Below are 144,179 nucleotides of genomic sequence, written 5' to 3'. Positions count from 1 at the left end.
CAGCCTTTCTAAGGTCCCTGATATATGTTCCAGGTATTAGAGCTGCAGAGTTCAAAGACAGGTCCCTGATCTAAAGCTTTATGTGGACTGTAGGGATTATACCTGGATTCCCCACGAGTGTAAGATACAGTGACCAGGAGAAACCTAAGGAGGAGCTGACCAACCCTGGAGCATGTCAGAAAGAATTTCCCCAAAGAAAGGAAGACTGCTGAGCCACAACAAATGCATTGTAAGAGACCAAGAGCATGGGAAACTCCACTCCAGGAAGATAGCGAACGTGAAAATGACCAGGGTGATATGATCATGCAATGTACCATCTGTAGAAAGGATGAATAAACACAGCTTTCCATAGACTGTCATGGCCAAACACCATGCAGAAGCACAGCCTTTTCTCTGAGAGCAAAGGAAGGCACTGGAGACTAGGGGAGCTTTGGTCCAAGCATGAACAATTAGATTTGTACTTTCCAAAGGACTGTTGTGCTTGGAGAATTCAGCGTGGACACAGACTGGGAGGGGAAGGTCAAGGAAACACAAGCTAGGATTCAGCAGTGCTCCAGATAAATGGCAGTAATGACTTCACCTGACCAGTGCCTTTAGAGACGAAGAGAACGCGACTGAAGATGTTTGTGAATTAAGACTCACAGGATTTGATGACTCAGCAGTCAATAGTGACTAGAAGGACAGAGGCCCAAAGATGGCTCAAGTTTTGCTCTTCAGAAGGTGGGTTTGTAATGGTATTTTGTCAAGGAACTGGAAGACAGTGGAGGAGTGGTTGTTGCTTCCCCTTGGTAGTTACAGCTGGAGAAACAGTGGAGAAAGTGAAGGTCTACCTGGGGCCAAGCACTTAAGAAAAAGAAAGAAGGGAAGAGATGAGAGAAGGCTTTAGGGTAATGCTGATATCTGGTGAGGGAAACTAGAAAGGCAGAATTAGGCAGAGGGAAACAAAGGATTGAGGAGGCCACCTCAGTCTGGAACCCTTGAACACAAAGTGGCCTCAGGGTTCCAGGAAGAGAGTACTAGGACTTGATTAAACACACACTTTTGGAGGGAAAGAGGCCCTGGGTGGGCCACAGAACTACTGGGCCTGGACCCATCTCTCCAGTACTGAAAGGTCATTTTCAGAAGCTTGACCGTCAGAGACAGACACTTTAAATACTGGTGTGTTCTCCAATATTTCTACTGTGCAGGTGAAAAGAAAAAAAATGGGTCCAAGAAGAAAAAGCTACTAGTCGAAAGGTCATCCATTTAGCTAGTTATCTACAAAGCCAGGAAACAACCCAGGTTTCTGTCTCCAAGGCTGGGACTTCAGGTAATAACCACAGTGTGAAACAAAACACTGATTTTTTTTTAAGCATAGAAAACATCATAAAAATTTAAAAATGCTAACCACGACCCTCTAACTCTGAGTCCCAGGGGCCCACTACCATCCAGAGCTGGAAACAATACAGATATCAAGACTGCAGAAACCCTCCATCACCTTGACTCACGCACACTTTGTGGTGCACAGGGGCAACCAAGGCTCAGGGGGTGGCAATGGGCCACCCAAGGCCACAGAGCAGAGGTGGAGACTGGCCAGAATCTGGCCTCAAGCACGGTGGGTCTCCTGATAACATATCTTCCCTGAACGGGACCCTCACCAGCACCCTCTGCATCGCTTTCCCAGGACTCCTGGCTTTGTGTGGCTCTGCAACAGCCTCCTAGTCCTGGCAGAGCCTTTCCAAGGACAGCTTTCACTCAGCACTGTCTCTCCCCAGGTCTGCGAGGCTTGATGATTGCTGTGATCATGGCTGCCCTCATGAGCTCGCTCACCTCCATCTTCAACAGTAGTAGCACCCTGTTTGCCATAGATGTGTGGCAGCGCTTCCGCAAGCAGGCATCAGAGCAAGAGCTGATGGTGGTAGGCAGGTATGCCAACCTATACCTCAGAGCACCCTTTCTCTAAAGCACTCTCTCCCTCCTCTCCTTCCCGGATTCCTGGCCCCCCGGCTAGCAGCCAGAACAGTGGGTTCTGTGTGACTTTGCATTAAGCCCCAGTCCAGAACAGGGCCACGTCTCCCCCTCTGGAACACCATGGTTGTATGTTGGGGAGGGGGCTATCTATCCTTATCTGTTTAGCTACCTTTTGCACAGGATCTACAAAATCACCGTGAGATGATAATGCATGTAAATCAGTGGTTCTCCGCCTTTCTAATGCTGTAACTCTTTAAATGCAGTTCTTCATGTTGTGGTGACCCCCAACCATCATTTTTGTTGCTACTACATAACTGTAATTTTGCTACTATTGTAAATCATAATGTAATCTGATATGCAAGATACCTGATATATGACCCCTGTGAAAGGGTCATTCTCTCCCCAAGGGATTATGACCCACAGGTTGAGAACAACTGATATAAACCCTGACTGATAAAGCATGAGTGGAGGAACACCTCAACTCCCTGAAGTCTTTTGAGCCAGTTCTGGCTGTTCTCCCAGGACAATGAAAATTCTATTAATCCAACCCACCAGATATACCTAGAACATGCATCATTTGCCACATTATTGTATTGGGGACACACGGATTCATGATACAGGCCAGCTATCAGGGTATTTCCAGCTTACTATGAAGATGGAACTTGAAGAGACAGTGAAGAGTAGTCTTTTTAAAAAGTTTTTTAAAAGTCAATAAGTTTTTTTATTTAGTTAATTATTCACTTTATATCTTAATTGTATCCCCCTTTCTCCTCTCCTCCTGGTCTCCCTCCACTGTCCCTCCCTTATACCCAGGCCCTTTCCTGCCCCTCAGAAAAGTGGCGACACCTCTCTCTTGCAAACCTACTCCAGCACACCCAGGCTCATCAGGACTGTGAACTTCCTCTTTCACAGTGTCCATGCCGGGGTGAAGTGATCGAAAGGCATGCAACAGAGACCATGTCAGAGGCAGCCCCCATCCCCTTTCTGGGGGACCCACACGGAGGCTAAGCTGCCCATTGGGTACTTATGTGTAGGGGGCCTAGGTCCAGTCCATGCCTGGTCTTTGGTTGTTGCTTCAGTCTCAGGATCTGTTGGTCTTCTTGTGAAGCTTCTGTCCACCCCAGGTCCTTCTATCCTTCCTTCCACTCTTCTACAAGGCTCCCTACACTCCACCCAATGTTTGGCTGTGAGTCTCTGTTTCTATTTTGATCCATTGCTGGGCAAAGCCTCTCAGAGGAGAGTCATACAAGGCTCCCATCTGCAAACAGAGTAGAGCATCATAGTGTCAGGGGTTGGCTGTCTCCCATGGAGTGGGTCTCATTTGGGCCAGGCATAGGTTGCACATTCCCTCAATGTCTGCTCTGTCTTAATCCCTGCATACCCAGAGTAAATTCTGGGTGGAAGTTTTTGTAGGAGGGTTGAAGTTCCCCTCTCTCCACAAGAAGTCCTGTCTGGTTAGAGGGCGGCCTCTCCATTCTCCATGAACCCCACCACCAGGAGTTTCAGCTAGAGTCAGCTCCATATCCTTCCAGGAGCCCACTCTGTTGCAGGTCTCCAGTTTATCTAAAAGGTGCCCCGCCCATGGTTGATCTTCTCTCTGCAAGCCCATTCGCCCCTGCTCAACCTATATCTGACCTCCACTCAGTGTTCCCTCTTCTGTCCTGTTCCCTCTCTTCAACCACTTCTGCTGACTATTCTATTTCCTCTTCTGGGTGAGATTCGAGCATCCTCCCTGGTGTCTTCCTTGTTTCTTAGCTTCTTTGGGTCTGTGAATTGTAGTGTGGTTATCCTGTACTAAATGGCTAATATCCGCATATAAGTGAGTACATACCCTGTGTGTCTTTCTGGGTCTGAGTAACCTCACTCAGGATGATCTCTTCTGGGGCTGTCCATCTGCATGAAAATTTCATAATTTCCTTATTTTTGATGGCTGAGTAGTATTGCATTGTGTAAACGTACCACAGTTTCTTAATCCAATCTTTGGTTGAGGGGCATCTGGGTTATTGCCAACTTCTGGCTATAGAATAGAGCTGATGTGAACATAGTTGATCACATATCCTTGTTGTGGGGTAGGGCATATTTTGGGTGTATGTCCAGGAGTGGTAAAGCTGGGTCTTGAGGTAGAGCTATACCAAATTTTCTGAGAATCCTCCAAACTGATTGAACAAGTTTGTACTCCCAGCAGCAATGGAGGAGGGTTCCCATGAAGTGCAGTCTTGAGGGAGATATCCATAATGAAGCTGTCCCCAAATGACCCACAAGCTTTGAACACCAAGTTATGAAAGCTGAACTTCACCTTAAATTTAGCAAGTTATGGTTTTAAAAGCATAACTTATTGGTAATCTTCTTCTCTATAGACTAAAGATTCAGAGTTTTCATGAGGGTAAGAGGCTGTTCCTGAAATCTCTGCTTCACAATTCAAGTGTCTCTGGCTCTGGTTTTGAAACTCAAGAGCACATTCCTTCCTCTTTGGTAGTTAGATACCTCCCTCTTCACAATCACTGTCTAACTCTCCAGGGTGTTTGTTTCTGCTCATCTGCACACAGCCAGGCAGTGACCCAGCATCTAAGAGTAGGACAGGAGAGGAAATGATCAGCAATAAGGCCACATGGGCAGTAACTGCCCTAACAGAGCTTGAGAAAGGGAAAGTGGGAGTGAAAACAGAGGAAAGGAAAAGTATTTCAGATTGCTCCTCTCTACATACCAACAAGCCTATAGTTCTCAATTAGTGTGATTTTGGCTCCATCTGCTGGTCATATGCATTATTCCATCCAGCCCATCCAAGAAAAGACCATTTTTTGTTCATGTATTTCGAAAATCAAATGAGACTGAGGATCAGCTGAGAGCGGTCAAGAGACTCGGGGTCAATGTAAGGCTAAAGCCATTCTAGAGAAGCAAACCTCTCTAGACAGGACTGAACGCAAAGAGGGAAAAGGGCATCCTTAGCAAAGACCTTTAAGTGCATGGTTCGGGGTGGAAGGTATGGATTCTTCCTCACTAGTGCATATACCGAACAAGCTATCCAATGTATGAATACAAACGTTTCTTGAACTCAGAAGTTCCAGTTTCAGGATTTTAAGTGTCTAAATTTCTGCACTTTAGTATTTGAGATTCTAACCCACAGATGCTTTCTGGCCCAGGGACCACGCATTTTCTCTCCCTTCCTGATTCCCACGTCATGCTCACACGTGCACTCACAGCACCCTGTCCTCTTCCCACAGGTTGTTCATAGTCTTCCTGGTAGTTGTCAGCATTCTCTGGATCCCCATCATCCAGAGCTCCAATAGCGGACAGCTCTTTGACTACATGCAATCTATCACCAGCTACCTAGCCCCACCCATCACGGCCCTCTTCCTGCTGGCCATCTTCTGCAAGAGGGTCACTGAGCCTGTGAGTGCAACACCCCCCCCATTCATCACAGAGTCTGAGGTGAGGGTCACTAATTTTGGCCCAAGGTGAGAAGGCTCTTATCAAGCCAAGATTCTCTCATTTGCCCAGTAAACACTTAAGAAGTGAAATATGACATCGCCAAGAATGTAATCATTCACAAGGTTCCCATGGGTCTGCCATCCTGAGCAGACAGGGAAGAAAGGTGATCAAATAAACAATAGCGTCAAAGGACAATGGCCTCTGGAAAAGTGAAGACCCGGTAAGGAGACTCCTAGGAGAGGGGCAGGGAAGGCATCCTGGGTGAAGTGGCATCTGAGATAGTTTCTATAAGGCTCCGTTGTAGAGGAAGAGAGTGCTAGACAAGAGACCTGTGAAAGTGCAGGACAACTGAGGTTCTGCGGTCTCTGCTCCATCGCTGTGTCCTTCCGTGCATAAGCCAAGCAGCAGCAATGCACCACGTTAACCTGTTGTGAGCTTGTGGGGGGATGCACACGCAGCTGTCCTGTAACTGCGCTGAATTCTGACGAGTGCGGGAGGGAGAGAGAGACGCCAGGATGGGAACCTTGTCTACATCTCAGGATAGAAAGAAGACTCTGGCCCAAATGTGCCTTGACAAGCAATAGGAAGCTATGTTCACGACTCCACACAACCAGTGAGAGAACTCAAGGTCACGACAAAGGCCATCACGGGAACTCTTCCCTTTGTGCCTCTCTAAGCAAAATGTCTGCTGCCCGAGAGAGCTGTTGTTGCTGATAACTACAGAGCACAGGAAGGGCACAGTGAATTCTGGGTGCTATTCCAAAGTGCCGAATTCAAGATCAATATCTCAGTGTGAAAATATCAGTCATCTAACAGGTTCATGCCGGGAACAGGTGTGGTTTAGGAACACAAGGGACTGTGATTAATGTGACGTCGGCAACATTATTTTATAAAAACAAGAGGTGGAGTTCTGCTTTGATTTCTAATTTTCATATCAGAATTTTGCCTACAGGCTCCCAGTGTTCCTGGCTTAACAGAAAAATGCACCTCGTTCTATTTGAATATTGAGCATCTGTGACTCAGTACTTTCTAATCTTCCTTTTCATTGCACATAAGGAAACTCCTAGCCAGAGCACTCACATCAATGGGCTCAAGTCAGCTCTGAAGCCCATATTCATCTCAGTACAGAGCTCGGCCTGTCTTTTAAGTCAATACACAGAGCATAGATGGGAACTGGGTAAGATGGCTGGAATTTGCACTGTAATAAACTAGTAGGGGAGAGCTGTTAGGGCAGAGTGCTCAGCTTCCTAAGATCTCCCCCCCTCACCCTAGTCTCCCTGTCTGTGTCTCCACTCTCTCCTTAGGGTGCCTTCTGGGGCCTCATGTTTGGCCTCGTGGTGGGAATACTGCGTATGGTCCTGGAGTTCTCATACTCCCCCCCAGCCTGTGGGGAGGAGGACCGCAGGCCGGCTGTTCTGAAGGACTTCCACTACCTGTACTTTGCCCTCCTCCTCTGCGGACTCACTGCTGTCATCATTGTCACAATCAGCTTCTTCACAGAGCCCATCCCTGATGAAAAGGCAAGTGGAGTGGTCTGCAGTTCCTAACTCCTGGAATCCCCCTGCCCGATTCTGGTCTCTCCTGCTGCCAAACAGGCATCATTTAGAGGGCATGCTCTCGAGGGTGGGAGTTTCCAGGTGAAAAGTAACTCATTCAGTTCCAAGTTACTCATTGTCTACCGTCTATGTGTCAGGTGTGGTGCTGGGGTTACAGAAATAAGCAGTCTCTACCAACCACGGTCCCCGGAGAGCAGATGCCAACACAAACTGTTAACTACCCAGAGAGAAGGTATAGAAGGACTAGGCTTGATGAGGGGGATTAAGCACGGGGATTCCAGGAGCAGGTTCATTGGCAAGGTCTCTCTGGGTTGGACGTAGAGAAGAAATATGAGTGTGTGTGTATTATATATATATACATATATATATTCTATGTAATATATAGATATTGGTTAAGGGAAAGGTACATGACAGAGGAACCAGAGAGCTCCCCAGCCCCTGGATACCAATGATGCCCAGTCTCACGAAGCCTTTCTCCTCCAGTCTGTTTGGTTTACTAAGGTCACCATAATTTCTCATCACTGACCGGACGGCATAAACACCAAGAATGTGTCACATTACTGTCTGGAGCCTGGAAGCCTGGGATGAAGGGACAAGCAGCCTGTTTTCATCTGAGGCCGCTCTGTGGCTTGGACATGGCCATCTTCTGCCTGAGCCTGCACAGTCTTCCCTCTGTGTCTGTCTAGGCCTTGAACTCAGTAGGGTCTGCCCACACCACCTCATCTTGCCTTAACTACTTTTTAGCAGTTCTGTCTCCACATGTCGCTATAATCTGAGATATGAGAAGGTCTGATAGGATGCAGTGGGGCCACGGACAAAGTCTGTGGTAGAAGGTGGAGCCTAAACATTGAGTGCCGTTCACCGATAATACTCTCACCTGTGCAGTGCCTGTGAGATTGTGAAATGAGCAAAGGAAGCCAGTCCTAACCGCAGCCGGACATGAGCTCCTGCTGCTGCGGTCACTGCTTTTTCCTTGTCTAAATTCTCACATCAGACCCACTCCCATGCTAGAATCTATCCCTGGGTCATCTCTGACACCACTGATGTCACCTACAGAAGTTGTGTTTTAGTCCCCAGGGCCATGAAAAACGGAGGTGAGAGAACGTTCAGGTTATGATTATGGTTGTCTCTCTACTCCTTCTCACAACAGACAGCCTCCAATCCCAACCTCTCATCCAGCTGCAATCCCCAGAACGCCACTCAGATTGTTCTCATTGAAGTTACTCATATTCTTGTTGCCAAAATGAATACTTAATTATTTGTCACTATTTTAAGTGACTGGCCACATCTTGAACCCGGAAGGCCTAGTCTCTAACCACGTCTAGTATATTTTTCTCTTGACTTTTGTTTTGTCAGTTCTAATCTTCCAGTCTCTTTGTGGGCTTTTTTATTTTTTTTAACCTTGGGAACCCCTCTGTGGCATGTTGCCCTAGAGCAGCTGTTCTCCACCTGTAGGTCATGACCCCAATGGGAATCACACATCAGCTACCCTGCATATCAGACGTTTACATTACGATTCATAACAGCAACAAAATTACAATTATGAGGTAAACAGTGAAATAATTTCATGGTTGGAGCCACCACAACATGAGGAACTGTATTAAAGGGTCAAAGCATTACAACGATTGAGAACCACTGCCCTGGAGTGTCCCCAGGCGACAAAGTGGACAGCTGCTTATGACACTCAGTTCTGTTTCCATCCACTCTCTCAAGATTCAGACTGAAAATCCAACTGCCTCCTGGTGACATGAAGGCACATTGCCTGTGTGTGCATAAAGTTCCTAAGTTTTACAGAGATGTGTAGAAATAGATAAGCCTCTCCGGTTCTCATGATTCCAGACAGAGGCACGCTTGAGCCTGATATAGATGGTGCAAAGACCACAGACGTGATACCTCGCTCTACATGTAACAGAGCTGCTGCGACAGCAGAAGAGTTTCATTGAAGGAGACCTTCAGAGATACCATCGTGCTTTGGTCTAACACCACTCATGTCTAAACCACTAGGGAAACTGATTTTTAGTCCTCTGGACCACAAAAAACAGAGATGAGAAAGTTAGCAGGACCACCCAAGAGACATGGGACTCGTTTCTCCTTCTTGAAGGTCTCAGAGGCATTACAGAAGCAACACTTCAGGATCACCTTCATATTTGTGTGTGTGCATTTTATCTCTCCACGTCTTTCACAAAAACCCAAGCCCACTTTTGTCTCGTGTGTTTTCTCCATTGGAGGGGCTCCATTGCCCATGTCATCCGCCTAGCCAGAAACCAAGCACCGTGGCAGCCTCTCTTCCTCTTTACTTGATCACTCTGTAAGTCACCGTATCCTGTAAGGTTTATTCTGCTAACATCTTGTAAGGCTGCCACCTCCTGGAATGGGAAGGCAGATGAGTGGTGGAGTGCTTGCCTAGCGTGTGTAAGTTTAAGCTATTGTCCCAAACACTGAGAAGTGCAGGCAGGGGTCCAGCCACGGGTGAGGTCAGGGTACAAAGAGAAGTGGATGCAAGAGCAGCAAAGAGTGAGGAATGAGCCAGACACAGGGATCTGGGAAGAGTTTCACATCCTGTCTGACCGGCAGTCTGGCTGCTTCTTTACTTACACAGAATTTAGTAGGCAGGGATAGATGCGTGTTGTTCCAAAACATAGATCATAACATTTTTGTCCCAGGACACGTGTTTAACTTTCACTTGGCCATAAGTTTAGTCATTACTGATAAACCATGACAGAGCAGGATTATCTTTTACAATCATTTTATCTCATCAATTGTACAACCCAACTTTTAAACAATATTGCAGTTTCAAGGGCATATTTTGCCAAAGCCTGACAACCTGTTCTCAGGCTGGTAGCTCTTGTGTTTCAAGCGTACTAGACAGAAAGAAAGAAATCCAAGCCAGCCTGGGAAGACTGTCATGTCCCAAGTAGTGTATTATCAGCTTTTAATAGTAAGCATGCTGTCATTAGTCCCAAGAAAAGTCTTCAGGCCAAAGCTGCTGCCGTTATTATTTAATTTCTGCCATAATACAGTGCTTATATCTTTTATGTTTGTAGAATCTATTTATATGTCTAATCTTGATATTTTTTGTTCCTTGGTCATAGGACATATGACACCATAGTGGCCCTGTATGAGTTAACTTTTTCTAAGGAAAAAAGTTCTTAATATTTTATTCTTTAATCATTTTATCCATAACAATTTTGTCCATCATTAGTAGAAAAAGGTTTTTTAATTTGATTTGCTGCCAACTTCTCCCTAGCCTACCAAATACTGTTGACCTTTTAAGTTTCCTTTGCTCTGATTATCTTGCTCCTGAGTGAGTGCATGAGCAGGTGTGCCAAGAGCATCTTTGAGTCAGAGCCTCATAAGGAGGTCTCTGGAGTAATTATTTGAGTCACAATCTCTAGGGTGTAAGGAGGACCTTCAAATAGGCCCAGATAAGGATATTTCCCTAAAAGAGAGAGGGGTAGTATGGTCAGGACATTCCTGGGAAAGCTTAGAAGCAGTACTCCTGGGAAGAGGCATAAATGATTCAGAAGAAAATTTCTATCAATCTAATATTCCCACATTGTCTGAATAATAAAATCCCCCCAAACATGCAACACGTAGAGATCAAGGCCGAAAGAATAGGAGACTGCACCACAGCAATTGGCTCAGCTTTGCTGGATATTTATCAAGCAGCTGTGCTGGCTTTATGATTTTTTGCTGTTCCCATTAGATATGGCTGTGCCAAAGAAAGAATAAATGCACAGATAAATGAGTAGATCTTTTCCTCCTACCTGTTTTCTTTGGCACCGAATACTTCTTTCAATATTTCTTATTTCACTTTTCAACCATTTCCAGGCTGGATCATTTCAATTCAGTCTGAGGACGCTCTGGAGATTCTAGCTCACCGTTCCTTCTCTTTGTCTAAAGTCTGCAGTGGCTCTTGCAGCTTTCTGGCTTTGTTCTTGTCAGTTATCCACTCCCGACTCTCCCTGGACCTTCAGAGCCTTTCATTGGTGATCAGGAACCTGCTTCCTATCTCGCCCTGCTTTCTCCCTGGCTGAGCTCCAAGCTGCTGGGGAATTCCTGACTGGGATCTCAATTCCAGAGAGTGTGTACTCAAGAAAGGCTTGTATTTGAAGAAAGGGGAAATCAAGGTGGCCCTCCCAGCCTCATCTTGTTCTCCACCCTGTTTTCTATTGTTCTGCTCTCACATGAATGAGACCTCCTTATGCACAGCACAACTGCCTTCTGACTCCAAATGTTGTTTCCTCTTGCTCTAGCTTGCTCGCTTGACCTGGTGGACGAGAAACTGTCCCTTCTTTGACCTGCAGAAGAAAACCTCTGTGAGTGTGAATGAGACAGAGGGAGACAACACTCCAGGGCTGGCAGGGAGGCCAGCAGTGGAGGGCCCTGCAGGACATGGGAAAGAAGCAGTCACCACCCAGGATCCGGAACAAACTGGAGGTAGGTTGAGGGCATGTTGGGCTGACATAATGGGGTATAAGGGAGCAGTAAGGGCAGTCATGATGCTCAGGATCCCCCAAGGACCAGTTGTGGTTCACTGGGGATATAGGAGTCTGTGAGAAGCCAATCAAAATCATCCTTGCACTTTCCCATGTGGCCACTAAGACAGAAAAGAGTCAAAAGACTGCCTTGGCTAGGTTTAGATTCTAGCCACTGGAAAGCGTACTTCCCAATACTGAACCGAGCATTAGACAGAGCCGCTCACCCATTCTCCAGCAGATCTAAACAACAGCACACCCCGAAAAAGGAACCTGTGGGCAGAAAACCAAATAGCATTGCACATACTGAGTTCCCTCCACATGGAAAGGAGCATCAGACATGGCCTAAAAACAGCCACCCTTGTCCCTGCCTCCACTTATGTATTGATTCCCACCTTGTCTCTACCACACTTTCTGGAGTCCCACAGAAGCCTGGCTGTCCCCCATGGGAGGACTGTAGAACATGCCCACACTTGTGATGTTGTCACAGGAATACCTCAGAACAATGGCCACTTCTCTGCCAGTGCTGATGATGTTTTCCCAGAGCTTGATAACTGCGTTGGGATAGTACATTAATTAAATCAAAGCTACAATGTGCCAGTTGCATATATAATGAAGTTATAACCTTCCTGTGAAGGTGAGACTAAATAATAATATTAAGATACCCCAATGATAGAATGACATTATAGAGATTAATATTTTTATAATATTCCCAAGGAAAATATTTAAAATTCCAAAAGTCACATCAGTTGCAAGTTAAAGCCCCAAATCAACTGTCTTTCCCGTATGAAGAAGCGTAATAAAATGCAAGTGCTGTATTTATTTCCAGATTTTAGTTAGAGAGAGTCCCACTGACTAGATGGAGCTGGGCTTACATAGGTTTCGGCAAAATTTCATCAAACTTCAGAAAGCTTGAGTGTTGTGCCTGGCACTGCAGTGCCACCTTTCTGTAACTACAGCAAGTTAGCAAAGCATCATTCGGTGCACCTGCACATTTGCCGAAGCTCTGCCACCCAGTTCTTCTGCATTCACTGGTTCTGAAGACCCCCGCACCGGTCCCTAGGCTTGAACAGACTCCTACTTTCTAAGGCCCTTCACCTTCATTCAAGTTCCTCAAGCTATACAAATAGCCACTTGCCCATAGCTAATGCTATCCTGAGCTCCAGAGCCACCAAAGTCTAAAGTCTCAATACTTCTTACCCAGGCTATGGCGGTCAAAGGTCAGTAGATCAGTCTGTGAAGGAGAGCAGCTCTCTCACAAGCACTATAGTCAGAAACAGAGATGTTCATTTCCGAGGCACCATAGGTCAAGGCCATTCTCCCTGGCCTTACCAGCTATTCCACTTAGGTTCCACTTAGGTTCAGTGTATTTTGCTTGACGAGATGTGGCTTTATTTTTCTTTTACAAGTTTTATAGCCATGCACCTGATTTTGGGTGGGTCTCACAACTATTTCCCCCATCACTGAAAAGACAAGTTCTGACCTCTTCAAAGTTCATGAGCTGAAAAGCCCATCCTTCAAGCAGTCGTGGAGGTGAAGCAGCTACCAAAGAAGAGAGGAAAGAGTGTCTTCCAGAGGGGAAAAGGAAAGACTACCCATGGCTGAACCCCAGAGCTACATAGATATACACAGCTACAGAGACAGGCAAGCCCCTTGCTAGCGGTCCCTATCTCCAGGGAAACACAGCTCCTATTGATACAAAGGAATGCTGCTTCCTGTGAACAGCTGCACGTAAGGAAGGAAAACGAGCCTCTGAGCCAGCCGTGACGTCCATTAAAAATACAGCCTCCACCCCTCAAGCCCAGCCCCATTACAAAACACCACTGTGTAGGAATGAGAGAACAGGGAAGGCAGGCAGAGGATCTTGCTGAAACAAACCTCAAGACAGGGAAGAAGCAGCCCCTTTAAACTTACCTTTTGTGAGCTATGCACTCCCAAGCTCAGCACCTCTCCACATTGCTGGCCTGGCCTGCATGCTTTAGGCGTCTGAGTATTTGGACATGGTTCGCACAGCTTCTCCTAGCCCCGGCACTGGTACCCTTTGTAGTTGTCAACCACCATTGTTATTAGATACTTAAATAACTCTTAGAATAATGCAGGGTGTGTCACTAAGGCGTGTGAGGGAGAACTGCTTGCCACTGAGGGAGGCTGGATGATTTATACATGACCTTAATGCAAGGCTGAGGGCAGAGTTGGACCTGCTGCTGGATTCCTGACCTCCAGCTCAATATCAGTCCCCATATCCAGGGAAATGAGTCAGTCTGGTTTAAATGTTCCCACTTTCTGGATAAGATAGGCTCTTTTTGTGTTCCCATTACACTGGTGCTCTGAATGAGAATGAAGATGCTAGCTCAAACACTCCATCCCCTGTACTGAGAGGCTTCTGAGCTGTGACCATTTGGATGGTATTGCCAAGGTCATAGCTCACCCCAGAGACCCAAAAGCACCCAGCCTGTGCCCTACAAAGTGTCTTTACATGTGTACCCCACCTTCTATGTCTTAACCCCCATTCTCCCATCCTTTGTCCAACCTTTCCTTCCTCCATCCTTTCTTCCTCCCCTGCCCACTCTCCTTTTCCTCTTATGGCCTGTCCAGCCCTACACAGATCCTGGGGGAAATGGCTGTGGAACTGGTTCTGCGGACTCTCAGGGGCCTCACAGCAAGCTCGGGGGCCAGCTGAGGAGGTTGTGCTGGAACAGACGCTGACCAGCATTGAGGAGGAGCCCTTCTGGAGACGCATCTGCAACATCAACGCCATCGTCCTGCTGGCCATCAACATCTTTCTCTGGGGCTATTTTGCATGACTGCACAGATTAGGATTCAGTTGAAATGAGTGAGAACCGCTGAACCCTAGTCAGTCCCAGAGACCAGAGGCAGGCTCTCTTTCCATCCTGCTGTGCTAACTGGAGACCATAGAGGCCGAGAGTAAAAGGGCCCACGAGGAGTATCTAGGCCTATATCCTTGGCAAGTGGAGACATGAAGGACTAGAGAGATCCCTAGGATTTCCCAGGGTCACACTGGGCACACGCTGGGTCCCCAACTCCAGCTCTCTTTCTTCTCTGTCGCCCTGTAATCCTACCTCAAAACATCATTCTCTCAGTTTATTCAAGGATCATCATTGTTTGTGTATCTTCAAGTTAGACAGGTAGTAAGAAAACGAGTAGAGAATTCTATAAAAATTACCCAAGTACATTGTTTCCATTTCTCTCACCCTCTTTCCCTTTCTGCGTCCTGTCTCCCTCCTTTTCCCTCCACGATTCCCAGTACTGTGTTTGCAGCGTGAGTCCAGTGAGGAGGGTCTTATCATGTCATTGGTTCCACATTGTGGCTGCCAATCCCATACGAGTAAAGAACACAGGTAAGATGACGGCTATCAGGGCAAAGCACTCCTAGACCAAGATTCTCCTTGGCACAGCTCTAACTCTGCTTCTGTCCCCACACCCACCCCTGCAGTCTCCACATCCTAGGAGCTTAGAGCCCAGATGGAGTGAAAAGATGTGTTAAAAGCAACAGGAATCAAACAGCCCTATGGAGCAGAAAGGATAGCCTGGGGTGGGCACTCCAGGGTCCTTGTCCCTCTGCCTTCACCTGCCAAGACTCCTTTCTTGTCGTGTATCTTAGACTGTGACCCTGAGCAGTTTTCCAGGAAGCTTTCCAAATGCCTCAAACTGGATCAAGGTCCCACTTGGTCCCCAAAATGCATAGGCTGCCTCCTAGTGGCCCTTATCACACTGTTTTGTAGTGCTGTCTCCCTTCTAGATGGTGCATGCTTAGGAACAGGAATCAACAGTTATATCCAACCTTACTTTGTATTTATAAGTAGGAGTCAGTAAATTCTTGATGGATTCTTATGCTCTCCCAGGCCCTGTGAACTTTGCTCCATGGATGGTGGGGCAGAGGGTTGTGGAGTTGGCTGCTGAGGAAGAGAGGCATCGTGCCCAGATGAGTCTCAAGGCATCTAGGATAAATGGTACAGATGCAGCTGAGAAGCCCTTCTCCCTCTCCTCTGGTCCTCTGTGATGCTGCTTCTAATCACCATGTCGGTGATTTCTCACCCTACCTGAAGACAAATAAAACTCCATTTCATTGACCTGCAGACACAGCCACAACCCTGCACCTCTGCTGTTACTGCTGCCTTCAATTTTTTGTTTCCAGTGACTTTCTGGCCTCATAGAATCTTTTGTTTCAGTGGAAAGCTTGCTCTGTCTTCCTTCATAGATGCTGACTGAGGATTATGGCTTCCTTCTGACTTCCTCCCAAACTATTAGCACAAGCCATTTGTGTATAGCAGATTATAATAAAAGGCTGGGGGAAAGTGAATTTCAGCAAGAGCATAGTCTAAAACCGAATTGTGACTGACCTTCCTTCTGTTTTGAGGTCTTACATAGCTTGTGCTGGCCTCAAACCTGCTACGTCACTAAGGATGACCCTGACATTTTATGTATATGTGTGCATATGAATGTGTGTTCATGTTAATGTGTGTACATGTAAGCACATGCATGTGGGGGATGCTTATTTTTTGAGCCATGGTCTCTTAATGAACCTGGGGTCATTTGCCATGTGCTAACCACAATGAAGTGCCCTGTGCTAGGCTTCTCATTCCCAGCCTGAGATTGTAACTGAAGTTATCAGTTACAAGTACCAACTCTATTTAACTGTTCCTCAGAGTCATGCTTTCTTTCAGCATCTGCCCTATAAGCTGGAAGATTTATTGACAAGGGACAGGGAGAGAATGGGCATTTGGCAGGAGGGCATTTGGCAGGAGGAGCAGAGGCTGACTCTACCCTGTTTGCTGTCACTTCCTGTCCATTTTCTGGTTGTGGAGAGATTCTGAGCTCCCCCTCCCCCATAGAAGTGGCTCCTGATGCTAGGTGTTAGGGAACACACCTGGAGCAGCTCTGAACCCCTGGTGAACAGAGCACAGCCAATGCCTTGCCCTCAAGTAAGACAGTTCAGCTTGTTCTAAATCGCCCTGCAAAGGTTCTCAGGGGGTTGGGTCCTAGCTGAACACAGCACCAACCTGCCTGTTCACACAACAGCAGATGTTCCCCTCCGTGTCTCCTCTCTCTGCTTCACTGCTTCCGTCTCCTCAGATACCTTCCCCACACTCCTAGGATCTAATTTAGTGCATACTGGAAAACCAAGTCGTGTCTTTAAGGAAGAAATTAGTATTTCCCAGGCTTCTGTGAAATGATGGCAAAGCCTGGAGACTTCTGACCAGGCGTGTGTGCGTGAGCGCGCGCACACACACACACACACACACACACACACACAAAACATTAAATGAAACTCTGTGATCTGGCCACATGGAGGACTGATGGGGAGAAGGTGCCAGACACAGGAAGAGAACAACAACAACATCTTTGGGGTGGCCTCTGGTTGTGAGGGTTTAGAGTGACTGTTCTCTCATCTTGCAGCTGAATGTTAAGATAACCTGCAATGGGCCAGACCTTGTTCTACACAGGAAGTGCACGAAGCTGGTGAACCTGAAAAGCCTTACTCTCCAGCTAGACTCTGAGAATCAAGACATTTCTTCTTCCACCCTTATAATGGAGTGCAAGGTAGAGGAAAGGCAAGGGCTCCGTGCAGGAAGTCAGGGCACATGGGTTTTGCTTCCAGAGCCCCAGACTTGAATTCATAAGGCATACAAATTGCCCTCATTTGTGTGTCATTTGTAGATAGTTTCCAAAGTTGCACATCAAACCTCCCACACTGCAATGCTTCTGTGTTCCCTTTACAAACTTGTCACTTTACCATGCTCTCTGCTCTTCTGGCAAGGTCATGTTCCCGGTCTCAGGCTCAGTCTCTGTATGTGTGAGTAGATAGGAAGTCACCCAACCTACATTATACGGTATTTTCTCATTGTCCTAGCCTTCACTATGTACATTGTGTGTGTGTGTGTGTGTGTGTGTGTGTGTGTGTAAAGATAATAAAAACACCCTACCAGCCCACCAGAAAGGAAACTGCTAGCCCATTGTGCCAGCTGGAGGCTCTCCTTACAACCATTTGGGGGGCCCTTGCCTCAGTTCACCTCCTCTCGCTGCAGGAGGAGAGATAAAAGTCCGGGGGTCAAAGCTGGCATCCTAGTTTGACTTTGCTTCTTGCTTTCTAATGCCCTTGCCATTCTTACTCCAATCTCTTCATCCCTTAATCAAGAGCGAGGGTAAAGGTTTGAGCCTTTCAAGCTTGATGTAATGTATTTCTGACTTGATTCCACACACAGAGAAGGCAGGGCCCCATGGGCGGTGGGAAGAAGGGGAACGGGAAAAGGGTCCCATGACAGACTGGGTGGTAGCAGCACAAGCAGTGCCATCATGGAGAGTCATTGCCAGAGTGGAAACGGCTTTGCCGCAAGCAGTAAGAACATTGAGTAGGAGCTTTGCACTGCAAAGGGACAGTCTGAAAAAAAACAGTGTGCTTGAAAGTCTCAAGAAGAAAACTGTTTTAAAGGCGGTAGGCAATTGAGCTTGAAACACAAAAGGCCCCCGGGTTTAACGTGGGAGACTTGCAGCGATGTCCCCAGGTGTGAGAGTTCACATCAGTCAGGAGAGGGTGGGAGCCGCTGAAAGGCCACTCGCAAGTACTGCAGGTTTTCCATTAATCTAGAAGGAAAGCCGCTCTACACTTCCAGCGGAGAGCTGACTGTAATCTTCTCCTCTCTCCAGGGAAAAACGTTCAGGGAACTTTAAAGGTCATATATAAATATAAATCCTAGTGACTTAAATTGAGGTAGTTACAGTTTACGCTCATATTTCAAAGTAAAATCTCAGCTTTAGCCCAGATTCACAAAGTAGAAATGTCGGAGGAGTTTTTACTGTGATCTTATATTAAATCGGCAGCTTTTGCTGAAAGGGAAAAAGGAACATTCTATGCCTTACCTCTTGACTGGCCCATCTCTTGGTGTGGTCTGCATATAAATTTCAGAATTACGGGTGTTTGTAATGGGAGCACCCCTAGACGACTCTGCTCTAGCTCTCCTGTTCTTCTAGCCTGGGTCAGAGCTTTTCTGACATCCTCCCCAGTTGGTTCCAACTATCTGCTCACACAGCTCCGGTAAAGGCGGCTGACAACTTCCTGAAAGGCGGCATTCAGCTCAGGGCTCACATCTGCAGCTCAATAGAAGAGAGGTGTTGATGTTCCTTGGTGAAGTAATAACTGGAAGGAGAGAGAAGTGCTTCAGACTTTATCCTACGGAGGAAATGGAGGAGGCAGTGGAGAGATGGCTCAGCTGTGAAGAGCACTGGATACTCCTCCAGGTGACTGGAGTTTAATTCCTAATGCCCATGTTCCTAGCACCAAAACCATCTATTCACTGCCAATCTGGCTCCCTCTTCCAGCCTTGTTAGGTACTGTGAGCACAGAGTACACTTTTTCACAAGGAGGTAAAACACCCATTTGCATAAATTTAAATTTAATTAAAAAGGAAAAAGAGAAGACCTGGAGCAGTGGGTACCGGCAGCTCTACACAGAGGCAGCCATCACCTACCAGCCTGATTAGGAGCTGCCTCAGCTGCAGAGCTTCCTTACTGTATGGAAGGCAGCCCGAATTCCAGGGCCTAATACACAGGAAGGCACTGGACATGCCAGCCTCACAGAGAAATTCTGAGATTCCAGAGATCCCAGATTTTGTCAGAGCCACCATCAGGCCTGGACCTCAGTTTGACATCCCTACTCATTCCTTTACTCTTCTCTCTCCCACACTGGGAAGGATCCAGAAATAGTCCCTAGTCAGCATCCTTTACTCCCGCTGCAGTCTTAGAGAATGGGATGGGACCAGGATGGGGAAACAGGCTCATTCATCTTTTCATCCACCTATGTGGAATACTTGCTGTCACCCATGTTGTGTCTCTGAAGATAGGCTCTGGCTAAACCACAGAACCTCCTTTTCCTTCACACAGTGGGAAGTAGCTAATGGCTATTTTTTTTTGTTTTGTTTTTCAAGATAGAGTAGTAATCGGCTTCAATTAACCCAGTCAGACAAATAGCAAAAACAAAACAAAACAAAACAAAAAAACCTATCATGTGTCCCACACATAACTCCTTCCAACCTGCCCTACAGACTCCCACAGCAAAAAACCATGAAGCCTTGTGTTTTATTTTCTCTCTGCTTCACCCCTGAAGTGTTTGCTGAGATTTGAAGTCTGGCAATAATTGTTGTCCCCTAGCTATGTTTCTGAGTCTTCAGCCAAGTTCATGGTCATCCCATTTTCTGAGTTAGACAGTCTAATCAACTAACCAGTCCTAAACAGCCTTGCTTCTAGACATAAAAAAGGAAGAAAAAGATAACACCTCCTTAAATTTCAGGGCCACAAAACTGTTAGAAAAGTGTGCCCAGAGAAAACACTACATGGTCACAGAAGAGAGGTGTCATTAATCAAAATAAATACATTTGGGCTTGCTATTCAAGGACATGCATGGACAGAATGAGCGAAGACGGTGAAGGGGGAGTTCCCATTTAGAACATTTTGTGGGGGGGTAGTCTTCATTGTTTCAGTTTTCTTTGTTTTTTTTTCTGTCTTTGGACCACAGCAAGTTAAGTACAACATATGTTTTAAATTAATCTCATCTCAGGTATCTCAAGAAAGGTAAAGATGCACAAACTCTCACAAGTAAATGAAATTTCAAATGAATTTATAAGTTACAGCTACAGCTTTATGATTGATAGAGGTGATATCCATCAGACACTTACTGTGTGGAAGACATCACGTGGAGCGCATTCTGTGTGAACCACCACGTTTCTTCCTCCCCGTGGCATGGAGTACCTCAGTACGGCATGCCTCAGGGCACAGCAGTAATGAGGCTCCCATAGCATAGTGAAGATAGTTGCCTTGGAATTTAACATTATTTCCAAGGGAGGCTCCTGGAAGTATATGGGGTGACCCTAGCTGAGACTCCAAGCAACGGATGTTAAGAAGCATAATAATTCCCTTTAAAGGCAAGAGAGCCTTCTAATGTTGCTAGTACTGCCTTTTCCAACTCAGCTCCAACAGAAACATCATTCCTTTCCAGCTAGCTCATCTTCTCTTAATTCTCCACAGCAGAGGCATAACAGCTTTTCTCGAAAACACCTGTGACGGTGTGGCCAATCATGTAGAGACTTTCTGAGCACTTGATGAGAGATGCAGCATTGCTGAGAATAAAAGGGTGATCTCTTTTTATACCCCCAAGCCCGAGGCTGAACCTTAATAGTTACATTAAAGAACTGCAATTTCTATTACGTGTGTTGTGATTGAACACCACCAAGTTGCATCCTCACCATGCAGCAAGAATTCAGTTGCCACAGACACCTTCTTCCAACACATTGGAATGTCAGAGGGGCCACAGCTGCCCTGATCCCTGGTCACCTGACACGCTGAAGTGTTCTAGTGTCTGCTCTCTGCCTTCCCACCACCTGACAAGCCTCACAAATGAGATGGGAACAAGATGAACTTGCATTGTGCACAAGATGCTGCCTCCATAAAACGCCAGGAAGGGAAACAAAATGAACAGCCAGGACATATGGCCGTAAGCTCACAGCGTACAGAAACTAGTTCCTCACCAACAACAAGGAACATCTTGAAATGCTTCAGACATATGTGTTTGGGGGGATAAAACTGAAGTGTTTCATAATAAAAACAGGACAAAGTGAACTGTGAGTGCCGAATAAAGTTTTAATTAAAAATGAATTTCTAGCCTTCAATGTGAATATGCAATATGGTTCACAGATGGGTTTTTATATTTAAGCCTTATCCAAACCCAAAAAAGGAATGTGAGGCAAATAAAGCTTCTGAAAATGGCATTGAGGCTGGAATGTATGTAAACAGTAGAAAGTTCTGGAAGAAACAAACAAGAAGAAAGAGCAACCCTCTTTCTTGTGAGCCACTTACTGCTTGCACACTGTTTAAACTGATCACATGACTTACCTTTGGTGCAAACACACTTGTTCCAAGTTTAAACGTACGATACTAAACAAAGTAGGAAACAACCTAGTATCCAACGATGACGAACTATTAAGTTACTTTGTGATGTATCAAGGCAATAGCAGAGAGACCATACAAAACTTTTGTATTCGTTTTAGAAAAAAATAAAGAATATATAAAATTAATATGCACATTAAAATGATAGGATATCTGCAAAAAGAAAACTGAATTTTCTAACAGTATATAGAATTTTGCAGTAAAGTATGAAAAAATAATCTCCAAATTACTTCCACTGGTTTCTCTGTCTGTCTGTTTTCATTTTTACTAGTTTCTGCACTGACCTTGATTGTTTATTTTACTTGTTTGAAGTTTGGCTTGTTCTTGCTTTTGAAGACCCTAAGATACATAATTAAGTTGTTTACTTAAGATATCCCAGAATTTACTTTTTCTTTTTTAAAAATATAAAAACTTGAGATGGCTCAGTAGTTATGGGCACTGTCTGCTTTTCCAGAGGACTTGGGTTCAATTCCCAGCGCCGACATAGCAATTCAAAACTGTCTGTAACTCCAGTTTCATAAGATCCGACACCCTTACATAGACACACATTCAGACAGAACACCAATGCACATGAAATGAAAATAAATAAGTTATTTTTTAAAATATGAATACTTATAACTTAATACTTATAATACTTTCTTAGTATTACTTTCATTATGAGGGTAGGTGAGTGTATACCCTGAAAGGGTTAATTAATGCAGGAAGACTCTACCCAGAGTTCACAGCGCCTTCGGACAGTGTCCCAGATGGAAAGTGATTTGAGCAAGAGCAGGGCTGTTTTTGACTGACTGCCCTTGTTCCTTGTGAGTGCATCTGCCTTGTTACTTACCAATACTGCTGGCACCCTCTGTTGACATCAGAATCTAGTTTCCTCTGGACATGGACTGATGGTGAGCACCAAGCCAGAAGTCGTGCAGATGTACCTAGCATCGTGGATTGAGCAGTTACTGGGTGCTCAGCCTCCCAGAATGCAGACAGCTGCTTTTAGGCTACTCATCCTGTATTATGTAAACCAAACTAATAAATACCTTTGTACTAGATTAATGTGTCAATTCTGCCCTTCTGGAGAACCTTCACCAAGAAAGGTTGCGTTTAGGAAGAACAGCAAAGAGTACAGCTATATAGCATTTCCCAAGAGGTTAATCCTGCCATCTTGAAGGAAAACATCTTAACATATAGTATGCAAAGGGAAAGTAAACCAAGAGGATATTTTAGGGTGTAATGTTCACAAGCAGGTGAAGCAACATGTTGCTCTGGGGTAGTGGCTCTCAACCTGCAGGCTGCGACCCCTTTGAAGATGAACAGCCCTTTCACAGGTCCCATATCAAGATCCTGCATATCAGACATTTACATTATATTCATGACAGTAGCAAAATTACAGTTATGAAGTAGCAATGACCTGAAACTCTAGAAAAAAAGAAAGCAAACACACCCAAGAGGAGTAGATGGCAGGAAATAAACTCAGGGCTGGAATCAATAACCTAGAAACAAAGAGAATAATACAGAGAATTAACAAGCCAAAAGCTGTTTTGTTTTGTTTTTTTGAGAAAATCAACAAGATAGACAAACCCTTAGCCAAACTAATTAAAAGACAGAGGGAGAGTATCCAAATTAACAAAATCAGAAATGAAAAGGGGGACATAACAAATGACACTGAGGAAATGCAAAGAATCGTTATATTATACTTCAAAACTTACACACCACAAAAATTTTAAATCTAAATTAAATGGATGGTTTTCTTGATAGATACCACTCACCAAATTTAAATCATGATTAGGTTAACAATTTAAATAAACCTATAACCCCTAAGGAAATAGAAGCAGTCATCAAAGGTCTCCCAACCAAAAAGAGTCCTGGGCCGGATGATTTTAACACAGAATTCCACCAGAATTTCAAAAAAGAACTAATACCAATAATCCTCAAACTATTCTACAAAATAGAAACAGAAAGAACATTGCCAAACTCATTCTCTGATGCCACAGTCACACTGATACTTAAACCACACAAAGACCCAACGAAGAAAGAGAATTTCACATCAATCTCTCTTGTGAACATTGATGCAAAAATACTCAATAAAATACTCACAGGACATTGTAGCCAGTCTTAATGAGACCTGATAAGCTAGGGTCAGATGGAAGGAGGAGAAGGACCTCCCCTATCAGTGGACTTAGAGAGGGGCATGGGAGGAGATAAGGGAGGGAGAATGGGGTTTCGAGGGAGTGAGGGAGGGGGCTACAGCTGGGATGCAAAGTGAATAAAATGTAATTAATGTAAAAAAATTACATTAGTAATATGTAGCTGAAACTGAATTTGATCATATGGTATAAATTACACTATAGCTATCACAATTTTAAAGTTTAAATATAATTTGTATAGATTAAAAAATTAATAAATAAATAAAATGCTCACAAACCGAATCCAGGAATACATCAAAAATATCATCCACAATCCACCAAGTAGGCTTCATCCCAGGAATGGAGGGATGGTTCAACAAATGAAAATCCACCAAATTAATCCACCATATAAACAAACTTAAAGAAAAAAAAAACCCACATGATCATCTCATTAGGTGCTGAAAAGGCCTTTGAAAAAAAATCAAACACCCCTTTATGTTTAAAGTCTTGGAGAGATCAGGGATACAAGGCACATACCTAAACACATTTAAGGCAATATACAGCAAGCCAATAGCCAACATGAAGTAAAATGGAGAGAAACTTAACGTGTTCCTGCCAAAATCAGGAACAGGACAAGGCTGCCCACTCTTACCATATCTCCTCAATATAGTACTTGGAAGTCCTAGCTAGAGCAATAAGACAAGTAAAGGAGATCAAAAGGATACACATTGGAAGAGAAGTCGAAGTATTGCTTTTCACAGATGAAATGATAGTATACATAAGTGACACCCCAAGATTCTACCAGAAAACTCCTATGGTTGGTAAATACATTCAAGAAAGTGTCTGGATAAAATTAACCTCCCCCCCCAAAAAAAAAAAACGTCAGTAGCTCTCCTTTACACAAGTGGCAAAAGGGCTAAGAAAGAAATTAGGGAAACAACACCCTACACAATAGCCACAAATAACATAAAATATATTGGTGTAACTCTAACCAAGCAAGTGAAAGACCTGTATGTCAAGAACTTCAAGTGTTTGAAGAAATAAATTGAAGATTTTAGAAGATAGAAAGATCTCCCATGCTCATGGCTTGATAGGATTAACATAGTGAAAAGCCATCTACAGATTCAATGCAATTCCCATCAAAATTCCAACACAATTCTTTACAGAATTGTAAAGAACATTAACTTCAACTATTAACTTCATGTGGGAAAGTTAAAAGACCAGGATAACCAAAACAATTCAGTACAATAAAAGAACTTCTGGCAGTATAACTTCCCTGATCTCAATACATACTACAGAGCATAGTAATAAAAACTGCATGGTACTGGCATATAAACAGATTTATCAGTGGAACCAACTTGAAGAGCCAGAAATAAACCCACACTCTTATAGGCACTTGATTTTCGACAAAGAAGCCCAAACCATACAATGAAAAAAGGAAAGCATCTTCAGCAAAGGGTGCTGGTCTAACTGGATGTCTGCATGGAGAAAAATGCAAATAGACCCGTATTTATCACCATGCACAAACTTGAAGTCCAAGTGGATCAAAGGCCTTGACATAAAAGCAGAAACCCAAAATCTATTAGAAGACAAAGTGGGAAAAAGTCTGCAACTCATTGGCACAGGAGACAGCTTCCTGAACAGAACACCAACAGCAGAGGCTCAGACAGCAACAATTAATAAATGGGATTTCACGAAACTGAGAGGCTTCTGAAAGTCAAAGGACAGTTGTCATCAGAACAAAACAGCAGCCTACAGATTGGGAAAAGATCTTCACCAACCCTACAGCAGATAAAGGGCTAATATCTAAAATATACAAAGAACTTAAGAAATTAAATGTCAGCAAACCTGATAATCCAATTAAAAATGGGGTAAAAAGCTAGACTGAGAATTCACAACAGCAGAATCGGGAATGGCTGAGAAGTAATTAAATGCTCAATAACGTTAACCATCAGAGAAATGCAGATTAAATGGCTAAGATTCTATCTTGCACCTGTCAGAATGGCTAAGATCAAAAATTCAAGTGACAACACATGCTGGAGAGGGTGTGGAAAAGGGAAATGCTTCTCTTTTGCTTGTGGGAGGGCAAACTTGTACAACCTCTCTGGAAATCATTCTATCAATCTTTCTCAAAAAACTGGGTATAGATCTACTTCAAGCCCCAGCTGTACCACTCATGGGCATATACTTAAAAGGTGCCCCACCCACCATACAACAAGGACATGTGCTCAATTATGTTCATAGTGGCTTTATTCCCAATAGTCAGGAACTGGAAACAGCCTAGATGTCCTTCAACTGAAGAATGGACACAGAAATTGTTGCACATTTGCACAATGGAATACTACTCAGGTATTAAAAACAAAGAAACCGTGAAATTCGCAGGCAAATGGGTGGAACTAGAAAAGGTCATCCTAAGTGAGGTAACTCAGACCCAGAAAGATACACATGGTATGTACTCACTTATAAGCAGATATTAGACAGGATATCCATACTACAATCCACAGGCCCAAAGAAGCTAAGTAACAAGGAAGGCCCAAGGGAAGGTGCCAGAATGTCACTCCGAGGGAGAAGTAGAAGAGACAGTAGGAGTGGTTGAAGAGAAGGAACAGAGCAGGAGATGGAATGGGGAAACAAGGGTGGGGATCAGATGAGGGGAGATAGGGGTGGAAGATGAGAGGGCTGGGAACAAGAAGGGAAACTGGGGGGAACACCTCTTTGTCAAGCTAGAGGCCCACAACAGGGTAGGCTCCGGGAAGATATGGGTGTGACTCTAGGTGAGACTCCTGTGGGGGTGAGGGGACATGAAGACTGAAGCGACCACCTCCTAGCCAGGAAGGACAGTGGAAGGAGGGGAACAACAACCCACCTACAAAACCTATGATCCAAAAATTACCCTGCCTACAAAAAGTACAAGAATAAAGAGGGAACAGAGGTTAAGGTAATGTCCAACCAATAAATGGCCCAACCTGAAACCTACCCACCATAGAGAACCAGACACTGACACTATTAATGATGCTCTGCTGTGCTTGCAGACAGGAGCCTAACTTGACTATAGTCTGGGAGGCTCCACCAGCAGCAGATAGGAACAGATGCTGGGACTTGCAGCCAAGCATGGGGCAGAGCTCCGAAGGTCCTGTGGAAGTGTTGGGGGAAACATGGAAGAACCTAGAGGGGATAGGAACCCCACAAGAAGACCAACAGAGACAACTCTCCCAGTGCCATGGGACGGAGACTGAGACATCAGCTAAGGAGTATGCATGGTCTGGACCTAGGCTCCCTGCACATGTGAGGCTGATGGATGGCTTAGTCTTCTTATGGGACTCCTGGCGAGTGGAGGAAGGGTGGGGCTGTTTCTAACATATACTCTGCTGCCTGGTTTTGGATCACTTCCCCCTCCCAGTACTGCCTTGTCTGGCCTGGGGGGGATGAGGATAGGCTCAGTCCTGATATGACTTGATGTGCACATCAAGGGGAGGGTTAATATGGGGGGAGGGGCTCCCCTTTTTCTACAGAGAAAGGGAGAGGGGAAGGAGGGGAAAGGGAGATTGGGAGGAGAAGGGGGAGGGGTCGCTCTTGGGATGTAAAGTAAATAAACTGAAATTAAAAATAAGAAAGAATCCAATAGAGTCAGACAGTCTCTTTGTTCCATGTTCCCAAACATTGAAACTTCCCAACTGGCATCTGTTTTTCTCTCTTTCCTTTTTTTCTTCTTTCTTTCTTTCTTCCTTTCTTTCTTTCTTTCTTTCTTTCTTTCTTTCTTTCTTTCTTTCTTTCTTTCTTTCTTCCTTCCTTCCTTCCTTCCTTCCTTCCTTCCTTCCTTTCTTTCTTTCTTTCTCTCTCTCTTTCTTTCTTTCTTCTTTCTTAGCAAAACAAAACAAACAATACACAGTTTCCTCTGGGTTTCCAACAGAACTAAGATGTTTTTGACTGTTTTTGTTTAAGATTATCAACAAAGCCTCTGCAAATTATGCTGTGTCTATGCCAGCACACATTCCTTATAAAGGACAGCTGTAGGAATAAATTATATGTGAGTCACTGCCAGGACACAGAAGAGAATAGGGAAGCATATGTTTTTTTCTACTCTTTGAGCAAATTTTAAATATTTTTAGCATGCTTATGCCATGTAAAATGGTAGATTCCTTTACAAAATAACTTTTTACTTAAAATCATAATTTATTTATGATTGGTGGAAGGAGCCATGTTGTAAGGTTATTAATATTTAGTATTGGTTTATCTTCTAGTAAAGCTTGCTGTTAATCTTAAACAGCTGTATAACCAAATTACCACACAGAGACTGGGTTTTTAGTTAACCTAGAACACAATGCTGGGCAATATTTACTTCTTCCTAAACCTCCAAGCCCTCAGTTTCCTAACATTTAGATTTCCCACATTATACTTGCTTTTTGTGAAATCTTAGGTCTGGTTCATGCTCCACATCCTCTAAGCTCTCTCCTCCAGCTCTGCTCTCCTAGCTCTCCTCTCACCCCTCTCCTTCCACTCATCTCCTGCCTTCTGGCTCCTCCCCTCTTTCCTGTCCTCTGGCTCCTCCCTGTTCAACATTGTGTCTAGTTGCTTTATTTTGTCCTGTTTACACAAGAGTTGAGACAGGATGCTTAGAATGAGTATCACAATGCAATATCCTGATTGAAACCAGAGAGTTGGGGTGGGGGAAGAGAAATCAGCATTTGAATTAACAAAGGTAAGGTGTATACATTAAAAAAAAAAACACATTATACCAACAGAACAATATTAAGTGATTATTTTAAAAATAAGCATTTTGGGGAGCTGGAGAGATGGCTCAGAGGTTAAGAGCACTGGCTGTTCTTCCAAAGGTCCTGAGTTCAATTCCCAGCAACCACATGGTGGCTCACAGCCATCTATAATGAGATCTGGTGCTCTCTCCTGGCACGAATGCAGGCAGAATACTGTATAAATAATAATTAAATCTAAAAAAAAGGTGTTTTGAATGAATCTAATAGTTAGATGCCACTGCTGCTGATACGAATGATGATGATAAATGTTTTTTAAAGCTCTTAGCAGATGCACAGCATTGTTTCAAGAAGTTAGTAATGGATGAGAAATCTTAAAGGAGTAGTGGCATCATCAATTTGCACATGAAACTGAGACTCAAAGACGTTTGTCTGAGAACATGCAGGTAAGTGATTGAATGAAGATTTTTAATTAATCAGTATGACTCCAGAAGCCATATACACCTAGAAATACTCATGTGTATCACATATTCCAGGGTCAGCTCCGGAGAACGGTTATGTCTCATTGCTGTCTCCAGCATCCTCCGTATCAGAGCTGCGTAATTGTGCCAACCCTCTGAGATGTCTATTCTTGGTTGTTAATTTGGCCCTTTCTGGAATTAACTAAAATCTAAGCTTCTGGCACACCTGTGAGGTATTTTTCTGGATTGGATCATTTGAGGTGGTCAGACCCATTCTAAATCTGGGCCATATCTTCTAATGGTAGCCTATTAAAAGGACATGGAATAAAGAAGTGCTTGCTCTTTGCCTAACTGATCTCATTCTCACTGACAAGTTCATTCCTTCATGGGTATTAGAGCTTACTCTTTTGAGATTCTAATGTATATTGAATATCAGCTGAGAAATTTAGCTTTCTCAGAAAATTAGGAATTAGTGCTATCTCAAGATCCAGCTATACCTTTCCTGGATATATATATATATATCCAGAAAATGCTCAATCATGCAACAAGGATACTTGCTCAACTATGTTCATAGCAGCTTTATCCATAATAGCCAGAATCCGGAAACAACCTAGATGTCCCTCACCCACGGAATGGATACAGAAATTATGGTACATTTACAGAATGGAATACTACTCAGCAATTAAAAAGAAGGAAATCATAAAAATCTGCAGACAAATGGATGGAACAAAAAAAAAAGATCATCATGAGTGAGGTAATCCAGAGCAGAAAGACACACATGGTATATGCCCACTTATAAGTGGATATTAGACATATAATATAGGATAAACATACTAAAATCTATAGTCCTAAAGAAGCTAAACAACAAGGAGGACCCTAGGGAAGATGCTTCACAGAGGTGAAGGAAGGTGCCTAAGACAGAAAAGCTCACACAGAATATGCAAATCACGGGACAACTCCTAGACATGATACTATCATTTCCATCTCACGTTAATATGTAGACTAAGTTCCTTAATTTCACAGACTCTAACTTACTCTACTGAATTCTATGTTTAGCACTTTCATTGAGGCATCTACTAATATAGCAACATACTTTCTTATCCTTATCAAACACAAATGAGCTAAGTTAATATATAAAATTATGTGTATTTTAGATGTATAGGCATATGCCATAAATGAGCATATTAATCAAGTTAATGAACTATGTCTACATAGTTAACATTTGTGTTGAGATGTATAATATTTTAGGAAATATTAGATAACAGATTATCACCACCAGGCTGTGCATTAATGTTCAAAATGTACTAATCTTGCATGGCTGAGACTTTGTACCCTTTGATCACCATTACCCACCTCTTCTATCCTATGTCAATCACTGCCCTCCTCTCTCCTTTGAATTTAACTAGTTTAGATTCCCATGTATGAGATCATGCAGTATTTTGTTTTATTTATCATCCATAAGATAATGGCAAGGCTTCTTTGCAAACCAGAAACCTTTAGTAAAGGCAAAACTATTAAAATCATCTGTTAATGGACACATGTGGATTATATTCCTTTGCTATCATAATGCAGTGAGGAACATAGGAAAGCAGAACTTTTTGTAGTCTTGATTTCTTCTGTATATTTACACACACACACACACACACACACACACACACACACACACACACGTGAGCATGTATGTATCCCAAATCCCAAGTGGGGACTGTTAAAATATAAGGTGGTTTGGATATTTTGTGCTTTTAGATGATTCATATTTTTCATTGCACTGACTTTTCATCTTCACTGGGTTGTTTTGTTTTTGTTTTTGTTTTGTTTTGTTTTCTGTTTTTTTGCTATTGGCGCCTCATAGTTTGGTGCAATCCCTACTGCTTATTTTTGCTTGTGTGTGGAGTGTATCAACCAATCTGTTGCAAAGCAGCTCAATTTCAAGAAACTTTATATTTTCTTCTGAAACTATGTTTTGAGTCTCTTCCATTTTGAGTTGATTTCTGTAAATACCTAATTTCATTTTGTATCTCAGTTTAATACAGCTTGCCAAACTCTAACTTTCAAAGGGCCGATTCTCCATTTGAATTCTTGACATCTTTGCTGAAAGCTAACCAGTTCTGTGCGGTTTGCTTCTGAGCTCTTCGCTCTGTTCTGTTTGTGGTTGTGTTTGATTTTGTGCCAGTGCATGTTGTACTACAGCCTTCAAATGTAATTCAAAATCTGAAAGTGTAAGTACTTCCAGCTTTCTTCTGGGTCAACTGCTTTGGCTATTTGAGGACTTTAATGGTTCCATATGAAAACTTTATTTACACATTGCCATTAGGATTCTGAGGAAGCCTGTCTTGACTACAGAGATTGCTTAGGGTGGTAAAGACATTTAACAATGTAAATTCTTCCAAACCCTAAATTTATATCTTTGGATCCTCATCTATAAATTTATCAATGATCCATAGTTTTCATCTCTTTAATTTCTGCATATTTTATTCTTGTTACAAATGTAAATGATATCGCTTTTTAAATTTTCCTATTAGTTATGTCATTGTGGTGTCTAAAATGACACAGATTTTTGTACATTGATTTTGCAACTTCATTGAACTTAATAGTTCCCTCTACCAGTTTCTGAATAGATGTTAATGATTTCCCATCTATGGGATCACGTCATCTCAAACTTAATTTTACATTTCACTCTCATTGGACACTGTTGTAAAAGACGATTAATATTTACTATTGATATATCTTCTGGTAATCCTGCTATTAGTCCTAAACAGCTGTATACCCAAATCACCACACAGAGACTGGGTTTTAGTTAACCTAGAACACAAAGCTGGGCAATACTTACTTCCTCCTAAACCTCCAAGCCCTCATAGTTTCCTAACATTTAGATTTCCCACATTATACTTGCTTTTAGTGATATCTTAGGTCCAGTCTATCTCTCCACTCTGTTCCAAGATCTCTCCTCCAGCTCTCTCCCTAGCACTCCTCTGCCCCTTCTCCCATTCATTTCCTGCCCTCTGGCTCCTCCCCTCTTTCCTGTCCTCTGGCTCCTCCCTTTGCACAACATTGTGTCTAGTTGTTTTATTTTGGCCTGTTTACACACAGTTGAGACCGGATGCTTAGAGTAAGTATCACAATGCAATATCCAGATTGAAACCAGAGGGGGGTGGGCAGAAATCAGCATTCGAATGAACAAAGGTAAGGTGTATACATTTCAAAAGAACATTATACCAACAGGACACCTTTAAATCTTCACCAGGACTTTCAGGACCAGGCTGATCCTAACAGCCTGGGAGCAGGCATTTTGCCTTACTCCACATCTCACAGAAAACGTTTTCTCCTCTCATTACATTCTTATATTTTGTGTCTTAAGCATCACCAAAAGGGCTAAAGGACTTTTGGTGTTTTAAAGGACTGTTTCACAGAGCTGAACTCTTGGGAAACAAAGGGAACAAGAATTGTTATCTAATGAGGTGTGTGAGCTCCGTATTCAAAGGACTGTGGGACACTTGTCTCTTCCTCTGTCTTTCTGGCAGGAGGTGAGTCAGCTTTGCTCTGCCATATGCCGCCTTATGCAGTGTGCTACCTCTTTCCTCTCTTAAAGCCATTGCCTATACTTTGTTATAGAAATGGGAGGCAGGGGTTTTCATGGACTTAAGTTCCTTGCACCTCTATTTCATAATGAAAACCTGTTAAATTTTGACAAATACCTTGGGTCTGTTGAGTGATGCCTTGTTTTTGCATTCCACTCTGATTCTGATGTCTATCACAGTGGCCGATTTTTTTTTCCCATACTAAACTACCACCATATCCAAAGGGTACATATGTCACTTGGATCCTAACGTTTGATTCTTTGAATGTCCTCATGCACAAAGCCATGAGAGTTTGCCACAGGCATAACAAGGCTGGAAAATTGGGACAGTGGTGAGCATTTTCCAGTTGTAGGCTTGCATAGAGTACACTAGAAACCAGGGCTGAAGTGGTCCCAGTGAGGAGGTCAGGTGCCCTGGCACTTGAGGCCCATAAAGGCTAAGATCAGGGATAAATTGTAGCAAAAACCATGGGGACTCTTAGCAACTAGGAGAGACTTTGAGGGTCTCTGTGTAAAAGACTAGAGGGGTTCTCTTCAGTGGTAGATAGATGACTATAAAACACGGTGGCCCTGGTGCCCACATGACAGCAATTCATACACTAAAAAAGGTGTAAAGCCATCTATTCACAAAACATCAAACGTGGGAAAACTTAGCTGTCAATCAACCAAAAAATGGGCAGTCACTGCATTATTTAGTAGTGAAAAGGACTATACACTGAAACATGTTACACAAATGGACACATCTTGAAACTATCATGCTACTTGAAAGAACCCAGACAAGGCAAGTCACACATAGTGTATAATTCTATTTATATGAAATATGCAGAAGAAAAAAGAGAGAGTAGACTGGTGCTTTTCACAGGTTGTGGGGAAAGGGCAGCAGGAAGTGGTTACTGTTCACATACAAGGCTTGTTTCTGGGCTGATAAAAATATCTGAATTTAGCGGTTATGGTTGTACAGCTCAGCAAACAGTGTAAAAACTACTGAACTTTATTTTTCAATAGGCTGTATCTGAATAAAGCTATTATTAACAATTAAGTACATTACCAAACCTCTGTATTTACTCCTGGTTTTTAATCTCTGAAGTCACACTGCAACCCTCTTGCTGGGATTACCTGGACATTCACATTAGGCCATTGCACAATTACAGAAAGCTGAAGACCATTTCCAATTGATACCTTTATCACCATATATGTCTAAAAATCAAACGTGAGTAATAATAAATGACTTGAAAATATAACTAATAGAACCAGGGATTTTATTTCTTCATTGACTATCATTGACTATCATTTTCTCTCCTAACTTCCCTAAGTTTTTGTTATTCTTATGAAACAGGATCTCATTCTGTTTCCCAGACTGGCCTCAAACTCAGTGATCCTCCTATCTCTGCCTCCAAACTTTTTAAATTTAAATAGAAAAAAATACATTAAAAAGAAAAGTCTGTTTTTCTTTCAAATTAAGTCTAATGATTATTTAGATTTATATGAAATATAGTAAATTCCTGTAAATGATAAAATACTATTAGTCCTTAAATGCATTCTCTATACACATAATACAGCCTATAAACCCACAGCAATGGAGTAATGAACTCTCCTTCCCCAGGGAAAAGGAGACAGGCAGACAGACAATCAGCAAAGATGCTATATACCTAGGAATTAGCTCTCTTTCATAGAGATGCAAAATTCAACCCGTAGCAAATGCCTTCCAGAATACCACCCTTTGGTGGTTCTCGTCATATCTAATGGTAGTCACAACTGCAGCAAGGGCTTATTTATTCCATTTTTGTAAAATGGAACTTTTTAATGGATCTTTTTTCTTTTTGAGACAAAGCCTCACAGTGTAGTCCTGGATGACCTGGCACTCCTGATATAGACCAGGCTGGCCTTGAACTTACAACAATCTTCTCGCCTCTGTCTACCTTAGTGCTGGGTTCATACATGTGTCACAAAGCTTGGCCAAAAAGTAATTTAAAATGGATTAATTTTTAGGTTTTTTTTTCCTTAAATTAAAACACACCAATTTCCACTCAGGATATGGATTGCATGTGTTCATGTTTGTGTGTGTGTTTGTTCATGTGTGTCAAAGCCAGAGGCCACCATTCATTATGTTTCCTCCATTAGTTACTATCCAACTTCTCTTTTGGGCCATGGAGTTTTGCTGCACCTAGAGCTCAGATTCAGCTGTGCTAGCTGCCCAATAAGCTTGAGGGAATCTTCCCTCTGCAGCACCGGGATCATGGAGGGGCACACTGCTCTCAGCTCTTCCATGGAGGCTGGGGATCTGAACTCTGCCCTCCTGCCCATGCGCAAGCACTGTGCCAACTGATTGTGCCAGTCCCCGGATATAGATTTTAAAAAGATCATCATTCATGTTAACCTTTGGAAACATATTGAACAAATCATTAGAATATAACCTGTGTCGGGGAACTCAGTGCTTTCACAGTGCAACACTTTGTTGGCCCATGTCAAGACATATCTGAGGATGCCATTTGTGAGTGTGCAATGGAACAGCAGTAGGAATGGTGGTGACAATAACAAATGTTCTTAGGTTAGAAGATCCTGAGATAAGGCGCTCAATGTTTAAGGGACATAAATTGTGCCTAAGAATTTCTGCTAGATACTAGAGTACACCATGGTCACTGAGGCTTCTAACTGGGCAAGGCTCCCTGTGGCTGTGGGAACCTAGGCCAAGGGCCAGTTTACAAGTGCTTTTCCCACACCTGCAGCACTCTCCAACCTAGCATTCTACCAGTGGCTCTCTGAGTGTGTGAGCACGTGTGTGCGTGTGAACATTAGATATCTGTTCCCATACCCACTTCATACAATATTGGTTCTCATCCACAAGACATGGTTTGGGGGATACTCCACACTCTCCCTGTGGCAACTGAGGAAACTAAGCACAGAATTCAAGAGACTTGGCTAGAAGATGGCAGGGATGAGATGGAAGCCTGGACACACTCTCTTACCCAGGGTGGTTTTGATATATTACACATCGCCAAACTGAAACACATTGGTTCATTTCAGAGTTCTATTATGACATTTCATAAAGGTATGTCATACTTTAAACTCAGGTTGAAATGGATTATGAGTCAAAGTTTTTTCTTTAGTTTAAAAAAAAAAGTGAATTAACAAATGGCAAGGTCAAGGAGAAAATTCCCTTGTTGTCAGCTCTTCCAGCTTCCAGCAGCTTCACCTCTTCTCACACCCACTCTCACCCCTACACTCTGGTACAATTGTGATTGTTTTCTTTGTACTTTCAAAGTGTCACTGGCTTCATGACAGTGGCTAGTAGGAGACGACACATCTTATCAATCCACCATTAGGTTTATGTCTCTAACTGAAAGACAGCTGCTGAGTAATTTTCACCCCTCCATGATGCCTTTAATGTGTGGATGCTAGTGGCCTGGGTCATGTGATACCTATGAAAATACCAGAGGTAAAATTACATTGATTCTTTTATTTTCATTTATTTATTTAGAGTTTCTACATGCTTACTAACACAGGATGCTTTATTTATTCTGTTTGCATCAAACTGTATTTCCCTAGAAGAAAATATTGCAAATAATCCAACACTAAAATATTAGCTACTTTTGGGATCATTCATGGACTCTGCTAGTGAACTAACCTAGCTGTCAGACATTCAGATAACTCAGCTAGGCTTCCAGAGAAGCAGTGAATGCATGTGTAAGCTTTACAAAGAAAGCTAGTTTTTGGAACCTAAAAAATACAATAGCCTCTTCTAAGGGGAAAAAGATAGTTAATATAAGTTAAAACAGGTTTAAATTCTTGAAAATCATTTCTGCAGAGAACATCATTTGCTCGTTACTGAGAACAGGAAGCTGATATTAATTATTACCCAGAAAAGATAACCAGCCAAGCAGGTAAAAAGGAAGTTAAAGGGGCATAAAAATGGATGAACACTCTAGAAAGAACCTATTCACAGTTTGCTGGTGGTGGTAGGGGAACATGTGGCAGGAGAGCCTGGTCACAAATTGGAGGGTGTGACTGAATTGAAGAGTGTTGATATTGGAAACAGCACATTCTTCTGTCATAAAGGCTTGACTGATAATTTACCACTTGAAGGATTATGCTGGGTTCGAGTCTGTTACTCAGTAAACACCTGTTTTAAAGAAAGGCATACGAATACAGATCACATCAAACGCTTTCATTGAGAAGTTGACACGGATTCTCATACAGGTGGTAGCCGATGGTCTCAGAAGCTTTCCTGTGTATGAGAAGTAGAACTACAGGCCTTCTTGTACAAGCTCCTGTACATCTTGTCCATGCTGTTCTCAAAGACAGGGCGGTGGGACTTCCCCTTGTAAGAGGATGTTCTGTTGGACCAGTATTCAGTGTCATCCAAATGGAGAGAGCCATGTGGTCGCTGGTAGGAGCTATGAGAAAAGATGAGAAAAGAAAGGTTAAATAAAGGTGAAACTAAGTTAGAGGTACTACTATGAGTTCAGATATTTACTGAGTACTTTATTTGTGTGGACACTCTGCTGGGACTGAGAGAAATAAAACGCATTGAGGCTTTTGCTTTTCAAGACTGACTGTCTATTAGGGAAAGCTAAACTGTTCATACGAAACCACGAAGAATAAAATAAAATAAAAAATTGATTAGAACTAAAAATAAGGTAAAACAGCACAGAACTCAGGCATAGTGGCACACACTTTAAATACCAGAACAGGCAGATCTCTGTAAATTCTAGGCCAGCCTGGTCTATATAATAAGATCTTGTAGGAAAACAAAACAAAACAAACAAACAAACAAAAAAACGGCACAGACACTGTGATGCAGGCAGTCTGAGAACAGAGCCTCTAAAGCCAGAATTCATTGTAAGCTCTGGAACACTGGCTAATTAACTTTTTAGTTCCATGCTTTAATTATATTTTTATATAACTATACAATTCAAGAGAATAGCTTTAAAGTGCATGGTACAGTATTTGGGACAAAGAAGTGATTATGATGCTACCTAAGCTTATCAGCAATCTCCGAACATTTAGAAGTAGGCAGAAATAGTTAGAAATTAATACTTAGTAAAAACCAAGCCTAGTGGTTCATGTGTGCAATTGCAATGACTTGGAGATAAAAAATTGGGCCAAAACCCCACCTCACTTGTAAAAATATTTTTTTCCATAATATCTTTACATAAATATTTTCAAATACATAAAACATATTTTCAAATCAAATAACACACACACGTGCCACGCCAGGCATCTTCCTACAAGCTTTTGAGTTATTGGCCACGGAGGTCTCAGAGGCACCTACAACAAAATAGGCCATTGTTCTTGGATGCCACCACAACAAGATGCTAAGATTCTGGGCATCAATAAACCCACCTCAGCTGACTAGGAACAAGTTTTAAACATTTAAATTTTTTTAAGTTTGAATTTCTCATTTAATTATTTTTATTTTTATTAATTACAGTTTATTCACTTTGTGTCCCCCCTGTACCTCCCTCCGTCCTCCCCTCCCAATCCCACTCTCCTTCTTCCCCACCCGTGTCCCTCTCCCAGTCCACTGAAAAGGGAGGTCCTTACGTACAAGGTTAAGTCAAAATATCAGCACAGGTCCAGGAAGGGGTCTCAATGCTCCACCCTTTACAGAGGAGTCCCTAGCCATGGCCACTGAGTGACAGAGTCACTCTCCTTTGGGGACATGGATGTTGGTATGTGTACAGTCCCATGTAACCATGCACACGTGGCCAGCATTAACAGGACCCAGGGAATCAGTAACAAAAACAAGACAACGCTGGGGGGAAAAACAGGATATGAGGTACCAATGGAAGCTAGGAGGAGGTTAATGGGTGGATAAATACAATAAAAAGTAATTTGTAAAAAAAAATAAACTAAAAGTTTCAAAGAAAAAATAAAATATTGTTTAAAATTTAGTCTAATACCACTATAATCTTCAAAAGCACTTTTGCCAAGCCTCATTGCTACTATTTTGACACAATGATGTTTCCTTTATTAGTTTTGTACAAGGAAACAGTCTAGACAATTTAGTATCAAAATTTTCATGTAAATTTTCTCCAGATATAACCCCTATTGTCACTTAAAACACTGTTTTGACAATTTGAGTCATATACAGGAAAATCATAGCCAAATGCATTAGTGGGGAAAATCTGCCTGTATCTCTAACCCTGCTAAGCTGTGTGCCCACCTGCTCTGTCCCTCACTTTACTCCAGGGGTCTGCATGCTGAACTGAGTCTGCTTGACTGTGTTCAAGCTGTTTGTCTTTCACGAAATGCAGATCTGTCCCTGCTTAGCTGTGATCCATATAGCATCAACTTTACTATGTGATAATAGTAAGGTGCCGGTGCACCTCTCCGAAATATATATTTTTATTTAATGCTTAAACACAGTGCAGTAAGCCCACTCAACTGAAGTTGGACTTACATTTTTTATTTAAATTTCTTATTTTCTGAAAATGTCATGTACAAGTACTGCATTTTTATCATTTCTGTGCCTTTTTCTCCTTCCTCCTGTTCTTAGCATACATCATTACTCACCTCTCTTAAAGGTAAGTAGTTAAAAAAAGACTAGTAATTTTAAACATGGTATGGGTTCTCTTCAGACTATAAAACAATTAATACTTTTCATAAAATTCTGTACTTTTACTATTGATTCACTATTGCTTTGGGCCCATTAGACAATACATGTTTCAAAGCTGCTTTAAAATATGACTTCCCTGACTTTCAGTCAATAGATAAATGTCAGAAACCCTTTTAGGATGAACTGTGGGCTTGCCAAGGCTCCGTGTAGCAGAGTTAAAGCGGTGTTCTGCCTGACGTTATGGAATAAAGCTGGATGTAAACAGCAGCCGAGATGACAAGAATACAAATTCAGGGCAACTAAACAACACACCATTGAATGGCATTTGAGTAAAGGAAGAAATCAAGAAGGAAATTTTAAAATTCATAGAATTAAATGAAAATGAACACACAATATACCAAAATCTATGGGACACAATGAAGGTAGTCCTAAGATGATATTATAGTACTAAGTGCCTACATAACCCCCCAAAATTAAGAGCTCTCATATCAAAAAACTTAATGATACACTAAAAGGCCTTGGGAGGGGTAAATATACAAACAATAGCCAGAAACAGATTGAAAGAGATAATCCAAACCAGAGCTGAAATTATGAAACAGAAACAAAAATTACAAATAATCAATGAAATGGAGTTAGTTCTTTTAAAAAAATTAATGAGGTACTTTTAGCTGAATTAACCAAGAAACTAAAATAAATGGCTGAATTTCTAGATCATATGGCTTACTACAGGTAAATCACGGTGGGGTAAATAATTTTAACAGACACATAACAAATGAGCTAGAAGTGGGTAATAAAACATATTGCCAGTAAAAAACCTGCAGAGCCAGATGAATTCAGCACAAAATTCTACTAGACTGTCAAAGACGATCTAAAACAAGTACAAGTACACCTCAGTTACCCTGATACCAAACCATATGAAGACCAAATAAAAATGTATTTGCAGGTAAATCTCTCTGATGAACATGGATGCAAAATTTTTTTTCAATAAAATATTTTTAAACTGAATTCAAGAACCCATCTTTATGTTTTCCACCCTGATCAATATTGTGAAAATGGATATCCTATCAAAACCAACCTACAAATTCAATGCAAACTCCTTCAAAGTTTCAATGTAATTCCTCACAGGAAAAAAAATTCTCAAAATTCATATGAAAAGACAAAGACCCAGGGTTAACAAAACAATACTGAACAATGAAAACACTGCTGGAGGCATCACCATGATGCCTGAACATGGCACTGGCATAAACACGCACACACACACACTGATCAATGGAAGCAAACTGAGCACCCAAATACACAGTCACACTTTTAGAGCCACATGAAGTTTGACAAAGGGACCAAATATACACATTGTAGAAAACTTCAGCAAATGGTCCCAGGCAAGCTGGATATCTGAATGTTGGAGAATGAAAACACATCCTCATCGTCCACTCTGCCTAAAGCAACTGCAAATGGATCAAGAACATAAGCATGACACCTAATACCCTGAACTTAACATTAAAAAGCAGATGCTCTTGAACTTCGAGGCTCAGGAAAGGGATTTCTCACCAGAATGTCAGTAGGTAGTACAGTCACTAAGTGACAAATAAGAATGTCACAGAATTTAAAAAATAATAATAAAAAAACTTACGTACAATAAAAAATACAATCATTTCAGGATTATCGCCTAAACAGTAGAAAAAATCCTTACCAGCTACATTTCTGACAGAGTTAGTGTATAGAACAACAAAAACTTACAAGAAAACAGACAACCAAAAAAAAATTTTAAATGGGGGCATGGAATTAAACAGAAGGGTCTCAAAAGAAATAAAAATGGCTAAGATATATTTGTAGGTCTGTTTACTGCTTTGAAGACTTTACCTTACCCCAGTCAGTACAGAAAAGTTGTTCTTTTAATTAATTAATTTTTTGTTAGTTATAATTTATTCATTTCATATCCCAGGTGTAGGCCCCTCCCTCGTCCCTCCTAATTCTACCCTCCCTCTTCTCCCATGCCCCCACCCACTGATAGGGGAGGTTCTCCTCTCTTTCCATCTGACCCTAGCCTGTCAGGACTGGCTGCATCATATACCTCTGTGGCCTGGTAAGGTTGCTCCCCACTCAGGGGGAGGTGATCAAAGAGCCAGCCATTGAGTTCATGTCAGAGACAGTCCCTGTTCCCCTTACTACGGAGCTCACTTGGAGACTAAGCTTGCCATGGGGTTCCCCTTTCTCCACATTCTCTCCAGCATGTATTGTCGCATGAGTTTTGGTCTTAGCCATTCTGATGGGTATAAGGTATTTTAGATTTTAAAATATATACTCCTTGTCATAAAACTCAATAAACAGTTTCTATCAAGCAAAAATGTCAGTGAATAAAACATGCAGAAAAGTCCTGAGCTTCTGGAATATGCTCTAGACAATGGATGGATAGATGGATGGATGGATGGATGGATGGATGGATGGATGGTAGGAAGGAAGGAAAAGACTTGGTCTTAGGCTTTAAAACAGATAACAAGAAGAGGCTATATTATGGTCTGATAACATTGCTTTAAAATATAGAATACTACTCAGCAATTAAAAATGAGGAAATCATGAAATTTGCAGGCAAATGGTGGGACCTAGAAAAGATCATCCTGAGTGATGTATCCCAAAAGCAGAAAGACACACATGGTATATACTCACTCATATAGACCTACAAGATAGGATAAACATACTGAAATCTATACACCTAGAGAAGATAAACAAGAAAGAGGACCTGGGGTAAGATGATTAATCCTCATTTAGAAAGACAAATGGGATGGACATTGGATGTAGGAGCAAACAAGTAACAGGGCAGGAGCCTACCGCAGAGGGCCTCTGAAAGACTCTACTAGCAGTGAATCAAAGTGGATATTAAGACTCATAACCAAACCTTCGGCAGAGTACAGGGAATCATAAAAAAGGGGGGGGTTAATATGACCTGGAGAGGATAGGAGCTCCACAAGGACCAAATATATCTGGGCACAGGGGTCTTTTATGAGACTATTTCTCCAAACAAGGACCATGTATGAATGTAACCCTAGAACCTCTGCTCAGATGTAGTCCATGGTAGCTCAGTATCCAAGTGGGTTCCCTAATAAGGGGAACAGGGACTGTTTCTGACATGAACTCAATGGCTGGCTCTTTGACCTCCCCCCCCCCAGGGAGGAGCAGCCCTGATAGGCCACAGAGGAGGACTTTGCAGCCAGTCCTGAAGATACCTGATAAACCAGTATCAGATGAAAGGGGACGAGGTCTTCCCCAATCAGTGGACTTGGAAAGGGGCAGGGAGGAGATGAGGGAGGGAGGGTGGAACTGGGAGGGAAAGAAGGGGTACAGCAGGGATACAAAGTAAATAAACTGTAACTAATATTAAAAAAATAAAAAAATGGAAAAGAAAAAATACTATACAAAGTTGAGTCTTACAAACTATTGTATGCATTGATAAGACTTAGAAATGTTTCTCAAACCTTAATATGTACCAGAGTCACTGCTGTAATTCAGGTTGTTGGCCCACTCCCCAGGTTCCTGATAGAATACAGCTCAAGTGGAGCCCTGAGACTTCATATCTTTAAGAGGAAGATGTTAGTGCTTCTAATATGAACCACACTTTGGGAAGCACTCAAAGACATAGTTTTCTTAAATATGGTCAATCAACATAGGATGAAAATGTTATGATGCCATCTTTTCCCTCCTTTCAGCATTAGCCGAAAATCTGCTCATAAGGACGTACTGAAGACTAGTTATAAGTCATTTATTTTTCTTCCCTAAGCAAAGGATTCACAAAAATGACTTTCTAATAAGAAAAGCTTTCATTACTTGCTCTGAGAAGGTGCCTGCCTCTCAGTCCCTTTTAATGGGATGCACAGAAAATGAAGATAAACTAAAACAGCACCCTAGTCACTTGAGGGGCAAATTCTTAAGGCTTGACCATCCCATCTTGTTGGCTCAAGAATGAACACGATGGAATACTACTCAGCTATTAAAAACAAGGAAATCATTTCCAGGCAAATGGTGGGATCTAGAAATCATCATCCCGAGTGAGCTATTCCAGAAGCAGAAACACACACATGGTATATACTCACTTATAAGTGGATATTAGAAATATAATATAGGATAATCATACTAAAATCTGTATACCTAAATAAGCTAATCAAAGAGGACCCTGGGTAAGATGCTCAGTCTTCATTCAGAAAGGCAAACGGGATAGATATCGGAAGAGGGAGCAAAAAGAACAAGAGCCTACCACAGAGGACTTCTGAAAGACTCTATCCAGCAGAGTATCAAAGCAGAGGCTGAGACTCATAGTCAAACTTTGGGCAGAGTGCAGGGAATCTTATGAAAAAAGGGGGAGATAGAAAGACCTGGAGGGGACAGGAGCTCCACAAGGAGAACAACAGAACCAAAAAATCTGGGAACAGGGGTCTTTTCTGAGACTGATACTCCAAACAAGGACCATGCATGGAGATAACCTAGAACCCCTGCACAGATGTAGCCCATGGCAGTTCAGTATCCAATTGAGTGCCCTAGTAATGGGAACAAGGACTGTCTCTGACATGAACTCAGTGGCTGGCCCTTTGATCACCTCCCCCTGATGGGGGAGCAGCCTTATCAGTCCACAGAGGAAGATGATGAAGCAAGTCCTGATGAGACCTGATAGACTATGGTCAGATGGAAAGGGAGGAGGACCTCCCCTATCATTGGGCTGAGGGAGGAGCATAGAAGTAGAGGGAGGGAGGGTGGGATTGAGAGGAAAAGGGGGTGGGGTACAAAGTGAATAAACTCTAATTAATAAAAATAAAATCAAATCAAAAGGATGAATACAAATGGAGGGTGCTATAAAGGGACACCAAAAATTAACACAGAGCTTACCCATTGAGCCATTTCTCTAGCCAAGTTAAATCTTTGCATTACATAAGTGTTAAGATTTGTTTATTTAGAGTTTTTCATTTAGAGGAGTTCCCTCCTCTCAGGTGTCTCTAGTTTGTATCAAGTTGGCAAAATACTAATTGGTAACATAACCTAAGGAAGAATCTTTTAAGAATGAACAAAGAGGAGAAAAAAAAAAACCTTTGCATAAATTGTGTGCTCTCTGAACCCTTCTTTTCCTCTTTTGACTGTTTCCCTTACAAATCCATCTATTAAAATGAACCCATAAGATGCCCAGGCTACTTCTTGATTGTTAGGTAATGACTTTGGAAAAGGAGATCACACTCATATGCCGCACCCGCATTTGTTCATAGAGGTTCCAGCTAAGCTAGCCGTGGAAAGGAATAGAGATTGTGGTGCAGACTCCAGCTAGGGAGAAATTAATTCCACCTCATGGAATACAGTCCCTAAGAAATTCCACAATGAAGAACTCATACAGTGCTCCGCGGTGTAGCAGCGAACATGACCGCGACGACCCAGGATCTATAGTTCTTAATTCTGCATCTATGGTCACTGGAAAAGAACCTTCAAAGTAAAATTTGCTAGTGTAATATTTCGAAAATATTTTAATTATTAATATCCCCGAACTTTTAGAAGAGCAGATTTTTTCTTATTATTTTAAAAAGATTTACTTGTCTAAAATTATGAAAACCATTTTTAATTTAGAATAAATGTATCATGAAACATGGATTTGCTGGTGTCAAATAAATCCTAAACAGAAAACGCATCATCATGAGTTGGCTATTTGAGCATGTGAATGTGAGCGAGTGTGAGTGTGTGTGTGTGTGTGTGCGCGCACGTGCGCTTGAGTGTTTGTGTATGTGTGTGTGAGCATGTGTGCGCACGTGCATGCATGTGCACCTATTATGCGAATGGATGGGCACGCGTGTGGAGAGGCAGAAGTCAGCGTCTAGTGTCTTACAATGGTTCTCCGCCTTCTTTGGAGATGAGGTCCAGAAGCAGGATGGCTCCTCCTGCCTCTGCTTCTGCAGTGCTGGGACAGCAAACACCAGTACATGGCTGCTGCTGTTTCTGCCCCAGAATGGGGACTGGAGAAGGGAAACTCCGGTGCCTGTCTCCAGGGCACCTAGCCTTCAGAAGTGTTGTTATTGAAAAGCTTCAGGAATTACAAGATTTAACTCAGAAGCGAGCCCTACCTGTATTCCGGGTCGCTGTGAGAAAGCTCCCACCCTCAGAAGCGAGCCCTACCTGTATTCCGGGTCGCTGTCGTAGGCAGAGTCTCTGTATAAGAGGCTCCTCTTCATTTCCAGCTCGTCGTCTTTCTCTGGGTCTCTCTCATCCTGAAAAGTAAAATATTTCCATTAATTTTCTCATTGCTTTCAACACAGTGGCTGTTGGTCTGCGGGAAATGTCCCCCTCTGGCCTCACTGCCCGAGACTGGCAAGTGAATGGATAGCTCAGGAAAGAAATAAACTGCTGACAATGCTTTGTCTCTCGATAACATTTTAAAAATTACTTATTTTGAGATAATAGTATAATTACATAATTCCCCTTCCTTTGCTCCCTCCAAATCCTCCCACATACCCCTCCTTGCTTCTATTTCAAAACAATAGCCTCTTTTTTCATTAATTATTGCTACATGCATATATGAACTATAACCTTCTCAATCTCTTTAATTCATCTTCATAGACTTGTTTCTGATATTCTGACTGAGAATAAACAGGGATTTCTCACAATTCAATGTAGCCTAAAACCAGGTAACTCCCTTTTGGATCCCTTGATGCTACCTCCTTAAAAAAAAGGAAAACAAAACCCTTTCTTCATGAAAAACTCAAAAACATTTTAAACATATCCAGAACTTATGAGCAGTGCACCTAGAGGCGGGCCACCATCACCACTAAGAAAAAAAAAAAAAGACAAAGATGCAGATATAAACACATTCTAAATAATGAATTTTATGAGATGGACACTTGAAATTATTATTTGTGATTAGTATGATCAAGAAAATTGATGGGAAGTTGGACATATTGGACTTGTATTTTAAGAGAATATTAGAAACAAGTCTATGAAGATGGATTAAAGAGATGGAGAATTAAAAACAGTCACTGAAATAAGCAACTTAACAGGTAAGTGTAATGGCACATTAGAATCAGTAGAAATCAAAATTAATTAACTTCAAAATAAATAGTCATAATAAAAGTAGAATGATAAATACAGATGAGGAGTCCAGGGCTGGAGAGCACTGGCTGCTCTTTCAGAGGACCTACTAGGTTCAGGTCCCAGGATGCACAGGTGGTTCACAAATATCTGAAATTTCAGTCCTTGGGGACTGGTACCCCATTCTGCCTTCAGCAGGCACCAGGCACACAAAAGAACACAGACAGACATGAGGGCAAAACACTCATAAAAATATTAAAAAATAATATTGAAACTCAATATTGAGAGCTCAAGAAACTTGTGAGACGGAATCAAAAGATCTAAAAAATATAGTTCAATATTCAAAAAGTAAGAAATGACAAAATTCTTGTAAGACATAATGGCCAGACCTAATGGGCTAGAATCCTAAATAAGCTCTGGCTGAGCATGCTGAGCTGGTTAGCAACTGACCTCACAGCTTTTACAACACGGATAAAAAAAATCAAGAATTCAGAATCAAAAGCAATATCCCTAATCCAAAATAGAAAATGCTTCAAGATTCAAATTATTTGAGTGTCACAAATGGAAAATTCCACACTGGTCTCATAAAATGGGTCAAGTTTAAAAGTACCTCAATTATATTAGCTGTTAGGTATATTAGGGTCATGGGAAACAAATGAAGTTCATGTTCAGTTCCTCTCATCCTTCCCCTCTCCACTCCTCCGCTCTTTCCGTTTCTTTTCTCCCTTTCTCCATATATAGATATGTATCTGTGTGATTATCTTATGCATATTAATGTACGTATATATGTATACACACAGTTTTCAACGCATGCATATCCAAATTCCTTGTCCCTCAAGCCCTTCCTAGGTACATTTAAAACTAATATTATACATCAAAGGATCTACACAATCCTGTGTACAACTGTACCTAGCCTCAAACTAGAAACACGGCAGACTGACTGTGGTATTCTTTGTGAAAGGCCAAGTCCCATTTCTGCTCTTGTACATATAGATAGCATGTAAATGAATGAATATATGTAGATCTAGTGGAGTGTAATTTGCTGAATATATCTACATAAAAAAGTGAAGACATGCATGTTCCACGTGTTCCACACACAATGGTCAGCTAACAAAGCTAAAGAAAGCAGACATGGGGTTATCATGATATGTGATTTTGAATTTTCAAACCCATATCAAACGAGTCTAGATGGCATCATGTATTAGGATACTGGCATGCCTGGTGGAAAGAAGGCCCCTGGAGCAGCATCCGGGATAGCTGGGTACCGAGAAGGTTGTAAGTGATCTGGATGCTGTTTCACTCACAGTACACTTTGTTGAAACTCGGCCTATTGCACAAAGAAGTAAAATACATAATATTGAGGTAAAAACTGAAGATGTACGATGAAGTGGAGTGAGAAGACAGCCTGTTAGCAAGGTGGCACCTTAGTTAACAGAGGTGGCTGCTGTCACACGACCTGTGAAGGGAAATTCAGGGTAGGGGTCCCACATGGCATCCACCTGAGAACTTCAAAAGTCTCGGAAGCTCAGTGCATCAGCTAAGGGCGGCCACCAGAAGCAGATGTTTTCAGCTCCTCCAGTGGTGAGCACAAAGAATTTACAGGAAATTCCACAGGAGTTACAGACACCTGGGAACTATTAACTCTCAAAACTAATGGTCAAAGTTGTCTTTCTTCATAAAACCACACAGTAAAATAACACCTGTGAACAGAATCCAAACTAAACAGAGAAATAGAAGAAAAGAAAAAAAAATCTATGCAAATGGGAAGAGAAAACAAGCCAAGATATCCCAGAAACTATGCTGTGAATTTTGGGAGAAAAATAATGATTTTAAAAAAAGGATTCTCAAGCTACACATTTTACGAATTACACTAAAACATGTTTCATTTCCAAAAATTCAGAAAAGTATTGATTAAAATATAAGTGGTAGAGTGCTTACCTATATGTGAGAGGCCCAAAAAGTTTATGAAAAAATAACTTCATAAAGATTGTGATTTGGTTAGACAGGAAAAGACACCAATAAAAAACTAGACAACATCCTTCTGGTCCTAAGGTCTGCACTGCAACTGAGGCTGCTTCTTCACTAATGCCGCCTGGCCTCTCAGCAGGGACACTGACCCCGCCAACCCTGTCAAGCCTCAGTTGCTCTCCAAGGCCCCTTCATACCTTCCAAACCAACAGCAGGTGGAAGGTTCTTAAAAATCATGTGCCAAGTTCAGCTGTCAGCCTGGGATGCAGCTTTGATGTTCTCTGGAACATGGGTTCTATATGCTAAGTTCTGAGGAAAACTCCCAAATTTCACATCAGTGATGCTAGTCCCTTTTTAATCACAGCTTATTATTATTATTATTATTATTATTATTATTATTAGCCTCAGCTAACTAGCACCAATAGACCCAGTAAAACAAAAATTTTACTTCCTCAGATTCTTAGTCAAAAATATCACATGAACAGCCCATAAGATTCCCTCTGAAAGATCACAAACCAGCCTCCATTTCTCTCACTGTGCTCCAAGCACTGACTGGCTTTTTGAGCCCAACTGTTCAAAAGCCTCTACCTTCCTCCCACAAAACATTTTAAGGCAGAAGTACCACATAATGATCATGTCCATTTCAGCAAAACCCCATTCTCTGGGCCCAGGGGTCTTTGATGAGACTGTATCTCCAACCAAGGACCATGTATGGATATAACCTAGAACCCATGCTTGGATGTAGCCCATGGTAGCTCAGTATCCAAGGGTGTTCCCTAGTAAGGGGAACAGGGACTATTTCTGAGGTTTGGAGGTGTTAAAAGACAAAATATGGTCTGTTTAGAAGTATGAGAGAAGAGAGAGGTTGGGTGGGTGGTGGGAAGCAGCTCTCACAAAATGACCCTTCAGGAAAAATCTGCATTAGGAGAAGGACAGCTGGACAGCCATGGACACCATGGTCAGTCCTCCGTGCCTGAGAGCATTGAAAAGACAGCACAGTATATTAGAGATGAGATCCTAAAGGGAAGAAAACACTTAACAGTTAAAGGATACCTGGTGCTCTTCTAGAGGACTCAGGTTTGATTCCCAGCACCTACACAGTGGCTCACAACAGTCTAACTCCAGTTCCAGGTGTCCAATATCCACTTCTGGCATCCAAGGGGACCAGGCATGTGCACAGACTTATATGTAAATAAAACACCCATGTACATAAAAAGCAAAACAAAAAAAAGACCAAAAACCTGAACTAGCTTCACTAAGAGGAATAATTTAAAGTAAAAGAAATATGGATGCTATGGACAGAATGACATGATAGTGGTAGAGAAGTGACTTTAGTGAAATCCTGACAAACAAAGGAAAATATCTTCTATAGGGTGATGGGGCCTTCATCATGTCATTTAGTCTAGGAAACAAGGAGAACAGAGGAGCCAGGTACTGAGCAAGACTGAGTAAGCAGGTATAAAAACTACAGTGCAGCAGGGCTGCTTACGACTCCAACCCAGAGAAATGTGTGGGGTCTTTAGAAAATCGATTCACACACTGTCTTCATGCTGTGTGATCTGGACAGATAGTGACCATCATCTTAAAGCTCATATTAGGAGACAGGATGATCAGAGACACCATGATAGTCCAGGATCTAACACTGTGCTATGTAGAAAATCAAAGAAAGTGTCATTTAATAAAAATAAGGCACCCCAGCAACCATGCATGATGCCACTGCAGAGCCCAGAGTGCTCTTGGGGGTCAGGTCCCAACAGTGCCCTGGATTGTAAGGGACTTAAGTCTATGTTGATGGTGGGAGAGGAGGAGAAAATAAAAATAAGTCTGGGTCCCCTCCCACATAAGAAAGCATTCTGTACCTAGGTGGCCATGTGTGTCACTATGGTCCCTTCTCGGAGTCTTCCAACCAGAGAAAGACAATTTCCCCACGTCAGGCAGGCTCTTAGTGACATATGTGCTGTCTTCCTCAAATAATGAAGTGCTTTGTGTGCTAAGAGAGTTTTAAAAACTCACTTTCTGCATCTTTATATAAAATGTGACAAAATGGTATTTCAGCCTGCACTGTGCCTAAGTTCAGCTGTGAAACCTGCACCCTCCCCGGGGCATCTACAGCCCCCCGCTCTTGGTGCCTGCTCGGCTTGGCATCTCGGCAGTTTCTTTTTGTCCTTTTCACCCCTCAGGGATCTTCTCTTCTGTCTTTGCAGGGCCCCTTGTGGGCATTAGCTCCTTCTCTGAAGGTTCTGCTTTAGCAGGCAACCCTGTGGATCATCTGCTGATTTGCCTTCTGCCTTGGCTTTTTCTCTTTTCTAAAAGTTTATTTTATGTGTACATGTTTTTTGCCTACATGTGTGTATGTATATATGCATGCTATGTGTGCCTGGTGCCCTTGGAGGTCAAAGAAGGTGTTGGATTTGCTGGAACAAGAGTTATAAATGGCTGGGAACTAAACCCAGGTCATCTTCCAGAGCAACAAGTACTCCTATCCACTGAGCCAACTCTCTAGCTCTGGGTTTGTCCCTTTTAGCATCTCCTTTAAACTTTCTTTGGGTATGGCTGGGAGCGTCCACAGGTTCTGAATATGAGAATGGAGAACCAATGGCAGAGTCCGGCCCACTGGGGATCATGCACTCCTTCACACTGCTGGACTCTAGAGGGTCTGTGAGTTTAAGGAATGCTGGAAGCCCCAGACCAGTTAGGAGGAACATGGTTTTGAAGAGGAAAATTAATTAAATGCCTATTATATAGCTATCATACTTAGCATGCTACCTATACTAAATATATAAATACTTGTAACACCTGTGAGGAAATTATGGAAATATATTGGACAAAAGTCTGCTTTCAAACCCCACATAAAATATCACTTAGTTTAATGCCTGGAATTAAGGGGCAAATCAACAAATTCCAATGTAGATTTCAATTTCCAACTATCAAATCTAAACTATAGCATATCCTGACAAATCACACATCCTTTCTGATTGATTCCTCCGTCACAATACTTTGGCAAGTCTCATTTTAAGCTCCTATTCTTGTCCTAAACCAACTTCCCACTCACTGTTACGAAGTTAATTTCCTCACAAAAAAAAAAAAAAAAAGCTGATATACCAAGTAGGTCAACAGCCATGTCTGGTGTATCACACTGACTTATTCTTGAAGATGTGTACATCTATGGCTCTTACATGCTTAAGCTGGACCACATCTCTGGGCTTATGTGTATCAGGATGTACTTAGCATTCATCACTGTAGAATGGAGTGGTTAAGATAAAGATGTTATCTGGATTCAAATCTTGGTTAAAACCATGAATAGTGGCTATGTAACCTTATACTTGTCACTTAAACTTTCTGAATGTCAGCTTCCTCATTTTGAAATATTGCTTATTACCTAATAATACTTAATTTACAAGATTACTGTAAGGAAAACAGACTAGTGTGTACACAGGGCCTAGCCTCTAACAAATATTGCGATTCCTATATGCCAATTTCAGTTTTTCTTTGAGAGAACAATATGCCATGCTAATGCTTTGCGTTGATACTCTTAATTACATGCCCTAGCACACTTGGTTTTGGTTCTTGTTTGTTTTTACTGTCTCATATCCATTCAGTGATTTATTAAAGCACTGTCTATTTTCTCTCCTCACAGGAAGAAAATCTGATTTCATGAGAAGAGCCTCTGAGCTTTGCACAGTGTTGAGCATCCCCTCAGGGAGGGGATGCTATATGAATGCATACAGGCTGAAAATGTTGACTGTAAGTTTGTGCTCTGTTTGCTGCTGGACAGTATTGAAATTAGTGCCTAGCGTAAGCTAACATGAACAGCATTATCTTACATCCCAGAATACCAAATAAATACAAATTTGATTTAAAAAATTGGAGTGAAAGTCTCCTATTTCTGGACAGGATATAGTAAACTGATTACATTAATTCTTCTGGTATTGAAAAGCACCAGAAAGCTGCTCAAACAGCTGTAATTATGGTGACTAGACTCTCCAGAAGAGATGACCCCAAAGAGATGAGCTAATAGGCCACCTGGCTTCCTCCTGGGAGCATCTGTGGCTTTTGAGCCCAAAACAAATACCAAGATTCTATGCTTTGTTCAACAGGTCAGCTGCCTGAGGACAGAGAACTCCGTAGGTTTGGAAATCCCCTAAGAATCAAGTTCCTACGAATCAAGTTCCAACGATCTTCCATGGTACAAAGCTGAGCTTACCGCTCCCTCCGTGATGAGCACTGCAAACTTCAAGAGTGAGGGAAGGCACTAAAGTGCACTCCATGCTGAGCCAGCAAAAGTTACACGGGAAACCTGGACTCACACCAACTCTCTCTAAAACTTGGGGCTGGGGGAGTTGAAATGAAACCCTCTTTTACCTTTTAAATTTTGGAATACTATTTTCAATTTATAGAAAATTTGCAAAGATGGTACAGAATGATACACAGAAACACCCCTTTCATTGAGGGTCTCTTACTGTGACTGTCTGACATGAGCAGGGTACACTCAGCCAAATTAAAACTCTCTCATCAGTATTGCTACCTTTACATTAGCTGCCGGATGTGTTTGGATTCCTGGTCTTCTCAACAATGCCCTTCTGCTTTACAGACTCAGTGCAAAAGACCATGCAATATTAGTCACCAGTTCTCCGGGATTTCCTCTAACCTGTGGCTGGTTACTTGGTAATTTGGAAGAGTATATATTTTATGGGTTTGCCTGTGAGCTTAGCCTTTAATGGCTGAGCCATCTCTCCAGCCCAGTGCTTGCATGTTTTAAAGACAGCTTTTCAATTCAGTTTTGTCTTATGTTTTCTCAAGTTAGACTAGGGTGACAACATCACAGAGAAGACTCCTTCACATCACAGGACACCAAAGTGAGCATGATAATCGCTTGCGATGTGAACTTTCACTAGGCTAGTCCCAACCCCTCCTCCCTACCACACATGGGTCTTGATATCAAATCCAGGCCTTGCTGAAAAAACTTTCACCCAGACTAAGGCTTTCTATTCTTCTACCAGTTACTTTCATGAGGCAAACATATAAATTTTATAAGGTCCAGTTTAATTTGTTTTTGTCTGGTATGGGTTGTCTCATTTCAAAAAAATTCCTCGCCAAATGTAAATTGTCTACATTTTCTTTTCTGATTTCCTTTAAAGGTCTTGTAACACTTAAGATCTCTTGATCTGTTGTGAATTATGAGCCAAGGGAATTTTTCTTTTTTGTTGCTGCTGAGTTCTTTTGTTTTGCTTTCATACAGAAGAACGATTTGTTCATAAGACAAAAATACAAAGTGTTGGCTGGGGAAACAGTTGAGTCAATGAATTGCTGCCTTGAGAACCAGAGGACCTAAGTTTAACCCCAGCACCAATGTAAGCAATGCTAGGAGTGCTGGTACGCTTGTAATCTCAACACTTGGAATCAGAGACAAGAGTTCCTACGGCTTTGTTTAATTGACTTTGCACTTTTTTTTTTCATGTTATCAGCTGTAGCATTTGTGTAGGTCAATCTGTGGACTCTGTTCTACTCATTTGATATATCTACAGCTTAGTGAATGCTAAACTGTCCTCAACACGGTAAACTGTTACAGCCACATAACATAAACATACTAAAATCTACAGACCTAAAAGAGCTAAATGACAAAGAGAACCCTAGGGAAGGTGCATAATTCTCATTCAGAAGGGAAAATAGGATAGACATAGGAAGCAGTAGAAGAGAGTGAACCGGAGGGGAGCCTACCACAGATGTCCCTATATTTTCAATTGTTAATTGCCAGCTAAGTGCTGGCAGGTTTTTTTGGAATTGTCATTACTGTGGCCCATCACCTGTTTTCTATTTGTAAGTACTTGTCCTTCCTCACCTGTCAAAGGGCAACCGATAAGAAATGTCTTGCTGCTGACTAGTTCGGACTGGAATGTGTGTTTTTTTGTTTTGTTTTGTTTTTTTGTATGTGTAATAAAGAGGTGTCTTGCTGATTGGTTCAGACTGGAACATGTTTGTGTGTGTGTGTGTGTGTGTGTGTGTGTGTGTGTGTGTGTGTAATAAAGAGCTGACAGCCCAAAGCTGGGGCAGGAAGCACAGAAGTGGGAGTTCTGGGCAGGCAGCATGTGGGCAGACTCAAGGAGAGACCAAGAATGGAGGCAGGAGGAAGAAATAATGGAACTGTATGGCAGAGAAGCCAAGGTAAAGTTAGATAGTTGGCTAAGAGACTATCCCAACAAAAGGCCAACAGCTTTAAACTATCTAGAAGTGTCTGTCTCTATTAATTAAACCACAAGCAGGACCTGTGAAAGTCCTGCAGTAGTGGTCCTCCATACATACCCTATCTCTATGGTCTACCTGTAGAATCAAATGCACCTTTACCAAATGCACAAAACAGGAGTTCCCACATTTTGAAAACCTCAAAATGATAATTACGAAGTTACTGCTTAGTGTTTTTATGAAATAATTATGACTGAAAATTATTACTAAAAACGTTAAAATCTAGTATATTAAATTATTAGTCATGTTTAGTATTAAAATGTTTAGTGATTTTATGATGTTATAACTAAAAACGCCCATAGTTCAGATGATCAATGTTAGAAAAATCTCGTTAAAACATCAAACAAAACAACAGCAGAAACCACCCTAAGACCCAAAGATGGCTCAGCCAGTATAGGCACTTGCTTGCCCTGATGACCTGACTTGATCCTCAGGACACACATGATGCAAGGAGAGAACTGAACTGACAAACTGAATCCACCAAGGTTGTTCACTGACCTCCACCCATGTCACACACACACACACACACACACACACACACACACACACCACTGAATAAATGTAATAAAATACACTAAAATGATAAACAAAAGGCGTTTTGTATATCTCTGGCCAAGCAAGAAGTTAGATATGTTGCTTGTAGTAAAAGCAGAGATTCCTTCAAAGAATGCATTTTCCTTCTCTGTAACTAAGAGCCATGTAAGTTCCTTGGCTGGTTTGGGAGCCTATTAAAAAGTCTTTAATAAAAAGAGAAAATTTTGGAAACTAACACATAAGTGTCTTGCATGAGCCTGATGTGATTTCAAGACATCTTTTACCCGGTCATGGATCTCTTCACAGTTTGAAGGTGAACACCAGTCAGAGTGGAATCTGTGGGCACAAAAGGTAGTAATTGTTAAAGAAAGAAAACAAAAAGAAACTTTATAAGCTTAAATTACCACAATTTCTTCCTTTGGCCAACATGAGGAGAAAGAACTTTTTCAGATACTTATTCTCAGCTACACTATTCATTTTATACAATGTCTAAAAATAGTTTTAACAATTAATTTTGACATGTATTTGGGAGACTATACTGACATGGCTGATCTAGATAGGTGTAATGACTTTTACACATCACTTTTTGGCACTTATCTATAAATAAAATGTAAATTTTCACATCAGAACAATAATTCTATGTACAATGTCCTTAAAATTATTCTCTAATGATTTAATGTACTATTATGTGGAAGAAACAAGAATCTACTCACTTTGAATCTACTCACATTTCCATTCTTTTGGAATAGGAATAAAATGGTCCCTTCTCAACAAAAGTGATATCACCTCTCTATCTACTATGAGAATCATATTTTTAAAAGGATGAAATATTTAAATATAGATGAGAAAACTATGGATTTAATTAGAGTCTGCACATTGGGATTTAAAATGTCAGAGAAGAAATAAGGCATCTATTTCTTTTCACTCTGCTCTTCTTTAATTCAAAATTGACATTCATATAATTAAGCTATTTTATTTTACTCAGGTCATCATGAAAATTTCCAGATCCCCTTAATTATAATGCATATGTCTGAAGTGCTCTCTATAATTCCCTATAAAGAATGAGAAGTGTGTTATACATTACTTAAATTTAGCCCCTTTTTGTTCTCAGCCTGTTCTTACAAAATTAGAATATTACATTATTATACAAAGTACAGATCATTAAATGGGTTAATGGTTAAAAGCTCTACTTTAAAGAACGTAATCAATAGGCATTAATGTAATAGATAATCCCAAACTTAATCTTTCACACAGATAAAAAGATTAGCTGCACCAATGCAAATGGCTTGGTGGAGCAATTACAGGAAGCCCACGGTGGAGATCGGAGGTGCAGCTCCACGGCTTCATCAACGGCACTGTGCACAGGTCCACTCGTCTGTGCTATCCAATAAGAAATGCTTCTCTCGCATGCTTTAATACGATTTACAAAAGAAAGAAACTTAAGCATGGATTAAAAGGGTGTCAATTCCCTTTTAATTACGTATACTAAAAATCAAAGCTAATTTTAGTAACACTATAAAGTGTAAACAAATCTGGAGTCATAATAATAATATTTAGAGAGATGCCTCTGAAGCACTTATCAAAATTGAAACCATTTTATGGAATGGCGATTTTAGAGGCATTTTTTTAAATGGGTAAAAAGGAAAAAGCACCTTCAACTAAAATCATTGACTAAAACTGGATAAAGTTTTTTAAAAATCTGTTTATTAAAAAAACATGATCAAAGGGTTACCATCTTACTTCAATCCTAGAGAAAATCTAATTTTAATGAATACGATACATTTAAACTCCTGCAGCTGTGTCTGACATTCCACTGCTAGACAAAACTTCCAGTTTTCCTGGGACAGCAATAGACACTTAACATCAGTTTAAACTGTTTCATGACGTCAGTGGATTCTGTGAATACCTGTAAACATATTAGTGGGAACCTAGAAACACCAGTCCCTAGCCTGCCACTCATTTAAAGAGGGCTACTAAGTCCTGAAAGGAGTAAACTGTTTTTGCTTCCAGTAATGTGAGTTGAATACCTGGAACATTTTCTTCTTCATAGACGATTGCATCTAAATAGAGGTATTACACTTTGGTGGGAAAGAAGTACTACACTTGTTACTCGATACATTAGTAAAATTTTAACTCATCTTGTTAAGTTCAAACTAATTCACCACTTATTTTAAATGTGCCTTACTTTTATCCAATCAAAAGTAAAGCAGGGCCTAGAGGGATGGCTCAGAGGTTAAGAGCACTCCTTGCTCTTCCAGAGGTCCTGAGTTCAATTCCCAACAACCACACATGGTGGCTCACAACTATCTATAGTGAGATATGGTGCCCTTTTCTGGTGTTCAGATGTACATGCAGGCAGAACATTGTATACATAATAAAATAATCTTTAAAAAAAGAAAAAGAAAAAAAACACAATTAAAAAATGTAAAGCAGGGACTTTTGAATTTTAAGGATACTCACTTTTTTTAGCAATAACCTTTTTATTTAATTATTTAAATATTAAGCACATTTATTCAGCAAGAAATAACTATCTTAGCTCTCAAATGGCAGACGCAGGGTTATCAGCACAAAATAGGCCAGCCTGATCTACACAGGAATTTCTAGGTCAGCTGGAGTTACAGGGTAAAACCAGATCTCATAAAACTTAAGGTATGGTAGAAAAGAGTTCAAATAGTAATATTTACTCTTACAGTATTTCTTCCACTGAAATATAACTACAAAGTTAACTTTAGCTATACTCCACAAAAAATTTAGAGACAGTTAAAATTGTATACACATATCCACAGATAAAATAACTCAGGTCCCTTTCAATTGATACTATGATATTGCAGTATATTTAGAATTGGAAAATCCTACAAAATGTATTAAAAATTAAAAGGACAGAAAACAATATTTACAAAGGCAAGATAAGTATAAGCAGTCTTGAAAACCTATACACATGACAAGTATCAGAACAAGAACCACAGGAATATGTGATTCTTGTAGCAAGTTTAACAGATACATCCACTGTGTCTGAACATCTGGGCAAATGCAAAAATCAAGAAAAGCTTCCTGTTGGTGAGATTCAAGTCATCAGACTTCTTCAGAAACCCTCCCTTTAAGAGTTTCTAATAAACTACTAAAGTGAGGGAGTGTGTGCATGTGTATGTGTAGAAAGAATGTCTTGTGTATTGTACGGATGTAGCACCTGTTAATAATAAATCTGATGGCCTATAGCTTAGGCAGAAAATAGGAGATGGGACATCCAGTAGGCAGAAAGGATTCTGGGAGAGAGATGTGCAAGGGTTTTTACCCAGGAAGACATGAAAGCGGACAGACACATGATACCTGAGCACAGGTAACTAGCCACGTGGCTAAATGTAGATTAGAATAAATGGGTTATCCAGGGAAGAGCCTAGCTATTGGACCTAGGTATTTATAGATATATTTTTAGTCTCATGAGTCTTTATTCCAGGGGCTTGAGGCTGGGAGGAAAAACCACAGCAATGGGTATGCATGTATGTGTGCACACAGTACATGAGAGTACTCCTTTATCCTAGTGCCAGTCATTAGGCATGATTCCAATGAACTAGAAATGGCATTAATCAGAATTGTGTACCTCATTCTAAAACTTGTCAAAATGCAGAAAACAGGTGATTGTAAGGTGCCCAGCTCCAACTAGTACATCTCTAACATAGCCCCTATAGCCCAGGGAATATGTTAAAAGGAGGTGTGGGATTCTCTTAAGAGTCAGAGGACCAGTATGCCTACTGCAAGACAGTGTCTTCTAGCCATGAAATCTCAACAATATGGTTGCCAAAACAAGACCTATATAATGGCAGGACTGGGTGACATGCTAATGTGGATGGGGAAAATGTCCCAAGGTTCCAACCACAGAGCTACAGGAAGTCAGTGGCCCCTAAGGGGAGGAAGAATCTTATTTCTCCAGGGAAGATATCCCTCTAGGCTACATATTTACAAGTGGTCAGCCCTAAACACATGTACATATGAGTCACACTAGCTAGGTATATATAGATACATACATGTGTAACAATATAGAAGAGGACATCATGAATTCAAGAGGGAGGAGAGGAGACAGGAGAGGAGATGTAGGGAGGGAGGAGAAAGGAATGAAGTAAGTATAGTTTTCAAGCATGAAATTCTCAAAAAAAAAAACAAATTTAAATTAAAAATATTCTGTAACTCAGTATCGAGTGGCCTGCATTACACACACATACTCACATCCTCTTCCTACTCCCTCCCCCAGTCCAAATGCCTCCAAAGCTAGTGAAATAACAGATAAACCTATCTGTTCAGAATAATATGTTTTAATGCAGCAGTGATAATCTTGTTCAAAGCAGTTGTTTTAGCTGGACTATTGCTAGAGTCTCTATAGCTAATTAAATATTTATTAATTACATCTGATGAATGAATATAATACCCTTTACATTTTTAGTGACTACTTTTTTATGTCATCAGTAAACATAGTGCTTGAGTCAAGGTGTTAAAAATGTATCTCTCTAGTTTCAATTTCTCTGTAAAAGTTTTTTAACTAAACTAGATTTTTTTAATAGGAAAGGAATAGTTTTTTAGTGGAAAAAGAATTCATGTGGTGCCCTAGCAAGCTAAGCAGGTGCTATCCCTGACATAAATTCTATTGCCTGGTGGGGCTGCCTCTCCAGGCCACAGGGAAAGAGTACAAGCTCAGTCCTGATGTGACTTGGTGAGCTGGGGTGGCTTCCTTTTCTCTTGAGGAATAGGGGAAGGGGGATGAGGGGAGTAGGAATGAGGGTGGGACTAGGAGGAAAGGAGGGCAGGGTCTATGATCAAGATGTAAAGTGAATAAATAATAAACTAAGCTGGGCATGGTGGGGCACATCCCTGTGATAGCAGCATTCTGGAAGGCAGAGGCAGGTGGACCTCTGTGAGTTCAAGGCCAGTCTGATCTACAAAGGGAGTCTACAACAGCCAAAGCTACACAAAGAAACCTGGTCTCCAAAACAAAAACAAAAAACTAATGGAGAAATGTTTTTCCCATGACCACACATAAAACCCTTCTAACTGGGTTTGCAAGCATTCCTAGAGCAAGAGCTTGACACTTCCCAAGATTTAGATTCTCCTGGGTTGCTGGCAGGAGGTAAATGAGAAGCCAGATGCCACACAACAATGCATGCTCCACCACTGGGGCTAATTGGAAAATTCGGTGTAGACTATTTGTATACTTAAGGCAGAGCAATTGTAACAAATCACCATGGGTCTACTGAAAAAACCTATCACACATTCAGATTTTCACTTTTAAGAAATTACATTAAGAGGGGCTTATGGGGGAATACAAAGTGAATAAAGTGTAATTAATAAAATAAAATTAAATTAAAAAAAGAAATTACATTAACTAATAGGAAGAAGAGCTAGACATGGCTATTAAACTTACTCCACATGAATTGTGCTAGGGAGAAATATCAAAATATATAATATATTCCAAACAAATAATTTAAGTCTTAAAATCAAAATTTAATTGTATAAATAATTACTTATGAATATGCAGTTTTCTGTTTCTAATGTGGAATATTCCAACAATGAAAGGTATAGCCCTGGTTGGCTTTGACCTCGCAATCTTTGTGCTCAAAAAGAAAAGATGAGGTGAAACAGAAACCACACGTACCTTTCCCTGAGAGAGGCTCTGTTTAGCACAGGGCTCACACAGTGCTTTGGTGTTGAAGAGGGTGCTGAATGAACAAGCAAGGTCCTTGCAGAATGCTGAGGCTTGCTACACGATCTTGGGCTCAAATATTCCTCACACTTCTCAAAGGGATCCTCGAAATCTCTTCCATGTGGTGTTCTGATAACCTATTAAAAAATATGTGTGTCTCTCCATCTGTCTATATACGTACATACATGTATACACACATACATACATACATACATACACACACATATACATACTATATAAAATGTGTACAATATATGTTGGGGGTTTTCTGATGCTTTATTTTTATGCTAATTACTAACCCTCAAGATCTGCTTACTGCCTGGACACTCCTATCCTTGCTTTGTAAATCTGCTGAAGACATTATACCTGATTGGTTGATTAAAGTCCTATACCTGAGCAGGCAGAATGGGGTAGGCATGGCTAAGGTTCCCTGGCTTTTGGAGGACAGGAGAATCACAGGACAGAGAATGACAGGAAGAGAAAAAGAAGGAGGCCTCCACAATGGGATAGCATGGAGAAGAAACCATGTAGGCCAGGAGGAAGGACTCCATTAATGTCATGAAAGACTCAGATGAAAAAAAAAAAGGCAGGTATTCATAAGATTATAGAGGAAAGGTAGCTCAGATAGGAATGATTAAGGCAGATGGCATTGGATGGGGGCTGGGGGAACAGATGATGAGGTTATTGAGATAGTGTAGGTAGAAATATTTACCCAAGGTAATAAGGCAATTATAAAACCTACAGGTGTCTGTGTCTTATCATTTGTGATAGCAGATCAAATAATACTGCCACAATAATTATAGAAATAATAATAAACATTATATCATCCAACACTAATTTTTATTTACCACAACAAACATATTTTTCATTTTTAATTACTTCTACTATTTTGGAAATTGTAATTATATCATTCTTCCACCTCTTTCTTCCCTCCAAATGTTCCTATGTACCTACTGCCTTGCTCTCTTACAAATTTTGGCTTTATTTTCATCAATTGTTGTTACATAAACACATAAAAACACCTTTCTCCATCTGTTGACCATTGGCTAATCAACTGGTGTGTTCTTCCGTGGGTAAAACTATTTCTTCTGCTTTGAGCATCATTTTGTTGCTTGCAGTTCTTTGTCAGTGGTTGAGGCCTCCTAGGCTTCCCCCCACCCACTTAAGCATATCTATTGCTGCCCTTATTCAGGCCATGTTTAGCTAGTCACAACATGATACAATTTTATTAACTTAAAACATTTTTGAGTAGAGGTGGGACACGTATCTAGATTGGTGTACATAAAATAAAGAACACATGATCACTTAGTTTAGCTACTGTGGAACTTGCACTCTAGTAGAATTATATTGAGGACAAATAGTTTAAGAGATAAACATATAACATGATACCTAAGTAAAATATGATGTATTCCAAGAAGTATTAAATTCCACAGAGGAAGTAAAACAATAAATAAAGGTGATCAGAAATGCTGCTGAGTGGAATGGGAAGCAGATGAAAAGCAATCATTTTAAAGCGAGCAGTTAAAAGGAACCTCACAATAAGAATAACATCATAATAAGGACTTGACGATATAATAGCCATGATATGGAATCAGCCCAACGGTCTCTTAACAGACAGATGGATGAAGAGAGATAATGTGGTACACATACACAATAAGAGTTTTATTCAAACATAAGAACAAAAAAAGAACATTGAGAGGAATTTTAATCTAGCAACATGGCTGCTCTGATAAGGGATCATATCCATAGACCTTCTAGATCTGCGTGATCCAGCTAGAATACAGACACATGTCTTTGATCCCAGGAGACAGGCAAGCAGATCTTTCAGTTCAAGGCAGCCTGGTATAGAGCAAGTTTCGGGTAAAGAAAAGCTTAGGTCTGGGCATGGTGGTACACGCCTTTAATTCCAGCACTCAGGACACAGGAATATGCACACCTCTAAGTTCCTTGAGTTGGTCAGCTGAGAGGCAGAGCAGTGGAGTCGAGTTCCTGGTAGTTGAGTTCATGGAATCAGAGGTAGTTTTTACCAGTATGATTTTACAGAGATAGGTTGCAAAGAGAGAGAACAAGCTAGATAGAGGTGAAGACAGGATGAGCAAGAGAATGAGAAGGATCCAGAAGATTAGAACAGATTGCTAGAGTTTGCTTGAAGCCAAGCAGAGCAATTCAGTAAGAAACCCAGAGAGAAGCCAGGTGGAATCAGTCATCTTGGAGAGGAGTTTGAGCCAGAACAGCTGAGCTGAACCAGCCTGCCAGAGTTCAAAAAAGAGCTAGAAAGAGTAAACTTATTCAAAAGTCTCAGAGGCTGAAGGCATTCTAGACCTAGATTAGATTTTATGAAGTGTAGAAATTTACAGGACTAGAGGTCTAGGTTAACAGGTGGAGGCGGGTTAGCCTTCAAGATGACAAATACCTCAGGTAAATGAAAGATACTTTAACAGTATATCATTTGGAGAAAAATGGTTGCAACTGTAGTTTGTCCTGTTGAGTTCAACAAATCTAATAATGGGTAAATACATTAAGGGATAAAAATATAACTTAGTAAATTTGAGAACCCAGAACACTTGACTCCATATGGCTTAACTACATGAGGCCTAACTTCATTCCACAAAACCTCCTGACTTTCTCAAGGAACTTTTAGCCAGCAAAACAGGCTGTAAACAAACAAACAAACAAAAAACCTCCAGTACATATCTCAGGACCTTCCCGTAATGATCTACCTGAAGAACAGAAAGTTTAATCATCGATTGGGTACCCTTCTTAAAATAATACTGATTCTCTTCTCTCTCTGAACAAGCAATTCCCATCTCAGAACAGATGAACTCTTCCCTTCACTACTCACCTTTATGACTTGCTTGAGCCTCCAGCCTCTGTTTATTAACCCTAAGCTTTTATATGCAAACTTTATCAATTAGAACCTCATATTGAAAGCTCGCTATTAAAATGCTCACGACTCCCAACCCTGTAAATATCAACCCTTAGCCTTTCACTTTCAGACACACTGCTGTCTAGGTGGTATTCTTTTCTGCATTATAGCTTAAAAACATTCTCTTGACATCAACAAAGCATACAGACTGGGGGAAACATATGGAGAATTAACTGTTGACAACCCTGAGGCCACTAAAGTCTACAGATGCAAAGATCTTAGACACAATGAAGAAATAGCTCTTTCCTCTAAGATCCTCTAAGATGCCTTCAGCCTCCTTTCTCAGGGGTGTCTCTAGCTGCCATGGTGGAATAACTCCTGTAGTGGGTTTGTTAGACAAAGTACAAAGGTAAGTTCGCGTCTTCTAGGATGGCATACCCCTTTAGTGATATTTTCATGTGTTCGTCAAGCTTGAAAACTGGCAATGCGTTGCTAATGGTTCTACACCGTATCTCTCTGGTATTTTCATGAGTGTTTAGGAGGAGGCTACATGTGCATGAACAGCTATAAACCGCTAAATTAGTCTTTGCGCCAGGCCCACGGAATGACAGGTTTGGCTGTTCTCTCTGCAGTACGACCCCGGGTTGTACTTCTCAGGTTGTTAGTGTTTTGGAATTTGCTGTTGTTTGCCTGCTTGCTTCTTCAGAGGTGAACAGTCTCGTGGAGAGCTCACCACTGATCTTTTAGAATCACAGATTCAAGTCCTAAATTTTAAACAAACAATAATCTGGATAAATCCCCAACATAGTTAGCCAACACTGACAGACGTTCATGGGCTTGTTTACTTTGGTCCATGCACATTCCAAGACAGATTTAAACTTTTCATATGTAATAAGGTTTTTATGCTGTAGGCTAGTTACTTAATATTAATAATCTTCAATTGTTTGCTCATTTTTAAATAACATAATTTCACTAATAATCCATTAGAACCACAGACCTCAAGGTCCTAAGATGCTTTTTCAATTCTTTATCATGTCAAATCCTTAGTTTTAGCTGCTATAGTCTGACCCTTATATGCTGTACAAATGTCCATAAAATGAAAGTTTAATCCTCAGAAAGGCTCTACCTGGAGTTAGAACCATTAAGGGTGGGGTTTACTGCAAGGTATTTAGGAAGATTTTAGTGCACCTATCTCATGTACCCGGCTCCTGATGAAAGTGGACTTGCTCTGCCATATGCTTCCACCATGACAAGACACCTCACCAAAGCAATGGGGCCAAGGAACTGTGAATTGGAGTGAGAATGTTTTTCTATATGTAATTAATTTGGTTATCTGTTACCATATTCAAATCTGTGTTGGAGAGATGGTTCGGGTATTATAGCACTTGTTGCTCTTGCAAAGAACCCAACTTCAGTTTCCAGTACCTACATGGTGGCTTATCAACATCCTTAACTCCAGTTGCATGGTATCTGATGCCCCCTTCTGAGCTTCATGAGCACAAAGCATGAAAATGGTACACATGCAGGCAAAACACTCATATCGAATAAAATAAGATACAAAAAAAGTTTATACTAATGGAAGGGTGATGAGCAGAATTTCAAAGCAATATGTATATTATCCCTGCTATTATAGCCCCAATATACATGGATTCTGTGAATATCCACATTACTATTGAAATACCAACAAGAGTGGAGATGGTTTCTAGTTTTGTTACATTTTTGTTTCCAGCATGATAGTTTCAGTCACAAAGTCGTTGCTCAAGCGCAGGGGAGAAGTTCATATCTAGACTACGACAGATATGAACATGTACCACAACCCATCTTGTCCTCCTGTAGAGTAGAGATGTTGCTATGAAGTGATCTTTGCATGGGCAGAGGAACTGTGGTCAGTTCTTGGCAATCAAATTTAGACAAGTGCCCATTCCAAAAGCAGGCTCACAGAAGACACCAGAGCCTTCTCCATGTCTACAGGAGTCTATGAAGCTGCAGAGTAAGGAGAGCCACAAATGGGTCGATGCAGAATGAAACAGAAGTGCAGAACTACCTTCTATTTGTTAATGATGTCACCCTTCAACACATACCATGACATTCAAATCCATCAATAATTTCTCATTTCTCCATGAACACTGTACTTTCTCCAATTTCCCCTCTCATGTTGCTTTTCATCTGCAGGCTCACTCATCTCTCTCCTCGTATACATTTCCAAGGGCCTCAGAAAAGTGCCCTTTTCTATAAACTGTCTGGAATACTCCAAGTTTCAGAGTTTTTTTTTTTTTTTGTTAAAATCCTTTATTTTTCTACTACCTGAGTACTTATCAACCAACTACTATTCGCCCATGAAACATGGTCTTTTATGCTTTCCATAGGTGATGTGGTAGATGCTTGAAAATCTCCATCCTGGATTCAGAGATAATCTATGACTTTACTCACCACTTACCATCTCAAAGGAAAGCCCTAAAAGTAATGAATCTAGAGGAAGGCAGGAGATTAAAGATGCTTTAAGGTGCAGTTAGTTCTTAGTAGAGCACACTGGGAAGAATGTCTTCACATCTAGCTTTAGATGAACTAGTTAACTTAAAGCCACATTAGTATTATGCAAATTTAATCCTATGTTACTTTATCCTATAATATACTCACACAATTTGTATATTATATGTTATGCATATCATATTACAATCAGTATACTAGGTAACAGCATTAAGAAGCAAAATCAATGAAACACTTGATAGCCTAATGCTCATTGGTTAGTAAAAGGAAAAGACTAATCAAAGATTAAAATAAATATGTAATTATAAACTATGGATCATTAAATTAAGAAAATGAACAAATACAGTCTGTCTTTACACTTACTAAGGAAGCTTCCCTATTCCATGTAGGATATTAGACATGATGCTATCTCACCTGTGTGTCCATATATGTATGTGTAGACAGATACATGTATATATATGTGTGTGTGTACAAATACATATGTATTACATGTATGCATTAAACACACTCATATTACACAAATGCATGTATGTATGTGTATACACATATTATATTTATATGCATTAAGTACATTCTCATATTGCACAAATCAATGTGCTTGTGCACACGTGTGTATGTGTATGTCCCTCCCCATTACACACACACACACACACACACAAACACACACACTTAAATTCAACAATTATTCCAAAGGGATAATGAAACCCACAGCACATCTATAGGAAAACATTCAGTAAAGGCCTATTACACTCCTTGGCACAGCTACCAAAACCATGAAATTCCATGCTGTGACAATTATTTTCACATCATTTTACCAAATGAAAATGATAATTTGTCAGAATTTGTATAGCAGAAATATGCTTCTGCTGTCTGAAAACCAGGGAAGTTTTCACACTATAATTGGCTTAACATACCTTGTAATCCTTGGATCTGCAGCACCCAAGGTGATGATGATCTGGAAAAGGACATAGAGAACAAAGGATCAATGTGCAACATCAGAAAGGCAAGGATTTAACCTCACTTCTCATTTTTAGTATCCTCAACATTTCTCAATCCCAAGTCATACAGCAGATTTAAAAAACACTTTAAAAGTCCTTCTGCAGTGTTACAGTGCTAAAAGCACCCAACAGTTTAAAATCTGCCAATTATTCAACAGCTCTACGATTTCACAAATGCTATTTTCATTAGAATAGGGAGTATCATTATGCAGAGACATAAGAATAATTCATTTTAGTAAACTTACTGAGTCTGGAAAACAAGGGTGATTTCACTAAACCAGTTTATCATAAAATGTTCTTCATATCTTTGGCAGGGTGTAGGAAACACGCCAACTCTGGTCAGGAGCAGCTATCACTGAATACTTCAGACTCTAACAGTGATGCTATGGCCCCAATCATTCTCCTAAACTTTCAGGTCAATATTCCGAATTTGTCTGATGGCCATCTTTTATAACATTGTTTGAAAGTTATATATTACTGTAATTGCTAATGGTTAAAGTAAAATTAAAGACAAAAAATAACTAATTCCAACATCAAATTATTTTTAAATATAATACTGTTTGTTTAACTTCAAAAACATTTCAGCATTCTAAACATACAGAAAATAACAGAATGCTGCAAATTGCATTTAAATACAGAAGGTTCTTGAACTTTAATTGATGTGGTAGTTCTCTGCTTTGGTGACAACACTGAGTTCTACGGTTTCTTTAAAAACAGTTTAAAATCTACCACACTTAACTAAAGGAAAAAATCCAAACATTTCTCATGCTGACTGACCCCTCCCCCCTTTTCCACAACCAAGGAGGCCAGCAGACTGCTGTGACACTATATACAAAAATGAGACAACCTGAAGCTAAATGGATGCCCACCGCATAGCAACAGGTCCAGCCTCAAGGTGCACGCCCCGAGCTACAGTCTCCTGCAAAAGGCATCTTTCCCTCACGCCAAACAAGGAGCGTCGGAATCTGTCCGGATTGTTTAGTTCTCTTTACAAACTATAGACATGTACAGCTGACAACTCAGGGTTTCTAGCCAACGGCCATACAGTTAATACTATCTTACAAGTGGGAAACAGCATGCAAGATTCTAATTGAAGCAAGCCACTTTAGTATATTTTTCCAGTCAAGTTACATGCTCCATCTCTGTTTCAGTCCTTGTTTCCAGAGAAGGAAAACAATGCTTACGTTTGTCAAAAATCAAGGTCCTGACTTATAAAGCCTGTGAGAGAAGACAGTATAGTAGCTACCACATAGTAGCTTTGAAATTGAATCTTAAATCTCTCCTCAAATAATTACATCATTATCAATATGCAAATAATGGCAGCATTATCAGTATGCATGTATATTCAATAGTCTATTTCTTAAAGCACTCACAAACTGAAGAGTCAAGCCTCAAGTATTACAATGTTAGATTTTCAGTAAGCAAGTCAGAATCCTAATTTCTTATTCTGCCTTACATATTCTAGTCTCTATATTCTATTCTCAACTTTATCCAGGAAAAAAATATCTATAGGGATCAAGACACAAGATGATTTATATGAAATAAATTCTCTTTCTTTCATGGCACAAGATGTTTGCTTCCTTGGTATCTTGAACCATGCTAGATGTCAGTCAAAATAGTAATGTCCTTCACAGAAGGTTATTGTCTCAATTATCAGTAGGAATCAAGTTATTTCAACTACTCTTCATAATAAAAAAGTCTAACCTCTCTGCAAGCAAAGATACACATTAGCACAAGCAGTAGAAGAAATTTAAAAAAACCGACAAGGACGTGGTCTAATACACACACACACACACACACACACACACACAGAGGAAGGCTAGTTTTAAAGGCTGAGATAATTCTCTGGCAACTAATATATACCATATATTAACACACTGGTATATCTTCTGCTTTTCACAAACTGTTTATAAATTAAGCATGATTTGACAGCCTTACAAATTTCTTTCACTCTTTACCAATTAAGCTTTTACTCTGATGTTTCAGGTTCCCAATATTCACATTTAATCATTCTCAGCAACAATTAGGAACCAACTAAGCTCTAAATGCAAGAGACAAAGAAGATAAAAGTCATAGCCTATGGTCATGAAGAACTCAGAATCTATTTTAGTTATATTGTACAATGCATAAGAGAGCAGGCTAGACATAAGAAAGGTATAGGCAATTAGTGATATAAAACATATCAAAGGGAAATCCCTCAAGGTTGAAAACAATCAAAAAGCTTTCTAAAGCTGAAGAAATTTGAACAGGGCATAATAAGTGAGATTTTATTTAGAGAAAGTTTTAAGAAATAGAAAAGAGCTAGTCCAGATAGTATGTGTGATCCTAAACAATTTCAAACTTCACGTTTCTTTATCCATAAAATGGAAACAAAAAGTCTGTAAACTTTCATGAAGTTTCTACGATAATTAGACAATGAAATCTAAGTACTCAGAATAGCTATTAGGAGACAGTAGTTTAAAAGGTTAGCTATTGTTTCGTATCCTATAACGGCATGAGACATGTTACAAACTAAATCTCTGTATTCCCTCCTGTAAGATTGCTATGATGAAGTCCTTACTCCCCAACATAATAGTTTTCTGTGAGGTGGCTGCATTTAGATGAGGTGACAGTGAGCCTCAAGACAAGATCAGCATTCCTGGAGATGAGACATCAGAGAGCTTGTCTGATTCACTCCCTTTCTTGCTGTCTTTTCCTTTCCTTGTTGGGGGTTGGTTTGTTGCTATATATTCTGATGCTAATGACTGACCCCAAGATCTGGTTGCTACCCAGTCAAGCAGACATTCATGTACCTCAAAGTGATACTTGTAAACTTGCCTAAGAAATTATGCCTGTTTGGTCAATAAAAAGCCTACACAGGTAGGCAGGGTGAATGGGGTATGCATGGCTAAGGTTTGCAAGCTTTGGGGACAGAAGGATTATAAGAGAGAGAGAGAGAGAGAGAGAGAAGGGTACCAGAAGAGGAAGGAAGAGAGCTGAAGAGGACATCTCTAACCAGACTAGTCTTCCAGTAAAAGGCTGGGAACACCAACCCATCCATAAAAACTTTGACCCAAAATTTACCCTGCCTACAAGATGTCTAGAGATAACGATAGGGCAGATAGAACAGAGATTGAGGGAATGCCTAACTGATGCCTGGCCCAACTGAAGACCCCCCCTATCGGAGAGTGCCAACCCCTGACACTACGAAGGATCCTCTGCTAAGCTTGAAGACAGGAGCCTGTCAGAGTTGTCCTCTGAGAGGCTCTACCCAAGAAGTGTCTCAAAACAGGTGCTGAGACTCACAGTCAAACACTGAGGGATTCTTAGGGAGTCTTGTGGAAAAGCAGAAGGAAAGAGAAAAGGACCTGGAGGTGACAGGAGCTCCACAAGAAGACCAACAGGACCAACTCACCAGGGACAAGAGGGGCCTTCGGAGCCTGAAGCACCAACAAAGGACCATGCACAGACTGAACCTAGGCCCCATACAAAGATATAGCAGATGGGCAGCTTAGGCTTCATGTGGGTCCCCTAGTAAAGGAAGTGGGGGCTGCTTCAGACAGGGACTCACTTGCTAGCTTTTTTTTTTTTTTTTTTTTTTTTTTTTTTTAGCACTTTCCCCTGCCAGGACTGCCTTAACAGGCCACAGGGGAAGAGGACATGCTCAGTCTTGATGCAACCTGATGATCTGGGGTGGATGGAGAAAGGGAGCTTCCCTTTCCTGAGGAAAAGGGGAGGGAGAAAAGGAAAGGAGAAAGGGAGACACTGAGAGGGAAAGAGGGAAGGGGATATAAGGACGTAAAGTGAATAAAATAAATAAAATGAGAAAATAAATAAAACTAGAAGTCAGTTTCTTTCTGACCTAGACCAACCAGACATTCATTCTTCAGTGATAGGGTCCTAAGAGAGAGGACCAGAAGATAAAAAAATAAGGAGAAAGATAAAGTTTGGCATCAAAAGCTCTTTCTTGAACACGCTATGTCTTATACCAAGGAAGCTTATTAAGAAGTATAGCACCATTTCCAGGAGGAATACAGAGGCAGGGGGCCAGAGTTAGCAGAAACTCTCATACAATGGGACTAAGTAAGAGAGAAGCTAATCAAACAATGGTGCATAGGAAGGACACAGGCTATCTCAAAAACATTATAGACTGAGCACACAGTGGGCTTTGGGCTGATAACCATGGCCCCGAAGGTTGGAAGAGTTGGGGTCTCAGAATCTGAAGCCACAGCCCTCCCAAGGCCCTGGCTCCAGGCCATTACTAACTGCCAAACATATTTATATTTTTAGAGGAGCTGTGTTCCTTCTCTACACAGCAGGTCCTCAGAGAAAAGCTCCTAAGGCCCTGGATCCGGGCTTTTTTCTGGGTCTGCCAAGCATGTTCCTAGTTTTGAGAAGGAGCTATGTTCCTTCTCCATATACCAGGGCCTCAGGGAAAGACTTAGCTCACCAGTTCAACTCTCAATATCTCTCCATGCTAAAGAGGAAAGGCACATTAACAGCATTTCACATCTCTTGCTCATCTGTGTTTGTTCACCTGAAACTGCTTCTTCCCACTCCAATACAGGCATCCTTCAGTACCCAGCAGAGTGGTTCCAAGATTCCCATCACCACCAGATTTTATGGATTCTTGAATTTCTTACATAAAATGGCATGTAAGAAATGGACTGCTTCCCACATCCTCAAGATTATTTATCTCTAATATACATAAAATTCAGATGCCATGTGAATGGATCCCATATTGTTTCAGAAATCATAACTTTATTGTTATGGTCTAACTTTATTGTTATAGGTCTGTACATAGTTAGCATAGTCAAATTTCTTCCCTGCCAAATATTCTGGATATGTGGTTTGTTAAACCCATGAATTCAGTGCTTGTATATACCGAAGGCTAACTATATATTTCTTATCATTTTTGTTTTTAGCACTGGACTATATACTGAAAAGCACACACACACACAAAGATAATAGCAAGTGCTGAAGATGTGCTCAAACTGGAAGTGCCATAACTCTAATGGTAAGACTATAAAAGAGTGTAGGCACTTTGGAAAACATACAATGTAATAGTTCACTGCATGAATCGGGAATTCCATTCCTACACATACAAGAGAAGTAGAAGCATCTGTCTTCATGAACAGTTCAAAGCACATCCCCATAGCAGCCTTACTAGCAACAGCCAAATGGTGTGAACCCTATAGGAGCTGAAGGTGAGAATGTGGGTGGCTACAAAGAGGGTAAGGAAGCTTTTGGCACAACGGGGATGCTTTGTAGATTATAGTGACAATTTCATCCATATAAACTATATTAAAATATGTATATGAAAACACAAATCTTATGGTATATAAAATGTAATCACAAAAAGTGAAGATGTTGAATTTAAAAAAGGAACCAAATAAAGACTCTTAGAAATGAGTTCTCAGATCTATGAGAAAGCAAGAGAGGAATGTATTTAAATGAAATCCAAGACATTTAAAATAAGACATTTTGCTAATAAGTAAAGTATTTGATGCACACATGCTATTTGATTGAGAAATGTTCTCATGGGTTGCAGTTAGCTTGATATGGAATTTTAGGATTTATGATGCTATTTCTAATTTGTTATTCTTAAACACACTGGACATCAAGCAAACCTCAAAGTTAGTAAAAGATTGCAGTCTTATACAGACTGACTCTCAGAAAACAGTCCTCTACATTATTAATCTCTCCTAGTTGTGAGCACTGGAATCTACAATGATGATCTGCCTGATAAGACTATGCCCACTGGTGTAACAGAGGCCTGAATGCTGTCTGATAACCAAGCACATTTTAATTGGCTTTAAAGCCGTTCCACGATGTGGAACCCATATCTGGCACTGTCAGTGAGACCAAGAACCCGTGGCTAGACAATTTTGCAGGATGCTTTTTTTAAGCCAACATTGACACAGTTCGTCCTTCCAATAATTCTATAAAGATGGAATTAACTACATTTTGTTGAGAAAAGTGACAGAGGCTTCAAAAGAAAAATGGCTTATAAGACAGAAGATGATCTCTGCATCTGTCTACTGAAGCCTCCACAACAGAGTACTATATGCTGAGTGGCTGAAACAACAGCAATTTGTTCCTTAGAGTTCAGGAGACTAGACACAGGAGACCAAGTCCCAGTGACATTGTTCCCTCTGACCCCAGATGCTAACCTTCTGGCTGAGTCCTAGTGTGGCAGGGAGGAAGACTGTAATCACATCACAGGGACCCGTTCTCACAGTCTCTTCTAAACCTAGCTGCCAAAAGCACCACCACTAACCACCATCACAGTGAGGTTTGGACTTTAACATACAAATTGTGTATTGTTAATTTGGTTGTTTGTCTGTTTTGATTGTTGAGGCAAAGTTTCATGAAACCCAAGATGACCTTAAATTTGCTTTGTAGCAAGGCTGGACTTGGACCCCTGATACTTCTACATCTGCCTCTCAAGTGCTTGGGTTACATGCATGCACCAGTCAAGATACAAATTTTTAGGGACTACAGTTCAGTCTATAGTAATGTTCTTGGTGAGACAATTTATGTGGGAATGGGGGAAAGTAGAGGAGAAAGAAAACTATAGGAGAGGATGAAAACAAAGGCTACCTGTGGGTCCTGAACAAGAAGTATGCAGAAATTTTCTACTATTTCTACCTGGGTATGAAAAGACATCAACATACAAAAATCTAAAAGGGGAAAAAAACCCACAAATTCCTCTTGACATCCTCAATGTACTTCTACAGAGGCAGCCGACAACTTCAGATGATTCATTGGGAACATTAACCATTTTGCTAACCAATATCAAGAGATCAGGCATAAAGGATTTCAAATACATCTTCCCAACACATCTTCCTGGAAGTTACTTCCTTTTGCCTCATTCACACAGCTCATTTTCTATGTCACATAAGGAAACAGAATACAACATTTATATTTAATTTTCACATAATCCTTTATTCTGTATATAAGTAAAAATACTTTATAAAACTTCAAGCTGAACATGGTGGCATACACTTTTAATCCTAGTACTTGGGAGACAGAGGCAGAAGAAACTCTGAGTTCAAGGCCAGCCTGGTATACAAAAGGAGTTCCAGGACAGCCAGAGCTATTTAGAGAGACCCTATATGGAAAAAACAGTAAGAAAGGAAGGAAAAGAGAGGGAGAGAAAGAAAAAGAGAGAGAGAAAGAAAGAAAGAAAGAAAGAAAGAAAGAAAGAAAGAAAGAAAGAAAGAAAGAAAGAAAGAGAAAGAGAAGAAAATTCAAGAAACTATGAATATGCTGAAACAGTCTTTCACCAAATGTTCTGACTGTAAACATTCACATTAAAGCAAAATCCATTTTCTTTATCAGTCCTTAAACAAAAACAAAACATGTTCTGTAAAAGAGCATTGCATTTTCTCATTTTGAAGGTGTACGCTATAGCCAGAAATAGACATCCAAGCTTACTACAACACATTACAATTCAATTTTTCTTCCTCTTACATAATTTTCTTCCACTTTGACATTCTCAGTGTGTAGTAAATTAACATTAAAGATTGCCAGTAAATACTTGCTGAGCTGCTAGCCGCTGTCTAATGACATCAGTATTCAAATATGCTTCACTATACAATGTCATTTAAGCTTCTTCACAAAGAAAAACAAACAAAAAACCTTATACTGAACTTAGGAAGCTTACCTTGCCAAAGAGACTAGGGTAAACAATTAATATACATTCTTATAAATTAAACCTAAAGAATTCATCACTTCAGAAATTTTATTTTAGCTGATATTTACTGAGCATATATACTCACATACTTTTTATGGTAACATTTCCCATGTTATCGCTAACCCTTACTGATAAACTAGTTATTGAAGGGATTAAAATAACTTCTCAGGAATGGTTTATGTTTCTAAGTAAGGGGTAGAGCTAGGTATTCAAGAACATATATATTATTGAATATATATTACATATAATATATATTATAATGCAGCAAAGGTGTGCTTTCATTAATCAGTGTTAGGTAAGGCTTGACAGCTTAAGCAACTAGATTGGGAGAAAACAGCTTCCCCTTACCACTGTGCATCCTGGCCCATACATCTCGTTCACAGTCTCTGCCGGGTGATCCAAACAAATTATCAGCCCTGGGACTTGGGGGATCAACCTAGAGGAAAAAGGATTGCAATGTGAGAGAACACTTTAATGGTCCCTTCCCATCCTCAGTCTTACAGCACTTCTGAACAACCAGAGCATATGCCACACAGCAGGTAAATCCTACAGTGCCTCTGTGTTCCAAAGTCAGTGCTGGATCACTTACACTGCGTTTTCAACAAAGTTGAAATTAAACACCACCACCAAAAAAAAAAAAAAAAAAAAAAAAAAAAAAAACGAAGAAGAAGAACAAATTTCAGAAAAGACCCCTGTGCCCAGATTTTTGGGTTTTGTTGCTCTCCTTGTGGAGCTCCTGTCCTCTCCAGGACTTACTATTTCCCACTTCTTTCCTAAGATTCCCTGCACTCTGCCCAAAGGTTGACCATGAGTCTCAGCATCTGCTTTGATACCCTGCAGGGAAGAGCCTTTCAGAGGTCCTCTGTGGCAGGTTCTTGTTCTGTTTTCTGTTTTCTCCTTTTGATGTCCATCCTCTCTGCCTTCAATGGGGACATCAATGAATGGGGACTCATTGATGGAGATAACCTAGAACCCCTGCACAGACATAGCTCATGACAGTTCAGTATCCAAGTGGGTTCCATAGTAATGGGAACAGGGACTGTCTCTGACTTGAACTGATTAGCTTGCTCTTTGATCATCTCCCCCTGAGGGGGGGAGCAGCCTTACCAGGCCACAGAGGAAGACAATGCAGCCACTCCTGATGAGACCTGATAGACTAGGATCAGAAGGAAGGAGAGGAGGACCTCCCCTATCAGTGGACATGAGGAGGGACATGCGTGGAGAACGGGGAGGGAGTGTGGGACTAGGAGGGGAAGAGGGAGGGGTTTGTGGGGGGATACAAAGTGAATAAAGTCTAATTAATAAAAATAAATTTAAAAAGGACAAATTTGCAGTCAAGTACTTACTACCCCTTTTGTTTCTTTTTTACTAAAAAGTTACAAAAAGAAATATGAAAACGTCCTAGAATGACCTCCTCTGCCTTATTTATAAAGTCTACCAACTTCCTACCTGTTTTAGCAAACACATGGAGTTCAGTGTCTTTGTTTGCTGAGCACTTTATAGTTGACAAAGGCTAACTATATTTTCTAGCTATAAACAAATATGTCACAGAATTCCTACAAGTCAACAGTAGCAGTAAAGGAAGATCCTAACGTGAGAAAAAGACTTGAGTAGACATTTAAAAGGATATTCACCAACACAGGAAAAGACGATTAGCATCATTATTCAGTAGAGAAATGCTGATCAAACCACAAAGAGATGCCAAGAGGACTATAGAGAAAATTAAGCAGGCCTGGGCTAACGCCTGCCTGTTTCCACTAGCCCCTAGCTCTAAACCTACCACACCACCACAGAAAAACGAAAGAAAAAACAAAACAACATCAAAACAGAAAAGCGAAGGTGCAGCGAGAACGTAAGGAAACTACAACCCCCTTACACAGCTGATGGGAACATAAAAAGTGCAGTCACTCTGAGGGACACTTTCACAAGTCTTCAGGTTAAATATACAGTTGCCACGTGATAAAGCAGGTCTGTTCCTGGGTCTTTACCCCAAAACATTGAAAAATGTGTTTATTCAAATCCTTGTACACAGGTTGCTCATTGAAGAATTGTTTATAGTAGCCAAGAGTGTAAGCAACACAAACACCTATCAACAGACATGCAAACAAAGGAGACGTCTATCTATTCGATGTAATGTTATCCAGTGATAAACGGAAACCAAGCGCAAACACCTGCGACATCAGCAAATTGTGCTAAGGTCAGTCTTGCGACCAGTTAGGCGAAAAGGCACAACAGGCAACCTGACAGAGAAGAGACTAGGGGCTGTGAGAGTGGGGCGTGGGCGCGTGGGCGCCCAGAACAGTAGCACTGCACACTGCATGGACACATGCTACTGGATGGGGAAGGTCTTAAGGTACAACATGCTAATCGCCGTGGTACTACTGAATTGTACACTTTAAAACAGAATGGTGTGTGTGTGTGTGTGTGTGTGTGTGTGTGTGTGTGTGTGTGTGTAAAATCACAGAAGAAAAAATAGATTCTACAAGTCATAAATGAGAAGATGGCTGTTTGACTCACTAGGACAATTGTAACAATGTATTTCAAGCTTGTTAACTTATTCTGAAAGTCACTTCTTGTTTATGATTGTCTTTCAGCCAGGTACTGTTCATTTTATTAAGGTTTTACATATATGTGCATAAAATTAAACAACTTTTGCTACCAATTTCCCAAGTACTTCTGAAACCATGAATTCACTCTAAACCCAATTTTCTACATGTATACTTATTTCTGTTCACAGAAAAGCTGATGAGAAAAATCTCTTAAATAAAAGTCATAAGTTTTTGATTGCTTTTATTTGCTTCTTTTTGAGAAGGGTTTCCCTATGTAATCCTGGCTGTCTTAGAACATGCTATGTTAGACTAAACTGGCTTTGTACTCACAGAGATCCACTTGCCTCTTGCCTGTCAAGTACTGGGAATAAATATGTGTACCACCATACCCAGCCCTTGATATCTCAACAGCATGGTTACCAAAACGAGATCTACATAATACCATAGTTAACACATCAACATGGATGGGGATAATTTCACAAGGTCCCAATTATGCCGTTAAATGAAGAGCTACAATCGGGAGAAGGAGAATTGGTTTTCTCCGTAGAAAAGCCTTTTGACAGGCTATATTCCCAAGAGTATACAAATATACATAGTATATATGGGTATTCAAATATACATACATATGTTGTTGCTTTAATCCCAGGTGTGGGATGTGGGACTGACTCAGCTAGTCCACAATAACAAACTATTTGTCCTGTTCAGGCTCTGAGAGGAACTCTTTGTCAGCTTCAGATAGTTTAAATCTAAGGACTCTGGAGCAAGAATAAGTGCCAGAGTCCAAAAAGTGTAGAGGACCTCTGAGAAAAAAACAAGGCTGCACCTGCTTCCCCTTGCTGCTCCTAGTTGCTATGGTAAGATAAGTTGGAGATCTCCGAAAAGATTGGGCTGGCTCCAAAGAACCTGAGGACCCTAACCAGCAGGAAGCAGCTAAGAGAACTGCGCCCCCTCTCCCACTAATCCTTTTTCTCTACTACCTGGTGTTGGGGTGTTGGAAGGAATTGGGGTGGAATAGGAAGAACAAGAAATAAGAAATGTAAATAAAAAAGTATGACAGCATTCATATATATGTATATATATACATATATATACGTATATATATATATATATATATATGTAATAATTATGGAAGAAGTTATGGATTTGGGAGAAGCAAAGAATCTAGAAAGGGGAGATGAGGTAAGTAATATATACAAGTAATATAACTACAGTATTTATGTATGAAACACACAAAATTTTCTCTGAGGGGGGAGCAGCCTTACCAGGCTACAGAAGATGACAATGCAGCCACTCCTGACGAGATTTGATAGAATAAGATCAGAAGGAAGGAGAGGGGGACCTCCCTTATCAGTGGATTTGGGGAGGGACATGCATAAAAAGGGGGAGGGAAGGTGGGATTAGGAGGGGAGGAGGGAGGAGTTTATGGGGGTACAAAGTGAATAAAGTATAACTAATAAAAGTTAAAAAAATTAAAGTTACATTTTTTAAAAAATGTAACTTAGGAAGATAAAGACACTTATAAAGTATACTTTCTAACACTGCCACGAAAAGTATTAATAAACACTTCAAGAGCAGTTGTTTCCCCAACATGTCTGTGTCTACCTCCCATAATCCTTCTGAACTTTCATATACAAGCATTTTAGTTAAGATGAAATTGATTATTCCTTCAAATTAGGAAATAGTATATCCTTTCTTTTCCATTTAATTTGTAATTCTGGATAGTATTAAAGTTAAGAGCATTCTCAAATTTCCATCAGGCGCACAAGCAAACTAATGTCTAAATAATGTTCGACTGGACCAAACTTGTGATCAAATTAGAGAAACAAGAATATCTTTAGGACTGGAAAGGTGGCTCACAAATTATGAGCACTAGCTACTTTTTCACAAGACCCAGGTTCAATTCCCAGTGCCCACACGGCAGCTCACAAGCTCAAGAGGATGGAACATCCTCATACAGAGAAACACCAATGCACATAAAATAAATTTATATATATATATATATATATATGGTTATTAACAGATGTTACCATATTATAACATACATATATATAAGATACATACACTATAATTTTATTAAAAAATTTACAGTCAGCAGTTTTTAATTTTAAAAAATATTAATTTCGTTTAAAAGAATAAAGAATTCACTCATAGGCAAAACAAACATGGTACGAAATATTGCGTAATTTAAATTGTTCTTAAATGGTGTCACAGAGAAAACTCAGGAACTTTCAGATAAAGTACATAGCTACATTCAAAAATTATTTGACTTCCAAATGAATGTATTCCAAATAAAAGTTCTAAAAAACATGAGTATTTTAGAATTTAAGAATAGTAAATGCTTGCTTCTACAGCATTTTAGCCTAGATGCTTATTATTAGTGTATATGCAAATATACATTTCTGTTACTAAGGAAGAGTTTCAGTAGAGCTGCTTTTAAGGTAAAAGAACTTTACAAAGCTTCAAGAAACTGAGACAGCCTGTGACTGAGTGTTCTGACTGCAGGCATTCCAGTTTAATCAAAGTCTATCATGGACACAAAGCTCTAACTTCCATAATAACATAAGGTTATGCAGAAGGATTAGAACTAATCCATCCATAATTCGAAAGGCCATCCTACGCATGCACATCAAACAAGAGCTGGCTTCAAAGATTCAGGATCCAAAGCCTTCCCAAAGGACTTGCTCTCAAAGGACATCCACTTCCACTATCATTCTTTAAAAGACTGGATGGGTTCCTTTTTAAAGGAAACTTTGCTTTCTCTTTTAAAATCCTACTTTAGCATTTTAGTATCAACGTCAGTTACAACCAGGTTCAATTGTGGAGTTATAACACTGCCCCCTGTGTGGGGTGAGAGGGAATGAGTACTTAAAGAGTCTATAAGGCATTCCTAACAGCTTCATCTGTCGGCATTAAAGGCATAAAGGGAGAACAAAGAGCATATTCTTTTTTTTTTTTTTCTAATTCTCTTTTTTGTTGTTGTTTATTAAATCTAATCACTTTGTATCCTGGCTGTAGCCCCCTCCCTCATCTCCTCCCATTCCTACTCTTCCCCCTTCCTCCCCCAAAACACCCCTTCCCTAGTCTCTTGATAGGAAAGTACCTTCTATCTGACCCTAGCCTATCAGGTCTCATCAGGACTGGCTGTGGGCAGACAAGGCTGCACTATCAGGGGGAGGTGATCAGAGAGCCTGCCACTGTGTACATGTCAGAGACAGCCCCTGATCCCCTTACTGTAGAACCCACATGGAGTCTGAGCTGCCTCTGGTCTACATATGAGCATGGGGTCTAGGCCTTCTCCATGCGTGGTCCTTGGTTGGAGCATCAGTCTAAAAAGCATATTCTTTAGTTAAGTTAGTTTTCACCTTTTAGCTGCTGGCTAAGTTTTCAAGAAAGAAAATTATTTATATGAGCTGCTTATTGAAATCCGCTTCAGCATAATAGTTCAGCAGCAGAGTAGATTTGATAAGTTTCAAATGGAAATGCTTATGAGCACATACATGTCTAATCACAAACGGAGGCTTATCTGTTTCCTTTTTGAATTCATAGGGTCCCAGATTTAAGTGGGCCAGCCGCCTCCTGGTGTCTTCAGAGAGCTCACACATTCGTCTCTTGGTGTAGGGCGATGGAGAATGAGACTTTGAAGAAATTGTAGGCTGTTCGTAGTTCTTGGTGTTCATGCAGTATTTACTTCTCTCGGGTGACTTGGACTTTTTCTTCTGTGATCTTGATGTTCTGCATTGCAGTTTGCCGTGGGATTTTTCAGCTGGAGCTGAATGGTAAGTAAATTTATCCTAAACATAAAAAAATAAACATTCATGTGGGTAGAAGGTATTTTTTGAAACTCTACAGTTAGGTAAAAAAAAGTTTAAGAGTAACTCATGGTACACAAAGTCATCAAAACCAACTGGATCTATCATCATCCGTGCTGACCCAGGAGAAAGCAAATACATAGTCTCCTAGTTAATAAAGTTGATTGTATCAAATGTCCTCATTAAGTCTAATCATGGGCTTAATGAATATTAAAGGCTAATGCTTAATCACTTGCAAAATTCCAAGAAATAAACTTATTTTCAAAAAAGTCGAAAACTTATTTTTCAGTAAATTAAAAAAATAATGTGCAAACAACATTGATTACATTTACATACTCGAGTGATGGGCTATAAAGTTTAAAAGAACTACGTTTAATTTTTAAAAGCCCCTGCCGAGTATGATGTGGTTACTCAGGCCTGACCTGGCCAGGATGCTAAGGCAGTATGGCCCTGGGCAACAGAGTACCCTTATCTAAATACACTTATCTAGCTGGTGTAAAATCATTAGAAGAAAACTACTAAAAATGTCTTATTCATTCTCTTGTAATCATGTATAACATAAGTACAACATAAGAATCTCTAGCACTTTATATTTTACTGAAGTGTTTTACTTGAATTACAAACACTATATAGGAGTGTAAGATCCAAGTCATAACTTGACAGATAAAAATACCATTTTATTTCTTGATTTATATTGTTTGTAAAACTAAATATGTATAAAAAGATTATAAACTTTAGTAACTAATACGGCCATCTTGATATAAATCTGGTATCAGTCTGAGATTTTTAAGGTAAAAAAAGACTCAGACACATCTGGCTACATATCTAGCCACATGGGTGCTGAGGCAAGAAGGCTTCCAGATCCCCAGAGTGTTAAGTCAGGCTGGGCAAAGGAAGTGAGGCCTTGCCCACATTAAAATATGATAAAAATGACAACAAATCTGATAGCTCCAACTTTGCTGCTACTCAGGTAATCCTTCATTCTTCCACACTCTGCCTTACAAATGCCTTAATAGTTAGATTGTAAATAAATAATATATTTCTTCACACATTCTCTAAAGTCATATGATTTTTAGTTAAAATAAACTAAAGATCTTTTCTTCCTGACTTCAATCCCTTGAAAAACTACTAATCCAAATTTCTTCTCCATTTTCTCAACTCTCTTCCTTATGTGCAAGGACTAAGTAATTAAAATATAAATATGAATCAAAATAACAGCCATCTTTCTCAAGCCCAAGATATAAAAGAAGAAATGAGAATATCTCTCATGTTCTATACAGGCCAGTACATCAGGCCATTTTCTTCTGTGGTGGTGGTATGCTCCAGGATCTTCACCCACGGTGTCCAATGACCCCAGAGGGTATGGCAGAGCTCTTTTATACCTTCATCCACCTCTATGACATCATAATGAGTCTCATAAGTAAGATATCCTAGAACTTTGAGGCTCCCTAAAACATTTAAGCAGTGGCTCCAACACCTGGGATTTGGCTCATCTTTAATTATCCCTGTCAAACATGTCTTAAATCTCTCCTCTACAAATCCACTGTATCTACAGTGTGTAAATCCCTTTTACTCAACCTCTTTCTTCTACTCTGTGTCTATTATTAACCCCATTTGTCACATCAGTCCCCGGACATCTATCTCTTTGTTCCTTATATATTGTTGGTTTAGACACAACTAAATTCCTAAAGTGATGCTTCAGTTGCTTTTTACATACCCACCTCTGATTATACCAGATCTTAAGATACCAACTCTACCTCCCCTTTCTTCAGTAAATTGTTAGACTCATGTCCATTAATGAAGTTACAGACTTCATGTCATGTATTACAAATGTATGGTGTCCAAACATGGCATCCCCTAATGCCTCTAGTTTTTTCTACAAAAACTCAAGACACTATACTCTTCCATAATGACTTCCACAATTTCCTTTCCTACATCTGCACCCATGGGAGTTTCTCCCCCCAGAGCCCATGCTAAATTTGACTATGCAATTTCTTTGACCAATAGGTCACTATGTCATAAGGCCAGGTTTTCTAAAAGGCTATCACTCTTCTGAGATTCTCCCTGCAGCAGATGAAGAAGCCATGATTTAGCTTCTTATGACTATCACACCAGCTGAGGTCAATGAAAAAAGTAAACATTTCCACCCCAAATACAACTTCTGCCAAACGCCAGATTTGAGATGGATCATTCAGGTGTGGCCAGCCAGTCTGCACTGAAGGAATCATCCTGTTGCCCCAGAACTGAGAAGCTCTTGCTGCTTTAAACCAGTAAGTTAGTAAGGATTGTTATACAAGAAACCTAAGGGATACTGTATCTTAACAGAGCTTAAAAATATCCTAAAGAGACTGCCAAGATCTAACTATGTTACCATAAAGTCTACTTTGAAATAGGTCAACGAATTAGAAGAGAAAATTATTTTTCTCCTAGAAACTCATATCAATATATATAATTTTTTAATCCATTAAATTGCTGACAAATACAAAACATACATTTGGAAATAGTGCTTTTCTCCTTCTTTCCATCCCCCTTCCACCCTTCTTTCATCCTTCCCTCCTCACTTTTTTCTCTCTTCCCCACTTTGCTCCCCTCTCCTCTTCTGTCATCTCTTTCCCCAGCTCCGCCCATGGCCTTGATAGGGAATTGAACCCTGGACTTCATGCATGGTAGGACAAGTGCCCTATTAAATCATATCAAGATATATGTATAGACCTAAAGAGTAGTTTTAAACACTGTCTACTATCGTAACCTACTTTCTTACATCTTTGTTTAGTAAAGACCAAATGACAACTCCAAACAAGTAAAAAGAATAGTATTTTTACCAGAAAAATGCTACTTTATGTGCATAAAGTACAGTGACGCTAACTGAAGGGGAGGGCCTTACATTTAGAAGGCGAACACTTGAAATGTTAAGACTTTTCTACATGAATGCTCTGTCACATAGGAATTAATTTTTTTTTCTATTCATTCATCAGGTACACTCCATTTCATAGAGAAAAACTGAATCCAGGTAAAGCATTTTGAACAATTTACAAATGTGCATAGCGAGTATCTCAGAAGCTAGCCAGTCAGGTTCCCCTACATGGTAAGCATGGCTGGACAGACTTCCAACATCTGTGCCTAAATGATAAATAGCTACAGACTGGCTTTGGAATCCTAAATACCTTGCTAAACAAAATAATGTCTCCTTCAACACTCTGGGAACTCACTGCACCTTTCTTAGCTTAGGCCACAATCTCATCTTCAGAGAAATAGCTTTAAAACTGTAATACAGCAAAATACTATTCCACTCTGTCCATAACTGGCCCAGTTCTACTTCAATTGAATCATCTGAGCTTCATATGTTCCCGGCCTTTCATCACAGCCAGTTTACGAAACTGCACACGGATGATGCCAGCACTGATGGGATGACTATCGGCATGGTCGTTTGTCCAACAGAAGACTGTCCCGTGGTCCAGTAACAATTAGAATATGAGAAATAATAGGTGCAGAAGCTTGTCAGAGGAAATCATCACAAGCAGGAGTTATTTAGGCTGGAACATCCAAGCTTGCTTTGATCTGACAGGACCAGCACTTAGAGCAACAGTCCTCTAAGGAATTAGAAATATTCAGAAGCCACACTCAGTAAACAGCAAGTCTCCAGTCTGAGAACGCTGCCACGTTTGCTTAATGCTATCATCTGTCCTCTCTGCAGTTACCTGTAACGTCTGTGAAATAGATACAAGTCTCCAACCAGTTTTCTCTACAAAATTCAACTATTACTTGTATTAAAAAGTCTACAACATCAAGTAATGTGCCCACTGCCACTGGACTGAGATCAGCCTTTTCCTGTTGTCTAAGATCCAGTCAAGGTGCTGAGTACTTTGCTAACTGCTACTCAAACAGAAGATTGTGGGTAAGGCAAAATGAAAGGAAATGCAGCAAAGCAAAAGGCTAAAGCTTCTCACACACCATCACCAACTAGACATGAAGTTAACTAGACATGAAGCAGTTAATCATTTTAACCTGAGTGCGGCACTTCCTTGAGCTTATCAGACATTCCGTGATCACTGAAGTTGTAGAAAATTCCAGCTTTGGAGCAATTCCCTGAGAGATTAAAAAAAATGGTATCATTAAATATTTCTGTGAAAAAGATACAGTCAGTGGTGAGAACGGCATCTGAAATGACAATACTTGTCAAGACTCAGCACTGCATTTGTTAGTCTGATCTACTTATTACTGTAAAGAACATAGTAATGACAAATGTTACTAAGTAGCAGCTTCATTGCTAATGATTTGGTTAGGAACAATTATATTACTTTTACAGAATAATTAATTGTTTTCATTTTCAAGTGTCTGTCAAAGTGTTTGAAGATTTTAAATTATGACATATTAGTCATAAATGTGTGAATGTATTTCATTGATTTCAACTCTCCTTACATTTACAATTAATACATTAACTATATAATTAAAAAATAATTATTAGCTTTATTTAGCCATTCCATAAATTTCACGTACATCAAAACACCATTCTCTATTTTATATTTATATTTAACTGTCCATTAATTTTTTTATTTTGTTATATTTTAATACATTTTAATTAAAATAGAATTGCATTACTTTCCCTTTCTGTTTTATCTCTCCTGCTCTTTCTATGCATGCCTATCCTATTAATATTTTTTAATGGAATAGTTTGGAATCTTCACAGATGTGCAATCTTCAGACAGAGACGAGGTCTCTGAAGCTTTTCCAAAGCTTTTTTTTTTCTATAATATATTTTACATTCAGGTATAGATATTAATCAGTATTCTATTTCTATCAACATTTCAATAATCAGCTTAAACACTTTTAAGGTAAGTAAAGAAGTGGAGATAATTCAAAGGGACAGTGACGAAGCACCGAGGAAACATCTAGAAGCCCACCTTACACGCACCTTCATCCACACTGCTGATCCCTCAAGTAGTGTCTGCGCCACTCAACAGGAGCCAGACACTAACCAAGCCCTCTGCAGACCCCATCTGTGACCATCTAAGTTTAGAATTTAAAACACATCCATTCCAAAAGGCAAACTAAACTGCCTAAAAATCAGTATCAATGACACCTACTATTCCTTCTTTTAGGTATCTACTACTACACATAAGATATTTCTCTATAACTTGGTAAGTATGGTTCATATTCAAAGACTCAGAGCTACTTTTTCAATGGATTTATAGCAATATACTTATATAAATAAGCAGTCTTCCTTGTGACTATAAATTGCATTCTTCTTACATACAAAATACACATGCTCCCAAAAGAAAAAAAATAAGAAAGCAAGAAGTCTTAACCTTTTACAACTGTACAAACTCAGTTTAAAACCCAGTGTTGACATGTAAAGTGGCTCCTCAAATAAGTAAGGTTCTTTGGTCAAAGCTCCTTATAGCTCATGATAGCTCATGGGATACGGCTCTTCACAGTCAGAAGACCTGTAATTTAGGAGACAAGCTATCTATATGACCAACACCCACTGCACACGTGCAGCAAGCACGGGCAGTCACTGGAATAGTCCTGTTCAAAAGGAGACAGGACGGAAATAATAACCAGTATGGCTGGTGCCTAGCAATAATGAAATGCAGAGAGAGGGGTGTATTAAAGAATTTCTGGAAATACCATCATGGGTCACTTAATGATGAGGATTCAGACTGAAAAAGTGACATTAGGCAATCCATCATTATGTACACTTTGAGAAAGCTGGTTAGTATGGCTTGTTGTATAACTAAATATACGCCATTCACCACCATTGTATGAATAGTCCAACTGTAATAAAAATGTCAACAAGTACCAGACTGCCTTCTATTACCGCCTGGCCTGTGACTCTCCACTTGAAGCTTTCCTGAGCATTCTCATCATACTGTGGGTTCCCAATATCTAACCCAGGATTTTTACCAGACCTTTGAAGTCTAGTCTGTAACAGGACTATTGATATGCATAGATCTATCTTAGAGAATTAATTCACACAATTGTGGGAGATAACAATTCTGAAATTCAAAGGGCAAATCAGTAAGCTAGAAACTAAAGAACAAGCTGACACACTATTTTGAGCATGAAAGCCAATGGGGTAGGCTGGAGTATTAGGTAGGATTTCTATTGCTTCCTTGAGGCAGAATTCTTCCTGCCTCATAAATCCTCAGTGTTTGCAGTCTCCATCTTGATGAGATGAAGGTCACACCCACTGTCCAGTAGTAATTTTTATTTGAAGTCAATTGTTTATGAATGTTCACCACATCATCAAATTCCCTTACGGTGATGTCCATATTACTGCATGGGCACCAGAGCCTAGCCAAAATGACAAAGTGAAGTCACACCATGCAGATGTAAGTTCTCTATGGAGCCTATTGTAAGAAGTTATTAACTCACTGAGTTCAGTCAAGAGGCATCTGTTAAATACGCCTTCATAAGATACTGAATGTGAGCACAGTTCAAAGATGAGAATGCTTTAGGGCTCAGAGTCTATGAAGAAAATAACCATGAGCACTACTGCCATGACAACCACAGTTAAAACATATGATCATCTTGATGTTAAATCAATCCACCCAGGAACCCAAGCTATCTACTGGTCACTGTGCTTTGTCCGAGCTTACAATGCAAATCCATAACAGTGCCCAGATTTAATTCCAGATACTGGTTTGAACCCTTGTCACAGCAGTGGGACTCAAAGATGATAGCTCAGAATTACAAGAATTCTGAAAATGAGTCATTGTTGCTTGACAGGACCACAAACCACTGACTAGACCACTTGTTTTTACTTATATGTAAATACAAGCATTGATATGGCTGGATTTATGCCATAATTTTGATGTTCAGTCTATACTCTGTTCCATGTCTTCTGTATTCTTCAGTTCTTTATAGAAAAGCTACCCGGTGTTCCCCTCCCCCACCACTGACTTTCAGTGATAGGTGAGAAAATAAATTCATAGCTACAGTTAGTTTCTCTGGGTTTCTTTTCATCTCCCACTGTCGCCCCTGTGCATGACTTTTGAAGGAACATAGGAAAGGGAGAGGGCTTCTCTCAGCCCTCTTCTCGCCCTTTGTTTCTGGATCTGCCTGTCAGTCTCCTAGAAGGTGTGCCATTGACCCCAGTCAGGTTTCTCCTTGTGCTACTAACAAGATCCACCATTGTTTGCTGGCAGAGCCAAGCCAATCGCATCACCTCTCAACTCCTTGGTGCCAAAGCTGCTGCTCCTTGTGTCTATTCTCAGTCGGTAAAGATTACACTTGTCACTGAGGAGTAGGCATGGGAACATCCCAGGCAAAGGAGTCCAAAATTCCTGCAATATTACCTAAAATGGGCCAATTTTGAAGAACAAAAAACACCTCATCTGCTTGCTGTACTTGTTAGTCTGTATTCACTGCCCGACATTGAGTATGGTAACTTTGACCCGTTTCACATTTGTTTAACCTACACAGACGACCTGTCAAACTCTTTACACAGCTGTTATTGGAAGTCCTGATTTTTATGTGCCTTTGTTCAGTAATCAGACACCTTTCAAATATATGCAAAAGCAGTGCAAGGGATGAAAGAAAATCCCCGTCAACAATCTACAGTTGATTCTCTATTACTGTCTTTGTATGACAAAGCAACTTAAATGACCTTAAAGAGAACATAAACTTAAAATGTATTTTTTTCCTTTGTGGGCTTCCACATGACTCTTAAAATGCTCTTTGAAGGCAGTTATAACATAAAAGCTGACTAATGACTTTTAAAAATGTCCCACAGAGGAAAGGTTTTTATAGATTGTTACAGAGTCAACTTTCACACTGTTATTTTGAGATTCCATAAAATTAGTTTAAAAACTATTTATCCAAATAATAAACTATTTATCCAACTAATTTCAACTAACTTTTCCTTCTCTGCTTTTGAAACAAGTGGGCATCTTTGAGTTTTTCTGAGAGGCAAGCTGATTTTCATGAATAAAAGTATTTTTAAATCAGGGAGTTACAAGAAAAGGTGGGAGAGCTTTACGTGGTAGCAGTATGGAGCTAATGATGCTTACTTGTCACATAATTATTACCACTCAATGCAGCACTTATGCTTAGGTGTACAATCTATGAACACTTTATAATCTATCTATTCAAGCTTTATCCAAGCTAGGCATTTTAGTTATTTTTATTTTTTAGTCATTGTTAACAAAACTACAAGAACACATCCTAATCTGGAGGTGAGGCTCAGTGTTAAGCTAGTGCCTAATACATGGAAGGTCCTGTGTCCCATCTCTAGCACTAGGGTGAAATAATGTTACCATGGCTTATGGGATATATTGAAGACACATACCTAGAAGATAAAATGCGAGAAAATCTTGGTCTGTATTAAATACTGAGTTTTGATTGTTCAGCTTATATGACACAGCAGCATACAAAAATTCTCAATTTGTAAATATTTAAATGTTTATTAACATTTCCAATAAATCATATGTCTCAAAGACCATTTTTTAAATTTGGGTTTCCCTAAATCTTAAGACTGGTTATTGTTCAACTCTTTGTTGAACCTTCCCTAAACAGAAACAGAGAAGGGTAACAGAGAGACATGGGTCGGAGATGAGGACAGACAGTGCAGAGGAGAAAGGAGTTACAAATTGTCACAACAGTCAGCCAATATGACATGTGTTAGTTATGATGATAAATGCCTTGTTTTTTGATAAATTACAATCAGGATGCTTGAAATAGCACAATTATACAAAACAAGTTTGAAACTAAATTAAATTTGAGTTAGTTTCACGCATACATGGTACTGAGGCCTCTGTGGCAGTTCTCACCCATGAGCCTGCATCAAGAGCTGGCTTGGAAAACCAGAGTCACTTACTCTTAGTCCAGAAATCCTCCTCATGGTAACCTGGCGGTTTGAATCATGGTGCCCAGAAATTTGGTTTGGACCCGGGAACATGAAATCGCGTGTATTTTCATCATAGGTGGACAGTGTTTCTCCCACTATAAGAAAGATATCCTATGATTCAAATTATAACAAAACATTCTATTTAGAAACAAAATCATCAAGTATAATATATAGATAATGCCTGATGCCTTATTGTATGCCTGCTTGAAGTCTGTGTTAATCTTCTATAAAAGGAAAATTAAAATAAAGATACATTAAGTACTTTAATACATTTTCTTTCAGAAATACACTACAGTAGTTCTCTGCCTCACACCTTTGGGGAACAGGAATATTCATGTAAACTCAGTGAGAACCTAGGGACTCTTACAAAAGGGAAGTTCTTTAAAAATATAAAGTTCATGAAATTTATACATCCAAAGCTTATTACCATCTTTAACATCTTTCCTGTCTTCACTCTTTTCTGTCTGCTGTCATAAGAGTGTAAGATTGGACACTAAAAATAATTGAAACAGTTTACAGACTTCGTGGCTAGTGAATTAAGAATGTGTGCAATACTGAAAATTCTGGATTACTTGTATTTAATACAATATAAGTATGTGTTTCATAAAATAAAGAACTCTTTGATAATCCTAGAAATCAGTGTCAACAATAAACTAGTTGCTATATTTTAATAAGTAACTTTCCTCAGGAACCAGTGTTTACCCTATAAATAAGTATGGCTATGATCCTCTTCATTCCCAATAATAGCCAACACACAAAAACCCTATTTAATTAACAAAAATATGTATTTTTATTTTTAAAATCTCAAAAATTGATAAAATAAATTTATATCACTGTCACAAATATTCTAAAATTATGAAGATGTTATCCTCCACTTTCAATTATTTTAACATACTTAACTTCAGAACAATGCATTCAATTGGCATTTATGTCCACCTTTCTGTATATACTGTTTTGACATATATAGCAAATCAATGGGCTAAAAATAAGCATTGCTGTTAATTTGGTAGGAAGGGGGAGAGGAGAAATTTAGGAAGATTTCACTGGGATGAGTTGCTATTAGGAGTCATCTTATCAATAATAATAAAATACCTGGTGGAACTAGCTGTATCAACTCGAACACTGCTGTATCATCTGAAAGTTTGAAAGAAAATTTCCTCAAGTCAAAAAGTCAGTAATAACAAGTTGCTTCAATCTACTTCATTACAAAGGCATAAACGCTTCCTTCCTTTCTTTAACTTCTGCTGTTTTCCATAAATGAAAGTTTCATTCAACTTTCCATCCATGTATTCCATCTATGAAGAAATATTAAATTCTCCATTTAATTAAATTCTCTCATGACATAACTTGAGGCTATAATGATAAAAATAAATATGGCCCTTTTTCTTATCTCTGTCGTCTTTGTTTGCCAAAATATATCCAGCAAGATGAATCAATATGTATGTATAAGCATCTGCCACCAGACCTAAGGACCTGACTTTGACCCCTGGAACCCTATAATGAAAGCAGGGAAGCAAATGCCCATGATATACCTCTGACCTCCATATGGGCCGTAATACAGGAACAAGTGCCCCCAACAACAAATAAATAAGTAATTAAAAGCCAAAATAATTGCTGCATACACAATATTCTTGTTTATCTGAGTCAACTATATAGATTTGTATAAATATGCTATTTCTTATTAAGATATAAGTGATAGAGTAGTAGTGACAGTTATATATGTACCTTATAAAACATGTTCAATTTTAATATAGCTGAAATATTTTATGACAAATTTTCAAAAATAAGAAAAAAATAAATGAATCATCTCTGTCCTCTGAAACATAATTGCTACTTCCTCTAAATTCTGCTGTGTTCCATGGATGACGTTTCACTCCATCATCAATATATTCCACCTATGAAGAAATTCTAAATTCTTCACCTAAGTCACTGTTGGAAGGTACAGTTGGAAAAACAATACAGCTCTATTTTTTCTCATTTATTCATTTTATTCACTTCACATCCTTGTAGTCCCTTCCCTCCTCCCCTCCCAGTCCAAACCCCTCTTCCTTCCCTCTCCCTCCTCCTCCTCTTTTCCTCATAAAAGGGGAGCTCCCTTTCCCATCCACTCCAGCTCATCAAGTTTCATCAGGTCTGAACTTGTCCTCTTCCCCTGTAGCCTGTCAAGGCAGTCCCACCAGAGGAAAGTGATCTAAAAGCTAACAAGTGAGTCCTTCTCCGATACAGTCCCCACTTCTCTTACTAGAAGACCCACTTGAAGCATAAGCTGCCCATCTGCTACATCTTTGCATGCGGCCTAGGTCCAGTACATGCATGGTCTTTGGTTGATGCTTCAGTCTCTTTAAACCCCTCTGGGCCCTTGTTAGTTGGCTCTGTTGTTTTTCTTGTGGAGCTCCTGTCACTTTTGGGTCCTTTTCTCTTTCCTCCACTATTCCTCAAGACTCCCTATGCATTGATCAATGTTTGGCTCTGAGTCTCAGCATCTGTTTTGAGGCACTGCTGGGTACAGCCTCTCAGAAGACAATTCTGTCAGGTCTTGTCTGCAAGCTTAGCAGAATATCATTCAGAGTGTCAGGGGCTGGCACTCTCCAATAGGGTGGGTTTTTGTTGGGCTAGGCATGTCGGTTGGACATTCCCTCGATCTCTGCTCTACCTGCAATATCTTTATCCCTACATCTTTATCTCATAGGCAGGGTAGTAATAAAAACTACATACTACTGACATAGAAGTAGACTGGTTAATAGATGGAATTGAATCCCAAACCCAGGGATAAAAAGACATACCTATAGTTTCTTGATTTTTTACAAAGGAGCCAAAACCATACAATGGAAAAAAAAAAAAAAAAAGACAGTACCTTCAACAAATGGTGGATTTCTACATGTAGAAAAATGATAAGAGATCCACGTTTATCTCCCTGCACAAAACTCAAATCTGTGTGGATCAAAGACCTCAATATAACACCAGATACAGTAAATCTATTAAGAGAAATCTATTAAGAGAAAGTGGAAAAGAAAGAGTCTGGAACTCATTGTAGCAGGAGACAACTTCTTGAACAGAATACTAACAGCTCGGGCTCTAAGATCAACAATTAATAAATGAGATCTCTTGAAACTGAAAAGCTTCTGTAAGACAAAGGTCACTGTCAATAGAAGGAAAAGACAATCTACAGATTGGGAAAAGATCTTCACCAATCCTACATCCAACAAAGGGCTAATATCCAAAATATATAAAGAACTCAAGAAATCAAACAACAATAAACAAAATAACCCAATTTACTTTTTAAAAAATGGGGCACAAAACTAAACAAAGACTTCTCAACAGAGGAATCTTGAATGGCCAAGAATCACTTAAAGAAAGGTTCAGCTTTCTTAGTCATCAGGAAAATGCAAATCAAACGAATCTGATATTCCATCTCACACCAGTCAGAATAGCTATGATCAAACAATACAGCTCTTCTTTTTATCTTTCATTTTATTTATTTGCTCATCTATTTGAGCCAGGTCTTTAGTATGTACCCTGGTTTGGCCTAAAACTAGTCATCTTTCTGTCTTTGTTCCTTGAGTGATGTGGCTTTTTCTTAAGAGTCTTAAATTCCACAAAGGAGATAAACATGAAATGAAATTAAAACTTCAATGAATATGTAATTATAATCCATAAGTACAATGAAAACCTTGGAGAATGTCATGAGATGCTATAAAAAAAATACCCAAGGCAATCAGGGGGCCAGTGAAAGCTCTCAGTGGTCCTTAGCACCCATCAATAGCAGGAGTTAAGTGATAGAAACTAGGGTTGGGGAACAACGAGCATAGACTTTCTCAAAGTAGAAGAAACAACATACAGATGCTCAAAATACAGCTGGGGAAGGTAGATTAGGTAAACTTGTGAACAAAGTTCCTTCAATAATGAACTAGAAAAGGTAGACAGCTAAAAAAAAAAAAAAAAAAGTCAATGCTAACACTAAGCACTGAAATGTGTAAAACAGAAACTTGGCATAAAATGGAAATCCAGAGAGATGAGCCTGGCCTTGGGGGCTGTTTTTTCTTTCTGGTATCTGACAATCTGACAGACAGCTAACAGGTAAGAAATTAGCAGTGACTCTTGGTAAACTCATGACATGAGCCTTAGAGAACAGAGTCAAATTAGGAACGTGAAATGCTCATCTATAGCCCCAAGGGGAAGCATGGCCGTGGCGAGTCAGGAAAAGCAAGTTGGCAAATCAAGCCAGTGGCCTGACAACCTGACTGATGAACCCGTTGGCTTTGCTCATAGAAGATTAAACCTGTGCTGGTTTGACTGAGCTTCTATAACCCCCATGGGCTTACATATTTAAGAATTAGGAAGTATGGTCTCATTGGAAGACATACATGACTGAGTGTGAGCTATGAGGTTTCAAAAGCACATGCCATTACAGCTGGCTCTATCTGTCTGTCTGTCTATCTATCTATCTGTCTATCTATCTCTTGGTTGTTGTATCTACATGTGAGCTCTCAACTACTGCTGCAGTGCCTGCCTTGTCTGCCTGCTGTTATGCTCCCTTCCATGATAGTCATAAACTTGTCCTCTAAAACTGTAATAAGTAAGCCCCCAATTAAATGCTTCCTTTCATAACTTGCCTTGGTCCTGGTGTCTTGTCACAGCCATAGATAACTGAGATTAAAAACTAAGGAAATAAAACAGAAGATTCAGAAACTGAGCCTTCTACATACTCAGAATGTGCCATTTATACCACTTAAAGACACAGGCTTAAAAAGTGCTGTAAGACTTAAAGTCTGGAGTGGAAGGTGCTTGGAAAAATTTACTCCAGCGTAAGACCCAGAGATGAGCAACCCTTCTGATATACCTCAAAAAGGTGACCTCAAGGATAAAGGAAGGTAAATGTGAGCAATCAAAACGAGCAGAAATATAGAAGCAGAGGCCGCTACGGCAGCTTGAAGGGAAGAACTTTGAGTTTTACCTCAGGATCATCACTGGGAATGTTGGGGAAAAGTTCTCTCTGATTCTCAGGGTAAAGGAAGCATTTGGAAGTATTTATGCCAGAGCATTTGTAACAAGGCTTTCTCTTTGGGAAGAAAAATGTTTTTCCTCTGGTTCTATCTGCTATTTTATTAAAAAAAATAAAAAAGCCTAATTCACCTGGTACAAGGGAAGTCTCAATTCTAGCCAGTCTACGCTTCTACCAGAAAAAGGTGGAATACACATGTACATGGGAGAAAGGAGCTATTCAGCTATCCAACTACTCTGTCATAAGGAGAGAGAAGGCCTGGAAACACTGGTAGAGTTCCCAAACAGGAGTGTGGGATCATCAAGATAGCTCTACTTATAGAAGATAGAACACTTTTCCTCAGGCCTTACCAACACATCACAGTGGACAGCTAAAACAGTTCTTTCTCAGTACACCATGACTAGCTTTCAACAAGGTGCATGCAAAACTAAACATGAAAGACTACAGTGGCAAGATCTTGATCACACAAATGAGGAAAGTAGAGTGATCGAATCAAGAATTAAGAAAAAGAAAAAAAAAAAAAAACGAGCTGTGGCTCAGTGTGGAGAACTTGCTCAACATGTATAAGATCCGGGATTTATTTCCATTACCAAAAAATAACTCCACAATTTTCAAAAACTATAAAATTCAAAGAGCTCTAGCATAAAAAGTAAGCAGTTTGCAAAAACAGAAAGATTATATAGGCACATAAGCAGAGGTGGGTATTCTAAGAAAGGAGCAAAAAGAAATGTTATATATCACAAACACTACAACTGAAATAAAGAATGACTGTGGAGAGCTTATTGGTAGGCGGTGTATGGCTTGAAAAAAATCTCAAAGCTTTAAGGATATGTCAACAAAAACTTTCAAATCATCACAGAGAACAAGACAAAAGCAAAGAACAATCCCTAAGAATTGTGGGATAACTCCAAAGGATGTAATGTATGATCATCGGTACACCAGAGGAGGAAGAAGTAGAAGAAACTCAGGTCCTGACAATGGTGGAAGGGACGGGGCAGGATGAATTATAGAGTTACTGGCATCACCTGTCTCAAGTTTGTATAAACACGCCAATTGAAGAATTAATACCTATCTTTCTCAAGGTTGTCAGAATAAGTTGAAGAATTGGTGATATTTTGTATCTTATTATATAAGGGATGTATTTCTCTAAAACCAGACTCAAACACACAAGAAAGCTATAGAAAAAAAATCCTTATGCTAAAACTATCAATAAATACTAGTAAGCAAAATTCAGAAACACATTAGAAGTATTATACATTGTCAATGTTGTGGTTTTGATGAGAAATGTCTTCCCTAAGTCTATGTTTGAACACTTGGTCTTTTCTGGGCAAGACTGTGGAACCTTCAGGAAACAGGTCCTTGCTGGAGGAGCATATCACTGGGGACAGGCTTTGATGATGTATAACTTTGTCCCACTTCCTGTTCTACCTCTCTGCTTCCTGACAGTCAATCTGGGCTCAAACTCCTATTGAAATGCCTTCCCTGGCATGATAGAGTATAACCCCTCTAGCACTGTAATCCAAAACAAGCCCTTTGTCTCATTAAGTTGCATTTTGTCAGGGTATTCTATCATAGCAACAGAAAAGCAACTAATACAATAACAAAAAGGAATGTATCCTTGGAATGTAAGGGTAGTTCAATATATGAAAATTGATTGCTAAATTATACCTCATTAAGAAAATAGAAGAAAAAGCATGTGATCATCTCACATAAAGAAAACTGAAAGAACTAGGAATATAAGTAAACTAACCCACCATGATAAAAAGCACATATGGAAAAGCAGTAATAAACAGTGCACAATGGTGAAAACCTACACATTTCTCTAAGATCAAGAACAAAGCAAGGATGCTCGTCACATCTATTCAACTAGAAGTCATAGCTAGAGCAAGGAGGCAAGAAAATGTACAAAAGGCATTCAAATTGAAAAACAAGATTAGCTGTGTTCACACAGCATGAGAGCAGCTAAAAGCACACATAGAGATAGAACTAAGTGATATAGAATAGAGAACGCAAAAGTAAATCCTTACAAATTGCTTCTTTTGATAAAGTGCCAAAACCATCCAGTGAAAGAAAGGAGGATCTTTTCTACAAATGGTAATGAGAAAACAGAGAACACATATGCAAAAGAACGATTTTACATCTCTACCTAAAATACAAATTATAAACATAAACTCAAAATGACCAAGGACTAAGTCTAAACATCAAAACTTTAAAGCACATAGAAGAAAATGTAGGAGAAAAGCTTCACAACATTGGGTTTGGAGATTTTCTTGGATAAGACACCAAAGACAAAGGTGACAACAAGAAAAACTAGAAAACCTTAAAGTTTCCTGTATGTCTAAACACAATATCAACAGAAAAGGCAATACTAGCAAATTAATTATTTAAAAATAATGTAATACCTAGGATAAATAGAAATCTCCTGCAACTGAAAAATTAAAAGCAAACAACCCAATTAAAACATGGCCAAGAGGTTAAAGAGATGGCTTAATGGTTACAAGCACCCCTTCCTGAGAACCTTGGTTTAATTCCCAGCACTCAAATGATAGTTCAGCACTCAGTAATTGAATTCCCAGGGGATAAATGTCCTCAGCTGGCCTTCTCAGGCAATTCACACATGTAGTTCACAGACATAAACACAAGCAAAACAACTATATACAAAAGAAAATGGAAAATAACCTAAATACTCATAAGACTTGAATAGACATTGTTCCAGAAGAGATACATACAATCACTGATAGACACATAAAAAGTTTTACCACATCACTGAAAATTAGGGAAACTTAATTTATAACAAAACTAAAATGCTCTCACACTCATAATAAGGTTTGTGCAGTACAGATGTAAAATAGATTCCTTCAAAAATGCTAAAAAATACACAAAGCAATATTGAAAGGGAATAAACAATCCAAATACCCATCAACAAAGGAACAAGAAAAATGTTTTATAAACACCTTTAAAATGGAAAACTCAGAAGAAGCTTCTGATTTTCTACAACATGAACCTCGAAGGTATTCCATGTGAAAGAAGTCAGTCCTCAAAAAAGAACAAATACCAATTTCCATCAATAAAATACTTTTTTTTCATGATAATAGAAACAAAGTAGAATGGGTAGAAAAGGGGAATAAAGTTATTGTTTAATGCTGTCGTTTTGAAAGATAAATTAGGAAGTTAGGGAAATGCATAGGGTGATTGTCACACAAAATTATAAATGCATTTAATACTACTAAACTGTACACTTGAAATGATTAAGGTGGTAAATTTAATGTTATGTATATTTTACTACAATTAAAAATACTTTGGGGAGAAAGATGCTAAATTATTAAAGGAATGCTTTATATAGAACTGATTGGCCAGAAACCCAACAGATAGGTTTAATGTAAACCTATCTCCTGGAACACATGGGTCAATTAGTTTCCTTTTACAGCATCTGTTTATTGTATAAAAAAGAGCTATGTTCCTACTTCCTCTGTAAAATTTTTCATTCACTCATGTATTGTTAGTGTAAGTTACAAATTAAATATATTACAATATTCCAGAAATTCTAGTCACAAACAGTAACTCAAAACCCTGCGGTGACTACATCAAGCAGATGTGTCAGACTGCTGTTAGCCTCTGTTCCAGGACACAAACTGCTACCATATTTTGCTCTAAAGTCCTATTTGGCCGTATTAGCATGGGCATCTGGAGAAGGAAGCACATCCTTGCAGAGCGAATGCAATGGCCTCCAGAGCTTGAGAAGCAGAAGAAAAAGAAAAGAGACCAAGCTCCTACACCTTCTTTCAAGGCCATACCCTAATGACCTAAGGACTCCCCATAGTCCTGTCCTTCTAACATTGCACACCTGTCAATAGTGCTACACTGGCAATCGAGCCTTTAACACAGACCTGGTGAGGCACTTGTGTATTGTATTAAGGGTGCAAACTATTTCCGTAATAGTTCACTCTAAAATATCCCAGTATAGAAGCTCCAAAGGTGTCCTAGTTAGGATTTCTATTGCTGTGATAAAACACCATGACCAAAGCAAGTTGGGGAGGAAAGGGTTTATTTAGCTTATACTTCCACATCACTGTTACTCATCAGAAAGTCATAATGGGAACTCAAACAGGGTAGGAACCTGGAAGCAGGAGCTGATGCAGAGGCCATGGATGGGGTGCTAGTTGCTGGCTTGCTTCTCATGGCTTGCTCAGCTTGATTTCTCATAAAACACAGGACCACCAGCCCAGGAATGACTTGGCCCTCCCTCATCAATGACTAAATAAGAAAATAAATGCCTACAGACAGGTTATAGAAGGATTTTCACAACTGAGGTTCCCACCTCTGCAGTCACCCTGCCCAGTGTTAGGTTGACATCAAACCAGGCAGCACAGAAGGCCACACAGCAAAGACTTCAGTACTGACAAGTGTGGAGCGCACCTTATGGGCTGAGAAAGAACACCTGTTTGATCGTGATGACAAATTTGAGCAGTGACCAGAAACTAGTGAGGAAGCAATTTTCAGGCAGTACAACTGTCAGGGCCATGTGCCTGTGTGTCTGTGTCTGCATCTGTGTCTGTGTACTTGTGCATGTATGCCTATGGGCCTGTGTGTGTGTGTGATGAATATGTACATTTCAGAAAGAAAAGATGAATAATAGATGGTTATCAAAGAATAAAAACAAGTTGATGCATTGTGTCTACCAAACTACCTTCTAAATATTTATATTTATTTCTAGATTGACTAACACTATGACTCACATAGTATGGAAAAAAAAACCTACAGAAATAGCCAAAATGAAGTTGAGAGACTTGCACAAGCTAGCCAGAGTTTCTGTAAGGCTAAAGTGAGCAAGGCAGAATCACTGAAGGATAAATATGTAGATGAATGGAACTGACCACAGAGCCCAAAGAAACATTCATATCCAGTCAGCTGGCTTTTCAGAAAGGTACAAATGACAATTATATGTGGGAAAGGATAATCTTGTAACCAGTGTGTTAACTGGATATTCATAGAAAAAAAAACTGGGGAGGCTGTACTCTGACTTCATCAGACCATACCTAAAAACTAACTCAGACTGTATCATAGCTCTAAAATTCAAGAGAACAGAAAAAAAAATTTGTGTGACCCTGGGTTAACCAAAATTTCATAGACACAATACATAAAAAAAAAGCATAAAATAAACAAACAAACAAAAAACCTGACACAATAACCTTAATGCATTCCTTAAAAGATATCATAATGATAATGGAAAAAAATCGCAGACTATAAAAAACATTTTAAAATTGTTCACTTGATATAGAATTACATTTGGAATATTAAAAATTAAAATCCATATAATTTAACTTGCAGCAAACAATTTAAAAACAGGCAAAATATGTGAATAAGTACTTTCTAATAACTATGAATGGCTAATAAGCATGTAAAATTATGTTCAAAATCATTATTGTTAAAGTGCAAATTTGAAATACAATGGGATATGTCTATACACCCACCAAAACAGCTACATCCCAAAAGAGCAACAATGTCAAGCCTTGGGGACAATACAGAAAAGCAAACCTGCATGAGCCTGAGGAAATGTAGAATGGTGCAATGAAAGCATGTTGACTACATATTCAAGTTTTAAACATAGCCTGCAAGACAACTGATACTTACAGATTTGTCATCTATTTACAATAGCCAAACAGTCCAAATGTTCATGATAACAGAATACTGTTGGGCAATGAAAAGGAATAAATGTCTTATATGTGGAAAAGAATTAATGATCCTCAAAAACATTATTCTAAATCAAGAAGCTAGAGAGGAAAAATGAGAAAAGACAAATGTATAGAGAGAAATAGACAAGGGTTGCCAGGAAGTGGAGGCAGACACGAGGCTTGCCTATAAATATACCTCAGAGACTGTTTGAGGGTGACAGAAATACACTAAACTGGCTAGTGCGATGTCTCACACTTGCACAAATACTCTGAAAATTGCTGAACTACAGTAACAAGAGATGGATTGCACGATGTGTGAGTTTTGCTGAAGCTATTTAACAAGAACGAACAGAGGATATTGTAAAGACTTGTCCTGGCTCTTCAGTGGGGACTGTATCTCAAAACTGCTGCCCAGCTGAAAGAAAATATTACAGGAGTCCCAGGTAGAGACTGTTTATAGATATCATAGGTGCTTGTGTGCTTCTCCTGCTTTTTCTTTATTTCTGTTTTTTATTCTGTTTTTTGAGAGGGAGTGCCTACTTGTTTAAATGCTTAGAGTTGAATGGTTGGAGAGGAGGAAAGTATCTGGAAAGAATTGGGGGATGAAAAGTATGATCAGAGTATATTATATGAAAAAAAATTATTTTCAATTTAAAAAATAAAAATAAAGAAAAAAAATCGCAGAGTCTGTAGAGGTGGTTCGCTAGGCAAAGCACTTCCCATACAAGCTAAAGACCAGAGTTCAGTTTCCCCTGGAACCCAGGAAAAAGGCCTGTGGGAATGGTGGTGCCCACCTGTAACCCCAGCAGGCAGGAGGCTGAGACATGTGATCCCCAGAACAAGCCGGCCAGCAGATCAGCCTAAAGTGCAAGCTGCAGGGTTAGTGGAAGGAGGGACCTTGTCTCAATATATAATATGGGGAGTGGTCCAGGAGGACACTAGATATCCACTTCTGACCTACACGCATACACACACACACACCACAAACTCTACTTAGTAAACATAAAAGAATGGTGTATTATAAAAATAAGCTTTCCAACCCCGAGTGAAAAAGACACTTCTCAATGGATGCTAAGGCTACTAGATCAAAAGCTGATTAGAAAGTTGTGGTAGAGTTTCAGAAAAATGCTGCCTAGAGCCAAAATGACCAATCTCTGCATCACTAAGGATATTCATGTCCCTTGACATGATACAATAAGAGCACAACAACTATCAAGGACTCTTGCCAAATAACAAAGTGAAGTGAAATAATCCTGAATCCAAATACCCCCAGTTCTAATTGGCAGCTTACATAATACAATCAATAAACAAGCTATACAGAGTTTCGGTAAGGAAGCAATTAGCCAATATAAAAGATAGCACATTCTGAAGAACCTAGTTTTTAAAACAAACAGAAAACTGTGGAACACCGTTACAGACAAAAAGAAGCTAAAGAAATAAATAGCCATATAATATGAGCACAAAAGCCTGCGAAGATCCTCATTTTAAGAAACTAACTTTAAAAAGACATTTACAGACAGATGAGGAAACAAAACACTGATGAACTGTTCTGTTAAGTGTGGCAACAACACAGTGGCTATCCCTTTATAGAGTCTGCATCTGTTACACACCGGTACAATGACACCATGTAGGCAATAGACGTTTAAACAGCCCAACCATATTACAAGTTGCCAGCAAGAACACAAGATTAATGAAACCTCAAAAATTATTGCATCAAGGCGATCGGCATCACTCCAACGAGTGGAACATTCTCTCTACTCAGTGCATTTTTCATTTTCCATGTTAGAAATCATTAGAGAACAGAGAGGACTGTACAACAGGAAAGAGGGTGAAGGTTACTGTGGAAGTCATCTGAGAAGTGATGCACAAAGCCAAACTAAATGTCATAAAGACAGAGCAAAATACAGAGATATGAACAATAGAATACAAACACTTGGGGATATGAGAAAGGGTAAATCTGAAAGGGCATTAAAAAGCAGAATTTCACTTCATGAGTAGAGGCTGAAAAAAAAAAGCTGATGTAGGGAAATCATGACACTTTTCAAATAATAATATCTGTAAGTAGTAATCTGATGCCCTAAAATTTCTGACCAAAAAGCAAGGAAAATATTGTTTCTTTCAATGGAAAAAAATTCAACATGCGATAAATGGTTACCCTCGATGCTTCTAATATATGCTTTCCCAGATAATGAACAAGATGTCCAGGAAATATCAAATGTATAGGTCTACAGGCAACAACAGTCACTGAGCTTGTTTACCAGTGGAAAATACGTCAGGTCCTAGAAATGAAGTAACAAGATACTGTCCCCCTCTCACCCCCACCCCATGCAACGCATTCTCTGGATAAGTCACTTAACCATAATTCCCATGAAAACAAGCAGGCAGACTTGTTTGCAGCCTCTATCCTGAGATGTAAGCTTGGTGCCTGCCAGGTTCCCCTGGGGGTGAGGAGTAAGGGGAAGCTTGATGGGAGGCAGAGTGACAGGCAGCACCAGCACTGCTGGCCTTTTGAGGTTCAGAGATCAGTGTGTAAGCTGAGACCCTTTCAATTTTCAAACATAAACATCAGCCTTCCATCTCACAACCAGAGCCTCAGCAGGCTTGTCCCAAGTGTGCACCTAGCACGGCTGTCCATGGAGCTTTTTCCAACTGAGCCCTACAGTAGTGAAGAGCGTACTGTCAACCCAAGCCTTGAGGAATAAATGATACCTACTGAGGAAAAGGCACTGATGTTTTCAGCCAGGCTACCTTAAGCTTCTGTGAGTCTCTTGACTTTCGTGATTCTTACATTGAGTAGTTTTGTTTACAAGACAATGCTACACCTATTTCTTCCATCAGAACTCTTCAAACCTCTTGATCAAAAATATTTAAGTAATTCTTTATTTGAAAAAGAAAGAAGAAAAGGTCTCGGTTCATCCACAGCAAAAATATAAGTGCTCTACTGTTTCATGTGGACTGTGAAATTTAAAAAATTATGAAAATGTTTCAATTCAACATTTTTGAAATCCTACTAGACCTTTTAAAGATTTATTTAACCTCAAGGATTACAGAGATGATACTTCTAAAATGTTTTCAGTGAGTAATTGAAATGGAAACTTACACTCGAGCTGTGCAACCACATCTCCAGGGTCTACTGCGTCAGGGAACACCTGCAGCAAGGGGGAGAGTGCGGCAAGGGCAGGGTGGGAAGAGGAAGAAGCCAGAGAAGCTGTCAGTCAGACTATTTGCCCAGTCCCATTCCCAAAATGTCTTTCCTGTCCAACCAAAGAAAAACCTTGGTTTGTTTGGGGGTTTTGGTTTGCTTTGCTTTTGGTTTTTGAGAGAAAAATTTCATTTTGTAGCCCAAGTTGGTCTTGAACCCTCAGTCCTTCTGCCGAAGCACCTCAAATCCTGGGGTTACAGGAATAAATCACCATGCCAACCCTCCAAACAAATCTTCAACAATAGTGAGAACTGCCAATTTCTCTCAGCTTCCCATGATTCCACAACTACATTTTCTAACTAGATCTGCCTCTCAGCAAAAGAATTCCTTACAGAATTCTTTGTGTTTGATAGCTCTCTACCTAAAATTTCACCCCATCCCCCACTAGACCTCCAAATAACTGCTAGTCTCTTTGAAGCTTTGTTTAAATATTACTGCCTTTTTAACAATAAAAAATATATTTCTCCCCTATTCTCTCATCCTTCTTTTATTGTATTTATGCATTTATTTTGAGCTCCAAAAGAGACGGTTTTGCCTTGTTTATACTGTGTCATCAGTACCTACAACAGTCCACAGAATAAAGAAGAACATAAGATTTTTACCTGTGAAGAAAGCAAAGAGGGAAGAAGGGAAGGAAGCGTGGGGAGTAGGAGGGATGGAGGGAAGACTAGAAGACAAAATAAGTCCATCAGAAAAGGGAATATGATTGATAACAATTGCCAATAGCAGTCCTTTTAAGGAACATGAAGAGAGATGTGGCAAAACAGAAAAGCACAAGATATTCCTAAGTAAAACTGACATATGCTTACCTACTTGTGTCTTATTTTGTACAGAAGTTATTATTCAGCAGTCAAGATGTTATGCTTTGCATGAAGCCCACTAAGTTGTTTTAGAAATAGGCTGCTTCACATCAAAAGACAATTGTTTCAATACATAATAAGAGGAATGTTTTCAAAAGTCTAAATTTGTTACAAATTTCCTTTTGAATTAAACCAAGGCACATAGTCAGCAATAATAGTTTGTGTTGCAAGATTTTATTCAAAACTGAAATCACTCTGATTTTTGTTGGTTAATACTTGATCTGACTTTTGAACTCACCTTTTCAAACACCATTCTGGCATTGAAGACCAGTGGGAAAGTGGCTGGGACACATTGTGTCTTTTTGTATTGGCCAAACACACAGATGCTAAGATAGATGTCCTCCTTGTCTTTCAGCACCACTCCTGGACAAGTTACCTGAAAGCAATGAGATAAGTGGCTATAAATGCATTGTAATTCACCGAGTTATCCCACGAACATGGTGGCCAACAGCCGCTGCTCACCGGGATGGCTCACAGAGTTCAGAGAGTTGCTTTTATATTGTCTTTCCTCTTAGAAACCTATTCTTTTCTATTTGGTAAATTGTGCCACATCTAAAACTATATGGTTGTTTGAAGGGCATGCCCTAATAATTTAATAATTTTAAACAGTCAGCCTTTGGATCTCATTTTCTACCAAATGATGACAAAGTTGCACAATATCACTTAATCACAAAGGAGTAACACCCAGCAGAAATCAAGCATTATACTCAAGAACAGAAACAAAATTGCAAAATGCATGGATCTATTCCACAATACCATGGAGAGTAGTTCATACATCCTCATATCAGAATTGTTAGGATAAAGTTTCAAAGCCAAAAAAAAAAAAACATTTTCTAACCTAATCAATTGTATTTTAAATATTAAATAGCATTTACCCATTCTCATTGTTTTGGTTACTTTTCTATTGCTGTGATAAGACACTATGAATAAGACAATTTATAGGAAAAAAGTTTACTAGAGGCTTACAGTTTCAGAGGGTTAGAGTCCACGGTGGAGAGTAGCAGGCAGGCAGGTAAGGCACGGGGGCTCTAGTAGCTGAGAGCTTACGTGATCCACAGGCATCAAACAGAAAAAGCTAACTGGGAATGGTTTGGACTTTTAAATCCTCAAAGCCCAGCCCCCTTATACACCTGTTCCAATAAGGTCACACCTCCTAATCCTTCCCAAACAGTTCCATGTCCCACTAACATGGGACCAAGTATTCAAATATAGGAGCCTATAGTGACCATTCTCACTCAGATCACACTCATGATTGACAAAATGTGTGCAGGGAAAATGATGAGTTTCTAAATAGCACACAACAGTCTCTTCAATCCCTGACACATTCCAGTATATTGTTCAGAAATACCATTAACAGGATACTAAAATTCTTTAAGATTTGAATCCAATATAATAATATTACATAATACTCCAACCCCTAACAATGTATTCAAAATATAAGGAGCCTGTTTTAGTAATCCTAATAACTTAAGGCTCTGAGGCAGAAGGAGCATAAGTTCAGGAACATCTGGGCTACATAATGAAACCCTGTCTCAAAGAAGAATAGGATTTTTACTTCTTTTCCAAATATATAATCAATTTCTTACCCAACGTTCTTTCATTGCCTACATAATAAAAGTATGATAGTGAGAGGACTTAATTCCAAGAAGTCAGCCAGTCCCAATCGAGTCACATAGCTTCCATGGGCAACAGCCAGTCCCAATCGAGTCACATAGCCTCCAGGGGCACCAGCCAGTTCCAATAGAGGTCACGTAGCCACAGTAGGAATCTCCCTTTCTGGCTTTAAAGAGGAGCCTTCGAGCTCCCCTCCGGGTTGCTGTTACCAACATTTTGCGAAGGTGGTGACCCCAGGATGCTGGTTTTTGCTACAGAATAAACATTCTTTGTTTTTACATACTACCTAAGTCTGAGGTCTTCCTTCAGCAATTCTCAGACCTAACAACAGAAATTAAGAAGCAGGAATGCTGCACCTTACTCTTCCATTCCACCTCATCTGCATTTACCTCTGCCACCCAACAAGCCATATGTGACTGTCATCACCTACCCAAAGCATCTCGACCCGCCAGTTATAATAATATCTCATTCAGACATCTGGAGATACCTTAATAGTACACATATGACTTAAATTTTAACAACAACATTTTAAAAAAAAGATACAATCTAGACCTTAAAAAAAGAACTATGTTTGATTTTTATGTATATGCATTATCAATGTACATGAGTTAATAGATTTACTCAGTCAGCTCTGTATTAAATACTGTTTTAATGTTCTCTGAAACTGTCACTACACTAATTTACTCTTAGAAAATGGGCGTCACTGTTTGAATGAATACATCAGCCTTATCCAAAAGAGTAAATATTTATATCTCGAAAAAAAGAAAACATTTAACACCACTATCTAGTTCTTTTATGGTGAGACCATTATCCGTGTATATCGAAGAAACTGTCATGGATGTCATAGCTCTTTAATCTGGTTATAAATTCCCTGAGGACAGAGATTTTTTTTTTCCTCATCATTTATACAAAAAACATGAACTTTCAGAATTAAAAACTTCAGATTATTTAGTACAGCAACAGATATTTCATATATGTGAACATCAGAGTTACAAGAAAGTTAGTGATCGACAAGTAAATGGCTGATAAGATTAAATCAGCACATTTACAGCACTTGGGACAGTGCCTGACAGTTATCTGTGCTATTCACTAGTACCATTCCTATTAGAATGAAACCCTCCTGATTTGCCATGTCAGCATGGACTATGACATTAATCAGAGGATTGAAATTTCATGTACCTTGGTACATAGAAGTTGACAATATTTTTATGTCAGATATTTTGATTCCATTTTCTTCTCTACTACTCCATTTTATACTTTTTCCCTAATAATTTACAACTGATCATGAAAATCGAGTTTCTCAGCAAATTTCATTCTGTTAGCTTCATTTCCTACTCTGATCAAAACTAAATCTGTCATACTGTCTTCATTGAGTCCCTTTCTAATTTGTAACATACACAAAAGTGGTGGCCAGCAAGAAGGCTCGTGGGTAAAGAAACTTGGTGACCTGAATTTGATCCAAAGTATAATCATCATAACTAAATTTTCAGGAAAAAAAATCAATAGACATTAAAGAAAACAAATCTTAAAAGCAAAAGGAGAAAAAAATAACAGGAAACCAGAAAAAAATTGGAATAGATAAGCTGAAAGAAGAGAACTTTCAAAAATAATTTAATAAACAGAAAAACTGTTCTTTACAAAGGAAGGGAGTAAAAGATTGTCAGAAAAACAAAGGAAATACTAACATAATTCTGGTAGAAAAGTATTAAAGTCTTTCAAGTAGACATTAAAGGGTATTAGCCAGGAACTCATATCTACATAAAGAAAGAGAGCAGCTGAGCTGAACTGTGTGTTTGTATTTTTTTTTTTCTGTCATTTTGAATCCTACCTATTTAAAAGACCAAATGGCAGGGCTGGGACAGTAGCTCAGTGACACAGGAATTTCCTACAGTGCATGAGGCCCTAGTTTCAACCCCCAGTACCTACAGAAAAACAAACAAAAAGATAATCACATAAAATAACAGTTACAAAACTGCTACAAATCAAACTCTGTGGGTCATAACGAAGAAAAAGAGGACACTAAAGTTAGGAGAGGTGTCGGAGGTGGGGAGGAGTTAGGAGAAATGGGAAACATGATAAAAACATACTGTATGCATGTATGAAAGTCTCCAGTAATTTTTATATGTGCAAAGATATAATTATATGACAATATTATAATAATGAAGGGAGGAAACAGAACACAATAGTAACATAAAGGGAACAAAATTTTAATGTTACTGAAACTAAACTGATATTATTAATCCATATTGGATTAATATAAATTAAGATGTTAAATGCAAACTTCAAATCAATCTTTTAGCAAAAAGAAACTAAAATGAAACAATCAAAAAGTAATTGTCAAATCACAGTTGACACCAGCTTGCAAAGACATACATACACAAAGCACATTTAAATGCAGGCCTGTGCCCAGCTGTAGATGTCAACATAAAATCAACTCAATGGTATTTTTTGGAGATTTTTCCCCACCTTGATTTCTTTGAACAATTTTTATCTTATTGTTCTCTTGCTTCTATATTACAGTTCCCTCATTAGTGTTTTGTGTGGTTTGTTTTGTATATGTTTCTTGTGGGTTTGGGGGAGCTAGTTTGTTTGCCTGTTTGTTTTCTAAAAAGAAAGGGCATGGAGGTGGGTGGTGGGGGCATGGAGAGGATCTGAGAGGAACTGTGGAAAGAGGAGATGTGATCAAACTACATCAGGATATATACTGAAAATTTTCAGTAAGAAATAATTTTTAAATATTATTATGAACCTCATATCAATCATTCACAAAAAGAAACTAAAATGAAACGATAAAAAAGCTAGAACAAAAGGAGATGGCTATGGTGGTCTGAATAAAAATAGCCCCCTAGGCTTACTGGGAGTGACACTATTTGAAAGAATTAGGATGGCCTTGTGGCCTTATTGGAGAAAGTAGTTCACTGGGGGTGGGCTTGGATGTACCAAAGCTTAAGACAAGCACAGTGGCTCTCTCTTTCTGAGAGAGAGAGAGAGAGAGAGAGAGAGAGAGAGAGAGAGAGAGAGATTCCTGCCAGATCCAGATGTAGAACTGTGAGTCACCTCTCCAGCACCATCTCTGCCTGAGTGCTGCCATGCTTCCTGCCAGGAAGATAATGGACTAAACATCTAAACTGAAAGCAAGCCCCAATTAAATGTTTTCTTTATACGAGTGGCTGTGGTTATGGTGTCCCTTCACAGCAATAGACAGATACACTAATGAAAGAAACAAAGTCCTAAGACACAGACAACAAATAGCAAAATGACAGCAGTAAATCTATCTTTCCTACAACTGTATTAAAGAGAAGCTCACTAGCCACACCTATCAAAAGGTACAGGCAGAATGAATTAAAAACCATCACTCAGCTTCATATTGCTAGAGGTGAACAAAGAGCAGCTTAGATTAAAAGATGTTAGGCTCCAAGGCCCTTCCCAACAATAAGTCCTGAAGGTCCTCAGGGAAAATTAACTGTTCGCTGTGAAACATGGAAGATGTGAGCATCCTGCTAAGTGAGAACCCATAGCCAGATCCAGACTTCACAGAAACAGCCTCATGAATGAATGTAAGCCCAACAATACAGCAGTTTAAGAGCCACAGAGTAAAACTAGAGGAAGTATACACAAGTACATTTAGAAGTTCTGCAGCAAATCCTGGGGATAGAGGCAAGACACACCATACTCCCTAGTTTCCTCACACCATGGGAAATCTCATCCCAAATCCACAAGGAGCTGGAGAGATGCTCTGTGGTGAGGAGGGCACACTGTTTTCCCGTTCAGTTCCTGGCATCCACCTTACAACTACCACCACCTCTAGCTCTAGGGGAGGCAAGAGCTGGCTTTCACAGTTACCTACATACATTCAGTGTTTGTATACACACACACACACACACACACACACACATACACACAAATAAAAATAAATACTTAAAAATAAAAGATCCCAAGAGAACGGGTTGGCAGCCAGAAAGTACTTATTCAGGATGTACATCAAGATCCAACTATATATGGCCTCCATTACACTTTGTTAACTCAATTCTGTTTCTTCTGATTGTGTATTCAGGACAGAGAGGGAAATCTAAGTACCAAGAGTCATACATATTGTAATGATGCGTTAAGTTTCTATTCCGGGACATATGTTTCAGCAGTAAGGAAGAAATGACACAAATGCAGAACGTGGACAGATTTCGAAAGAACTGCGCTGAGTGAGAGAAACAAGACCTAACAGCTACGGCTGGATCACATAACAACTCTACAAAAGCATTTTGTACTACAAGATATATTGTGTCCTATGGAGCATTTTAATCTAGAGAACAAAACCCTACAACCTACTTCAGACTCAGATTTCACGGTTTTACTTTCTGTCCAACGCTGGCAGAATTCACATGCTTTCAACAGACCTCTCTAATCTACCTGAAGTTGAAAGCCACCAAGGAGAAGCATTACCTGCAGACCAATCTTGAGCTAACAAAATTAGCCTCATATCTATCATAGCAGGAAAGAAAGAATTCCGACACCCCCTGGACAGGCCTTATTTCAGCACTGTCTTTTACTCCAGTCTTGTTATGATTTAAATCGAGGATGTCCCCCATACGCTCATACTGACTGTTGGCAGTACTTAGAGAGGTTATGAAAGTCTGGAGATGTGGGACCTAGCTGGTAGATGTGCACCATTAGGAGCCTTTGAAAATTATAGTGGCCACTGGCTCTGGTCGAGCTCTTGGCCTACCACTGTATGCAGAATCTGTCACATCCTCCTGCTGTCATATATCCCTGTCAAGATGGACTGATGTCCTGCTGAAACCATGAGCCAAAACGTCCCTCACATTGTTTCTATCAGGCATTTTTGTCACTAAAATATAACATTGGTTATTGATTGCTACTACTAAGTCTGACCCTATGGTTTCTAGGCTTTGAGGACAGGTTTGCAAAGGACTCTGGAAGAATTTAGAGCCACAAGTTGGAGCAGCTCTGAAACACTGTGAGCAAAGCTTACCAGGCCATTCTAGGAAGAGTTCAGAAGACTTAAAAAAAAAAAAAAAAAAGTCAGTAAAGACAGAGCCCACAGGTGTCAGATGGGCACAATGATAGAGAACTAAGCAAGAAATTTGCTATATTCTTCCTCTATAAAAGAAATACCTCTGGTGCTTTGGAGTTTAGATTTATTTAAACCTCCAGGAAGTGGGCAGCAGAATCTAGTGTATTCTCACTTCCTGGAGTTTTAAGTGAATCTAAACTCCAAAGCACAAGAGTAATTTTTTTGTGTGTGGAAAACTTTCCAGACAGCATGGTTTCCAGGCTAGAACATGGTTATTACTGGCTGCTTTAACCAGGTTTATAGTGACAACTTGGAGCCAAAACCATAGCAAAAGTATGTAAGATGAATATAATGTGGAAGTGTTGCATTTACTGGGGTGGACTATAGAGGTTCAGACTCTGTAACTGTTAAACAGAAACCCCAGGCTTCTCACACTAATTGAAAGGTGCTAAGAGGAAGACAGTTCACCTTGAAGCCCCGGGGTGTAAAAGTGAAACCCACTGGAAAGCCTCATTTGGAAGATAACACCTCCACAGAACAACAGTGCTATTAGGCAAGAGTTTTGTTGTAAGAGGGACTGACCACAGATTCCCTGCCCCAAATAGGGCATCAAGAACAGCAGGATACAAAGTGAATAAATTGTAATAAATAAAAAGTTATATTTTAAAAAAGGACAGCAGGTAGCAGGGGTTGTACAGTATTATCCTCTGAGCACAACAGACACAGTGCTCATCAGAACAGCTGATTACTTCAAGAGACCTCAATAGCAGGCATGCTTACTGTTAAGTTCCTTCACAGAAGGAAGGGGTGGGATGAGTCACTGTATCTCCTCTAAATTCCAGATGCTAGAGCCTGCACCTCCTGGCCAGCTGCAAGTAATTCTAATTGTCTGTGGCCTTTGGATTGGGGAGGTGAGAAGAGCAAATAGACTGTGGGAAGTTGGCTGACAGGGACCGGGTATGTAGCTATGGGAACGTATCATCCACAGTGGGGTCAGACTTCTGGTGGTGAGGCTACTTTGGCATCACCTACCCAGTAAGCTCAATAGTTTCCCAAATCGGACTCTGAAGGAGTCGTGCTTTGGTTTGTCAGTGGAGCCTGGTGAAGAAAGGGACAGGTGTTGGTTTCTGTCTCCCAAGAGGAAGGGTGCCAGCAACAGGTAGTTACTCCATCTTGGCTATAAAGATAGTATAGGAAGGCCACCTGAAATAGATGTGAAAATAGTGTGTGCTGTTTCTCCGGATGGACAAGTTCAGGGCTCCCAAAACAAGATGCAAAGTGCAATAAGTGGTGGTCTCTAGATGGGTCTGCTAAAACCAACTTCACAGTCATCCTCACGGGAAGCACGCACAGGTGATAGTATCCTTTCCTCTACAGATTTTTTGACTTTAGGTGTAACAAAGTCAGACTTGCTTTATCTCTATTCTAAATAGAATGAATCCTGGGTAAAATGAACTTTCAGGGGGGAAAAGGCACACCATTTCCTGGAAATGCCACCCTTGGGAACAATGCATTGTAGGGATTAATTACAGAAGAGAAAAGCCCATACCTGCTAAGCTCAGGACCACTCATGCTTGTCTAGGCTTTGCTCCTTTTTTAAAGAGCACATTCTTTCTTCTTGCTCCTCTTGACCGTTTGGTCTGCTACTGTACCCCATCAGAATTCTTCCTCTTTCCGGAGCACAAGAACATACACTGCCTCTCATGTCAAGATCAGAAGAAACTGGAGAACTCCCCATAACAGAGTCACACAGGTAAGGATTTCCTGTGCTGAACACAGAGGTGAGTCACTGCAGCCATGTTCCCAGAAGGTCTAGCTATGTCTGGATCTGGCAGGAATATCTGCCATCATCCGCACTGTGCTAGTTTTACAGACATTCAAAATGTAAGAACGAGGGGGTCATTGGAGGTTAAGGTTTAAAAGAAAAGCCTATGAGGTAAGACAATGCATAGTAGGGTCTGATTCCATGTATAGAGTTCCTGACCTAGCAGGAACATTGGAGGTGAAGTCTAAGAGGCTGAAGATGGCAGAAACTCGGAATATCTGCTGAAAAGAGCTACAGGCACTGAATAGAGATGCCCTAAGACAGAAGCTACATGTGCTGTCACTAGTAGGACCATAGGGATGGAGGTAACCAAGCCCACAGGAGTCTAGTGCTAGCACGTGTCCCAGCACTGGACATTGAGTCTCAGGTTTTAATATCTGCCCTGTCAGGTTCTTTGGTGTCATCATCTCCCTGTCTTCGTCATCGTCATTGTCTGCCCTGTCTTCCTTTGGTGTCATCGTCTCCTACTATCCTGCTTTTCCTCCCTTGTGGAATGGAAATGTTAAGTGTGAAACTTTCTATATGTGTACTGTGTATCTTGATTTTGAATTTATATGGGCTCCTGCTAAGAAATTACCTTGCATCCTGCTTAGCTTCAGCTGTCAACTTGTGACAGCCCTGAGCTGTCTAAGAGAGTGCAAATTGTGGGACTTCCTCCATCAGACTGGCCAATGAGCACATTTGTAGGGATTTTCTTGATTGTTAATTGATGCAGAGCCAATTCCACTGTGGGCAGTGCCTAAGAAAGCTAACTGGGCAAGGCAAAGAGAGAGAGACAGTATGCAGCACCCTCCCTGGTTCTTACCTATAACTACCTGTCCAGTTTCCCTCAAAGATGGACTTTGACCTGGAAGTTTAATATGAAATAAGCCTTTTTCCTCTCCAAATTCCTTTTGGTCATATTGCTTATCACAGCAACAAGAAGGCAAACCACAATAGACTAGAAGTGAAGTTCCAGAGGGAAGTGTATAAGAGCCCCTCAAAAACTCTATCAAGGTGATTTATAAAATATATCTGAATTAAGAATCTAGAACTAGGGGCTGGAGAGATGGCTCAGAGGTTAAGAGCACTAGCTGCTCTTCCAGAGGTCCTGAGTTCAATCCCCAGCAACCACATGGTGGCTTACAACCATCTATAATGATATCTGGTGCCCTCTTCTAGTGTAGAGGTGTGCATGCAGGCAGAACATCGTATACAGCATAAATAAATCTTTTTAAACTGTTTAAAAAAAAAGAATCTAGAACTAAAACTCTCTGTGCTTGAGTGGGGCAATAAATATTGGTCATCTGGGGATAAAAAAATAGTAATTAATAAAAGGTTGGCATCATTGAGGAGAAGCTAGAACCACAGGACATCTACCTGTTCAGAGGCAAAAGAGAGATGACTTGAGCCTATGAAACAAGCTGTGTGTGCAGTGAATAACAGAGACAGTGAAGTAGAGTGACCCTAGACCTTTAGTGCCCAGAAGATCATGAGTGAGTCCAAAATCTCAAGATCTCAAACGCTGAGATATTTACACTATAATTTTGCTCTGTTCTTACTGTAACCACCATGGTTCTCTCTTGGAATAAGAGCATATATAACCTGGGGGAATGGATTGTTTGTTTTCTTTTTCTAATTTTACAGAAGACCACAGTTGGGATAGTACAGACTTTTAACTCAATGAAATTTTTTAAAGACAGTGGGGATTTTAAAGTTGTACTGTATTCCATTAATATTGTATAATATTAATCTGAGATCTTAGGGAGGACTAAAAAAGGAAAAGTTATAATTTAAGGTGACATACTGCGTATCAAGTTGACAAGGAATTGAATTTCCTAGTGAGTTTCAACTGTCAACTTGTTATCTGAGGCGGTCCCCATTGGAGGACTGCCTCAATCACATTGGCCTATGGAACGTATATGTGGAATATTTCCCCGATTGCTAACTGATTTAAAAGGGCTTAGCCCACTGTAGGTTGTGCTATCCTAGGCAGTGGGCCTGGCCTGTATAAGAAAGGTAGTGGAGGAGCAGACCAACAAGAGTAAGGCAGTAAGCAGAAATTCCTCAGTGGTTCCTACCTTTAGGTTCCTGGTTTGAGTTCCTGTCTCACTTCCCTCAAAGACAGACTTTGTCTGGAAGTCATCATAAGATGAGTACTGGGTATCTTGCTTTTGATTTTATATGGGTTTCTGCTAAGAAATTATCTTGCATCCTAGCCAGCTTTAGTTGTCAATTTGACATAGCCCTGAGTTCTCTGAGAAAGTGCAAATTGAGGAACTCCCTCAATCAGACTGTCCATCATAAAATAAAATGAACTATTTCCTCCCCTAGTTGCTTTTTATCATGCTGTTTATCAAAAAACAAACAAACAAACAAACAAATATAACCTAGAATACCTTGAGTATGGACAGTTAAGACACTTAAATTTTGACTGAACATATTTTTCATTATGGGACCATTATGACCTTTAGGTGTAGTGTCATGATTTAGATCTAGACTATCCCCCTACAGCTTCCTGTTTTGAGTACTTTATTTTCTGTTGCACACTTGTGATGTTTTGGAAGAGGTTATTAACCTCAGATATAAGCCAGTGAGGCAGGCCTTTGAACGGACTTCACACCTCAAGCTCCCATCCAGCTGCTAGTTCCTTCTCTGCTACCATATGAGAAATCTTGTTCCCACTGCCAAGAACACTATCAATGCCTTTCCTGCCTGTCATAATGAACTGAAACTTTGATCCAAATAAGTCTTTTCTCACTCAAGTTATTCCTGCCAGGAGTTTTGGTCATGTTAGAGGTTTGCCAGGGCACGTCATTATCTGCCCCTTGATTAGGACCTGGAATATGGAATGCTGCTAGATGAGAATTCACTGGGCTGAGCAATTATGGTCCACACACTTGGTAAAGTCTGACCAATTCCTGAGATCTCAAAACATGCTTCCCATATGTTTAAGTGTATTGCATCCTTTCAATGCCACTAATCACCACACCTTCTTTTTCTGCAACTATTTAATTTCTAGGTGTTCTAGTGAATTACATTCTTGGGGTTGATCTGGAACTCCTTTTATTCAAGTGTTGGTTGCTTGGGCCCCCAGGATTCTTGTTGTCCTATGGGCAGAACCTCATGTGTTCAGGATGGTATTGTGTGAAACTTGCCTCCCAAATTGTCCCAGATTTGTATTATTCTGATTGGATAATAAAAGTGGATGATTGCCTATTGCTGGGCAGGAAGTGGAAGGTGGGACTTCCTGGTAGGAAGAAAGGAACTCTAGAAAAGGAAAGAGGAGACACAGAAGGAGACAGATGAGATCATGGGCCTGGAAGGATAGTTAGACACATGACTGGATGAGGCAAGGTGGACAGATTAACTTAGATGAACTAGTTGAGAGCCTGCCAAGCTAAGGCCTAAGCTTTGAAATTTTTGAAAGGTTTTGGCGTCATTATTTTTAATGTTTTTCAATTTAAGAAAATTATGCTATTCCCACAGTCTGTAAAACTGGACAAAAATATTTTTTATTCTTTATCTTTTTAACTCTATGGATTTGTGTATAGTGTATATCACTCTGTGTGCATATATGCATGTGAGTGCAGTGCCTGCAGAGGCCAGGAGGAGGTATCAGATCCCCTGGACCTGGAGTTATGAACCACAAGAGCCATGTGTGCTAATCACTGAGTCCCTGCTCCACCTCACGACGTGTTTTTTGACACTGAAATCTTTTTTTTGATAATTTTTGTTTGTTTGTTGTTTGTTTAGTATACACTGCTTTCACTCTACTTTGTTGGCTTGAATTCTTTTTTTTTGACATTGAACTCTTTCTTTTTTGATAAGTTTTTTTGTTTGTTTGTTTCTTTGTTTAACATATACTGCTTTCACTTTATTTTGCTGGCTTGGACTGTGAAATTTTTAACTTTAGTATCATTTGTGGTTTCAGTAGAGAGTTTTAGGTTTTTTTACTTACATACATATTTATTTTTATCCTTAAAACACTTTGCTTGAAACATTTAAGATACACAAAACTTTACAACCTTTAAGAATGAAAATCACCTACCTGCTCCTAGTTTAAGAAGTAAACATTACAGATAAGAGTGTAGCTTCCAGAATTTATCTCCCTAAGATAATACCTGCTTCCCTTCTTTGGGCTAACCCCCTAAGTCTTTCACACTCTTCTGCATTTCTCAGTACTTTTCTCATTGTAATATTTGCCTAAGGCACTTGATTTATTTCTAAGGCCTGCCTGCCATTTCAAAAATATGATGGTGCCATTTTTAAATTATTTGGTTTCAAATAGTTTATAATTCTTGTTTCCTACTACGGTTGATAGCCTATTTACAAATTTCATTTCCAAATGCACAGATTTATATGTGTGTGTGCTAATCATACCTTCCTAATCATATTTCAATTGTAAGATGTCATTAAACAAAGAGTATTATTAGCAATCTCATAAGACTCAGTCAATTTTATGGCTGAAAATTCAGAATCCTAACTTAAAATCAGAAAATCTAGATAGATATCCCTACCAGTACCTCTACGTTTAACATTTCAGAGAAGTTTCTAGACAATAATATAAAGACAAGGGAAAAAATAGACAAAGGATCAGTCAGGAGTAAACAAGGCTGTCTTTATTTGCAAATAAAATGGTCTTCCATATAAAAACCTGAGTAGCCATTAGGCCTAATAGGAGACATCAGCAATGTAAGATCCAAAAGTAAGATCCATGAAGTGTCAGAAAGAGGCACAGAGGATTTCCCAGCAGCACTGCTTATGGGTTCTCTCGTAGGAAACAGTAAAAATGTTCATCAGCCACAGGATGGATAAATAAAAGGTGGTAGGTTCACATAAGGGAGCCAAAGTCATGGCTGCCTCACAGGATTATAGAGCTGCCTTTAACAAAGGAGTTAGACAGGAAGAGTTCATAATGTATAGATAGAGCAAAAGTTCCAACTACAATGTGGTATAACAGGAGAGGAAGGTATGTGACGGGAGGGGCACAGACCAGCAGCTGGGGTGGTAAGTGCCTCACTGCTGGGGATTACACAGCTGGGTTCGCACGCTTTCTGAATATATGCTACAGTGTCATAAACTGATTATAAAAATCAACAGAACACGATAAATATGTGAAACCTTTAATCATCACCTTAAACTTTTAAGTCTATAACATTCTTTATCAGCAACAAAAGAAAATACAAAATAGAAAAACTACTATTACTGAAGGGAAATGGAAAAAAAAAAGCTTTTTCCAACAAGATCACTGAAAAGTATATTAACTGTCACCAACAGATGTTTAGTGTTTAAAATATATTTAATAAGGAAAAGTACTAAAACCTTATATTCATTTCTTGGGGCAGAAGATGTGAATAGGGCCAGTCACAGAAGAGTAAACTGTTAGGACAGAGACTCCAGTTACACAGGACAGTCAAAAATATTCCTTAGAGCCACCAGAGTGGTGTCACCTTTACTTCATGTTTTTGGAATGTGAGAAAAAAAATTTTTTTAAGGTATATTTTTCACAGCAGTACTTGGAAATTAATACAAATGATCCCATAAAACTCAAAAGTTCCTGTTCTAAATGTGCTCCCTGATGAGGACTTGCAGGCTTTCCATTCTGAAAAGAACTGAAAGCACTGAGGTCATAGATCAGTGGCAGAGCACTTCCCTCACTTGCTCAGGATTCTCACTACAACAACAACAAATAATAATAATATCAATTAAATAAGCAAAACTAACCATTCCAAAACTTTCTTCTTAAAGCAAGCATTTCACAACTGACCTGCACATGTAACAAATAAACCAAGTATCCTACCAAAATAGAAAAATAAATAAATCGCATAACAAAGGCATTTCCACATGCTTGGCCAAGGCTAACGTGGAAGGCATGTTTGTACCTGTCTACAGAATCTCTGGGTCCTTGTAACCTTAACTCATGGGCAGAAGAGAGAAAAATAGGAGCAAAGGAAGCAAGAAGGGGGCCTGAACTACATATGTGGTATTTGATTTCTTTAAATGAAACAAACCTAAAATGAATCAATTGTTAAATGGGGAGGTCATAGTGCCTACGACTTCTATTTTTTCTGTTGTTAAGCAGAGGGAGTCTATATTTTTTGTAATTTGCACTTTTTGATGGTAGCATGACAGTGCCTGATTTGGTAAGGATCACAAGTTGGAGCATCCAGATGGGTAGAGCCCGAAAAGACTCAGCACTGCTTGCTGCACACTGCCATAGGCTTAAGTGAGTCAATGAAGTAAATATTGAAACGGAAAAAAATCAGAATACATAAAATTAACCAAAACAAGCATTAAAGGAAATTCTCCAGTTTCCTTGCTGATCTAGTTAAGCTCTACATTGTTTTCTTTCACCTATTGAAAAATCTGAACATTAAAATAATTAAACAGTACAAAGTTGAAGCAGCAGAAGTACCCCCCCCCCTTTTAAATTAAAGATGTGTGTCCAGTCCTAAAAGTGTAAAAACCCTGGGAGGTCATGTCATTCCTGAAAGATTCCTCCCAGCAGTATATTTCACACTTCTCTCCCAGCAATATACTTTCTCACAAGTCACGTGGCTTTGCTGGACAACGTGAAATGCTGTGTGATCCAGCCCAGCCTCTCCTACCTGCTGTGTCTTGCTCTCACCTTAAGCACAGCACACAGACCCTGGAGGGTCATCCCAATACCAGACTGGAGGAAGGTCACCCCAATACCAGACTGGAGCCAACAGCAGACGTGAGAGGAAGAAAGGACAGCGAGATGCTGCACGTTCAACACGCAAGCAGAGATTCACAGCTTAGAAGAAATGTGTTAATGAGGAAAAAGTTAAATTTAACCACAGGAGAAGAAAAAAAAATTAGGCAACAGTACGCCGTGCAATATTCTCTACCTGAGCCTGGTCTCTTCAAAAGGTAATGTCCATGACAGAGTTTGATAAGAATGACTTTTCATAGCATTACCCACAACTATAATGAGAAGTAGACAATAAATGAGGATAGCACCAGCTCAGAAAGCTTCTGCATATCAAAGGAAGCAATTAACAGTGTAAAACACAACTAATGGAATGGAAAAATACATATAAACCATGTATTTAATAAAGGGTTACTATCAACATAAATAACTCAAGAGCAAAAAGACAAAAACAAATCCCTAATTTTGAAATGGGCAAAGGACTTGAATTGTTGGTTCTCAAAAGGAGACATGCAGATGGCCAACATACACATGGAAAGGTGCATCCACCTCTGCTCATCAGGGAAATGCAAATCAAACAATAAAATACCACCTCACACGAGATGGGTCAGAGAAGAAAAAGGTATTTTCTTTAGAGGAGAATCTGGATAAATGGGGCCCTCTGATGCTGACAGTGGGGATGTAAATTGGCACTGACATTATAAAAACAGCATGAAGAATCCTCAAATAACTAAAGTCATAACCACCTTGCAACCCTACTTCCAGATATATACCCAAAGGGAATGAAATCTTTATATGGAAGAGACATCTGCAACACCCATGTTCACTGCAGCCTTATTCCCATTCAACAAGACAGGGAATCAACCTAAGTGTCCATCATTGGATGAACATTGTTTTTAAAATGAACTACACATTTGAGACTTGGTTAAAATGAAGGGAATCCTAGCATTTGCAATGCACGCTAGAACCTGGAGAGAATTATAATAATAAGCCAGGCACAGGAAGACAAACACTGTGTGATCTCATTTATAAATAAAATATTTTAAGATGTCTCACAGATGCATAAAGCAGAAAGCTGGGTGCCAGGAACCTGGGGTGATGGAAAGGGATATAGAGATAGAGATGTTGGTGAAAAGAAAGCAAGTCTCAGACACAGAGTAGGTTCTGGGGATACAGTGCATGGCATGGTAATTATAGGTAATAAAAATGTACCATAAACTTAAAAGTATCTAAAACAAACAAAAAAAATCTTAAACGTTCTAATATAAATTATGTAAAGTGACAGATGTGTTAAACTGCTCGAGCTTTTCACTTCATAATGTTTACATCCACCAAAACATCACTGTTCTGGCTTAAATAAGAAATATCCCCTGTTGGCTCAGGTGTCTAAAACCGTTTGATGATGCTGTTTCTGGAGGCTGTAGAACCTCTAGGACATAAGATTTGGCTATCAGCTGTAGGCCACCCCACCATGGTGGACTTGATATCCCGGATACCATGAGCCAAAATAAACCTCTTGTGTTTGTTTGAAAGAAAAACAATCCTTATAACCACATGAGGTTATAAGGAATTTGCCTCCAATTTCGACAATGTCTGGGTTAGATGGGTGATGGAACCTTAATGAGATAGAGCCTTGCTAGAAGTACATCAGTGAGATGTGACAGGCTAGGGTCAGAGGAAAGGGAAGGAGGGCCTCCCCAGTCAGTGGACTTGGGGAGGGGCATAGGAGGAGATGAGGAAGGGAGGTTGGGATTGGGAGGGGATGAGGAAGGGAGGTTGGGATTAGGAGGGGATGAGGAAGGGAGGTTGGGATTGGGAGGGGATGAGGAAGGGAGGGGTTTATAGCTGGGATACAAAGTGTTTAAACTGTAATTAATAAAAAATTAATTTAAAAAATGTTTAAAGAAATTTAAAAAAAAAGAAGTACATCAGTGAGGCAGACACTGAGGATTTATAGGCTCATCCCATTTCCTTTTCTCTCTCTGCTTTGAGTTTATACATGAAAATGTGATCAGCCCTTTCCCTGCTCCTTCCACCATGTTATCTGTTACCTTCTCCACCATGGTGGATTCCATCCCTGTCAACTGTAACCTAAAATAAACTCTCTGTTCCTTAAGTTGGTTCTGAGCATGGTATTTTATCACAGCAACCCAAAAGTAACAAATATTCTCTCTGCTCTCTTGATTGCTTCTGTCAGGTCACAGTAAAGAAAAAATAAAAAGATAAAATACAACCACTTTTTACACGGTGAACATACGTTTTTATTTGTCATTTTAAAACATGAGAATGTTCTCATACACATATACAAAAGACTATTACTCCATGATTTGGAGGAACAACCGCCTGAAACATAATATTACTGAATCTTAAAGTCATGATCAGCAAAGGACACCTGATGTAAAATATTACAGTATGTCTCCAATAGGAAAGTCCAGTACTGACAAACTAGAGTGAGAAGTCAGGTCAGCAGTTTCTTTCCAGTTGGGGCATGAAGGTACATCAGAGAGTGAAATGTATTTCTAAGTATTGATCTGGGTATAAAGACATGAATGTGTGAACTTACCAAAAATCTACTGGTAGAAAAAAAATAGCACAGAAATGAAGAATTCTCTATAATAAAATGGACCATAAGAGTAAGAATCAAATGGTCAGTTTTAATATATAAACTTTGTATCTTGGTTGGAAAAGTTAACTAAAATTTATCTTTGTGATAACTGGGAAAACCTAAATATGTATACAATATTAAGATTTTAACATTGAAAAAAACATACTCATATTAGAGTATGCATGCTATAGTATTTAAGAGTATCATGATGTCAGCAATTTACTTTCAATTTTTCAACAAAAAGTATTTTGCACACATACATGCACATATACATAGACAATTCAAATTAATGTACACAGGTCATAAACAAGTTATTCTTTAAAATACTCTTCCACTTACTCTCTATGGTTCCAATTTTAAATTTAAACAGAAAACAAGACGGCACTCTTCAAAAATGTGGAGTGATCCTCAGAAGATATTAAATAAAGTGCAGTTTAGTTTATGTAATATGCTGCCTGATGTGTAAGAAAATAAATACATATCTTATGTATGAGAGTGTGTATCTGTTTATATCATGACAATGGTTACCTATAGTTATGAGTAAAGATGAAAAACTGGCTTAACATAAACCTTCTCATATTACAGTCTGGGCCTTTATGTAGTGTAAATGTATAACATTTAAACATAAAATTACAATTGAAAGAATATTTAAAATATTTGTGGTCCTATGGATCAAGTAAAGCCAAATTAATCTTGTTTAACTTGTGTGGTTACTAATAGTCATTTTCACTCCTTCTGAACATGAGAATTATGTAAAGGGCTTTTGCTGGTTGGAAAATATAGCATCTACAGCACACAGACTAGTTAAAGAGATGAAATACAATGTCTTGGAAGATTTGGGGAACTATAAAGTACTGTAACTCAAGTGTTTATAAACATAAATTTGCACCAGCATATTTCAGCGATATAGCTATCCATTTGCTTCAGTAAAACATATACTAAGAAAGCCGCACAGTGAAATAAAATCTCTCTGACTCCCTCCGGCTACAATCAAAACAGAGTACTTCCTCTTTGCAAAGGGCTGGTAACCAGGGCAGCCAGCCTGTCAGACAGCTGCCTTCTGTCAACCTGCGAAACCATTGGTTAGGAATAAAGGAAGCAGCAGCCAGTAACAAAGTTAGAGACTGGAGCTCGGAGTTTTACTAACTGCTCTGGGTCTAGCAAATTTAGAAAACCATTTTTGCATTGTTGTGATAAAGTAATTTTACTTTTGCAAAAAACGTTCCCAGAAAGTCAACTTGTGATGGAAACACAGACGGCTAGGGACAGTATGGTTTCTGAATTAAAAACCTCTGCGTCTTGAACAGAAGTTTGACTCCCTAGCCCTGCAGCACTCTGCCCCACCCAAACTTCTCCTTAAGACTGAACGGTCAGTGCTGTTGCAGCCTCAAAGAGAGAAAGGAAGACCAGGAAAAGTGGGTAAGCAAGCATTGGGCTAAGTGCAGAGAAAAGCCTAGTATGGAGGCCAAAGGGAAGAAAATGCAAGAGAGCTCCTTGGGGCACGCCCGGAAAATGACAGGGAATGTGTACCATTCTCCCTACTTATGCTGAGTCCTAACGGGGCCACCTCACGGATGAAGGCTTGAAAGGACGTGGAATAAAGAATGGAAGAGGTTCTCATAGAACGCAGGAGTTCTCCTCTAGGAAGAGGAGAGAGGTCTCCCTCTTAGTGAAGGGGACTAAAGGACTTTGAAAACCTCAGGAAACTGCCGTTATCAAGGAGGGTGAGGGCTTCTCAATAGCTCCTCACTGGAAGACAGGTGTGCTCCTTGTCTCAGTTGCATCCACAGAAGGAGGCTGGACAGAGTCCCCTCACAAGAATGTGCAGAACTGAGTGGAGCTGCAGGTCTGAAGAAGCAGCTTGTCCAGAAAAGCTGACCCGGTCTTTCCTGAGGTGACTGGAAGGATGCAAAGGGACCCTTCCTCAAAGTCTAGAGGGTTTGGGGGCTGCGGGGAAGAGCTGAAGTGGCTTCGGAAAAGTTGGGCTTGTCCTGGGAGAAGGCAAGAAACTTTGTGCAATGACGTCACAGTGAGTTGTTTTGGGGGTTAGGGACTCCACCTGGATTGAAAAAGGGGTTGCTAAGCTAACTGGAAGCTCGGGAAAGGATCTGAAAGCCTGCAGCGATTTTGGCGGAAACGACACACACACAGACTAGAATCAAGGGTCCAGGAGTCCCTCACCAGAACAGAAGTAAAGCGGAATTCAAAGGGGACTTGCTGCCCCGGGACCGGAACTCCGACAAGTGTGGAAGAGATCCGAAAGCATTCAAACTGAAAGTTGGGGTGAGGTCCCCCGCGAGGCTGGTGTAGGAGGGCGCTCGAGATTTCCAGTGGGCCCCGAACCGGGGCGGGCGGGGGACTCGGAGGCAGGGGCGGGACAGGACCAATACTCACAGAGCGGATCTCCAGCGCCAGGGCGCATTGCAGCGCCTTCACCTTCGGCATCCGCGCGGGATGGGGCGGCGGGGAGGGACCCCGGCCTCCGGCCCGAGTGCGGCGGGAAGACGCGGGGCGGGACAGGGACGGGGAGGAGATGAGGTGACGGCGGAGGTGGCAGCTGTGGCCCCCAGGCCGGAGCCCGCGGTCCAGCCTGGGTCCCGCCCGAGCAGCAGCTGAGCTCGGGGCAGGGACTCGTTGTCATGGCAGCCTGGAGGGGCGGGGCCGGAAGAGCCGCGCCGGAGAGCGAGAGGTGGTGGGCGTGACTCGGATTCTGGTGGGGCGTGGCTTATGACGGCGGACCCGGTGGCTCTTCTGTGATGTCAAGCTCTGAACGCAGGCTGGTTGGAGAGGGAACAGCTGTGCTATGGGCCAGTGCTTATAACTGGGATCCCTGGGTTCCAAAGCGGTGATGGCATCGCGGTCATGTGTGTCAGTCTGTGGCCTCAGTTTCCCCAACTGTACTATAATTAGTAACCTTAGTAACCTTCCTTAAGTTTGAATTTTATGATACAGTTTATAAAACCAATGTAAGAAAGGGGATTATGTCCCAAGACAAAGGCAAAAATGCGGCTGCAGCCCAAGATCTCTCAAGTAAAATCTCAAGTATCCTGGTCCAGGATTCACTATCATGGTCCTCTTCTTAGTTCCTTGTTCTGTGATTCTCTTTCAGTGTGTCCCTATTTCCTTCAGAATTTTCTGCCCAATTCACCACTACGTGAATCTCAATGCCTGTGGTTGCTCAGTCTGAACTCTCCCTAACAGACTCACAGGAAACAGGAGCCCCACAGTAAAGAGAGAACCTGACCTTAGAACCTAAAAGACTGTCCAGCGAAAGTCCGTGATAAAATTGTTTTACTACAAAATACACTAACTATACTGAAGAGTATAGAACACATTCTAAAAATGGAGGGGAAAGGGCCTGTGTTCTTATCACCCAGTTAAGAAACAGGATGTTATTGAGAGAGGAAAAAAAAAGCCCTGCAAGTACACTCTGCAATGACGTTTATTACAGTAAGTCTCCTGTTCATGTATGCATTTCCAAAGTACATTACTGTTCAATTTTTTGTTTTATGTTAAATAGAGTTAATACTTATATGTTCTGCGATTTGCTTATATCCTTATGTTATGGGAGCTTTATGTTATGGGAGCCGTCCAGTGTTGATGTCAGGTACTTGAACTTTCATTATTAGACAATACCCGATACAGAAATGTACGTTGATTTATAAATGCACATTGTTTATGATTTATAACTGATCACTTGGAGTGTTCATATTTAGCTCTCATCCAGGATGTGAACATCCTGGCATATGTCAGCACTTGAAAGATGGTTCAGCAGTTAAGAGCACTTGCTATTCCACAGGGCTGGAGTTCATTTCCCAGGACCTGCTTTGGGCAGCTCACAACTGCCTGTAACTCCAGCTGCAGGAGACCTGTTGTGCTCTTCTGGCATCCTTGTACACTCGTGTATATGTGTACAGACACACACAGACACACAAATATTCTTTAAACCTTTAGAATATGTCCGTTAACATGAGTGTGGTAAGAAGGAATGGACCCTGTGCAGGTATTACATATGAAGGATTTTTAAAGTAACACACTGTCTTCCAAATCTACCCAGTTCCTGATTCATCAAGAAAAACGTGAGAGCTTTTCTTCACCCTTGTCTCTATTGGTGTTTGCATTTTTAATCTGTATTGTTGGTGCTCATTGTGATTTAATTTTGCGTCTCTGATTACAGCTAAGTTTGAGTACCTTTGCATGGTTTCATTAGCAATCCGCCCTCTGGAAACTGCCTACTGGCCCCAAAAACCATTTTTAATTCAATTGTTTTTTTTTCCTCTCTTTGTTTTAAAAATCTGTGTATTCAGATAATTATTTTTTGCCTGTTCTGTATCTTGCAAATACACTTCCTGCTTTGTGCATGATCTCTAATCTATCATGTGCAAAATATGTATGTGTGTGTGTAATGAGCAGAAAAGTGGTTAAGTCTTGAAATGTGAACAGATCATTCCACTGATATCTGAAGGTCACAGCCCCATATTACTCCTCCCGACATTGCAATCTTGAGCTCTCTTGGGTACCCCAACATGGAAAACACCATGTTGCTTTTGATTTTGTCAGGTTACTAGAGATCAGTCTCAACACATGGCTTTATGAGTACAAGATTTTCTTCTCTCTTTATTGTAAATTGCTCATGTCCCCTATTTTTTAAAATGGGGTCATTTTTCTTTTTCACAGTAATTCTGTGTACCTCATTGATCAATGTTTCACACATTGCAAATATCTCTTTGTCATCTAATTGTATGCATTGCCCACAGTTTCCTTGATTAATAGTAAAAAGGAAGCCAGCCATGGTGGCGCACACCTGTAATTCCAGCACTCAGAGGGGTAGAGGAAGGCTGATCTCTGTGAGTTCAAGGTTCAGCCTGATTACAAAGTGAGTTCAGGACAGCCAAGGCTACACAGAGAAAGCTTGTCTTGAAAAAAAAAATAGTAAAAAAGAAACATCTAAATTCATTGTTCTAAATCTAGCAGTCATTTTGGTCTTATATCTGTGTCTTTTAGTTAATTTTCTATGTCTGGGATAAAACACCATGACCTTTTTCTGTGTGCTTAGGTGCCCGAGCTACTGAGGGTCTAAGTCCAGGCAGCCGAAGAGTGTGGTAGGTAATGGTTGCCAGCACAAGGGTCATTTCATCACTGGGAAGGGAAGGGCTCTCACCCGTGGTGATGGTGGTTATCAAGATGAACCAAGATGCGCATATGAGAGCAGCAATTAACCAAAAGTTAATAGAAACTGGAGACAGAGAATACCTCAAAGAGTCACTGAGAGCTACATTAGCTGAGGGTGACTGGAAGGATCAGTTGAAGGCAAACTGTAAAGAGGTAATTAAAAGGACTAGAACACGTCACTGTTGGTGACTTGGTGGCTGAAATCACTCCAAAAGGCCGGTACCTGACAGTGTAAAGAAGGAACCTCTACAAAGAATAAAAACATTCCTTGCTCAGCATGCCAGTCTTTAGGGGTGAATTAGAATGTGTTGTTCTGTGGATTTATTTCTGAAAGTAAAACTTGCCATAAATTCGAAATTGATTTCCCAAAATAAAGTCCTTTTTTGTATGATGAAAAAAAAAACTGTTTAATTGAGGCTCACAGTTTCAGAGGGTTAAAGTCCATGATGGTGGAACAAAGGCATGGCAACAGCAACAACTGAGAACACGCATCTTGATCCTCAAGTAGGACAGAAACAGACGGTGGGGGGAGGAGAGGGAGGAAGGGAAAGAGAGAGAGGCAAGAGAACAAACCTTTTAAAACCCCAAAGACCATCCCCAGTAACACACCTCCTACATAACAAGGCTACACCTCCTAATCCTTCCCAAACAGTTCCACTAACCAAATAGACAAGCGTATGAGCCTAGGAAATTTTTCTTTCAAACCATCACAGTTTGAGTTTCTCACTTTTTAAGAAAACTACAGTCATAGTTTTTTTTTTTCTTTAATATTATGTTTTTCTCTTGAACATTATAGGTTTACTTTCACATTTTGATTCTGAATAAATCAAAACTTGTATCTTCTATGTGATGTTAAAGTAAGCCAAGATTCAGTTTCTGCCCTGAGCAGACTTAGTTGCATTCCAAGCATGGTCTACTGAACATTCAATGTGCCACCTCATTGCTTTGCGACACTGCCTTGTATTGCCTGTATACACCCCCTCAAAGTTTAATCTTCAAGCTTTGTATTCTGTTCCGGTGTCATACTGATTATTCTTTAAAGCAGCATACTGACTTACTACTCTGATTTCTATTGTTAATAGGTTTAATTTTTAATTAAATGTAGTATTTATTTAATTTTAAATTAAAAGCATTATTTATTTTTAAAGTTTAACTAATATTTATTAAAATATACTATCGGTTGTTCTATTTTCTAATGTATTTTTATTCTTTGAGAAATTCATGCAAGTATGTAATGACATATGATCATATACATCCCAACTTCCCTCCTGGAACTCATTCCGTATCCCCCTCAGTACCTCTCTCTCCTAACTTTATGTCTCCATTTTGTTTGTTGTTTTGATAACTCACTAATCTCAATAAGTACCAGCTGTATGTGCATGGACGTGGAAAGAACCCTTGGAACACTCCCTCAGAGAAGAATAATTCTACCTTTCCCAGCAACCATGAGCTGCTCTTAACTCATTAGGAAGACGTGTGGCTTTGGAGACCATCAGCTCATATAAAGGGAAATGTGTCTGACTAGAACTTCGGATGCTCACACAGCTGCTGTGAGCTAATGAGTGTGGCAACCATGTCATGTCTAAAAGACAGCCATTCACAGCACTCTTCCCCATCATCAACTCTTTCATTTTTTTCTGCTTTCTGTTCCACAGTGTTCCCTGATCCACGGGGGATGGTGTATAATAAGGATGTCTCATTTAGGACTAAATATTCTAGCTCTTCTTCTGAGCACTTTACATCTGAGAGCATGGGATGTATCTCCCTTTGCTAGACCATACTCTGTGACCTTACCAGAAATGTTAGGTTTTCTTCACAGAAATGGTATAGCATTTTTGGGCATTGTACTAGGATTCTTTTTTTTTTCTTTATGCTAATGAAGACAAATTCTTAATTTTTCTTTATGTTTGCTGGTTTGTTGCTGTCTCCACACAGAAACATTACCTTTATAGTTTGATCTGCCACTCTGTAGACATCTTAGTAGTGAGTAGTTTGTGTTTGTCCTATTGCTGCTATTGATGTTTTTCTGACTGTTCTTACGTCTTATTGCTGCCATAACAAGTTGCTTCAAACTCAATGGTTTACAACAACACAGGTTTGTCATTTTACAGTTTAGAAGATTGGAGGCCAGACACAGAGTTTATTGGGCTACACTCAAAGAGAAGCCAGAAAACCTGCTTCCTTCCTAAAAGCTGTGGCACAGTATCTGTTTTCTTGCCATTTTCAGCTTCTAGAGGCCTCCAGAACTCCTTGGGTCATGGTTTCCTCCCACCATTTTCAAAGACAACAGTTGCCAGTTAAATATTTCTCATTCAGACTCACTTTCTCCCTCACCCGCTTGCACAGACCTGTATTATGTTAGGTCTAGGAAAGCAAGATCATCTCTATACCAATTTGTAACTTAAAATTTTAACTTGCATGAAACTTTCTAGGAAGCAAGTCCAAAGGAAAGTGTGAATCTTAATCTCACTAGTTCACTTACTGAACACCTTGAGAGAACTTTCTTCTTTTATACCGCCTACTTTGCATTTATTTGAGTGAGGATGATAACTCAGCCAGGTGATCAGAGACTTTTTAAACATTTCTGTTCATGACTAACACTCATCTGTGCTCAGTATGCATGAGGAAACCCCTCTGTTACCACCACTGTCTTCATTGGTAAAAAGAATATTGGTAGTAACAGGCACCATCACTGTTCAGAGATATTGCGTATCGTGTTGCACACGGTATTTTAGAAGCATAACGTGTGCTTCATGTAATTCTGCAAGGTTTCAGTATTCCTATTTAACAAAACAGGCAGGAAGCAAAGCTGGAGTAAATTAGCTTGGCCAAGAGCAATGACAGCACCTGGCAGAACAGGAATTTAAAGTTACAGCTGGTCATAGTTCAAAGGCTATAGAATGCTAGTTCAGTACTGTGTATTTTAGTATTATCAGTAGCAAGTAAGCCAGTTGGGTGAGGCAAAATACACCAAATACTCATGATTACTGTGCTCATTATTACATTAATCACAGAACAGCTGTTACAGAAATAATTTTATGATCTTACACTTGATCACAATCCTGTTGTTAAAAGCATGTTCCTATCATATAAGTTGATAATTCCGTGCACCTTAGAGCTGAACCATTTCTAAACCCTTAATACTATTCTTACTAATCACTAAGAATACTGTGAGAGGCTTAATAGACATGCTTTTTCAAGTCTCAGATACAGTTTGTGATGGAAAGGTAAAGGAGAGCCTGGAGAGAAGCCTCAGCCAGTAAAGTGCTTGCCATGTAAACATGGCCCCTATCACCCGCATAAAAATCTGGGTATAGTGGTACACCTGCAACCCCATTGCTGGGACACCAAAAACGGGGTCCCAGGGACCTTGCTGGCCAGCCAGCCTAGCCTAATGAGTGAGCTCTAGGGTCAGTAAGAGATCCTGTCCCAAAGAAACCCAAGGTGGGGAGTGGTACAGACACCAATGTTGACCTCTGCTCTCCATACACTCATGCACACGCAAGCACACGTGCACCCCCATACATTACATGCACAGACACGTGTACACAACAGAAATCACCGTGCGGTAGGAATGATATTGCACAGAGCGGTATGTTTTCCTTTGGGAAAATGCATTTGGGAGTAAGTTGCATCCTACTGTTACAGAAGGATGCTTTGTTTTATTAACCTTGTCTCCCTAAGTAAGATGGCAGCTCAGTCAATAAGAATTAGATTGCCATTCCTCTGTCTGAGCTTTAGAAAGTAATGAGCCAGTGAAAGATCACATCTACTCTTCTGTGTAACAACCTCCGGCTAAACAGCCGTGAGTAACAAGTGAAAATGGGAGTGGCGGGAGTGAAAGAACAAAGGATGAAATCTGAGTCCTGGTTACAAGCCACTCTTTAGAGGTGGGCATGACTTCTGACCTCTCCAGGCCCAGTACTACTGTCTCCACTACAAAACAGACAGAGAGCCTGTCCACACAGTTCTCGCCCCAGAGCTGCTACCATTTCGGTCGCAGGAACCAACGTGAATCCCTGTTGTCTTCACGAGATGAGATTCGGATTTTGACATACAGTGTGTTCAGGCCTGTGAAGGCTCCAGGTGGAAACAAGCATCTACAGGCTGATGAAAGAGGCCTGCTCTGGTTGCTTCCCATTGCTGTCATAAAGCACTGACCGTAACGACTTTGGAGAAAGGGGTTTATTTGGTTAGGCAGTTGCAGTCCACCACGAGGGAAGTCAGGGGCGGAGCTGGAGGCCAGAACTGAAGCAGAGAACATAGAAGGATGCTACCTGTTAGCTTGTCGCCTCTTACTTGCTCAGCTTCTCTTTGATTTCCATTTCTTTTCTTTATTCTTCCTCACTACCATTGTTTCCCCTCCCCCCTTTCTCCCCAGTTTCACCCCTGACCTCCCCAGGTCCACCCCCACTTGACCGCCTCTCAGGGCCTTCCACGGACATCAATCAAATATGTCACTCTTTCTTCTTATACAACCCAGGAGGACCACCTGTCCAGAGAGGTTGTGGTACAGCCATGTTGGTCATTGATCAAGAAAGCACCCCCACAGACTTGTTTGCAAGCCAGTCTGATGGAGGCATTTTCTCAACTGAGGTTTCCCTTCCCAGATGACTCCAGCTTGGGCCAAACTGTCAAAAACAAAAACAAACAAAGCTTAGTCAGCACAACTGATCCTTTGTCGACTTCCTCCTTTCTCCCCCAAGGTGTCTTATTAACATCACAATAAAAATTACAGTATAATTTTTAAAACTTCACATTCTTTAAAAGATCCAAATACTTTAAAAGTTCCAACACTTTAAAGGATTCAATGTCTCTTTAAAAGGGCAAAGTCTCTCAACAGTTAGCTCCTGTAAAATAAAATGTAAAAAAAAAAAAAATTACAAAGTTCTTACTCATGAGGGAAGCATCAAGATGCAGCCATAACTGAATTAAAGCAAAACTGAATCCCGACCTAAGAAACAGCCCAGTGTCCATCATCTGGGCCTTTCCCGCGATCTTCCAGGCTGCAGGGAGTTTGGGAAGCTCTGCCTCCAGCACACAGACCTTGCTTAGAAAGCTAAGGCTGGTTTCACGCCCGGCCTGCTGCTGTCCTCAGTGCTGGCATCTCTGGAGTCTCTGCTGAAGCCAGGGCTGCTGAAGCCATTAGCAGCCTCTCCAGGGCTCTCTCCAAGGACTCCAGCTTGCCTCGGGCCAAGCCTCAGCTTCTCCCCATGTTCTCTCCAAACCCTGGGGCCGCCACTACAACTTAGGTGACCCACTTACCAGTGACCTCTCCTGCCTTCTCATAGTGCTTGAGCTGCTCTCCACAGCTACCTTAATCCGGCGGCTCTCCCGCGACCTCCTGGTAATCTGTAATACTCTTAGGCTGTACACAGTTCATCTGTCAGCTTGAGATGTGATGCAGCCTTGATCCCCTAGGGACCATAGCTTCTGTGTGCTGAGCCTGAAAATGTCAGCTCAGTGGTGCTGGTTTGTTATTAATCACAGCTGAATTTTCGGCTCTAGCTAACCAGCATAGACTGTATCAGTCAAGCAAAGGTTTTTCTTGAGAGGTGCTGGTCTCTTGTTCATTACAGCTGAATCTTCAACCCCAGCTGGCTAGAAACCAGAAATTCTCAGTTGAAAACATCATGCAAACAGCCTACTAGAGTCTCTATTTCACTCTGAAACTTTTTTTGTTTGCCTTTCTCTCAGTTTTCTTATCTTCAAAGCTTCCCCAGAAACACCCTAGCAAGCTCTAAGCACTTGAAGGTCTTTCTGTCTCTTAAGTTCCAAAGCCCTTCCACAACCCTTCTAAAAACAGCACAGTGCGTCACAGCAACACTCCACAAGCCTGGCCGGGTACAAATTTCTGTATTAGTTTGCTTTGTATTATGTGATTAAATAGCACGGCCAGAGCACCTTGGGAGTAGAAGAACTTATTTCCACTTACAGATTTCAGTCCATCCTGCACAGAAGTCAAGGCAAAATCTCAGGAACCTGGAGGCAGGAACTGATCCAGACGCTCCTCACGGCTTGCCAAGACTGCTTTCTTATACAACCCAGAGCCACAGCTCCAGGGGTGGATGGGGCCCTCCTTCATGAATAATTAATCATGTATGAATGATTGCATACGGGAAAGTCTGAGGGAGGCATTTTCTCACCTGAGGTTCCCTCTTTCCACTTGGGTCCGGCTTGTGTCAAGTTGACGGAGCACCAAACAGCACCAGGCATCAGAAGTAAACAACTGGAACCTGGGATCTGAGGCCTCTGTCAGGCCACCCAGGCTACAGTACTGTGGGTGACAGTCCCGGAAACCTAGCACAAGTAAACTTTTTTTAAAAGCCCATTGAGTGTTTTTATTCTAAAATGACTCATCCTCTGAACTCCAAACATCACCACAGGTTCCCTACCCTTCTCAAGATACCACAGGGATTTTTTGTTGTTGTTGTTGTTGTAATGGCATGGAGTACAACAAAATACTAAAAACTCAGGTAAAATGCTCTTACTTGCAAATACAAAATTCAATTACCTTTTGCTCACAAAATAAAGATTCAATTTTCTCATAAACAAGCCTGAAGTTAGTTGATAGCATGCTGCTGCAGAAACTTATCATGTCTGGACGTTCAGGCCTTTTCTATCTTTCCATTTTATGAACTGGAGCACTTTTTTTTGTTATTATTAAGTTAGTTCTCTGACAGTTTCACATATGTACATGATTCATTCTTGTTACTCATGGCCACCACTCTCTGGGCTCCCCTTCTCTCATCTCATCGATCCCTTCTTCCCCATGCCTGTTCCCTTTCCAGATTTACGGCTTCTGGCTTTATTTTCCTACCAATTTAATTTAACCAGGGTTATCTGCCTGGCCATTGGCCACTGGCGGGTCAGTAGTAGATACACAGCTGAAGACAGTGACCCTCCAGTTCCGGGAACCGAACAAGAGGAAACAGTTTGTCATTGAGAGTACGGCCTCTGAGTTCCTCCGCCATCCAAGCCCCACTGTTGACAGGTCGTTTCCTGAGAAGACACTGTGTAGTTGCCTGCTGTCGTTAAGTACAGCATGTATTTAAAAGGACTGTTTATTCCATTTGGAATACATTTTCAGTTTTTCTTTTTTCTTTTCTTTAGGGGTGGAGGCATGCTGGTTAGCTTTAGGCTGTGTAGCTACATTCACACCAGGAAAAAGGAGAAAGGGTGAAAATCCATGTTGATGTGCCGCAGACCTCTGCAGGTCACACACTGTCCTGTATGTTTAGAGGAGACTAAAGAACAGTAGTTCAGAAATGAAGAAAAGGGTATCTTTTTTTAATTTTTATTTTTTTTAATATTCATCACAGGTTATTTACTTTGTATCCCAACTGTAGCCCCTTCCTTCATTCCCTCCCAATCCCACCCTCTCTCCTCATCTCCTCCCTGTTCCTTTCGAAGTCCACCGCTAGGGGAGGTCCTCCTCCCCTTCCATCTGACCCTAGCTTATCAGGTATCTTCAGGACTGGCTGCAATATGGACCTACATGCCTGAAGACTTGGGTGTGGTCCCAGGTGGATAGAATAAAGATTTTCAGTTGGCAAAGAAAAGAAAGAAAGAAAGAAAGAAAGAAAGAAAGAAAGAAAGAAAGAAAGAAAGAAAGAAGGAAAAAGAAAAGGGTATCATCTATGGCTGACCCAGACTGGTGGCTTTCAATCCTAACAGGAATGAATAGATACAGAAAAAGTATAATAGACAGATGCCTAGGCTTCATACTCAAAACTTCCTTGTCGTGTATGTGTGTGTGTGTGTGTGTGTGTGTGTGTGTGTGTGTGCAGGTTGAGAACCACTGAAGCATGTCAAGTTTGATCACCTGAAACAAAACTGATATTCAAGTACAAAGTAAGACAAGAAAAGTAATGGGTAGTTTTGGGAACTGACATGCACGGCAGACACAGATGGAAGTCATTTGCTCAGGACAGTGTGATCCAGGTGTGCTGGGGGGTCAATCCCCTTCTAATCTGTATCTTTCATTCTCCCTTTCTTCCTCTTCATCTCCTTCCCTTGTTTTCATCTTTCTCTATCTAACCTCCATCTCCCTCCCTCCCACTCCATGTTGTCTAGCACATCTTCATAATCAGATCATAAACAGGACTAGAAATATTGCCTTGGAGCTGGGAAGATGTCTCAGTGGGTAAAGGTGGTTGCTACACAAATAAGAGGATCTGAGTTCTGATCCCAGCACCCACTTAAAAAGCCGCACGCTCGTGGTTCCTGTGCCGTGGGGGAACAGAAACAGAAGGATTTCTGAGGTCTGCTGATCAGCCTGAGTAGCTGAGCAAATGCTGAACTCTAGGTTCAATGGGAGACCCTGTCTTGAGAGAATAAGGTGAAGGATGGTCCAACAGGACACCCAGCGCCTTCTTCTGGTCTCCGTGTTCACATAGGCATGGGTACTGCCACACACATGCACACAGACCTAAGTACACACAGAAGTTTTCTTCATTATATCAAAACATGTTACTGCCTCCTTAGCTGAATGTTCACAGCGACAACTTGTTCCCCGCTGCATAGCTTCTGTGTGTGACAGTGCAGCCACCCACCTGCTCAAGATGGCTAGCACATGAAGCCTGGGCACACACTATCTCATGGCTTGACTTTCTAGAGGAAAAGGCACGGTTCCTGAATTTACCCGATGGTGCCACAGAAGCTTCTAGGGCCCTGGCAGTGGGAGGCTTCCTTTATGCTCTAATATTGCTGTGCCCATTATGATATTATATTTCACAATGAGTCGAAGACTTAGCCCAGTAACGTGTTGGAATGGTTTGGAGCGCTTGGAACCCATTTGCTCCTTTCTCTTCAGGCCCTCTTCTTCTCCATGTTTTGCAGCTTTTTTTTTTTTTTTGGTTTTTTGTTTGTTTGTTTGTTTGTTTGTTTGTTTGTTTTTCAGCATGGGTCAGTTAACAGCCACTTTCTTCATGTTCCATGTTCAGTGACCCTCTGAAGCAGGATCACAACGCTGTACCCTGAACAATGTAATAGAGACAAGCTGCTTAGACATAGGGTGGTTTATTTTCACAGAAAATACCACCTTGCCACGAGAAAGAGTTGAGCAGGGAACTGACTGTGTCTGTGGAGTCAGGAAACAAAACAAAACAAAGCCTTTGTTCAGTGTGGCAGAGAGACCCAGATCTTTTCTGGTCTCTCTTCTCCTTCCCTCCAATGGGACCAGTACCATGCGCAGGGCAGAGTTGGGGAGCACTCCCTACTGAGGACCCTAAAATTCCATTTCTTTTATAATTTAATATGTGTGCTTCATTCCCCAGTCATTTTGTCCAAGCTGTACAGGCAAGCTTGGGAGAGGGAGGGGAGAGAACAAGGGCCAAGTATGGAACAAGCTAGAATAATAATTAGGCCAAAGCAGATAGCTTAATCTCTCTTTTGGAAAGAACTATATTGGCTTGGACAAATAATTTTATAACTTCCATGTGGATGTGAACAAGAAAACAGAGGATAAAAGTAGGATGGTCTGATGCAGCCAGAAAGACTGACCGGCTGAGGAGCGGTCAAGCACTTACTGTGCAGGCATGAGGACATAAAAGATGGGATGGAATTGCAAATCTGTAGTCCAGAGATGGGAGGTGCAAAGCTGGAACAGGCAAATTCCAGGGGCTAGTCTTTGGCAGGCTAGTCTTGCCAAAGTGAAATCTTGGTTCATAAGAGACCCAATCTCAAAATGCGAGGTGGAAAGCAATAGGGAAGATACCTGAAATTGACTGCTGACTTCTATATACACGCAGGAGCACATGCATGCACACATACTCACACTTACACAGGCACACATAAACATGCACAAATGAAAAGAGAGCAAGGACAGAGATGTAGATGTCCCGACCCACGGGAGTTCAATGGGGTCCTGGGGGGGGGGGGAATGGGAAGACACAGAGACTCGAAGAAGGAAGCCAAGTCTGTTTGTCTGATCAAGGTCTCGTTGATTAGAAATTTTTACCCAACTTACATAGGGAGAAGGCAGGAAAGGAGGAAGGCTAAATTATTGCTGTGGGGGATAGCAAGAGTGCATTCGTGGCTTGAATACTGTACCTGCAAGATATCGTAAGTATGTTTTCTTAAGATATCTCACGAATGCTCTAAAACTGACAGACAGATGTCCTCACAAATCTATCACCCATGACTTAGGGTCCTAGATAACTCTTTCACTAAATAGCTTTAGGTCTCCACTAAATGACCTTTGCTCACTATTTGGCTTTGGCTTCAGTAAATAGCTTTGTCTCCACCAAATAGCTTTGTCTAACTGTTTGGCTTTTGCTTCAGCAAATAGCTTTGGTTCCACTAAATAGCTTTGGCTCCCGGCATGTAGAGATGTTTTAATGAAATAAGAGATAAATTCACTGAATTACTTGATTTGTTTCTGTTTAACTTCTTGAGTTCTTTATATATCCTGGACATTAGCTCTCTGTCAGATATGAGGTTGGTGAAGATCCTTTCCCAATCTGTAGGCTGTCATTTGTTCTGATGACAGTGTTCCATGCTTTACAGAAACTTTTCAGTTTCATGAGGTCCCACTTATTGATTGTTGCTCTTAGAGCCTGTGCTGTTGGTGTTCTGTTCAGGAAGTTGTCTCCTGTGCCAATGAGTTCAAGGGTATTCCCCACTTTTTCTTCTAATAGGTTTACTGTGTCTGCTTTTATGTTGAGGTCTTTGATCCACTTGGACTTTAGTTTTGTGCAGGGTGATAAGTATGGATCTATTTGCATTTTTCTCCATGTAGACATCCAGTTAGAACAGCACCATTTATTGAAATGCTGTCTTTTTTTTCCATTCCATGGTTTTGGCATCTTTGTCAAAAATCAGGTGTCCATAAGTGTGTGGGTTTATTTCTGGGTCTTCTGTTCAGTTCCATTGATCCACCATTCTGTTTCTATGCCAGTACCATGCAGTTCTTATTATTGTTGCTTTATAGTGCAACTTGAGATCAGGGATGGAGATCCTGCCAGAAGATCTTTTATTGTAGAGGATTATTTTAGTGATTTTGGGCTTCTTGTTATTCCATATAAAGTTGAGAATTATTCTTTCAAGGTCTATAAAGAATTGTGTTGGTAACTTGATGGGAATTGCATTGAATCTTTAGATTTCTTTTTGGTAAGATGGTCATTTATACTATGTTAATCCTGCCAAGCCATGAGCATGGGAGATCTTTCCATCTTCTGATATCTTCTTCAATTTCTTTCTTCAGAGGCTTGAATTTTTTTCATACAAGTCTTTGACTTGCTTGGATAGAGTTACACCAAGCTACTTTATGTCCTTTGTGGCTATTGTGAAGGGTGTTCTTTCCCTAATTTCTTTCTCAGCCCATTTGTCTTCTGTATACAGGAGAGCTACTGATATTTTTCGAGTTAATTTTGTATCCAGCCACATTGCTTAAAGTGTTTATGAGCTGTAGGAGATCCCTGGTAGGACAAATCAAGTAATTCAATTAGAAAATGGAATACACAGCTAAACTGTATTTTAGCTCTGAAAATTCTCAATAGAGGAATATACAATGGTAGAGAAACACTTAAAGAAATGCTTAACACCCTTACTCATCAGGGAAATTCAAATCAAAATGACCCTGAGATTTCACCTTACACCCATCAGAATGGCTAAGATCAAGAACTCAAGTGACAACACATGCTGTAGAGGATGTGGAGAAAGGGGAACTCTCCTCCATTGCTGGTGGGAATGTAAACTTGTACAACCACTTTGAAAATCATTTGGCACTTTCTCAGACAATTAGGAATAGTGCTTCCTCAAGATCTAGCTATACCATTCCTAAGCATATATCCAAATGATTCTCAAGAATACAACAAGGACATTTGCTCAACCATGTTTGTAGCAGCTTTATTTGTAATAGCCAGAATCTGGAAACGATCCAGATGTATCTCAGTTGAGGAATGGAAGCAGAAATTATGGTACATTTACACAATGGAATACTACTCATGAATTAAAAACAAGAAAAGCATGAAATTTGCAGGCAAATGGTGGGATCTAGAAAAGATCATCCTGAGTCAGCTATTCCAGAAGCAGAAACACACACATGGTATATACTCACTTACAAGTGGATGTTAGACATATAATATAGGATAAACATGCTAAAATCTGTACACCTAAAGAAGCTAAGCAAGAAGGAGGACTCTGAGTAAGATGCTCAATCTTCATTCAGAAAGGCAAATGGGATAGACATCGGAAAAAGGCAAAAATAAGGAACAAGACAGGAGCCTACCACAGAGGGCCTCTGAAAGACTCTACCCAGCAGGGTGTCAAAATACATGCTGAGATTCATAGCCACACTTTGGGCGGAGTGCAGGGAATCTTATGAAAGAAGGGGGAGATAGAAAGACCTGGAAGGGTCTGGAGCTCTACAGGGAGACCAACAGAACCAAAAACTATGGGCCCAGGGGTCTTTTCTAAGACTGATACTCCAACCAAGGACCATTCATGGAGATAACCTGGACCCCCTGCACAGAGGTAGCCCATAGCAGCTAAGTCTCCAAATGGGCTCACTAATAAGGTTGAGCAGGGGTTGTCTCTGACATGAACTCAGTGGCCTGCTCTTTGATCACCTTACCCTGAAGGGGAACAGCTTGACCAGGCCACAGAGGAAGACTATGAAAGACAATCCTGATGAGACCTGATAGGCTAGGGTTAGATGGAAAGGAAGGAGGTCTACCACTATCAGTGGACTGGGGAAAAGCCGTGGGAGGAGATGAAGGAGGGAAGGAAGGAGGGCAGGATTGGGAGGGAGTTAGGGTGGGACTACAGCTGGGATACAAAGTGAATAAACTATAATAAATAAAAAATATATTTAAAGAACACAAAGAAAAAGAGATAAATTCAGATCTTTGGGTATAGGGAGGTATTTGACAGGCCCTTGTCTTAGTTACTGTTTTTTTATTGCTATGATAAAACACTGTGACTAGGGAAACTTATAAAAATAAGCATTTAATTTAAGGCTTACAGGTCCAAAGGATAGTAGAGTACATGACCATTATGGCAGGAAGCATAGCAGCAGGCAAGCTGGAATGGCTCTGAACAGTAGCTGAGAGCTTATATGTCAAGATAATAATCATGAGGCAGAGAGAAAGAGTGAAGGAGGGAGAAAGAGAGAAAGAGACAGGAGATAAGGAGAGAAAGTGGGAGAGAGAGTGCACTATCTGGGAATGGCTTGAGCTTTTGAAACATTCTTCAAAAAGGCTACACCTCCTAATCCTCCCCAAACAGTTCCACCACCTGACAACCAAGAATGCAAATATATGAGCTTATGAGGGACACTCTCTTTCAAACCACCACAACTCCCATATAAGAAAGGGTGGAGAGATGGAGGCACTGTTGAGAAAAACCAAGGCACACTGAGATCCCAAAAAGTCACATCTGAATAAGAATTAGGGGGCAAGTGTCTTGTACTTCTCAATGACACCGTGTAACCATTAATTTATGTTTTCGCTGGCCTGGTGGCCTCTGAGATTGTTGAAGCTGCTGGCCAGGTCTTACATGTTCTTTCACTTGTATCTCTATTCTGTTGCTGAAGGTTTTCAGTTTTGATGGAACTTGAAACTTATTTAATTTGGACAGCTTCAAATTTATTTGTGTGTGTGTGTGTGTGTGTGTGTGTGTGTTTGTGTTCATATGGCAGTACATTCATGTGAGGGTGTGCCTACACACATAACGTGAACATGTGTGTGGAGACCAAAGATCTTATTTTTTGGGTCAGGCTCTCCTCTCACTGAACCCGGAGCTGGCCGATTGGCTAGATATGTGGCTAGCAAGCCCCAGAGGTCCTGTTTCTACCTGCCAGCACTGGGATTACAAATGTACGCTGTCAAGCTCAGGTTTTTAAGTAGTGGAAGTTTAAGCTTGGTCCTCAAGCTTGTGCAGCTCAAGCTTGCCGTTTTCAGACTGTGCTGTCTTCCCAGCCCTACGTGGTCCCTTTAGGAAAACAATTAAAAAAAACATATTAATAGAAAATTGACTGTAAAGGTGAATGTGTATTTATAGTGAGAGGGAGTTGACTTAAGTACATTTTGAGAAGGGGCCCAAAGCTGGGCCAAAGTTCTTGCTACCATTTTCCCTTTCCTGTTTGTCCAGTTCCTGAAAACAACAACAACAACAACAAAAAAAAAAAAAAAAACAGCAACTGCCCAACATCTGGCCTGGGGCTATATGAGGTTCCTTCCCTAAGGCTGGAACCAATCAGAAACATACAAGTATTCCTTACCGTGAACCCAACCAATCCTGATAAGGAATACCTGACTGTGACTGGAACTCCTCTAGCTGGCTTTAAACGTTGCTTCTGGGCTCCTCTCAGGTGGACCTACATGCAGGTTGTTTCTGTAGAATAAATGCTCTTTGCTTTTACATACTATTTAAATCTGGGGTCTTCCTTCAGCGATTCTCAGACCTTTGCATTAACAAGAAAATAAACCATGGAATTGTTTTTCAACCTCAAAGTCCAGGAAAATGTAATTTTCTGAGATATCAGTCTAATACATTTCTTCTTATACTTCCTAAATTTATTCTTTGATCATATCTCTATTTGTCAATTTTAAGAGGGTTTTTGTTTTCTTCTTTTTCTGGAGTTCTGTCTCTGTTCCTTTCTGCTGTTTGTTTTTGCTGAGGTGGGAGAGGGCTTTCTCATGGACCCCATGCTAGCCTTGAACTTGTGATTCCACTGCCTCACTTTCCAAGCTCTGGAACTCAAAACCTGGTGCTACACCTGGCTCTCGTTTTATTTTGAAATGAGAGAAATATGTCCAGCCTTTCTTCCATAATGAGGATCAAGACCGAGGTTTTATTTCGTAGCATTCAGAAAAATCTGTTCTGACGTCACAACTCCTTATTGCTCACATACCATGCTTTTCACACTGTTGTCTTTTCCAGCCTCTATCGGGTTTTGCTTACTGTGAAATTTCAGGGCATTTTGACGACTGAGGGCAGAGCTGACACAGTCTGAATTGACTTCACTACCTAAGCAACCGGCTTCCCAGTGTCTTTGTTGTAGAGGTCTCCCTATCTGTGGGTCACAATGCTGCGGGCCCAAAAGAAGAGCGAGTGTGTCTGTATTCATGGAGCCACTTCTGTGTTCAGGGTGGCTTCCAATGGCTGAGTTTTACATGGCAAATGACTGTAAACCCAATGAAATAGTACACTAACCCCTATCTTCAGTTCAACTTCCCTGCTGCTGGATCCCAAGGAGTTCAATGCTGCTCCATCGTCACCATATGAGAAAGATGCTGACGGGAAGTTAGCTAGACAGGATCTATAGAGGACTGCCATTCCAACATTGTCTTTTACAGTTTTCACATTATCAGGGGACACCTTGCGGTGAGGGCTAGTGCAGGTCAGGGACCCCGGGGACTCCTTGAATCTACAGTAAATCTGTTGATCTGTACTGTAAGTGGGTACCTCCAACAGCGACTGAATGGATAAATATGAAAGCTAGACAGAGGGGAGAGAGCTGAACAATGGCACCGGTGCCTGTAAAGAAGCCGCAGGATACTGTTGGCAGTTGGTGGAGCGTCCTCAGCACCCGCCTGACCTCAGCCAGGCGATGTGCTCCACTCATAGCTGGTGCTCCGGGCCCCCTGGATAAGCTGCCTGTGTTCCTCCCCCTGCTCACCTTTAGCGGTTCTAGCCACACAAAGGGCTATATTCTCATCACCATGGTGGGAAGGTTGCCAATCCCCCGGCCTCCCTAGGTGCCTCTTTGATTTGCAACATTTAAAGGGCATGGAGAGAGGCATTCAAAGGCAAGCTTTTAAAGTTGAAGTTACCCTAGCGCGGGTCCCGACTGCAGCATCTTTGCTGGCAGTAACCGCTGAGCACAGCCGGGTGGGTGGCAGCGCTTGCCCTATAAAACGTTTGATACTTTGCCAATAAACTGTAAAGAGAAGAAAACCCATGTCTACTTCATAGTCACAGGGCAGCTTTGGAATGGGCTTGCAAAGAAGGACCCTTGCTCTATCCGATTACAGCACTCCCGTCCTGCTGCTGGGGGGTGGGAGGAGGGTGTAGTATTAGAACCACGGCCTCACTCTCAAGTCTCCACTTGGCAACCCAGGAATTTCAGAGCCTGTCCTCCCATTCCTACGAGTTTTGATGGTTGCATGTGTCCTTGGGACTCCCTGAAAGCATCTTGCTACAGGCCAATGGCTCTTCAGTTCACCTCCTTCTGGTCTTGTCAATCTCTGCTATTCTCATTCTAAAAGATTAGGAAGGGCACCTCCTCTGCCCCACCTGCTGTCCCTAGCCCTTCCCTACAGAGGCTTCAGAGGCTCTGAGAGTTACTGGGACCTTGACCAAAGGTGCTACCAGGCAGGCTGAGCAGTCCACTTGCTTGTAACCCCATGAGGAAACTTTCGGCAGGAAACTTGTAAGTTCAAGGTCAGCCTCAGCTAGCTCCATAGTACAACCCAGTCTCTAGAGCACAGACAACCAACAGAAAGCTGACCAAAGTTGAATGCTTTTTTACATTCCATATCCATCTTTAAATAAAAGAAAGTCAAACATATTTGTGTTTGTTTGTCTCTGTATCTCTCTGTCTCTTTCTCTTACACCTCAACACCCCCACACAGTGTGTGTGTGTGTGTGTGTGTGAGAGAGAGAGAGAGAGAGAGAGAGAGTGCATAGAGCAGAGGACAGCTTTGAGTGTAGTTCCTCAAACACTTTCCACTTTTTACTTGGGGGGGGGAGGTTGAAACAGGCTCTCTCACTGGTCTGGAAATCCTTGCAAAAGCTAGGATGTCTGTTCAGCCAATGAACCTCAGGGATTCTCCTGTACCCCATCATTCTCACCACTGAGATCTCAAGCACACATCACATGGTTTCTGGGGTCTGAGTTCAAGCCCTCACGTTTGCAAGGTTAGCGCTTTACTAACTGGGTCATCTCCCCACCCCATATCTGTTCTTGTTAGGCGTGACTCATTTTCAATGGCCAAGTTGAAAGACATGACTGAGAGCGTATCCATTGTCAAGAGTATAACAACGCCTTCCTGCCAGTCTACAGACTCAGACATTCCCAGCGTCAGTGACCTT

General features: G+C 40.4%; 3 protein-coding genes and 1 pseudogene across 4 annotated transcripts in view; 2 read left to right on the top strand and 2 right to left on the bottom strand.

Moving 5' to 3' along the window:
• LOC110542947 (selection and upkeep of intraepithelial T-cells protein 8-like) overlaps positions 1-10,895 on the bottom strand; it is a 55,819-nt gene extending 44,924 nt beyond the window's left edge. Inside the window, 1 exon segment of the mRNA XM_021629422.2 lies at positions 10,703-10,895. The gene's annotated coding sequence lies outside the window, so the exon portion shown is untranslated.
• The window catches only part of Slc5a9 (solute carrier family 5 member 9), a 25,276-nt gene extending 9,542 nt beyond the window's left edge, over positions 1-15,734 (top strand). Inside the window, exons 10-14 of the mRNA XM_021629372.2 lie at positions 1,755-1,905; positions 5,172-5,340; positions 6,684-6,899; positions 11,192-11,375; positions 14,009-15,734. Of these exons, the coding sequence (XP_021485047.1) occupies positions 1,755-1,905; positions 5,172-5,340; positions 6,684-6,899; positions 11,192-11,375; positions 14,009-14,217 (929 nt within the window). The 3' untranslated portion in view covers positions 14,218-15,734. The remainder of the gene's footprint in view (positions 1-1,754; positions 1,906-5,171; positions 5,341-6,683; positions 6,900-11,191; positions 11,376-14,008) is intronic.
• Positions 15,735-33,020: 17,286 nt separating this feature from the next.
• Spata6 (spermatogenesis associated 6) lies at positions 33,021-124,637 on the bottom strand. Of its 2 annotated transcripts, XM_021629111.2 has the most exons (13): positions 124,362-124,637; positions 104,478-104,615; positions 103,278-103,326; positions 90,596-90,637; positions 89,474-89,598; positions 84,661-84,741; positions 80,344-80,637; positions 74,646-74,733; positions 66,536-66,576; positions 60,221-60,405; positions 54,816-54,915; positions 44,929-45,020; positions 33,021-36,625 (listed from the first exon to the last, which is right to left on the bottom strand). In XM_021629111.2, the coding sequence occupies exons 1-13, from the start codon at positions 124,410-124,412 to the stop codon at positions 36,445-36,447; spliced, it is 1,467 nt and encodes a 488-aa protein (XP_021484786.1). In that variant the 5' UTR covers positions 124,413-124,637; the 3' UTR covers positions 33,021-36,444. The 2 variants fall into 2 exon arrangements, with proteins under 2 accessions (XP_021484786.1, XP_060222128.1); XM_060366145.1 differs by lacking the exons at positions 104,478-104,615; positions 124,362-124,637 and having other exon boundaries at positions 89,474-89,614.
• A 940-nt stretch (positions 124,638-125,577) lies between these two features.
• LOC132646867 (transcription and mRNA export factor ENY2-like) lies at positions 125,578-127,820 on the top strand (annotated as a pseudogene).
• Positions 127,821-144,179: the final 16,359 nt, after the last annotated feature.

The sequence above is a fragment of the Meriones unguiculatus genome, chromosome 12, assembly GCF_030254825.1.
Source record: "Meriones unguiculatus strain TT.TT164.6M chromosome 12, Bangor_MerUng_6.1, whole genome shotgun sequence".
Lineage (NCBI taxonomy): Eukaryota > Metazoa > Chordata > Mammalia > Rodentia > Muridae > Meriones > Meriones unguiculatus.
The sequence above is the reverse complement of the archived record's forward strand: the minus strand, read 5'-3'. Positions and strand labels throughout refer to the sequence as shown.

Excerpts from the sequence above, each read along its gene's own strand:
- Spata6 (XM_021629111.2), bottom strand. The coding sequence starts at position 124,412 with ATGCCGAAGGTGAAGGCGCTGCAATGCGCCCTGGCGCTGGAGATCCGC. Across the intron at positions 60,406-66,535 it reads GCAGATCCAAGGATTACAAG|GTTATCAGAACACCACATGG; the intron begins GTATGTTAAGCC and ends ATTTTTTAATAG. Across the intron at positions 54,916-60,220 it reads AGAGCCTCTCTCAGGGAAAG|ATTCCACTCTGACTGGTGTT; the intron begins GTACGTGTGGTT and ends TTGTGCCCACAG.